Source organism: Tachyglossus aculeatus, chromosome 1 (assembly GCF_015852505.1).
Source record: "Tachyglossus aculeatus isolate mTacAcu1 chromosome 1, mTacAcu1.pri, whole genome shotgun sequence".
NCBI classification, from domain to species: Eukaryota; Metazoa; Chordata; class Mammalia; order Monotremata; family Tachyglossidae; genus Tachyglossus; species Tachyglossus aculeatus.
The window spans coordinates 169,599,818-169,742,863 of record NC_052066.1 but is presented as its reverse complement, the minus strand read 5'-3'; the positions used below and the strand labels follow the sequence as shown (position 1 = coordinate 169,742,863).

At 47.4% G+C, this 143,046-nt stretch overlaps 2 protein-coding genes and 1 non-coding gene across 8 annotated transcripts; 2 read left to right on the top strand and 1 right to left on the bottom strand.

Moving 5' to 3' along the window:
- Window positions 1-32,201: 32,201 nt before the first annotated feature.
- CIPC (CLOCK interacting pacemaker) lies at window positions 32,202-51,422 on the top strand. The gene is made up of 4 exons (XM_038765415.1): window positions 32,202-32,241; window positions 40,938-41,126; window positions 42,441-42,610; window positions 47,554-51,422. Exons 2-4 carry the CDS (start codon window positions 40,991-40,993, stop codon window positions 48,430-48,432), a joined length of 1,185 nt encoding a protein of 394 aa, XP_038621343.1. The 5' UTR covers window positions 32,202-32,241; window positions 40,938-40,990; the 3' UTR covers window positions 48,433-51,422.
- Window positions 51,423-67,793: 16,371 nt separating this feature from the next.
- On the bottom strand, window positions 67,794-114,885 carry ZDHHC22 (zinc finger DHHC-type palmitoyltransferase 22). 6 transcript variants are annotated; one of them, XM_038766951.1, is made up of 6 exons: window positions 114,755-114,885; window positions 110,984-111,081; window positions 90,435-90,496; window positions 76,196-76,774; window positions 70,916-71,043; window positions 67,794-69,699 (listed from the first exon to the last, which is right to left on the bottom strand). In XM_038766951.1, the coding sequence occupies exons 4-6, from the start codon at window positions 76,758-76,760 to the stop codon at window positions 69,532-69,534; spliced, it is 861 nt and encodes a 286-aa protein (XP_038622879.1). In that variant the 5' UTR covers window positions 76,761-76,774; window positions 90,435-90,496; window positions 110,984-111,081; window positions 114,755-114,885; the 3' UTR covers window positions 67,794-69,531. The 6 variants fall into 6 exon arrangements, with proteins under 6 accessions (XP_038622879.1, XP_038622192.1, XP_038625824.1 ...); XM_038766264.1 differs by lacking the exon at window positions 110,984-111,081; XM_038769896.1 differs by lacking the exon at window positions 110,984-111,081 and having other exon boundaries at window positions 67,794-68,305.
- LOC119934140 lies at window positions 94,894-95,031 on the top strand. Its single transcript, XR_005452867.1, has one exon. It is a non-coding gene; the product is annotated as a small nucleolar RNA SNORA7 (small nucleolar RNA).
- Window positions 114,886-143,046: the final 28,161 nt, after the last annotated feature.

The following is a 143,046-nucleotide window of genomic DNA, read 5'->3' as shown; positions in this document are numbered from 1 at the left end:
TGTCACCCATTCGGCGGTAAGGATGAGCCTGAAGATGGCTCAGGTCTGGACTGAACCCCTCTAGGACCACTGCCAACTAGACCTATCCTAATAATAAAACAATAATAATGGCATTTATTAAGCACTTACTATGTGCAAAGCACTGTTCTAAGCACTGGGGAGGTTACAATAATAATAATAATAATGATGATGGCATTTATTAAGCGCTTACTATGTGCAAGCACTGTTCTAAGCTCTGGGGAGGTGACAAGGTGAACAGGTTGTCCCATGGGGGACTCACAGTCTTAACCCCCATTTTACAGATGAGGTCACTGAGGCTCAGAGAAGTTAAGTGACTTGCCCAAAGTTACACAGCAGAGCGGGGATTTGAATCCAGTACTTGTTAAGTGCTTACTACGTGCCAAGCACTGTTCTAAGAGCTGAAGTAGATACAAGTTAGATACACAGTCTCTGTCCCACATGAGGCTCAAAGTCTTAATCCCCATTTAACAGATGAGGTAACTGAGGTGCAGAGAAGTTCAGTGACTTGCCCAACGTCACACAGCAGAGTGGCAGAGGTGGGATTAGAACCCAGGTCCTTCTGAATCCCAGGTCTGTGTTCTATCCCCTAAGCCGTGCTGCTTCTCAGGCTCCAGTTGGATATGACCTCAGACACGTAGGAGATCCTTCAGGGGACAGAGTTCTAGAAATAGTACATTTGGCCCCACCTCATCCCTAACGGAGCTCGATATAATAATGATGGTATTTGTTAAGCGCTTACTATGTGCCAAGCACTTTTCTAAGCGCTGGAGTAGATAGAAGCTAATCAGGTTGTCCCACATGGGGCTCACACTCTTAATCCCCATTTTACAGATGAGGTCACTGAGGCACAGAGAAGTGAAGTGACTTGCCCAAAGTCACACAGTAATGGGGTGGGAGAGCTGCTTGGTGCGGGGAGTCCGGTGCAGGGAGGAACTCTGAGTCATTTTCAGGCTCTTTCACAGACCCTTTCAACCCCACTGGGCCCGGGAGATTTGTCGAGCGAGCGGGAAGAGAACCTCTGCTATCCCTTTCCCTTTTCCCACATGCTGCTGCTCCAGATAGGAAACAAGGAAGCTTCCTCTCCACTTTGCCTTCCCTGCTGGGGGCGGCCAGTTTCGGAGGGTCCTTCAATTCTCTAGAACTTCGGTCACAAGTTCACTTGGCCCCATTCAGGGCTGGATAATCAAAGGAAATCCGGGGCCTGGTACTTTCAGGAACAAGAAGGTGGTTAAAGAAATAGCATTTTAGAGTGAGGACTTGAAGCTACTTCCGCAGCTGCCCCCTTTATCCCACCCTCCTCTCACCCCAGCTTCCCGCCCAGTTTTCTGAGAAACAACGTCTCTGCTGACTGTCCAGGAGAAGTTGCACACATAGTTGACTTGTCTTTTCAATAACGGAGATGGCAGGAAGGTAGTTCTTTTGAAGGGCAGTCAATATTTTTTTTAATTGATTTCTGACTTTATTCTGCTGGGCCCTGCCATTCTTGACCTATTCCCTATGTTTAGCGTGCCCTCCCTCAGCCAATTTGCCAACCTCTCTCCCCAAATTCCACTTTTCCCAGGAAACATTCCCTGACTGATTGTTAGAGGTGAAAAATTCCCCCTACTTTTTAAACATGCAGTTCCCAGGATGGTTTCTCACTCTGAACTTGTCCCTTGCATGACTATAATATAAACACTACTTATCTAATTGATTCATTCAGGTGTCTGGAGGCCCTTTATATGCCCATTATCTATTACGGGATTACCGATGTAAACCCCCCAAAGCAGAAACCACGTCTATGCAAAGCACGGGCACAGATGTTTAATGACAGCTTGTGATTGTTCGTGATCAATTGATCCATCATATTCACTGAGTGCTTACTGTGCGCAGAGCACTGTATTAAGCACTTGGGAGAGTCTGCTGCCCACAGCGAACTTACCATCTACAGGAGAAAGATATTAATATAAATAAATTGCGCTTAGGTACATAAGTGCTGTGGGGCTGAGGGAGGGGTGAAGAAAGGGTGCATAGCCTAGTGCAAGGGCGATGTGGAAGGGAGCGGAAGAAGAGGAAATGAGGGCTTAGTCGGGGAAGGCCTCTTGGAGGAGATGGGCCTTCAATTAGGCTTTGAAGACAAGTGAAAAAACTAATTAGGGTTAAGTGATGGCTCCATGAAATACCTCTTGCTAAATAATAATAATGATGGCATTTCTTAATAATAATAATGGCATTTATTAAGCACTGACTATGTGCAAAGCACTGTTTTAAGCACTGGGGAGAGGTTACAAGGTGATCAGGTTGTCCCACGGGGGGCTTACAGTCTTAATCCCCATTTTACAGATGAGGTAACCGAGGCCCAGATAAAGGAAGTGACTTGCCCAAAGTCACACAGCTGACAAGTGGCGGAGCCGCCGGGATTTGAACCCACGACCTCTGACTCCAAAGCCCGTGCTTTTCCCACTGAACCACGCTACTTCTCGTGAGAAGCACCGTTCTAAGCGCTGGAGAAGGAGGCTTGACGATCCGGCAGGACCAGACGGCGTTGAGGCCGATCCACGGGGCACTTGATTCTTTTACCCTCACTATAGGAAACATTTACAGGACGGGGGCAGCCGTGGGCGTCTGCTACTGTACCAGGGCCTCTTGAGGATGTGGGGAAGATGTGATACTCCCACGATGGAAGAAGGAGAAGGACCATCCTGCCCTTTCCAGAGATGACAGGGGCTGCAGTGGATCGGTTTTCTTCGGGCTCCTGAAACTCCTAGCAAGCCCCCAGCCCAGGTCGCCGGGCCCCTAGTTCGGATAAATGATCCATATGCAATATAAAGTGACCCCTAGTCGACGTCTGGTGACGGCTAATAGCAAATGCCTAAAATTCAAGTCAAGCCCGCATCAAACGATCTCTCTGCGCTGCGTTGCACTGCGATTAACCGTGATCGTTATTTTGCAGACAGACCTACCTCGTAACCAAAGCCCTCGCGGACATCTTCTGTTTTCCCTGGCCCTAATCCCCGGCAAGGTCGCCGGAAGTCCTCTTCAGCCCCGACAACGGTGCCCGGCACATGGTAAGCGCTGAACAAAGACCATAAAACGCAAAAATTATCCAAAGGTGGATTAGAGCGCCGGTCTAGGAGCTGGAGGATCTGGGTTCGAGTTTGAGCTGTGTCTCTAACCTGCCGTGCTGCCGTGGGCAAGTCACTTGCTTCTCTGCACCTCAGTTTCCTCCTCTGTACAATGGGGATACTAATACCTGCCTTCTCTCCCTACCTCACAAGGGTTGCTGTGAGGGCTGAAGTGAACTAATTAAAGCGGGAGAGCTTTGGCAATAAATATAGAGAATCGAGGTCCACCCGTCTGCTGTGTGACTGCTTGTCTGCTGGGTAATCTTGGGCAAGTCACTGCACTTCTCTATGCCTCAGTTACCTCATCTGTAAAATGGCCCCATTGATTGAGTGGGGATTCATTCATTCATTCATTCAATCATATTTATTGAGCACTCACTGTATGCAGAGCACTGTACTAAGCGCTTGGGAAATACAAGTTGGGATTGAGTGTGAGCCCCATGTGGGACAGGGAATGTGTCCAACCCGACACCTGGTATTTACCCCAGCGCTTAATCCAGTGCCTGGCACATAGTATGCACTTAACAAATATCTTAATGGTATTTAATGGTATTTTAAATCAATCAATCGTATTTATTGAGCATTTACTGTGTGCAGAGCACTGTGCTAAGCGCTTGGGAAGTACAAGTTGGCAACACAGAGAGACGGTCCCTACCCAATAGTGGGCTCACAGTCTAGAAATGGTATTTTAAAGACACGCACGTGCAAAAAAGGCTGGAGAACAAGGTGAAGGGTGAGGGGAAATGCCCTGTGGTGATGTAGTATTACCCTAGGGTTCTCCCGATGCTACAGTGACCGTGTCCGGTAATCGGATGCTGTTGATCTGTCCTTTGGTTTCTGACCCACTGAACCCTCCCTGCCTCGCCCCCCAGGCGCTGTGAAGTAACCCTCGGGGACGTCATCTTTGGCGGCTGGGCCACTGCTGTTGATACAACCCGCTGTTGACACATCTCACTGCGTGTTATTTGACAGCTGGCTAGAGGCCTGGGAGGAAAGAGGCGCTGGGTTCCATCCCACTCCAAAGAGGTGTCTAGCTGCGATCTCCCTCAACCGCACTCATCATTAGAGAAACTGGCGGCCACCGGGCCCACCCCCTCTCCCCGGCTACACCCGGAGCTGATGAATTCGGTGGGGTCAAATTCCCCTCTCCCCCCTAGACTTTGAGACTTTAGATCTTGAAGCAGGGCGGCCTAGTGGCTAGACGGCTGGCCTGGGAGTCAAAAGACCTGGGTTCAAATCCCGACTCCGCCGCTTGGGGAAGCAGTGCGGCTCAGTGGAAAGAGCCCCGGCTTTGGAGTCAGAGGTCAGGGGTTCAAACCCCGGCTCCGCCACTTGTCAGCTGTGTGACTTTGGGCAAGGTCACTTCACTTCTCTGGGCCTCAGTTCCCTCATCTGTAAAATGGGGATTAAGTTTGTGAGCCCCACATGGGACACCCTGATCACCTTGTATCCTCCCCAGCGCTTAGAACAGTGCTTTGCCCATAGTAAGCGCTTAGCAAATACCAAAATTATTATTACTGTCTGCTGTGTGACCTTAGGCAAGTCACTTCACTTCTCTGTGCATCGCTACAATGGGGATTAAAACTCTGAGCCCCACGTGTTGGACTGCGACCAATCTGATTTGCTTGCATCCACCCCAGCACTTAGTATAGCGTCTGGCATATAGTGAGCGATTAACAAATGCCACAGTTATTATTATTATAATGATCTCGGGCAGGGTCCGGTGATGCTGGCAATGCTGTCGCCCCTGAGGCCTGGAGACCGGACAGCCAGGGAACCAGGGTCCTCTTCCAGATCTACCCCTGACTCTCTGTGTGACACTGGGACCATCATTTCACCGCTCGTTGCCTCCATTTCTGCAGCCTCAAAGTAAGGATGATACTATCTGCCCCCCGGTACCCCTTGGGAGTTGTTCAGAGAGCTGATCAGGTCATTCCTAGGAAGTGCTAAAAGCTCTCGGGGAGATAAATTTCGGAATGAGGTTATGGACTTCATCCCAAATTGGGTCCCTCTCCCCTATGCCGGATTCTCCAGAGGCAAGATATGAGCTATAACCCGGGGAAAGGACTCTGGACTTGGAGTCCCTGCATCTCCTCCATCGATGGCATTTATTGAGCACCTACGGTGTGCGGAGCACTGTTCTAAGCACTTGGGAGAGAGTTGGTACAACAGAGTTGGTAGGCGCCTTCCCTTCCCACGAAGACTTATGGTCAAATCTTACAGGTTCAAGCGAGACAGTTCCCCTCCCTGAGACTCAATGTGAAATGGTGGTGGGCCCTTCTCAGGGCCTATCTCACCGGATGGCTGGGGGTGAGAAATGAGACAAGCACATAATACAGTGCCCTGCATGTAGTAAGCGCCTAATAAATACAACCGGTTGAATTGGTTTTGGAGCCATATGAGGCATGACATTAGAGAAACAGCATGGCCTAATGGAAAGAGGACCTGGGGGTCAGAGGACCTGGGTTCTAGTGCCACTTGTCTGCTGTGTGACCTCGGGCAAGTCACCTCACTTCTCTGGGCCTCAGCTACCTCATCAGTAAAACGGGGATTAAGACTGAGCCCAGTGTGGACTGTGTCTAACCCGATCAGCTTGTATCTATCTCTGAGTTTAGTCTAGTGCCCGGCACACAGTGAGCGCTTAACAAATACCACAGTTCTTGACAACAATGACAGGGCAAAGGCCACTGTTTGTCTCTGTTTACCAAGTTTCCCGAAAGGTGATGCCTCCTCACCTGTTCCAGAGCCCAAAGTGACGGAGAGTTTCAGGGTGAAAACAGTGACTCACTGCTCTGTGCCACCCATTTTCCCAGCACTAAGCGCTGTTTACTATTTCTTCCCTTCTTATCTGTCTGCCAGTGATACTAGTGAGAAAAAAGACTCTTTGTAGCTCTGCAAGACATCCACACCCCCTGAACTCTTCACCCTCTCCCCTACCCTAATTTTACCCTACTAGGTTTGGGTGGTGGCGGTGAGAGGAAATGGGAGATGGCGGTGGGGGGATTGGGAGAGAGCCTGGGCTGAACATGCCCGATGAAAAAGTTATTGGTGGAGGCGGTAGCATCTGGAAACAGGGTCTGTTTGCCTGGAATACTCGGTTCGGAATCGACGGGGAGAGAAAAAAGAGGCAGGGCCGAAGAGCAGAAAGAGGATCGGAGGGAAAAGTCCTGCAGAAAAGCCCTTGGAGAAGGTCTGGCTATGATCTCATCCACCTTCTCTGCAAAGACTTCCCATTGTTCCTGCCGAAACTTAGCCGCTCCCCGCTGTCCCTCCCTGCTTGTCCTCCCCTGCCTGGAGGATTGGGATTCTGTCCCCTTCCTGAGGTCAGGGGCGGGAATGACGGAGTTGCTCTTTTGAAAGATGGCACTGAGGCCAACTATGACTACACACGGGAGGAGAGCCTCAAACTGAAAGACAGGCTGGGGAAACCGGGGGGACGGGAGAAAGGGGAGGGGCAGTGTTAACTAAAAGAGGGCGAATGGTATCTAAGCAAATGGAAAGCTCCGCGTAAAAGCTTGGAAGAAAGTACCAAGGTCAAGCCAAGGATTTTGACAGAAGGGGGAGGTTCCCTTCCCAAGAAGACCCCATTCTCTCTAAAACATAGGCACCTAGAGACCAGGCCGCACTTCAGCTGTGGTCTAAGAAGGAGCGCCAAGCGCTGCGTGGCGTGCGCCCTTGGCATACAGCCATGAATTATGGTGATGACAGCGATGGTAGGAATCTTGGTATAGAGAGCAAATAGGGCCCTCTAACTTCCAATCCACAGTGCTTCGTACAGTGCTTCCAGGGTTCAGTACAGTGCCGGGCACATAGTAAGTGCCTAAATACCATCAAAACTAAAAAATAAAGAAAAAACAAAGATGGCCTCTTAGACTTGGATCATTAGGATCTCTAGGCAACAAGATCCTGACTGGAATTTGTTATGTAACTGCCAGCCTGAGCAGCTGGCGCGGCATGGGTATTTCCGATCCCCTTGTTCCAACGCTAAGGTCTAGCCAAGAGGAGACCCATTTGAAACCGCCACTCCATTTAAAAGCTTGCAGGCTCCATGTCAGTTTCAAGAGGCCCTCTGTTTTCCACAGGCTGCAATCACTTTCCTGAAGTGAAAGATAATGGGGGCAAGAATGCTATGGGGGTGGGCTGCATTCCTTTTTCCAGAAGACATACTAGCTGATGATAAGGACCTTGGTGTAAGATGACTTCCCTGTTGAGGTAATAATAATAATAATTATAGTATTTGTTAAGCACTTACTATGTGCCGGGCACCGTGCTAAGCGCTGGGATGGAAAAAAGCAAAATGGGTCCCTGTCCCACGTGGGGCTCACAGTCTCAGTCCCCGTTTTACCAATGAGGTAACTGAGGCACAAAGAAGTGAAGTGACTTGCCCAAGGTCACACAGCAGGCAAGTGGTGGAGCCAGGATCAGAACCCATGACCTTCTGATTCCCAGGACTGTGCTCTATCCTCTAGGTCATGCTTCTTCTCCTAGGCCATACTGCTTCTCATGCTTCTTCTCAATAATAATTAAAAACAATGACAATTTAAAAAATGAAAAACCCTACCCTCCAGACTTTCATTCATTCAATCGTATTTACTGAGTGTTTACTGTGTGCAGAGCACCGTACTAAGCACTTGGAAAGGACAATACAGCAATAAAGAGAGACAGTCCCTGCCCTCAATGGGCTTACTCCAGCGGGGCAGAAGTTAGACTGATCTTAACTCCTTGTAATTACCCCAGCACTTAGTACAGTGCCTGGCACACAGTAAGCGCTTAACATATACTATTAAAAAACTGCTGGAAATTGCTGAGAATAAAATATAAAAGCATATCTAGATGATACACGGCCCTCCTAACTATTCTGTACGCCTGAAAGGAGACCCTCAGGAAAATCCTGGACACCACGAAGCTGATGTTAAATGGAGAATGAGGGAAGGGGCTGCTGAAAGAAGACCTTCTCCTGTGTCACTACTCATCAATCGTATTTATTGAGCACTTACTGTGTGCAGAACACTGTACCAAGCTCATTCCTTTGGGGACCCTGTTGCCTTGGCCTGGTGGATAGAGCACGGGCTTGGGAGTCAGAAGACCTAGGTTCTAATCCCAGTTCTACCACTGGTCTGCTGTGGGACTTTGGACAAGTCACTTCACTTCTCTGTGCCACACTTCCCTCATCTGTAAAACGGGGAGTAAGATTGTAAGCCCCTGTGGGACGCGGACTTGTGTCCTATTTGATTAGCGTGTAGACTAAACTCGTTATGGGCAGGAAACATGTTTGTTGATTCTGTTGTATTAAACTCTCCCAAGCAAAGTGCTCTGCACTTAGTCACTTCGCTTCTCTGTGCCTCAGTTCCCTCATCTGTAAAAGGGGGATTAAGACTGTGAGCCCCCCGTGGGACAACCTGATCACCTTGTAACCTCCCCAGTGCTTAGAACAGTGCTTGGCATATAGTAAGCGCTTAGTAAATGCCATTATTATTATTATTATGTAAGTGCTCAATGATTGCCATTGATTGATTGACTGATCCACCCCAGTGCTTAGTATAGTGCCTGGCACATAGTAAGCACTTAACAAATACTATAGGAAAAAAAAAGCCATGGGGTGCAGACAGATAGCCTCAGCAAAATGTTCAAGGCACTTTGGATCTTACAATCCCAGAGGGAATATCCTGGGACCCGAGAGAGAGGCCCCAACTAACCCTTCAGCCCTTCCAAATGAAAGAAACATCTCAGCTTGGCCTAGCGGCTAGAGCCCAGCCCCGGGAGTCACAAGGACCTGGGTTCTAATCCCAGGTCTGCCACTTGTCTGTTGTGTGACCTTGGGCAAGTCACTTCATTTCTCTGTACCTTAGCTATCTCATCTGTAAAATGGGTATCAAGGCTGTGGACCCCATGTGGGACAGGGGCTGTGTCCAACCTGATTTGCTTGGATCCTCCCCAGCTCTTAGCACGGTGCCTGGCACGTAGTAAACACTTAATAAATGCCACAGTTACTAGCTTGCCAGCTGTGTGACCTTGGGCAAGTCACTTAACCTTCTGTGCCTCAGTTACGTCATCTGTAAAATGGGGATTAAGACTGTGAGCCCCCACGTGGGACAACCTGATTACCTTGTATCTACCCCAGGGCTTAGGACAGTGCCTGGCACATAGTAAACACTTAACAGACTCCAACATTATTATTATTATCATTATCATCTCTCGGCTTCTGTCACCACCCAAAGGGACATCTGTCTGGCCTCCAAAGAGGGTCCACCTCGATAAGCACTTCAGACTGAAATCCAGACAATCTCTCCTGCTCAGCCCATCCTTAAACCTAGCAAGGCGGAAGATGACAATGTAAGGTGAGAGAATCTGCTGACAAATCTTTAGCTGGTGACAGCGCAGAGCTGACAGCTGCAACAGTCCAGCGGCTCAGCCAGTGGGGAGATGAGCAAAACCCCTCTGACGAGCCCAGGGAACCGGCCCCCAATTAAAGACATTCACTCAAACAAGTTCTTGAGCCTCAATTCCCCCAAACAGGCCTGAACTGGATGATGGCCTCTTAGCTCAGCAAGGCAGGGGTCAGGATTATCTAGACTTTCACATCCAGCCTGAAGATGAGGTCAGCGCCGGAGCCTAAGTAGACGACTTATTGTTCCCACATGGAACACAAATTTATACAAGCTTCAATCTCATGGGAAATCTTTGAAGACCTGTCTTCTTGGCAGAAATTAAAAGAGCCGAGAAAGAGTGAGCCCTGTCCATTCCACCATCAGATCGGACGGTAGTTGCTTCTGGCTCACAAGGGCTACGTCTAATGATAGAATTTATTAAGCACTTACTATGTGCAAAGCACTGTTCTAAGCACTGGGGAGGTTACATGGTGATCAGGTTGTCCCACGAGGGGCTCACAGTCTTAATCCCCATTTTACAGATGAGGTAACTGAGGCACAGAGAAGTTAAGTGACTTGCCCAGAGTCACACAGCTGACAGTTCGTGGAGCTGGGATTTGAACCCATAACCTCTGATTCCAAAGCCCATGCTCTTTCCACTGAGCCACGCTGCTTCTCTGAGGAAAGCAGAGGAAAAGCAGAGTCTAGTCTGAGGAAAGGCCTATTAGTACCTTTGAGAAGCAGCAAGAGCCCGGGCCTGGAAATCAGAAGACCTGGATTCTAATTCCAGCTCCTCCCCTGGTCTCCTGGGTGACCTTGGGCAAGTCACTTCACTTCTCTGGACCTCAGTTACCTCATCTGTAAAAGGGGGACAAAACCTCAGAGCCCCATGTGGGCCGTGGACTGCGTCCAACACGATCGGCTTGTATCTACCCCACGTTTAGTACGGCGCCTGGCACTTAGTAAGCGACTAACAGACGCCGCTAAAAAAAACAAAAAAGAAAGACGTGATAGGGAAGCCGTCACAACCAAAGTGACCCTCTCTGGACTGATGCAGTAGCTACTATTTCAGAGGAATGACCTGAGCTAAAACTGAGCCAGACACATCAGGCCACCTTGTCTCGGTTATTAATGGGAGGTTTGGGGCTGGCAGAAATGGTTCTGGCATTGCGTGAAAGCTCAAGGAAAAAAAAATCCTGATCCCAGTGGCCACTGGCTGCTGAAAAGCTCCACAGATCAAAACAAGAGGACTGGATCCTGCCCAGATGTTTGTGTACCCACCGGCTTTGGGTACCGAGTCCTCGACCGCTGTTCGTTTGCATTTACGTTTATAAAGCTCCTATACCCGAAAGAGCTAAGCGCTAAATTTATCGAAAGACAAGAAGCACATTCAGAGCTACTTGACGTGGCACGACTCCATTAAATGAATCCAGGTTCTGAATCAAAATGGCCTCCCTAGTCGGAAAGTGGTCCGTGAGCTGAGGAAATGAATGGAAAACTGGAGAGAATGAGCATCTCTCATCGGGTATGCGGACGACTACTAGTCCAAACCCTAGCAGATGGTTAGGGGACAGCAAACGGGAAGCCGGGCCAGGACCCTCCTCCAACAACGTCTGGAATGTAGCTACTTGAAGAAGCGGCGACAGAAACAGAAGCCCAGTTATTAAGAAAGCTGGCGTGATTTAGGGAGGTAATTCTCCCTCTAAACCCAGGCCCATAGTGCCAACTCTGTATTGGGGTGTTCCCCCATGGATTTTCATTCATTCAGTCATATTTATAGAGCTCTTACTGTGTGCAAAGCACCACATTGAGCATTTGGGAGAGTACACTGTAACAATAAACAGACACATTCCCTCCCCACATAGAGCTTACAATCTAGCTTTCAGCTTTGGCGGTGGAGCGGCAGTGGCGGCGGCATTCATTCAGCATCCACTGTGTGCAGAACGCTGTATCAGGTACTCGGAAACAGACAATAGAAGTAAAAGCTATGTCCCTTGGCCTTGAGGATCGAATGGGGGAGACCCGCTGAGAGCTCCCAAACGGCTCAGAGTCTCCGAGACGGGCTGCAAAGACCTCAGATTGGGTCCTTTCGAGGAATTCTTCAAAACCTTCCTGCCAGGCCCGACTTCCTTCTCACTTGTCCCACCCTAAAAGTCCCCACGCATCAAATAAAAGGTCGGTGTTGATACTGGGCCTGAAAGAGAGCAAGAGTGGCATTGAGCAAGTCACTGGGACAATGACAGCAGCCTTAGCATATGCTCTCAATCCTGAATTCTCCGACCGAGGCTCATCTGTTATTCTCCACACGGGGCTGTAGCTATTTCCAGGTAACAGTGAGATCGTAATGGAGCCCTCGGACCACGAGACAGAGAGAATGTTTCTGAAAAGTCAAAATCAGTTCCCAGTCCCTCTACTACTGCTAAGAGAGGGGTTTGGAGACAGGGCTGCCATGTCTCTACTCGTTTTTGGTTTTTTGTTGTTGTTGTTAAGTGTTTTCCATGTGCCAGGCACTGTTCTAAGCGCTCAGGTAGATATGGCTAATCAGGTTGGAACACAGTCCATGTCCCACATGGGGCTCATAGTCCTAATTCTCATTTGACGGATGAGGTAACTGAGACACAGAGAAGTTAAGTGATTTGCCCAGGGTTGCACAGCAGACTTCCAGGCCCACGCTCTATAATAATAATAATGATGGTATTTGTTAAGCGCTTACGATGTGTAAAGCACTGTTCTAAGCGCTGGGGAGGTTACAAGGTGATCAGGTCGTCCCACGGGGGGCTCACGGTCTTAATCCCCATTTTACAGATGAGGGAACTGAGGCCCAGAGAAGTTAAGTGACTTGCCCAAAGTCACACAGCTGACAGTTGGAGGAGCTGGGATTTGAACCCATGACCTCTGACTCCAAAGCCCGGGCTCTTTCCACTAGGGCACACTGCTGCTCTAAGTTCATTCGTTCATTCACTCAATAGTATTTATTGAGTGCTTACTGCGTGCAGAGCACTGTACTAAGCACTTGGGAAGTACAAGTCGGCAACATATAGAGACGGTCCCTACCCAACAACGGGCTCACAGTCTAGAAGGGGAAGACAGACAACAAAACGAAACAAGTAGACAGGTGTCAAAACTGTCAGAATAAATAAAATTATAGCTATATGCACATCACATTCCCCTCATAAAGCAATTTTCTATCAGAGGTGCATTGCTAATACCTCACCTTGGCATAGGGGACAGAAGAAAAAGAAAGCACCAGATAACAAGCCTTTATTATATCTGGTTTTCTTTTAAATCAGTAAAACTTCCTAAAGAAAAAAAAAGGAGGTGGTGGGGTGGGAGGGAGGAGAAAAGGATTTTCTGTACTCACAGCGAAGAATGCCCACATCAGCAGAAAAAAAGATTACAGTGATAAGTATTTGATGTAGATATAGACACAAGAAAAGGGTGCTGTTTTAATAAATAATTATTTTTATTGGACACGTCTTGGTTTTGAATATTTAACTGAATTGAATTTATTTAGTTTATATTGCTACTTTGTTGTCTGTCTCCCCCTCCTAGACTGTGAGCCCATTTTTGGGTAGGGACCGTCTCTATATGTTGATGAATTGTACTTCCCAAGCCCTTAGTACAGTGCTCTGCACACAGTAAGTGCTCAATAAATACAATTGAATGAATGAATGAAAGACTCCATCACCACTATACTCTCTGAGTGCTCAATAAATACCACTGGATGATTTTTTTTTTTAATGGTATTTGTTACACTCTTAAAATGCACATCTGGGGCATATAAAGTAGTCAGGTTGAACACAATCCATGCTCCACCTGGGGTTCCACAGTCTTACTCCCCATTTTACAGATGAGGTAACGGAAACACAGAGAAGGTAAGTGACAAATGGCGGGGCCAGGATTAGCTATCCGGTCCTTCTAACGTTCGGGCCATGGCTCTATCCCCAAGGCCACACTGCTTCTTGGATGATGGCATGAGAAAATGCTCATCTTGTCTGCAAATAGGTGGGCAAATCCTATTCACAGTCAGTGGTATTAACGTACGATTTAACCAAAGCATATTTAGGTTTTAACTAGATCTTTGGACTGAAAAATTCTCTTCCAGCAGCACACCTGCCTAATAGAGGCCCAATCTTTTAAGCCCAGTGGGACGTCCCAGTCCTTCACTTCGCAATTATTTGGGGTTGCCAGGTGTCAGACTTGCAATAAGCCAGAAATACTGACCCACTGCAACACCTAAGACTGAGAGAGGCACAAGGGTTCCCAGAGGCAGGAATTTTTTTCTTTTCAGATTTTTCGGGGCCATCAATCTTGTCCAGGACCCTAGTGGATTCCTAACTGTGACACGTTACGGGTCAGCCTGGTGAAAAAAGTAAAAGACTGCCAAAGGCCTCTTCAGGTCCCTTTATTCATCCCTCCCTCAGCCCCACAGCACTTATGTATATTTCTGTAATTTATTTATTTATATTAATAGGTCTCCCACCTCTAGACTGTAAGCTTGCTGTGGGCAGGGAACTTGTCTACCACCTCTGTTATTTTGTATTCTCCCAAGGGCTTAGTACTGTGCTCTGCACACAGTAAGCGCTCAATAAATGCGATTGAATGAATGAATAATATGATTGACTGACTGATACAGGAGCCATCTTTGGTTAAACATGCACACAATCCATGGATGGATCAATCTATGTTACCAGTTCAAATCTCTCACCTGACCGATTATGGTTCCCTGGATTTGCAATCCTAGTTGGCTGTGCCCTTCTGTTCACTCTCAAATAGTCTAGAGACCCCCCACTCCCCAAATTCCTGCTTGTGAGTTCAAATATCCACATCCAGCTCAGCTTTTTGTTACCTGACTGTCTCCTGGCCTGACCCTTGTCTTAAAGAATGACTCCTGTCAGCTCCTAGCCAGGATTACACTTGTCCTTTTAAAAAAAAAATGAAGAGTATTTGCCTTGGCATAAGCAGATACATTACGGTAGTCCACGACGACCCTTTGCTGAAGTCTCAGTTAACTCCGCACTGCTACGTCAATAGGCATATGCAGTGTTTCCCTTCTGTCTTCTCCTGCTCATCTGTTGGCTGCTTCAAGTTTAGGGGTCTGTTCCAGGCTCCCATATTCAGAATGACAAGGCATGGCAGGATGCCTCAAAAAAGATACACGCAGTTTGACTGCTGCTCTGATAGAGACTTGACGGTTGCCTGTCTCTTGCACGAAGAATGGGAAAAGTGGATCGCTCAACGACAGAGGAGGACTAACGGAAGAGCAACAATCCGGTCAAACCCCACCACAGGACGAGACAACCTAGAGCAAGTGAACTAGGGGAATAGGGTACTCAGCTCTGCTGACAAGTTGCCTCCTTTGGGAAAGAAGCAGCGGGCCAATATTGAAGGCCTGGTTTGAAGTCCTGTGACAGTGAGGAGACGGCAGAATAGGCAGAGGCCAAACACTCAAAGACATGGTGGTTCTCTTGAGAAGAGGTGTGTAGTCTGGCTAAGCGGCAAGCCTCCAATGGAGAGAGGCTCTGAGGTCAACGGTAGGGGACATTTTTCAAGAGACGGGCTACCGTGTTCCTGTGACCCATGAGGAAGAGATGGTCTAGCTGTTTCCAAAGAAGGCCGTCTTTTAATAATAATAATAAGAAGAAGAAGAATGACATTTATTAAGTACTTACTATATGCAAAGCACTGTTCTCAGCGCTGGGGTGATTACAAGGTGATCAGGTTGTCCCACGGGGGGCTCACAGTCTTAATCCCCGTTTTACAGATGAAGTAACTGAGGCACAGAGAAGTTAAGTGACTTGCCCAAAGTCTCACAGCTGACAATTGGCGGAGCTGGGATTTGAACCCATGACCTCTGACTCCAAAGCTCAGGCTCTTTCCACTGAGTTATGCTGCTTCTCTGCTTCTTCGCTGCTTCTCTTTTACTTCTCGAAGATTCACACTAGACTTTTTTCATGTCTCCTTCTCTCCTGTAGTCCCTGCCCCACTTCCGTGTAAGTCTTTTTATTTGTTTCTCTTTTTGTGCCCTGCTCTCTGCTTAGTCCCTCTCCAACCCACGTCCCCATTTACTCCAGTGTTCTTTGAAACGTCCATCTCTGCATCTCTCCTCTTACCTAAATCCATCTGCCCTCATCTCCCCTACTCTGCCCCAGGTCTCTGACCATGACCTGATGCCCATCTGTCAACGAGGGACAGGACAGAATGGGACCCTCTTCGGGAGCTTTCGGGGTCCAAGGCAGCACAAGCTAATAACAGTAATGATAATTGTGGTATTCGTTAGGCGCTCACTTTGTGCCAGGCACTGTACTAAGTGCTGGCATAGATTCATGGTAATTGGGTTGGATTCAGGCCCTGTCCTACATAGGGCTCACAGTCTTGATCCCCGTTTTATAGATCAGGTAACGGAGGCCCAGAGAAACTAAGTGACTTGCCCAGGGTCACACAGCAGATGAGTGACGGAGTCGAGATTAGAACCCAGGTCCTTCAGACTCCCGGGCCCATGCTCTATCCACTAGGCCACGCTGCTTTAAGAGAACCACTTGGCAGCAAAGGCGCTGAGGCATTCCTGGAAGTCGGCGGTTAAAAAAAACCCACCAAATGCTGCATCATTACAAGCACAGCCTAACCTGTAGGGCAGGAGTGTTTAAAAGAGCCATGGAGCAGGCTGGGCTAGTGGCGGGGTGAGATGAGAACAGGAAAATAAAAGAATGCAAGGTGTACGTGGGCGACGGGTGGAGATGGAACATAAAAAAAGCCAACCGTGCAGCATCGGATGTAAAATGACACCCGGCTGTTGGGGAACCTTTTCATCCGCATCTCATTGGTGAAAAATGGCATAATTCAAAAAGAGATAATAATGAAATAATGTGGTGCCATAATTCAAAATGGAAGGCAGTATGGTGACCCCTCCAAAAAATACAGTGATTTCTAACAGAAATAAAATTAATTTTAAAAAACACGTTTCCTCTGAAAAATTACAAGCTGAAAAATTTAACAAGTACAAAATACTTTGGGCTCCTCAGAAAAAAAGGTGCTACTAGGTACTACATAAATACGTTTATGAAATTTAATTTATCTGCCTATATGATTAACACATTCGATTTGTTTATGTAGTGAAACAAACAATGCTTAGAGCGCTCTGATTCACACACAATCTAGAGTGATTTCATTCAATAACTGGCATTCATAATGCGAGAGGATAATTCTAAAATGCACCCTGGAGAAATAAAAATGAAATATTGTTTTAGCAGTCCAATACCTGACTTCCTAGAGCTCGAATGAAATAACCAAATTACACAGAAAAGGCTGTTAAGTAGTCTCCATTCCGTAACAGAAGACTATCTTGATTGCACCCTGTGAGTTGCTAGGCAACCACTTGGTCCTTCCCTATGCAATGAAGATGAACCTGTCAGGCTATCATCTGTTGTTTTCGACTAAATATGACAAGAGGGGAGAACAGGTACAGAACAGTCAAGATTCCCTACATGTAAATGACATATTCATCCTGAAGTGCCCATACCCTGAGGATAATCGCCAGGCACTGTCACAAAGTGCTGGAGGGAGAATGTCATGAAACTACAGCACAAGACATTACTCAGAAATTATCTGGATTTACACTACGGGGTAACTCCTATCAGTGCTACCCACGTGACATAGAAAAAAACCTCTGACTGCCTACCATTCAGACCATCCTCTTCCATCAGCCATTATAACATTCCCCAAATAGAGGTGTGTGCCAAACTATGACCACAATCAAAGTGGCCGTCATCACAAACTGACTCAAATTCCAGAAACAGCTACCGGTTTTTCATCCGTGGTTGCTAAGGTGCCTTTTAAAAAAAGGTCTTATTTGCGATTCCTTCCGCTATGGGCAGGGTGAGTTGTAAACTATTGGCCACTTGGAAGTGGGGGAAAAATGCCAACCCCTTCCTAGGGCAGTTCCCTCCACTCATGTCTGCTTGTTTGTTCTGTTTTAGGGTACTTGTTAAGTGCTCACTGTATGTCAAACGCTGTTTTAAGAACTGGGGTAGGTGCCTGTCCCACAGTGGAGTCTCATACTATTGAATAGGAGGGAGAACAGGTATTGGATCTCCATTTTACAGTTGAGGAAACTGAGGCACCGAGAAGTGAAGTGACTTACCCAAGGTCACACGGCAAGCCAGTGGCAGAGTAATTGGCAGAGCCGGCATTAGAACCCAGGCCCTCTGATTCCCAGGCCCATGCTTTTTACATTAGGCCTCGCTGTTTCTCAACATGCATTGCTGCAGGTGATCACTGGCCCCACGGTATAAAGTAATGGCATCATACTATGTGAAAACAGTAAGCGATCAATAAATACTAATGATTAATAAATACCATCAATTGGCAGGCGCCTCCATAGCTGGAGTGATTTTCTGGGCTGGTGAACTCATGAACTCTCCATCTTGCTCCAGAGCTATTGCATTCCCCTCCCACCTCAGACTAGGGTGGAGGAATATTGGGGCCTTTCTAAGTTTCAACCACCGCTGCCAATCCCTTTGACAGCGCGCCCGGAGGCGGCCACCTCTCTCGTTCGCCGTCCGTGGCCGACCCGGATTGTTCCTGGTAGAGACGTGCATATCCACAAGGTTCGAGGACCAGCCCACAGGTCCTTGTGAATGTGCAGCAAAGTTGCAGATTGGATCATTCGGGTTGGGATGAAGGTGTGGGTTGGATGCAGGTAAAGTCTACTGGATGGAATGAGTGAGTTGTCACTTCTGCTGCTAAAGCCAGGGTGCCCGAGGTAAGTAGGGCCCATCCTTTGGGGATCTTCCACTTACCGATTTTATCTTCCTCTCTCTCCCCACCCCGGTCCTCCCCTACCTTCCACTGTCCCGGCTCACATTACTCTGCCCCAAAAGGGAAGGCAGTAAGTCATACGGGACAAGGGAACAGCTTTGGGGTAACCATGCAGCCACGCTGCTAGCCCATCCATTCAGACCTAAAATATCTCAGATTACTGGACCCACAGAAACTCCCTGCACAGTTATGGGTTGGGGTGGGTGAGTAGGTTTTTTTATTTACACAGAAGGGCGGGTCCGGTTGGGTGGTCTGTGGTTTCAAATCTGGTAGGTGTGCCAACTACAGTACCCAGGAGGGTCTCTTAACCCCCACCATTAGCAAATAAACCAGCTGGTTAAGAATTACTAAGCTACAGAATTGACATCCTAGTCTTTTAAACCAGCTGAAAACACGATGAACCACTAAAGAATGTTCTAAAGATGTCTGTATACACCATTTGACATTAACCAAAAAACAAGGGTGGTTTCTTTTTTTTTTTTAATGTCAGTTCTAAAAAGTTAAGACTCATTTTTCACTCAAAGTTTCCAAAAGGTCAAAATAATCAAGGAGATGGATAAATCTAGCAGTAATCACCATCGCTTGATTACAGCTAGGTTAACCATGGTGATGGGGAGCAATGCCTGAGCTGTGGCCTGAAACTTTAGGACGGAAAACCTGCACTAAGGGACTGATTCCTCCGGTGCCGGTGGTCTACGTAGGGCCACTCAAACTCTCTCCACCCTGCTCATCGTGTGCCCACTGGGGCCGGAGCGCCGGCAACTAATGTGCGGACAGGGTTAACGTGCCAGAGTTATTTTTTTTTTTTTTTTTAGTGCAGGACCTATTTGAGGCCAAAACGAACACAGCATAGTATTTATGCTATGCTGTAGTGCCATGACTGGAAGCTAGTTAATAATTCTAATAATAATAATAACTGTGGTACTTGTAAAGCACTTACCACGTGCCAGTATTATACTAAGCACTGGGGTCGATACAAGCTGATCAGGTTGGACACAGTCCCTGTCCCACATGGGGGTCACACTCTAAATCCCCATTTTACAGATGAGGTAACAGAGGCACAGAAAGTTAAATGACTGTACCAAGGTCACAGCAGATATGTGGTGGAGCCAGGATTAGAACCCAGATCCTTCTGATTCTCAGGCCCGTGCTCTATCCACTAAGCCATGCTGCTTTTCAGTTACCTTGGGAGCCACTGCAGTTGTCACCATGCACGATGGTCACCTCTTTTTCTGGATTCCTGCTAGTCCTGTGCTCCTCAGGGAATGCCTTACATGGTTCTTCAGCCAGAACCCTCCACCTCTGAAGGTGGAGCCTCTATGGTCAGAACCAGAACTAGAACCCAGGCCTCCTGATTCCCAGGCTAATGCTCATCCCACTGGTCCAAAAGCAGGGTTTAAGGAGTAATAGCAATCAATCAGTTGTATTCAATCAGTGGCAGTGATTGAATGTTGACTGTATGCACAGCACTGCAATAAGCATTTGGGGGAGTACAATACAGCAGAGTTGGTAGAAACATTCCCTGCCCACAAGCAGCTTGTGGTCTAGAGGGGGAGACAGATGGTAAAATAAATTATGGAGAGGTACATAATTGCTGTGGGGCTGAGGGTAGGGTGAATAAAGGGTACAAATCCAAGCGCAAGAGTGATGCAAAAGGGACAGGGAGGAGGGGAAATGAGGGTTTAGTCAGGGAAGGTCTCTTGGAGGAGATGTGATTTTAATAAGGCTCTGAAAGTGGAAAGAGTGATCGCCTGTCGGATAGGAAGGGGGAGGGAAGCCAGAGGCAGGACATGGGGAAGGGATTGGTGGTGAAATAGACAAGATCAAGGTACAGTGAGAAGGTTGGCATTCGAGGAGCAAAATGTGTGGGCTGGTTGTATTAGGAAATCAGCGAGGTCCGATAGGAGGGTATGAGCTGATGGAGGGCTTTAAAGGCAATGGCAAGTAGTTTTTGTTTGAGGCTGACGTGGATGGGCAACCCCTGGAGGTTCTTGAGGAGTGAGGAGACATGGATGGGACAGTGGAGAGACCATCAGCCTGGGCCAGCCCGGTGGTTGGGACCTGCTCCACGTTCTCAATCCGTTCGGAGCAGGAGGACCTGCTGGCTCCAGCCCCGGCCCTGGCCGGATGGGGGTTTGAGGTCTTTGGCACCGACCCTGCCCTGGCCAGCTGGGAGTTTGGTTTTCTGACACTGACCCCGTCCTGGCTGACTGCGGGCTCGGGGTTTCACCATCAACTCTGCCCTGTTCAGCTTGAGGGGAGGGGAGGAGAGCCAGAGGTGCCTCAGTTTGGGTTGGGCTGCCCGGGGGGAGATGAGGAAAGGCTTTATCCCAGGTGTGGGCATGTAAGGGGACAGCGAACACGGGCAAGGGGCTCGGGGTACGAGGCAGAAGCAGGATCCTGGCGCCCGAGTGACCGATTTCCCTTTTCTCGGCAGCAATCTTCCTGGGCTCCTTCCGCATGGCCTACCAGGATATCAAGAACGTGATTCTGGAAGTTAACAAGACCGTCCTGACTGAGTCAATGGCCCGGTAAATCAGGGTGTCCGAGCTGGAGATCGGTCCTCCCTCTAAGGCCTTTCTCGTCGGCTCCCCTGACTCAGAGGGGGTCGGTCACAGATGGTTTGTCGTTCTCCTGGGCCCGGTCCAGACCCTCCAGCCCCCTTACTGCCTGGTGTGGTCCTCAAGGCAACCACTGGCCCTGGAGGAGCCCCTGACTCCAGCTCTGGCCCTTTTTGTCAGGACCGTCAGGGCTGGAGTGGGGAGAAACAGGAGATAGGGAGATCAGCAGGGAGACTAATGCATGAGTGAGGGTGGGATAGGATAACCGCTCAGATTAACACGGAACCAGTTTGGATGGAGAGGAAAGGGAGGATTAAGGCAATACTGTGAAGCTGGAGATGACAGAATTTGGTGACATTTAATATGTGGGTTGAATAAGAGAGGTGAGGTAAGGATAAAACCATGGTTACTGGCTTGTGAGACGGGAAGGATGGCGGTGCGGTCTACAGTGATGGTTAAATGCTTACAATATGTCAAACACTGCTCTAAGCACTGGGGAAGGCGCAGGTTACTTAGGTTGGACACAGTCTTTGTCCCGCATGGCACTCACAGTGTAAGTAGGAGGGAGAACAAGTATCCTCATTTTACAGTTAAGGACAACGAGGCACATAGAGGTTAGACTGTGAGCCCACTGTTGGGTAGGGACTATCTCTATATGTTGCCAATTTGTACTTCCCAAGCGCTTAATACAGTGCTCTGCACATAGTAAGCGCTCAGTAAATACGATTGATGATGATAGAAGTTAAGTGACTTGCCCAAGGTCACGCAGCAAGCCATTGGAAGAGCCGGATTAGAACCCAGATCCTTCTGACTCCCAGACTGATGCCATATCCACTAAGGAACACTGTTTCTCAATGGGAGTTCCGTTCTGGACTAGTTAAATCTGAGGTGTCGGCGGGTCATCCAAGTAGGGAAGTCGTGAAGGCAGGAGGAAATGCAGAGAAGGAGAGGGATCAGAGCTAGAGAAGAAGATTTGGGAATCATCTGAATCAAGGTGGTAGTTGAAGCCATGGGAGTGAATGATAGAAAGGGACGAAGCCTTGGGTGACACCTTCAGTTAGGGGTTAGGAGACAGAGGAGGAGCCCGGGAAAGAGACTGAAAATGAGCAGCCAAAGGGGTAGGAGAATCAATCAATCAATCAATCAATCGTATTTATTGAGCGCTTACTGTGTGCAGAGCACTGTATCAAGCGCTTGGGAAGTACAAGTTGGCAACATATAGAGACGGTCCCTACCCAACAGTGGGCTCACAGTCTGGAATGGGGAGAGAAGAAGAGGGGGACAGGAGAAGAAACAGGAGGGGAGAAGGTCAGGGAAGCCATGGTTAGACCATATTTCCAGGAGAAGGGGGTGGTCCACAGTGACCACTTGGATACTGTCTGAGGACTCTGTGTTTAGACTGACGCTGAATTTAGTAACACCAACTACTTTACATTTATATAGTACAAAATGTAATGTACAATCAACATGAAAGCAAGGAGATTCTCAGTCACTGTGAAGCTTCAATCATCATCATCACAAGCACTTATCGAAAAGCAGCATGGCGTAGTGGACAGAGCATGGGTCTCGGAGTCAGTAGGTCATGGGTTCTAATCCCAGTTCTGCCGCTTGTCTGCTGTATGACCTTGGGCAAGTCACTTCATTTCTCTGCATGTCAGTTACCTCATCTGTAAAATAGAAATTGGGACCGTGAGTCCAATGTGGGATAGGGAGTGTGTGCAACCCAATTTGCTTGTATCCACACCGCCACTTAGTACAATGCCTGGCATATAGTAAGCACTTAACAAATACCGTTGCAATTATCATTATTATTATTGTTATGTACTTTATCTGAGCAAAGCACTGAATGAAATGCAAGCATCCACTGGGTTTTGGCCACTCCGCAGTATGTGCAATTCAAAGATATCTAGTACTAATTGCACACATTGCCCAGGCTTCTTAAGTCATGACTCCAACATTATGTACTATCACCTCAGGTGGATAATAATAATAATGATGAGGCATTTATTAAGTGCTTTCTATGTGCAAAGCACTGTTCTAAGCGCTTGGGAAGTTACAAGGTAATCAGGTTGTCCCATGGGGGGGCTCACAGTCTTAATCCCCATTTTACAGATGAGGTAACTGAGGCCCAGAGAAGTGAAGTGACTTGCCCAAAGTCACACAGCTGACAATCGGCAGAGCCTGGATTTGAACCCATGACCTCTGACTCCAAAGCCCGTGCTCTTTCCACTGAGCCATGCTGCTTCTCTAAATCAATTCCCTCCCTGCTCCACTTCCTCTCGCCCCGCTACCTTCCTGTTCCCCCTTATTCCAAGACGTTTTCCTGCCTTCCCTCCCCCAAATCTGAACTTGTCCCCCTCCATGCACTCTCTTTTTTTAAACTGCTAAAGCCACCACTGCAAGCCACCTTCAGCCTCATGTGTTACCATAAGCCCCCTCCAAGCACATACCACTGCCATAACATCGCAAAGCGAGACCTATTGTTGCAAACCACTAACACGACTGGATTAAGGACTCTTTCCCCTACCCACCTAGTGGAAATAACAGTGGTTCTTCTGTCACTTCCACTAACCAAAAAAAGAAATCTCCAAGATGTGTGTGTGTATAAATAGGCTAACCCCCTCACTGTGCCTCATTCTCGCCTGTCCCGCCGTCGACCCCCGGCCCACGTCCTCTCCGGCCTGGAATGCCCTCCCTCCGCACATCCACCAAGCTAGCTCTTTTCCTCCCTTCAAAGCCCTACTGAGATCTCACCTCCTCCAGGAGGCCTTCCCAAACTGAACCCCCTTTATCCTCTCCTCCTCTCCATCCTCCCTGCCCTTCCTCCTTCCCCTCCCCACAGCACTTGTATATATTTTTACAGATTTATTACTCTATTTTACTTGTACATATTTACTCTTCTGGTATTGATGTGCATAGATCTATTTGTTCTGACAATTTTGACACCTGTCTACATGTTTTGTTTTGTTATCTGTCTCCCCCCTTCTAGACTGTGAGCCTGTTGTGGGGTAGGGACCGTCTCTATATGTCGCCGACTTATATTTCCCAAGCACTTAGTACAGTGCTCTGTACACAGTAAGTGCTTAATAAATACAATTGAATGAATGAATGGAAAGAGCACGGGCCTGGGCGTCAGAGGACGCCATGTGGCCTAGGGCAAGTCACTTCACTTCTCTAGGCTTCAGTTTCCTCATCTGTAAACTGGGGGCTTTCTCCCTCCTACTTTGAGTGTGAGCCCCCGTGGGACACAGACTGTGTCCGACCCGATTATCTTTTATCTACTCTAGTGCTTAGGATGGTGCTTGGAATGTAGTAAGTGCTTAACAGATATTATTAGTAGTAGTACAGTGCTCTGCACACAGTAAGCGCTCAATAAATATGATTGATTGATTGATAGTAGTAATAATAACAATCCCATATAGGGTGAGGAACCTTCATCTTCTGCTGCAATCTCTTCTACATGGCACACCCCCTTCCTTGCTTCCCACTTGTAGCCCCACCTCCTGACTCCCAGCCCCAGCTGTGGGAATGGGGACGGAGACAGATCAGGACAGGGCAGGGTGGGGACAACAGGTGCTCTGTGGAGACAACTGGCAGCACCATTCTCTTTCCAACTTATTAGAGAGAGCTGGAGCTGGGACAGGGGGAGGTGGACAGGGAAGGGGTGACACAATGGAGCTAGCCAAGCTGGAAGGCACAGCTGTTGCAATGAACACATTTCATTGCCACAAAAGGAAAACTGGAATGTGGGGGTGGGGAGGGAGGAGACTGGGGAGATGGGAGAAGACGGGCGAGTTCATGGAATTGGGGAGCTGGATAACCCCCTAGGAACAGAGGAGGGAAAAGGGAGGAGGGCAAAGATAGCAGGAGGGAGGGATCCCATGCTTTAAGTCGGGATCGGTTCAGAACGGAACTGCCCACCATCAGGCACGAGCTCGCCAAAGTCCCTCTCACCCCAACACCCATTCTTCCATCCTTCCCAGCCACTCAAGAGAAGATCTTTCGGCTTTCAAAAATCTACCCCCATCACCTGTAATGCCAACCCTATTCCTTTTTGTCTTCTAAAAACTCTTACTCCCAGCCTTCTCTAATAGCCACCTTGAACCAGTCACTCTCTGATGCAAAGATCTGTGTGTGTGCATATATATCTAATTTATTTACTTATATATACATATATATATCGCTACTTATTTATTTATATTAATGGCTATCTCCCTCTCTAGATTGTGAACTTGTTGTGGGCAGGAATGTGTCTGTTTGTTGTTATATTGTACTCTCCCAAGCTCTTAGTACAGTACAGCACACAATAAGCGCTCAATAAATACGATTGAATGAATGAATGCGGGACGGTGACTCCCCCTCTTTCTTCAAATGTGATCGAATCACTGCTTTACTTAAAAAGCCTGCTTTGGATCCACTGCATTCCCCAAGCTACCACCCTACCTTTCTGCTCCCATTCCTGTCCAAACTCCTGGAACCGGTTTTTTGTTTCTATTTTTTTTTTAATGGTACTTTAGTGCTTACTATGTGCCAGGCACTGTATTAAGTGCTGAAACAGATATAGGATAATTGGGTCATACACAGGTCCTACCTCACAACGGGCTCACAGTCTCAATCCCCATTTTGTAGATGAGGTACCTGAAGCCCAGAGAAGTCAAATGACTTGCTCAGGGTCATACAGCAAGCAAGTGATGGAGCTGGGATTAGAACCCAGGTCCTCTGATTCCCAGGCCCGTGGTTGTTCCTCTAGGCCTCACTGCTCCTCTGCTGGGCTCTATCTGTTCTCCAACACAGACCCCAGGCGGCCCTGTGGGATTTCCGTGTCTGTCCCTAACACGGCCCCAAGGTGCCCATTACGGGGACCGAAAGGGACTGTTGGCGCGGCCCGGGATGGAGTGAGGAGGGCAAGGAAAGAGCCCCAAAAGGCCAGACCGATGGCAAACCCTCCCCTGTCCTTTATTTCCCGGCCTAGGAACGGACAAAAAAAGACAAGAGTCCTTGCTACCGGTCCCCCACCCTTGTGCAGGGGTGTGGGTCAGGCCAGCCCAGCGAGGTGTGGCAGGCGGATCCATCTCAGAGCAGGAGAGGCTCTCTGGGCTGCCAGCACAGGGTGACGAGGTGAGCTTGGAAGCGGAATGGGTCGCCGGGGTAGACCGGGAAGCCCCCGCCAAACTTGCCCCCGGCCATGAGGAAGTAGACGGGACGGCAGACTTCGTGGGTGAGGTGGTCCACGTTGGGCCATGCTGGGGAGGGGACGCTCCAGTCCAGCGGGGCACGGGAGGGTTGGGGCCGGGCTGGGGGCAGCTGCCCGTGCTCCGTGGTGGGCTCACCTACCCCCCGACTTCTCTCCGGCCCAGCCCCCAGCAGCCCTGGCTCGGTCTCAACTGCCACAGTCGCCTCCACCGGTGGTATATATACCTCCTAACTTCACTTCCTCTTTTTTTGTTTATTTGTTTTTAGGTACCTGTTAGGCATTTACTATGTGCCAAGCACTGTTCTACACTCTGGGGTAGATACAAGCTAGTCAGGTTGGACAAAGGCCTTGTCCCACATGGGGCTCACAGACTTGATCCCCATTTTACAGATGAAGTAACTGAGGCACAGATAAATTAAGGGACTTGTCCAAGGCCACACGGCAGACAGGTGGCAGAGCCGGGATAAGGTAACAATAATAATAATGATGGCATTTGTTAAGCGCTTACTATGTGCGAAGCACTGTTCTAAGTGCTGGGGGAGATGCAACGTAATCAGGTTGTCCCACGTGGGGCTCACAGTCTTCATCCCCATTTTACAGATGAGGGAACTGAAGCACAGAGAAGTGAAGTGACTTGTCCAAAGTCACACAGCTGACAAGTGGCAGAACTGGGATTAGAACCCACGACCTCTGACTCCCAAGCCCGGGCTCTTTCCACTAGGAAATTCTGCTTCTTCTCTTCCAATTCTCTTCTTGACCCACCACAGTGTGGTTTCCACCTGCTTTATTCCACTGACACTGTACTCTCTGACTTCACCAATGACCTCCACCATGCTAAATTTAATGGACTCCATCAATCAATGGTATTTATTGGGTACTTACTATGTGCAGATCACTGTACTGAGTGACTGGGAGAGTACTCTACAACAGTTGGTTGACACATTTCCCACCCACAAGGAGCTTTCAGTCTAGAGAACGTGGGACTCTAGGACTCTACTCTGCCTTAACCCTCTTAGGCCTCTCAGCTCCTTTCGTGGATCACTCCCTTCTTCTGGAATTACTATCTAACCTTAGTTTTCCCGGCAAGATGCTAAATCTGTCCTCTTCCTACCCAGCTGGTGGCTCCTTCTCAGCCTCTTTCGCTGACTCCTATTCTACCTCTCAGCCTCTGAAGTAAGTATTCCTCAAAGTCCTTTTCTAGGCCCCCTTATCTTCTCCCTGGGAAACTCGTCCACTTATATGGCTCTAGACACCACCTCCGCGCAGGTGACTCCCAAATCTGTCTCACTAGGCCCGATCTCTCGCCTCAGCAATCTCCCATTTCCTCTTGCCTCCAGGACATCTGCGCATGGGTGTTCCTTCGGCACCATAAGCTCAATACGTCTAAAACTGAACTTCTCATCTTCCTTCTCAAATCCACTTCTCCTCCTAATTTTCCCATCACATTTGACAACCCCACCATTCTCCCCATCTCCAAAGCATACGATCTCAACGTTATCCTTAACTCTTCACTCTCTTTCAACTTTCAATCTGTTACTAAATCCCACCTCTTTTCCCTCCATGTCATTGCTAGGATCTGCCTTTCTTCTCCATCCAAATGGCCTCTACCCTGGTCCATTCATTTGTCATATCCTAACTCGCCTCCTCAATGCTCTTCCTGCCTTCATTCTCTCCCTTTTCCAATCCATACCTCACTCCTCCCCCAGTCATTTTTCCAAATGCGGTTTGACACCCATCTCTCCCACTCCTCCTCTCTGCTTCAAACAGAAGCTCCTGACCATTGCTGGTATGTCTTTGATCATACTTCACACTTTACCTTGCCGTCAGATTTAAAATCATTTTTTATTAAGGGTACCAATTCTGGGTGGGCAGTGGGAGATCCCACACTGCAATGAATGGGGCCTAGATTTAGTTTATAAACATAGGCAGAGCCAAAAATATTTTACATATGGGATGTAACACAGGAAATGCATTTTGGACTGACCTGGGGCGTGCCAGTGACTCTATATCAATAATTCTCAACTTGGTAAACTAACTTGACTTAGCAGCCTCAGATCTCTGTGTCAGAATTCTTTGAACCTGGGTGGGCATTCACCTACCCCTGCAGATCCATGCACTCTGTGAATCAAAACCTCATTCATCCTGAGGCAAATACTCCTCGTCTGTGGCTCTGCGAGAGGTGTCGGGGAGCCTGGAGAGTCCTCGGGTTTGGGATTGAAAAGAACGCGTTTGAAAACTATTCAAAATCTGTGGAATGACAAATCTCTGTAAGGCTAGGAAAGGGAGAGAAACTCATCTGGATCTCTTGTCGATGCTGAAGGAAAATCCAGAATCCTGGATAACCCTGTTTCTGTTCCCTGTTTCTCAAGTGTTTTATTGACAACACACTAAATGCGCTTCATGGAACTAGGCACGCTGGGGGAGAACAGGCAACATAGTACACCCTGCCCTTGGTCCTAAGCTTTACCTGCATTGAGCTGCTTTGCTTTTCTGCACCTCATCGCTCACGGCCCCTTCTCTTATCTCTTATCTCTGGCTCGACTGAAAAACATGAGCATTCTTTCATTCTTTCAATCATATTTATTGAGTGCTTACTTTGTGCAGGGAACTGCACTAAGCGCTTGGGAGAGAACAATACAACAATAAACAGACACATCCCCTGGCCACATTGAGCTTACAGTCTAGATGGGGGGTGGGGGGAAGACAGACATTAATATAAATAAATTACAGATACATACATAAGTGCTGTGGGGTTGGGAGAGGGGGGTGAATAAAGGGAGCAAGTCAGGGTGACACAGCGAGGAGTGGGAGAAGAGGAAAGGAGGGCTTAGTCAGGGAAGGCATCTTGGGGGAGACGTGCCTTCAATAAGGCCTTGAAGTGGAGGGGAGTAACTCTCTGTCGGATTTGAGGAGGGAGAGGGTTCCAGGCCAGAGACAGGATGTGGGCGAGGGGTCGGCCCCGAGAGAAAGGAGATCAAGGAACAGTGAGAAGGTTAGCGATAGAGGAGTGAAGTGTGCGGGCTGGGTTATAGTAGGCCAGTAGCGAGGTGAGGTAGGAGGGGGTAAGGTGATTGAGTATCTTAAAGCCAGTGGTGAAGAGTGTTTGTTTGATGCCAAGGTGGATGGGCAACAACTGGAGTTTCTTGAGGAGTGGGGAGACATGTCCTGAACATTTCTGTAGAAAAATTATCCGGACAGCAGAGCGAAGTACGAACTGGAGTGGGGAGAGACAGGAGGCTGGGAGGTCAGCAAGGAGGCTGATGCAGTAATCCAGGCGGGATAGGAGGAGTGATCATATTAACATAGTAGCAGTCTGGAGGGAGAGGAAAAGGCAGATTTTAGTGATGTTGTGAAGGTGGAACTGGCAGGATTTAGTGACGGATTAAATATGCGTGTTGAATGAGAGAAAGGAGTCAAAGATGATGCTAAGGTTACAGGCTGGTGAGAAAGGAAGGATGGTGGAACCATCTACAGTGCTGGGAAAGTTGGCGGGAGGACAGGGTTTGGGAGGGAAGATAAAGTTCTGTTTTGGACATGTTAAGCTGGAGGTGATGGGAGGACATCCATGTAGAGATATCTTGAAGGCAAGAGGAAATGTGAGACAGCAGAGAGGGAGAGAGATCAGGGCTGGAGAAAGTAGATTTGGGTATCGTCTGCATAGAGGTGGTAGTTGATGCCATGGGAGCAAATGAGTTTTTCAAGGGAGTAGGTGTGGACGGAGAATAGAAGGGGACCCAGAACTGAAACTTCAGGAACCCCCACAGTTAGGGTGTGGGAGGCAGAGGAGGAGCCCGCAAAGGAGACTGAGAATGAATGGCAGGAGAGATAAGAGGAGAACCAGGAGAGGACAGTGTCAGTGAGCTGAGGTTGGATAATGTTTCCAGGAGAAGGGGGCGGTCGACAAGGTCGAAGGCAGCTGAGAGGTCGAGGATTAGGATGGAGTAGAGGCCGTTGGATTTGGCAAGAAGGAGATCATTGGTGACATTTGAGAGGGCAGTTTCTGCGGAGAGAAGGGGATGGAAGCCAGATCGGAGGGCATCAAGGGGAGGAATTTGAGACAGCTGGTGTAAACAACTCGCTCATAGGGTTTGGAGAGGAATGGTAGGAGGTGATAACTGGAGGGGGCCATGGGGTCAACTGGATAGGGGAAACATGGGCATGTTTGAAAGCAGTGGGGAAGAAGCCATTGGAGAGTGAACAGTTGAAGTTGGCTGTCGGGAAGGGAAGAAGAGTAAGCACTTAACAAATGCCATCATTATTATTATTAGGTGGGAAGGAATGGGGTTGGGTGTGCAGGTGGAGGGGGTGGATTTTCAGAGGAAGCAGGAGCTCTCCTCTAGAGATACTGCTGGGAAGGATGGGAGAGTTGAAGAGGGGGCAGGAAGGGGAAGGGACTGAGGAGGGGTGGAGGCGATTTTAGGGCGATAGGATCAATTTTCTTAATAAAGTAGGTGGCCAGGTCATGGTGGGCAAGGGAGGAGGATTGGCGGGGGGGGGGGGGGGGGACAGGGGGCTTGAGAAGGGAGTTAAATGTCTGGAACAAGTGGAGAGGGCTATGGGCATGGATGTCAATGGTGGGGGGAGAAATAACTTTGCAGGGCGGAGTTACAGAAGCTTCCTATTCCACCCACAGAACAATAGGAAAAAAATGTCTTCCCTCAGCACCTCTGGAGCACTTCCAGATTGTTTTAGCATAGGGAGGTCAAAGTTGCGGGATACAAAGATCTAAAATTCTTCACGAAGACATAAGCAGCGTGGCTTAGTGGAAAGGGCACGGGCTTTGGAGTCAGAGGTCATGGGTTCAAATCCAGGCTCCGCCAACTGTCAGCTGTGTGACTTTGGGCAAGTCACTTAGCTCCTCTGGGCCTGTTACCTCATCTGTAAAATGGGGATTAAAACTGTGAGCCCCCCCGGGACAACCTGATCACCTTGTAACATCCCCAGCGCTTAGAACAGTGCTTTGCACGTAGTAAGCGCTTAACAAATACCATTATTATTATTATTATTACTAAGTTCTCAGCTCCTTACAAGATGGCAGCTCCGCCAATTGTCAGCTGTGTGACTTTGGGCAAGTCACTTAACTTCCCTGTGTCTCAGTTACCTCATCTGTAAAATGGGGATTAAGAGTGTGAGCCCCCCATGGGACAACCTGATCATCTTGTTACCTCGCCAGCGCTTAGAACAGTGCTTTGCACATAGTAAGCGCTTAACAAATACTATTATTATTATTATTATTATTATTATTATTATTATATTACTAAGGTCTCAGCTCCTTACAAGATGGCAGCTCCACCAATTGTCAGCTGTGTGACTTTGGGGAAGTCACTTAACTTCCCTGTGCCTCAGTTACCTCATCTGTAAAATGGGGATTAAGACTGTGAGCCCCCCATGGGACAACCTGATCACCTTGTTACCTCCCCAGCGCTTAGAACAGTGCTTTGCACATAGCAAGCGCTTAACAAATACCATTATTATTATTATTATTATTATACTAAGTTCTCAGCTCCTTACAAGATGGCAGCCAGCTCCACCAATTGTCAACTGTGTGACTTTGGGCAAGTCACTTAACTTCCCTGTGCCTCAGTTACCTCATCCGTAAAATGGGGATTAAGACTGTGAGCCCCCCAGGGACAATCTGATCACCTTGTAGCATCCCCAGCGCTTAGAACAGTGCTTTGCACATAATAAGAGCTTAACAAATACCATTATTATTATTATTATTATTGTTTTTATTATTACTAAGTTCTCAGCTCCTTACAAGATGGCGGCCAAAGGCAACTGCGCGTGCGCAAAGACAGGCGCGCTGAGCCGTCTGCTGATGTTGCCATAGAGACAGACAGCCGTCCTTCGGGGGGAGAGGGACGAGCTTTCAACATCCAAACGCTGTTCCGTTAGGTAGGTGGTCACGCCCGCGCCACTCATGGGGCGAGGGGGCGGGGCATCGAAGGCGGAAGCGCCTCTCGGCGAGCGAATGAGAGGGGAGCAGGGTAGAGAGGGCCTCTCGGATCGGGCCACTCTAGGAACGCGGGCGGTCTTTCTTCATGGTGCCGCGGACCTCCGGCGGCGTCACGTGCCCGCGGAGGCGGGAGGAGGTTGTCATGGTGCGGCGGGGGGCGCCGTGCGCATGCGCAGACCGCCCTGCGGCCTGCGGTCGTGAGGGGCGACCCCGGCCTGAGGTAAGCGAGGCCGGGCCCGGGGGGGGAAAGGGAGCGCTTACTACAGTGCTCGGCGCCCAATAAGTACGGCTGAGGGAATGAAATAGGAGAAGATGGGCAGGGGAGGAGGAAGAGGAGGCGGGGAAAAGGAAGGGCCAAGGAGCAGGAAGAAAAAAAGCAGTCCCAAGAAACAAGGGCTGCATTCACTCAGTCCTATTTATTGAGCGCTTACTGTGTGCAGAGCACTGTACTAAGCGCTTGGGCTTTGGAGTCAGAGGTCATGGGTTCGAATCCCAGCCCTGCCAATTGGCAGCCGTGTGACTTTGGGCAAGTCACTTAACTTCCCTGGGCCTCAGTTACCTCTTCTGTAAAATGGGGATTGTTCATTCAATCGTACTGAGCGCTTACTGTGTGCAGAGCACTGTGCTAAGCGCTTGGGCTTTGGAGTCAGAGGTCATGGGTTCGAATCCCAGCCCTGCCAATTGGCAGCCGTGTGACTTTGGGCAGGTCACTTAACTTCCCTGGGCCTCAGTTACCTCTTCTGTAAAATGGGGATTATTCATTCAATCGTACTGACCGCGTACTGTGTGCAGAGCACTGTACTAAGCGCTTGGGCTTCGGAGTCAGAGGTCATGGGTTCGAATCCCAGCCCTGCCAATTGGCACCCGTGTGACTTTGGGCAGGTCACTTAAGTTCCCTGGGCCTCAGTTACCTCTTCTGTAAAATGGGTATTCATTCAATCGTATTGAGCGCTTACTGTGTGCAGAGCACTGTGCTAAGCGCTTGGGCTTTGGAGTCAGAGGTCATGGGTTCAAATCCCAGCTCTGCCAATTGGCAGCCGTGTGACTTTGGGCAAGTCACTTAACTTCTCTGGGCCGCAGTTACCTCTTCTGTAAAATGGGGATTATTCATTCAGTCGTATTGAGCGCTTACTGTGTGCAGAGCACTGCACTAAGCGCTTGGGCTTTGGAGTCAGAGGTCATGGGTTCGAATCCCAGCTCTGCCAATTGGCAGCCGTGTGACTTTGGGCAAGTCACTTAACTTCTCTGGGCCGCAGTTACCTCTTCTGTAAAATGGGGATTATTCATTCAGTCGTATTGAGCGCTTACTGTGTGCAGAGCACTGCACTAAGCGCTTGGGCTTTGGAGTCAGAGGTCATGGGTTCGAATCCCAGCTCTGCCAATTGGCAGCCGTGTGACTTTGGGCAAGTCACTTAACTTCCCTGGGCCTCAGTTACCTCTTCTGTAAAATGGGGATTATTCATCCAATCGTGTTGAGCGCTTACTGGGTGCAGAGCACTGTGCTAAGCGCTTGGGCTTTGGAGTCAGAGGTCATGGGTTCGAATCCCAGCTCTGCCAATTGGCAGCCGTGTGACTTTGGGCAAGTCACTTAACTTCTCTGGGCCTCAATTACCTCTTCTGTAAAATGGGGAGTATTCATTCAATCGTATTTATTGAGCGCTTACTGTGCGCAGAGCACTGTACTAAGCGCTTGGGAAGTACAAATTGGCAACATACAGAGACTGCCCCTACCCAACAACAGGCTCACAGTGCTTAGTGTGTGCAGAGCACTGTACTAAGCGCTTGGGCTTTGGAGTCAGAGGTCATGGGTTCAGATCCCAGCTCTGCTAATTGGCAGCCGTGTGACTTTGGGCAGGTCACTTAACTTCTCTGGGCCTCAGTTACCTCTTCTGTAAAATGGGGCTTATTCATTCAATCGTATTTATTGAGCGCTTACTGTGTGCAGAGCACTGTACTAAGCGCTTGGGAAGTACAAGTTGGCAACATACAGAGACGGCCCCTACCCAACAACGGGCTCACAGCGCTTAGTGTGTGCAGAGCACTGTACTAGGCGCTTGGGCTTTGGAGTCAGAGGTCATGGGTTCAAATCCCAGCTCTGCCAATTGGCAGCCGTGTGACTTTGAGCAGGTTACTTAACTTCTCTGGGCCTCAGTTACCTCTTCTGTAAAATAGGGATTATTCATTCACTCGTATTTATTGAGCACTTACTGTGAGCAGAGCAATTGTATTTATTGAGCACTTACTGTGTACAGAGCACTGTACTAAGCGCTTGGGAAGTACAAGTTGGCAACATACAGAGACAGTCCCTACCCAACAGCGGGCTCACAGCCTAGAAGGGGGAGACAGACAACAAAACAAAACATATTAACAAAATAAAATAAATAGAATAGTAAATATTTACAAGTAAAATAGAGTAATAAAACTGTACAAACATATATACAGGTGCTGTGCTGTGGGGAGGGGAAGGAGGTAAGGCTGGGGAGAGGAAGGAGGGGGCTCAGTCTGGGATTAAGACTGTGAGCCTCCCGTGGGACAACCTGATCACCTTGTAACCACCCCAGTGCTTAGAACAATGCTTGGCACATAGTAAGCGCTTAATAAATGCCATCATTATTATCATTATTAGCGTGTCCAGTGCGGCCAGCCCTCCCCAAATAATCATCAATCATATTTATTGAGCGCTTGCTGTGTGCAGAGCACTGTACTAAGCGCTTGAAGAATAATAATAATAATAATAATGGTATTTTTTAAGCACTTACTATGTGCCAAGCACTGTTCTGAGCTTAATAAATGCCATCATTATTATTATTATTACAAGTCGGCAACATATGGAGATGGTCCCCACCCGACAATGGGCCCACAGTCTAGAAGGGGGAGACACAACACAACAAAACAAAACTGGATCTTACCTCCGTACCTCCTTCTCTTCCCCACAGCACCTGTATATATGTTTGTACATATTTATTACTCTATTTATTTATTCATTTTTCTTGTACATATCTATTCTATTTATTTTATTTTGTTAGTATGTTTGGTTTTGTTCTCTGTCTCCCCGTTTTAGACTGTGAGCCCACTGTTGGGTAGGGACTGTCTCTATACGTTGCCAACTTGTACTTCCCAAGCGCTTAGTACAGTGCTCTGCACACAGTAAGCGCTCAATAAATACGATTGATTGATTGATTTTTAAATGCAGGATTCCTACCCACTGCTATCACCAAGTCTTCTATCTCTTGCTCTGAGTCACCTGTCTTCTGGAAGGTGGAACGAAGAACTCAGAGAGCCCTACTGAGAGCTCACCTCCTCCAGGAGGCCTTCTCAGACTGAGCCCCCTTCTTTCCTCTTCCCCTCCCCACAGCACCTGTATATATGTTTGTACAGATTTATTACTCTATTTTACTTGTACATATTTACTATTTATTTTGTTAATGATGTGCATCTAGCTTTACTTCTGTTTATTCTGATGACACCTGTCCACATGTTTTGTTGTCTGTCTCCCCCTTCTAGACTGTGAGCCCGCTGTTGGGTAGGGACCGTCTCTCTATGTTGCTGACTTGTACTTCCCAAGCGCTTAGTCCAATGCTCTGCACACAGTAAGCGCTCAATAAATACGATTGAATGAATGAATGAATGGATCTGGGGCCTGGCAGGGGGAGAGCAGCCAGAGGCCCGAAGGAGTGTCGGGGCTCCCAATGTCAGGTGTAGCGGGGTGGGAAATGGGGGAGGCTTGGGGGTGGGGAAGGGCCTGTTTTGGGGGCACCCTCCAGGTGGGTAGCGCCAAGGGCACAGGTGGCAGTTGATATCCGTGGCTGTCCTTGTTGCGTGAAGGTTTCCACTGCATTGGCAGCCTGCCCGTCACAATCCGGGGCCCAGGTTGGCACTGCCCAGGAGAGGCCTAAGCCGATTTGTGCAGCTGATTCATTCATTCATTCATTCATTCAATCGTATCTAATGAGCGCTTACTGTGTGCAGAGCGCTTGGGAAGTCCAAGTCGGCAACGTAGAGAGACGGTCCCTACCCCACAACGGGCCCGCAGTCTAGAAGGGGGAGGCAGGCAACAAAACATGTAGACAGGTGTCAAAACTGTCGGAACAAATAGAATTATAGCTCCGTGCACATCATTAACAAAATAAATAGAATGGTAAATATGTACAAGTAAAATAAATTCATTCATTCGATCGTATTTATTGAGCGCTTACTGTGTGCAGAGCACTGGAGTAAGCGCTTGGGAAGTACAAGTCGGCAACGTAGAGAGACGGTCCCTGCCCCACAACGGGCTCACAGTCTAGAAGGGGGAGACAGACAACAGACAAAACATGTAGACAGGTGTCAAAATCGTCAGAACAAATAGAATTATGGTCAAATGCACATCATTAACAAAATAATTAGAATAGTAAGTATGTACAGGTAAAATACATTCATTCAATAGTATTTATTGAACGCCTACAGTGTGCAGAGCACTGGACTAAGCACTTGGGAAGTACAAGTCAGCAACATAGAGAGACGGTCCCTACCCCACAACGGGCTCACAGTCTAGAAGGGGGAGACAGACAACAGAACAAAACATGTAGAGCGTTGTCAAAATCGTCAGAACAAATAGAATTATGGCCCTATGCACATCATTAACAAAATAAATAGAATAGTAAGTATGTACAAGTAAAATAGAGTAATCAATCTGTATAAATATATACAAGTGCTGTGGGGAGGGAAAGGAGGTAGGGCTGGGGGGGTGGGGAGGAGGAGAGGAAAAAGGGGGCTCAGTCTGGGAAGGCCTCCTGGAGGAGGTGAGCTGATGCGGACAGTGGAAGCAGCGTGGCTCAGTGGAAAGAGCCCGGGCTTTGGAGTCAGAGGTCGTGGGTTCAAATCCCGGCTCCGCCACTTGTCAGCTGTGTGAGGTTGGGCAAGTCACTCCACTTCTCTGGGCCTCAGTTCCCTCATCTGTAAAATGAGGATGAAGACTGTGATCCCCTCATGGGACAACCTGATTACCTTGTACCTACCCCAGCGCTTAGAACAGTGCTTTGCACATAGTAAGCGCTTAACAAATACCAATATTATTATTGTTAGTATTATTATTATTATTAGGCTCTAGGCAGCTGGGGATTTGAAGAAAGCTTTGCACCTCTTGTGAGCTGGAGTGGATCTCAAGATTGGAAGGCTCTTCTAGGCCCCAGTGGAGTAAAGTGAAGCAGAGTGGCTTAATCAATCAATCAATTGTATTTATTGAGCACTTACTGTGAGCAGAGCACTGTACTAAGCGCTTGGGAAGTACAAGTTGGCAACATATAGAGACAGTCCCTACCCAACAGTGGGCTCACAGTCTAAAAGAATGGAAGAATGGCTTAATGGAAAGAGCACAGGCTTGGGAGTCAGCTGTGTGACCTTGGGCAAGTGGCTTACCTTCTCTGTGCCTCAGTTACCTCACCTGTAAAATGGGGATTAAAAGCGTGAGCCCCACGTGGGACAACCTGATTCCCCTGGATCTGCCTCAGCACTTGGCACATAGTAAACGCTGTGGAAGAGGCAGAATCAAACCCAGGGTGTTTTTTTGTGTTCTCCCGTGCTCACTCTACATTCAAAAGCTTATAAAACTCCATAACCACTTTGCCCTCTCGACCCTTCTGTGAAAAAAGGGCTCTGTTTTTCGGAAGTACGTTTTTCATCTCTGCACTTCCCACTCAAAGCTTTACTTTGCACTTCGGTACATATCATTTTATATATCCATTCACTTCTTCCTCTTATCTGTGAGTGATTACGTAGCTGGTCCCGCTTTATTTTGAAAGCTCCTTGTGGGAAGGGACCGTGTCTCCAATATGGATTGTCGATCAGGTCTCAAACATCAGTGGTGCTCTTTTCCAAGTGCTTAATACAGGGTTTTACACCTGGGAACCACCTTGGCCTAGTCATTGAAGCACAGGCCCAGGTATCAGAGGACCTGGGTTCTAATCCCACTCTGCCACCGGTCTGCTGCCGTATGCCCTCAGGCAAGTCATTTCACTTCCCTGTGCCTCACTTACCTCATATGTAAAATGGTGATGAAGACCATGAGCCTCGTGTAGGAAATGGACTGAAGTCAACATAATTACCACCCCTGTGCTTAGTGCAGAGCCTGGTGCATGGAAATACCCTGAAAATACCCTGAAAAACAAGTAGAAAATACTCTTACTTGATAACGTAGGACTGTCGGCTGCGCATTTTTACCGGTGGAGTAGAACGAGCCAAGGTGCTGCCTCCTTAATCTCAAATCTGCATTTGCATCTGTAAATTAGTCTGGCTGACCACTCATCAGACACATTTGCTTCCATTTGGAAGAGCCTTCTAATTAACTTGCTGACAGTGTTCTTTGCAAGAAAATGAAAATGTGCACAACCGTTAGATTTCACACAAAAGGATTCCTGATTTAATTAGAGATACAATTATACATTTTGGTCCCCCGTTCTATCTGGGTCATCCAAGCTGTCATACTTCACAGCAATTAAGCAGACAGTTTCTCTCAAGAAATGACATTCTTACTTCCTATTTTGCCCATGAATAAAAAGGCAGGAGTAGGCTTAGTATTCTTGATAGTTGGAAATAAATTGAGTAGATAGAAGCCTGTCGCTTTACCTCAGAAGGCCCTTCATTAAATAATTAAATAAGTATTCTCTAATTTTAAATTCCACTGGACTCAATCTGACTGAACTGCTTCCTGTTAATTTCTTCCTTCCGAAAGAATCTGAATAGGACATGCCCATACTGGGCCCCTCTCTGGCATTCACTTCTTTTTTTCTCGTGGCCCGGACTTTCTCCGTGCTTCTTGATGAGTTGGTGATTTTTGCCACTAGTCTTGCAACAGCATAAATGATTAAGCATGGAATTACAGTCTATGCCAGATACAATGCATATTTCTACCCATTCAACAGGACAAAGGGATAGAGTTATGAATGGGTTCTGAATTAAAGGACTTCATAATTGGAGTGAGGCTTTGTGTGCACAAACACCCACGCACTGCCCTTTTAGGAAGTTTTGCCATTTTTCTTAATCAAGTTCTATTCTTCCTACGAAAGCAGTCTTCTCTCTGCTCTGTAGGGCCGATCTGACAGTACCTCTTTGTTGGGTTTTTTGTTGTGGTGGTGGTTTTTTTTTTTAGTGCTGATCACTGGAGAGGTCTCTTGAGATAACTGTATCTAGGTTGTTCTCAGCCTCTACTGCAGGCATCGACCACCCCCTGTACTTGGGCTGGCCCAGAAGTCCATTCAGGCCGGGAATTTTGGCTTTTCTTTGCAGCTCCGGGGATCACATGTCTCTCAGTGCCGATTGTGTCGCTGCTTTTCAGGCCCCTCTGCTATTCCTGGGTCTCCTACCCTGTCCCATCGCCCTGGGCCTCTCCTTTGGCACAGGAACAGTGGCTGTGCCGGAGGAGAGAGGGGAAGAGAGCATGAGAAATGCCGCAGAATCCTGGAGCCCTAGCAATCACTCCTTATCGGTCTTCCCAAAGAGCATCACTGAAGCTGTTTTTGGGGTGCTGAGCCTGCTTTACTTATCCTAGAGTGGCTTAGTGGGTAAAGCACGGGCCCGGGAGCCAGAGGACGTGCGCTCTAATCCCAGCTCTGCCACTTCCATGCTGGGGGACCTTGGACAAGTCACTTAACTTCTCTGTGCCTCACTTTCCTCAACTGCAAAACGGAGATTCAATACCTGTCCTCCCTCATACTTGGACTGGGAACCCCATATGGGGCAGGGACTGTATTGGGCCTGATTAACTTACATCATCCCCAGCCTGACGCATAGTAAGCCCTTAACAAATACCATAAAAAAAACTGTCCCCGCTTTTTCTTAACCTATCCTGATTACGTGAGGAAGGACATTTTACTCATATTACTCTATATTACTCTATTACATATTACTCTATTTATTTACTTGTACATATCTATTCTACTTATTTTATTTTGTTAATATGTTTTGTTTTGTTCTCTGTCTCCCCCTTCTAGACTGTGAGCCCACTGTTGGGTAGGGACCGTCTCTATGTGTTGCCAGCTTGTGCTTCCCAAGCGCTTAGTACAGTGCTCTGCACACAGTAAGCGCTCAATGAATACGATTGATTGATTGATTGATATGCTGCCAGAAGACTTGGAAAACACGTGGAGAAGTGCAGTAGCCATACCGTGAAGCAGGGACCTTGCTCTTTAGTGCTCTCCAAGCCAAGACTTTTCTCCTTGAAGTGGGCAGGAGGTCATTTGGTATGGTGTCTAATAAACAGTAACTTTTTTAGTGCCCTACTAAGGTTTTTCCCCTCTCAGGGTCGCACCCGGAGAGTTTCCAGTACTCTACCAGTCTCGGCTATGGGAGGGAGAGTCAAGCAGAGGCCTACCCATTTCATTCTTAGCTTGGGCAGAGTGGAAGGCAATCTGCTGCGAGTCGAAACTCACCCATGCTTGGCAGCAGCGGCACAGGAGAGAGTCGAGGGCGGAGATGAGTTTACAACACGGAAGGCGGCAGTGGTAAGCCGCTTCCGGATTTTTACCAAGAAAACTCTTATGGATGCACTACCAGCACGATTGCAGATGGAAAGCGGGGCGTTCTGGGAGAGATGTGTCCTGGGTGTCGCTGTCGTTCGGCATGAGACAACACCAAGTTTTTACTGAATTTGTCACATGTAGGACCTGAATTTGGAATGGTATTAGAAGTTTGTTTATCTGAAGGCGGAACCTAGTCTAGGGCTCTGCCCAAAGCAGGCACACCACTGATTCCAATGAGATGGAAAAGTGCCATTGAAACTAATGGGCCAAAGATGTTAGAGAATTCAGGCTTTGGTCAACTAAACCACCGAGAAGACAGACCAGAGCTAAGAAGGGTCAGTTGTCTTTATGTGCCTGATCTGCTCTGCACCATTGAGATTCCCTCCTTAGGACCTGATGTCTTATCTCGTAATCATCCCAGGGCAATCCCGACGGAGAAAGGGTTGATGAGTCCTGCTGCGGCAATGTGAAGTCATGGAGAGAAAAAATCCATCCAGAGAGAGTCCCAGGAGACTTCTGGCCAAGCTGGGAAAAGTGATGGAAATGAAACAACTGGCTCGCCATTTCAGCCTGGCCACGGCTGAATCGGACAAGGATTCCGGATTCTCAGGTTGGAAAACATGTATCTGCTAATTCTCCAAGTCGGCCGTAATAGTGAGCTTGCAAAATCCAAATCTTGTGGCTCTCAACAGTTGTCTTCTATTGCTTATTGGGTAAGGCCCCTATTTGGAGCAAGTAACAATTGGAAAATATTTGAATTCTAAAACAGTTATCCTAACGTAGTCACAGTACAACCAGAGAGGCTGCATTTTATAGCTTAAACTCTGAGCCTACTGTGTCTGCATGGTACAGGCATATTTTCAGAAAGCGATTCTATAGAAAATTTTGGTTTTTACCCACATAACAATAATAATAATGGCATTTATTAAGCGCTTACTATGTGCAAAGCACTGTTCTAAGCGCTGAGGAGGTTACAAGGTGATCAGGGTGTCCCACGTGGGGCTCACAGTCTTAATCCCCATTTTACAGATGAGGTAACTGAGGCCCAGAGAAGTTAAGTGATTTGCCCAAAGTCACACAGCTGACAAACGGCGGAGCCGGGATTTGAACCCATGACCTCTGACTCCAAAGCCCGGGCTCTTTCCACTGAGCCGCGCTGCTTATGGTGTTTTCCCCACTGCCACTTTGAGACACTTCTGTGAGGTTCCCCAAAATCAGGCAGATTAGGGACGAGCGCTGTTCCTTACCGGCCTGTAGCAAGCTGTTGTCAATGAGAGGGTAAGCCAATTTGGAAGCAGGTAGAGGGACTAAAACATTGAAAATATTGACCGCCACCAAAATATTGACAGTCATTTCCTCCAGTCTGTTGGCGTTTAATTCTAAAATCAGTGCACAGAAAGTCTCTCCTCCGATAACTAGTCGTTTGCCAGCAGTAACTTGTAGATGGTTGCCCGAATTTTAAATAATCCTAGGAGCCTCACTGCTTTGTAACTTCACTTGTATGCAGGTGTGTTTTGTGCATGGCCATGCATTTTGTGCTGGGAAAACTGATTCTTTTGGGCCAGCAGTGCTGCCTGCTGAATAGCTGTCCTAGGTCTCCCTCAGGAACATTCGTTCAAACGTATTTATTGAATGCTCCCTGTGTGCAGAGCATTGTACTAAGTGCTTAAAAGTGTCCCAAGGGAGCCAACTACCCACAGATTCAATCTTGGGGCCCAGTCGAAGTGGTGTTTGGACATCCAGCTGATACCAAGTTAGCGGTGACCGTTTTGACACAGATTACTGGCCAAAGGAACCTGCTTAAACCCCCAAATTCAGTCCACACTGAGACTGCCAAGCAGTCAGTGGGCACCCTGCACTTTAGGAAGAACCTTAGGTGACAAAATCCTCGAGTCTTGACTCTTTCTACCTTTCTACCCATCAGACGGGAGCTCAGAATGCCTCAGCTGTGCCGAGCAGATGGACACGGAAGACACGCTGAACCCGCTGGGCTGGACTGGAGATGATGGGTCTCTGCAGAACCCCGACGTCGGAAGCAGTTCCTTCCCAGCCCTGTCCCCCATGGTTGTCATGAAAAACGTCTTGGTCAAACAGGTAAGGCCTACGTAGGAGATTTCTGAGTTTAAATTATCGCTGTAATCCTTTTCTCTGCTGATGTGGGCATTCTTCCCTGAGTACAGAAAATCCTTTTCTCCTCCCTCCCACCCCACCACCTCCTTTTTTTTTTCTTTAGGAAGTTTTGCTGATTTAAAAGAAAACCAGATATAATAAAGGCTTGTGATCTGGTGCTTTCTTTTTCTTCTGTCCTCTGTGCCAAGGTGAGGTATTAGAAGTGCACCTCTGATAGATAATTGCCTTATGAGGCGAATGGGATGTGCATATAGCTATAATTCTATTCTGACAGTTTTGACACCTGTCTACTTGTTTTGATATCTGTCTCTCCCTTCTAGACTGTGAGCCCGTTGTTGTGTCGGGACCATCCCTATATGTTGCTGACTTGTACTTCCCAAGCGCTTAGTACCGTGCTCTGCACACAGTAAGCGCTCAATAAATATGATTGAATGAGTGAATGAATGAATGTGTTAACCTTGTAATGATCGGTACCGTTAGAAACTATGATTTTGACACCAATTGTCTTGGACTGTAATTCTTAAGCATTTTAAGTCTGTCCGTTTGGTCCCCCTGGTCCAATCAATCAATCAATTAATCGTATTTATTGAGCGCTTACTATGTGCAGAGCACTGTACTAAGCGCTTGGGAAGTACAAGTTGGCAACATATAGAGACAGTCCCTACCCAACAGTGGGCTCACAGTCTAAAAGGCCCAGCAGGGCTTTAGTTTTGTTCAGCAGGAATCAGGTGCCGAGCAAAGAAATGGACGTACCTCGGGTACTGAAATCCAATAGCCATTTCACTGCCACGCTGGAGCGTGACTCCTTAGTTTCGGACAGGAAATGAGGAATTCCGAATTGACTTGACTGCGGAAGAGCAGAACGTTTTTATTGTTCTCCTTCAGGGAAAAGAGCCTGGCTCACGTCACTTGAGATGGAACCCCATGATTTTCCTCAGAGAGCTGTTAACCCATTACTAACTCTGGCCAAGATCTGCAGGGCTGGGGGTGAGGTGAATATCAAGTGATGAAAGAGTGCAGATTTAAGTGCATCAGCGACACAGAAGGGAGACCGTAAGCTCGTTGTGGGCAGGGGACACATGGGACTCTCCCGAGTGCTTAGTTCAGTGCTCTGCGCACAGTAAGCGCTCAATAAATATTGTTGATGATGATGGTGATGAGAGGGAGTAGGGGAAATAAAGCCTTAATCAAGGAAAGACTCTTAGAGGAGATGCGGTGGGTTTTGAGGAGGGAGGGAGTTTTAGACCAAAGGGAGGATGTTGGCAAGGGGTTGCTGGGGAGATAGATGAGATGGAGGAAAAGTGAGCAGGTTGCTGTTAGAGGAGCGAGGCATACGGGCTGGGCCGTAGTAGATGATCAGCGGGGGCGAGCTGAGTGGTAAGGAGTTTCTCTTTGATGTGGAGGTGGATGGGCAACCACTGGAAGTTCTTGAGGTGTAGGAAGACGTGGACTGAACAGTTTTTTAGAAAAGTAGTCCAGCAGAGTGAAGTAAGAACTAGAGTGGTGAGGGGGATAGTAAGGTCGGTGAACGGGCTGATGTCGTAATCAAGACGGGATATGATAAGTGCTAGGATCAGCTTAGTTGCGACTCGGATGGAGGATAAAGGGTGGATATTTTAGCATGTAGTGAAGGTAGAACTGACTGGATTTGACCACAGATCGAATGTGCCTGTTGAACGAAAGATGATTCAAGTTTACGGGCTTATGAGATGGGGAGGATAGTGGTGTTTTCTACAGATATGGGGAGGACAGAGTTCGGGTGGGAAGATGAAGAGTTCTCTTTTGGGCATGTTGAGTTTGAGGTGTCAGCAGGACATCTACGTAGAGATGACCCGAAGGCAGGAGGAAACGATGAAAAGGAAGGAGGTAAGGGTTGGAGAGGTAGATTTGGGAATCATCCGCATAGGCATGGTAATTGAAGTTGTGGGAGCTAATGCGTTCTCCAAGGGAGTGGGTTTATGTGAAAAAATAGGGGACCCAGACTGAACCTTGAGGCATTCCCACAGTTGGTGGGAGGCAGCGGAGGAGCCCACGAAAGAGACTGAGAAGGAGCCTGAGAAGTTGTTGAGGGAGGAGAAGCAGAACTGCCGAGCAGAAGAGAAGGTAGTCGTGATGAGGAAGCAGAAGTTCGAAGTGGCTGAAGTCAGACTGCTACCCGGATTTCTACCAGTAGTGCTCTGTGACATGAATACAAAGAGCAGACCGCGGAGGCGATCCAGGGCTGCCTGGACGGTGATGTGACATCGTCAGAGGGACAGCAGAGGTGAGAGTGAGGACAGCAGTGGACAGGGCCAAGTTAAGGGTGTGGATTTGTGCCTCAAGATTGGAGAGGGTGAGAAGGGGATCCAGATGGGCCACGGTGCCCTCTAGACTGGAGGCTCGTTGTGGGCAGGGAACGTGCCTACCAACTCTGTTATTTTGCACTCTCCCAAGCGCTCTGAGCAGTGCTATGCATACAGGAAGCGTATGGTTGGTATGATCAATTGGTGGCCTGGGAGAGGCCAAGAGACTGGACTTCTGTGTGCAAAGAGAGAAGAGTTTTTGGGCAGGAGGAAGAATGCAGGAGAGGCAGGTTAAAGGGTTGTGAACAAAGAGTGGAATATCAGAGATGGTGAGGTTAGAAATGGAACAGTGACTAATGTTGATAAGAGATGATGATGAGGTCCAGCGTGTGTCCAATTTGGTGGTTGAATAAGTTGTGGTGGAGCAGCAGATCAGCAGAATTGAAGAGCAAAAAGAAGCAGGTGTCTGGGAGGTCTGAAGCATCTGAATTTTCCCCATTACCTAATTCTTTCCTAGGAGCCCAAATTGAATTGTAGCAAAGTGGCTTACCGAAGGGAATTTGTTTTTTTTTTTAATATGCTCCGGCACGCTTCGGTGTGAAAAAGAAGAGCAGAAGAAGTAAATAAAATGTAATGAAATGCTCCTGATCCGTCGTCACTGCCTTTTCCTCTTGTCTTTTTCTTTGTTTCTTTTTCTCCCTAACTTTCGCTCTCTCAGTCCACTGTCGCTGTGGGCGTTGTATACTCTCATGTATGTTCCCCACGTTGCAGAGCCTGGCCAGCAGTTCTGGAAGGTTAACGGTAATGTAGGGCTGTGATCTGAAAATTTTTTTTCCAGCAGCTATGTATTCTTCCAATAAATGCTAGGAAGATTGCTGGGACGTACCAGAAAATAAGAATGCTGGGGCATTCTATAAACTGAACTGATTTCAAGTCACTCACCCAACCCAAGTTCTTTCATATTGTAGAATGAAGGGCATTTTAAAACTGAAATAGTATTATCTTTTCCAGTCGTTAGTGATGAGACACCGACCAATCAGTTGTTGCTATTTTCGTGAATTTTAATTTGTTTTGTCTTGGAGCGACCCTGTTACGAAGGATGCACGTCTTAAAATCTCATAAACACAATAAATCAAACATCCATTGACGCCAAAAGCCAAACAGCCGCATTAGTAAGCAGATGAAAAAAATCAGTTGTGTGAAATGAATGGGTTTGGAGGGCCTGTGACTGCAGAGGAGAAGAATGCATCAAGGCAAGCAGACCTGTATTGTTTATCCCGCTTGCTCACCCCCAGAGACTGGCCTCCCTCTGACCCATTTCGAGGGATGTGGGGAATTGAGTCACTTGGCTGGCACCGATTTGTCTCTGGTCCAGATGGTCCTGGCAGGGCCGGATCTAAGTTGCGTTTGCTGATCCAGGGCCATATTGCTAAGAATGAGAAGTAGCGTGGCTTAGTGGATGGAGCACGGACCGGGGACTCGGAAGGACCTGGGTTCTAATCTGCGCTCTGCCACGTATCTGCTGTGTAAGCTGGGACAAGTCACTTCACTTCCCTGAGCCTCAGTTCTCTCATCTGTAAAATGGGGATTAAGAGCGTGAGCCCCATGTGGGACAGGGACTCTGTCCAACCCGATTAACTTGTATCTACTGTAGTGCTTAGAACGGTGCTCAGCACATTGTAATTGCTCAAGTATAATTATAATAATAATACTTATTATATATCGGATATCTTGGCTCTAATCTTCACCTCTCCAGGCTCCCAACAACCTTGGGACTAGAATCACCGGATCTGATTGTATTGTGTCTACGCCAGCACTTAGCAGAGTGCTTGGAACGTAGTAAGCATTTCACCAGTAGCACAAATATTTTGATTATTATCGTTGTGGCTGTTATTATGGTCTGAAGTTGGGTCAGACGTGGAACCATTCCGGGCTGGAGGCGAATCCTTGGGCTGCGCCAGAGCCAAATGGGATATCATGGGTTAGGAAAGGGGTAAGCTGCTATATTCTGATCCACATACACTCACCACTTGAGTCTGTGCTCTTAAACAGTTCGATGAGCAACAATTCTTAAAGTGACTGTATGCCTGTCAGGTTTCTCCAGCCTAATTAAGGGACCAAATTCTGCTGCCCATTACTCTTATTCAATTTCTCTGTCAAATTTTGTGACAATTTGAAGGCGAGATAAGTGTCACGTGAGGGTAAATAAAATCACTCTTAGGTCCAAAGTCATAATTCCATCGTTCTGACACTATAAGATTTTTTTTATCCTGGCATCAGAAAATTTGATCATATTTTCTTTTTTCGTTTGTTTTTTTTAAACACTCTTAGGAAAGCTTTACAGTAAAAAAAAAAAAAAATTCTATCCCATTTTCCATTAGGAAAGCAGTCTAAAGAGTGAAAATCAAATTTCCTTCCCTGAGTTCTTTCAGGGTTTAGACATCCGAGTAGCAAGTCATTGGAATGAGCGGTTAGGGTGGCTTCTTTTCCGACTGGGTCCATAAAACGGAGTCAGAAGATCAGACATTTGTATGATGGGAACTCTGTGCTGTCCCCTTCTAAGTTTTGCTGGTCTTTGGTCTTGCAGACATGCATGTGATGATAATGTCGTTCTCTTCCTGTCAGGGAAGCAGCTCGTCTGAGCTCCAGTCATGGACGGTCCAGCCCTCCTTTGAAGTGATCTCGGCTCAGCCACAGCTTGTGTTCCTTCATCCACCTGTTCCACCTCCCGTGAGTTCCTTCCACGCTGGTGAGAAGAAAAGCGATTCCAGGAACTACCTACCTATTTTAAACTCCTACACCAAAATAGCCCCACATCCAGGCAAGAGGAGTCTTTCCCTCACCCCAGAGGAAGGAGGGGGAGCTGGCGATCGAAAACGGACCTGTTCGGACAGATGCAGGACAAGCTCGTCTTCCCTCGGGCCGACCAAGACTAACGTCTTGCCTTCCGGTCCCTCAGCCATGCCACCGGGCCTGAGACTCGATCAGGACTCTGCTCGGCAGAGTTCGTCATCCTTGCCGGCCGGCGGGGGCCGGCGAACCGTCCCCAGCTTTCAACCGGGGCCCGGCGGCCGTTCGGTCGGAGGTCCCCGTTTGACCCCAGAGGCCCCAGCCGTGGACGGCTCCGGCCGAGGGGCCGAGAACTCCGTGTCACTGTCGACCCCGGCGGTTCCCAGCAGCCCCCCCGCCACCGTGGGGCAACTCCGCCGCACCCTAGAAGCCTTCCCCGAGCCCCGGCAGAGCAAGCACAGACGCTTTCAGAACACTCTGGTGGTTCTGCATCGGTCTGGTTTGCTGGAGATCACCCTGAAGACCAAGGAGCTGATCCGTCAGAACCAGGCCACCCAAGTCGAACTGGACCGCCTCAAGGAGCAGACGCAGTTGCTGGTGGAAGCCGCACAAAGCAATACTCCTCAGGCTTGGGCCAAGCTGCAAGCCTCGCTGTCCGTGTGCAACCAAGCTAAAAGTGGCCTAAAGCCATCGCCCGCTCAACCGGGCATTTAGCACAGGCGCCCTTGCTGCCCTGCGAACGGCTCCCGGGCCGGTATTTACTCGAGTTTCCCCCAGCGTTTTTGAGAGCTTCCCTTAGGGTTATGCGACTGCTCGAAGGAGTCACTCACCCAGCCCCCACAGCCATTATCTGGTGGTCGTTGAGAGCCTGAGCCTCGGGCCGGGGCGGGTCGTCCTCTGTTGGGAATCTCAGATTTGAAGCCTCTCTGAAACCCCTCTTCTTGGGCTGCCGACAAGCTCGATACAGTCCATTGACTAGCTTTGAAGAGGCGGTGCTCTCAGTGGGAGAGAGGGAAATATCCCTGTAAAGCCCTCCTAGAGAGGCCAACCTCCTGTCTTCCTGTCACCCACGTGCTTTCCCGGTCTCATAACAGCAGCAGAGGTGGTTAGTCCTGGAATCAATCAATCAATCGTATTTATTGAGCGCTTACTGTGTGCAGAGCACTGTGCTAAGCGCTTGGGAAGTACAAGTTGGCAACATATAGAGACAGTCCCTACCCAACAGTGGGCTCACCAGGTGGGTTCTTTGGCATCTGGAGACTGAGCCACTCAGAGATCCCCTGTTGATCTTTGTGTGGGTGTTTTGGAACCAACCACCTGAAATCCAGTAGAGGTGTATTTGTTAGAACGGCATACCGCAGCCACCTTGCCACTTGACCCAAACCTAAGATGTCTTAGAAACAGGTTTGGCATAGTCTGCTTCATTGCTTAAGAGTTGGTTTTCTGCAACTTGAGAGTTGAGATGACGGTGTAATAGCATCCCATTTGTACTAAGTAAAGGGGCACACAAAAAGCTGATTTGGGAGAACTGACCGTAACACCCAAGTGGAGCATCTTTGAATTTCTGAGGTCCACCCTGATGGGTTAAAGTAGCAGCTAGAGGAGTTCGTTCGTAAGAACCAGAAATTGTTGTTTAGGATGTCTGGCACCCTCTGTTCCGTGTCTAGTTCAGCTGGATGAGCTTGTCTCTCTCCCTGACTGAAGTCGCCAAGCCCCAAGACAGCAAAAGTGACTCCAGAGAGAGTAGCGTGCCCTGACTTCCCCTCTGGCAAAGGGGGCAGAGGAACAGAAGAGCTGAAACATTTGGAAAACATTCCATAGTGTACCCATTTTTCTCCCTTTATTGGGTGGAGTTACGCCAAACCCAGCATCTGAGAGAGGTGTAATGCTTGTACAACGAAGTTTCTCCCAGACTCTCACAAATACTCTTTGGCCTGGTTCGGCATAGGTCATGTAGAAATGAAGAATTAATGAGATTTTTCCATACTTGGCCCTCCAAGTGCCATCCCTTCAAATTGAAATGTGTTTACAACCTAGTGATCTTATGTACCTAGGGCTTTTTAGGTACTTAATTCTATTTTTTTAAACAGATTTATGTTCAGAAGTCTCTTTACTAATCTGAATATTTCATCTTCGGAACCACTGGGCGTAAAGGTGGCCTTTAGCTATGAAGAGAGAGAGAGAGAATCCTCATTTGTAAGAATTGATAGAGACTAAAGTTCCCATTTTCCTGCCAGGAAGGAGATCCAGACATCTTAGTGAGGCCTGAGGGTAAACCATTTTCTTTCCCATTGACGTATGGTATTTTTTAAGCCCTTGTAGGTGCTAAGAGATGGGGGTAGGTACAAGATAATTAGGTTGGACACAGTCCATTTGGAAATGTTTTTAACGATGGAAAACTCTCTACAAGTTGACGGGGAAGGCTTCAGAGAGCTGCTTGGATTCTGTGCAGAAAGGCTGATTTAGAGATACTTGCATTGGAATCAGTTGTAAAGTATAGACAAATAGAGGGTCTGTTGAAGTCCACTAGGCTATCCTGTTGTCAGGGCAGAACTGTGTCCTGCTATCCATCTTTCTGCAGAGAACTCTCCAAATGGCAGCAGATAGGGACATTGAACAAATTCTCTTCTTCTCTAAAGATCGTCGGTCAGCCCAATCTCTCTGCCCCACCGAATCTATTTTCGGGGCATTAGAGCAGCTGCATATTGAACAGCATGCTAAGAAATTTCCGTTTGGCAAAGAACATTTGGCTTTGGAGGTAGAGAGCCAGGTGCTTTCAGGGACAGCCTGGGCACTAGTAATGATTCTCGCTGAGTGGCAAAAAAAAAAAACAACCCGCATATTGGGATCCAAATGTATTTCATCAGAAAAATCCTCCACAGAGCTTTTAAGTCTCTTGGACTCCTCTTCCCCAGTGAGGGTTTGCAGAGCTGCAAAACTTAGCATCGCCGTGAAAGATGGTAAAATCTGCCATTGGTCCTTACTTTCATCACCAGATGACATCGAGAGGCAGAATGCTGCTCCGGCTCGGGATAATCTCTCTCTTCCAGATGGCTTAGAGCTTGACGTCTGAGCTATTGTACAGCAGCAATTTCCTTCCCTTAATGAAACTGTAAGTAAATCGAGCTGAGTAGAGAAACCTAGGGCTAGGGAGGGTGGGATGCAATGCTCCGTGACCTGCAGATTTGGGCTAGAACTGAAGCCAGAAGCCTCCAGGAAGGACCCTCTTGGGTTGATCGGAAACTTCTGCTCCATTGGTTGGAGGAGGCTGGAAGTAATATCGGTCTGAATCTGGGCTAATCTGCAATGTTTTTGCACTACTAGTGATTTTGGTACATAGTAACACAGATTCTTCCCTGAGGGTGTTCTTGGGGGTCGACTGCTTTGGGTAGTGTTGAAAGACATCAAAGAAGGTAGGCAGGGGAATGGACTTAGTCAACTGCCGCTTTGATGTGAAGTTTGTAACTCAGAATATCTGGTTGCCTTTTATAAATTATTCTACGAAGATGTGACTTTCCCCCTCATTTTCTGATGCCTCCGACCGAAATGTAACGATCGCTCATACCTTCAAGCGCGTCTCCAGCTATGACTACTGTAAGGTAAAGATTCATTTTCAGGAGGTGAACTCATTCGGTCAGAGTCGAAGTTTTGCAGAAATTGACTGTGACACATGAAAGAGAAATAAAAGTCATTTGAAGATGTTCGATTTGCTTTTTTTTTTCTAACTGCGAATGGTGGACATCTCTAGTAAATGATTGAATTGATTGAAGGTGTCCAGGGTCTCTGTTCATGTTTTAATTTTTTTGCTAGCTGGAAAAAGTTCCAGACCCATAAAACGTATCTGATTTTACAAGAAAATGTACTGGATTTTTTTTTTCCTCTCATCTCTAAGCAGCTGAAAGACTCACAAATGATGGTCAGTTTAGGCTGGCACTTTGCCCCACTGGAGCTCCATAAAGCCCGGGCAGTGCAGACCTAAAATTATGGATTTGCCACACTACCAAGGTTGAAGGAGAATAATACGCTTAGTGCCTGCCTCAAAGCAATGGACTTGAAGTTTTCATTTTGGTATTCCCTCATTCAACTTTTAGTGATTGTGTACTGAATAAGAAGTACAGAAATAGAGCTAGATTCAAAGTACCCACTCCCCACTTCTTTAAAAGTACATCATGAAACCGATATTAATTAGCTTCAATAGCGAAAATAAATCATGTTTTTAAAAGGTAGGCAGAGGTAAACAAAAATGACTAATGAAAGCACCTCAAAAAATAGTTTAAGAACTCCTAAGACAAGAGATGCCCCTTGTTTATGTCTCTCAAACCTCGGCTGTTGCCCTGAGAGACAAACCAGAAGTTGAGATGAAAGAATACGGCCCCTTTTGACTTGCATTTCTTTTCCATGGCCGTACTTACACAGAATCGTTGGCATGAAGTTAAAGGAAGAAGTCGGAGAAAGAAGGTGTGTTGTTCGTTGTAGTGTGCGAAACTGTAAAGCTATTTTTTTTCCTAATTCTGTGATTCGGGAGCTATTCAGTAAAGACCTAGATCATTCTGCTTGCCCAGAAGAAAGGGAGATGACTTGGGAATCATGAGACCTGGGTTGTAAGCTCAACTGCCAAGTGGACTCAGGAAAGTCACGCAACTTCTTTGTACCTCCGTTTCTCCTCATCTGTAAAATGTGGAGGGTAATATCTGCTTCTCCCTACCTCACGGCTATGTTGTGAGGATAAAATGGGATGACCTTTGGAAGAACATTTAGGAAAAATGAAAGCACCACACAAATTCAAATTGTGTTTTTGTTATGTGGTTACTCTGTGCTAAGTCCTGGGGTTGATACAATGCAATTAGATTGGACACATTCCCTGACCCATATGGGGCTCACAGTCTAAGGGGGATGAAGGATGAGTATTTAAACCACATTTTACAGATGAGGAAACTGAGGCACAGAGAAATTATGACTTGCCCAGGGTCACAGACTAGGCAGATATTAATATTATTATCTTGGAAATGTTTTTAAGGTTCTCTTGATACATCATGGAAAAGTCCCTGGAAAGTACAATGTTTAAAATTTATTTCATATGTTATGGGCAGGGAATGTGTCTGTGTATTGTTATAGTATACTCTCCCAAGCGCTTAGTACGGTGCTCTGCAAACAGTAAGTGCTCAATAGATAGGATTGAATGAATTTTTTTGTGCTAAGAGAAGTTACTCAGATCAATCAGTGGTATTTATTGAGCACTTACTATGTGCAGAGCACTGAACTAAGCTCTTGGGAGAGTTCAGTAGAATAAGCAGAAACATTCATTGCCTCTAATGAGCTCACAGTCTAGAGGGGGAGACAGACATTAACATAAATAACTAAATCACTTCCTGTGTATCGCCCTCTGAAGTCATCATCATGTTTGTGATATAGGAGCTGATTTCTTATTCAATTTGAGGAATTTAGGTCATTGCTTGATTTTGAGGTTAGGGCGACTTTTGTGTTACCCAAATGAGGAATCTGTTCCTGGAGATGTTAACCAGTTGGCTATTCTCTAGGAGGTGGAGGTGAATAACGTTTTCATGCCTGTCTGTAGTTGTTAATGCCAGTTCTCAGTCTAGAGATTGATGTGGAACAAAGAATTCTAATTCTGAGAAGCAGCCTGACCTAGTCGAAAGAGCCCAGACCTGGAGTCAGAGGACCTGGGTTTTAATCCTGGCTCTCTGTGTCACAGTTACCGCATCTGTAAAATGGGGATTCTTCCTTTCCAGCCCTGACCTCTCTCCTTCTCTGCAGTCCGGCCTTCCCTCCTGCCATCTACCTGTACGTCCCACCGACACCTCAGACTAAAAATGTCCAAAACGGAACTCCTTATTTTCCCACCCAAACCCCATGCTCCCCTTGTCTTTGTCATTGCTGTAAGCTCACAGTGGGCGGGGAACGTGTCTACCGACTCTGTTGTATTGTCCTCTCCCAAGCGCTTAGTATAGTGTTCTGCAGACCGTAAGTGCCCAATAAATGCCATTGACTAATTAATTAAATCTTCCACTAACTTGGATTGTGAGTCCCTTGTGTGAGCGGGACCGTGTCCAGCCTGACTGTCTTGTATCTACCTCAGCTGTAAGTACAGATCATGGTTCAGAGTAAGCACTTAAGAACCACAATTATTATCAGCGCTTAGAACAGTGCTTTGCACATAGTAAGCGCTTAACAAATACCGTCATCATTATTATTATCCTCAAATTTAGGGCTAAATCGAACTGCAGCCCTCCCTATTACAGTCATTCTCCAGTTATTTACTTTCCTAGGAGTCGACTGAGGTGATTCTTTATTCTTGCATTCGTTATTGCATAATTGTCAACGAAGTCCATTACTGTTTCATTCTTCTGCATATTTCTTTCCCCATAGTCCACACACGCTTTAGTCTGAATCTCTCATTTGCGGGAATGTGTTTTCGCTGTAAAAGAAAGTAATACATGCTTGGTATCATTCTCTATTTCAGTCCCCGGCTTCTCCCCGAAGGGAATCAGATGAATTAGAACAAGAGAAGGATCTATCCGGTTGAGGCAGCTGTGCCGGGATCAGCTGTGGTGGTGGGTGGAATTCCAAGCAGAATGATTGGCAGGAAGATCTCTCCCCTTCTTGACTGCCAGCTCGTTGTGGGCAGGCAATGTCTGTTTATTATTATATTGTACTCTCCCAAGCGCTTAGTATAGTGCTCTGCACACAGTAAGGGCTCATTAAATACGATTGACTGCCTGAATGAGGGCTGCATCAGGAATAAAGAAGGAATTACCAGACCCTGGAAGCCCTCATCTCCTGGGGATGGTGCTTCTTGCCACACACAGCAGCATGTAACTGTGATGAGAAATAATGAGATATTGGGAGGGAGCTTGGCCTAGTGGAAAGAGCACAGTCCTGGTAGTCAGAGGACCTGGGTTCTAATCCCGGCTCTGCCTGTTGTGTGACCATGGGCAAGTCACTTAACTTCTCTGCGTCTGTTCCCTCAATTGTGAAATGGGGATTAAATCCTCCTCCCCCATACCTAGACTTGAGCCACAAGTGGGATAATGATTGCGACAACCTTGTATCTACCCCAGCACTTAGAATAAGGCATGGCACATAATAAATGATTAACAAATACCATAATTATTAACTGCTATTATTGTTGTTTCTATGGTGCTTAGTGTAAATAGAGTCTTTGCACTATTATTATTATTATATTAACTAAGCACTTACTCTGTGTCGAGCTCTGTTACAAGAACTGGGAAAGGTATAAAACAATCAGGTTGGATAGAGACCCCATTTCACATAGGTCTTACAGTACAAGTAGGAGGGAGAACAGGTATTTAATCCCCATTTTACAGTTGAAGAAACTGAGGCATGGAGAAGTTAAGTGACTTTCCCAGGGTCACACAGCAAGTGATTAGCAGAGCCGAGATTTGAACCCAGGTCCTCCAGTTCCCAGGCCCTTGCTCTTTCCATTAGGCAACACTGCTTCTGTTTCTTAGGTCTTTGTTGTTCATTTACATGCTCTAAATCCTAAGCGTATATTCCAATATGGGCATTCCAGGGCTTTGGGTATTAAGTCTTTGGATTTAGGCAGTCAGACTCTCTTGGAAGGTATCAACGACCCCATTTCATCACAAAGTGACAACTGTTTATGGAAATTGGTTTCAGGTAGGAACATGGGACTTTTTAGGAGACTTCCTGGAAGGGTTCATTTTATAGCCCCTTGCAAGTTCCACTTGGTTTGCATCCCAAAAAGCGATCTGTCTGTTTTCCCGTATGGTCCTAACGTTTTAAATATACATCTACTTCTCCTATAACACGGAGACTGAGTTCTTTCAGAACCCCACATTAAGAAAAACATACACTGTTGCAATCAGTACACCCAATGCCACGTGTACGCTGACAGTTTTGTGTGCATCTCACTATATCCTATCAAATAGACGTAGTCTGAAGAATGGCTCCTAATTTCCCAATGGTGTTCTTAGCCAGACCACGTAATGAAAATGCACATCGTGACAAAACGGGGCAGCCGATTCTCCCGTCTCTTGTTTTTATCAAAAACAATTACATTACATGAAAGACAAAAGTTGCACGTATTTGTTACTCTATTTTACTTGTACATATTTATTCTATTTATTTTATTTTGTTAATATGTTTTGTTTTGTTGTCTTGTCTCCCCCGTCTAGACTGTGAGCCGGCTGTTGGGTAGGGACCGTCTCTATATGTTGCCAACCTGTACTTCCCAAGCGCTTAATACAGTGCTCTGCACACAGTAAGCGGCTCAATAGATGCGATTGAATGAATGAATGAAAAAAGTAGATTTTTCTCCCAGGAATGGATGTAATATGTTCATGCCTCTGATTGCTACTGTTGGAGAGGGTGAAAATGAAAAAAGAGAAAATCCCACAAAGTTAACGCGGTGCGTGGGTGGCAGCTGTAAGTAAAGCCGGGGAAGGGGGCAGGGAGAAAGCACAGAGAAAGCCAAGCAGGCTCTGGAGAAACGGGCACTGTGGGGAAACAGAGCAGTGACAATCAATCAGTGGTATTTATCAAGCACTTACCATGTGCAGAGCACTATATTAAGTGCTTGGGAGAGTACAATATAACAGAATTGGTGGACTACTAACTCTAGGAGAGAGAAACATTAATGCAGACTTTAAGGTAAGCAGGTTAAAATAGTTGTCTTTGATTTCCAAAAACGAATCTTTTTAGTCAGGGGATGCAGTGGTTTCAGAAGAATGCTTGGTTTTGCAAATTGATTTCTTTACAAGTCCACTGAGGCCTCGGTGAAGTTCCTCATCCGTTTAGAGACAGATTCGACCTCGGTTTTGATTCCGCAACTTCCGCAGTCAGCGTCTCGTGGCCTCCTTAGGAGCCGATCAGACATTCAACCCCAAATCCCAAGGTCACATTGCCTGCCGTCTGCCAAGTTGGAAACTGTAAGCTTGTAGTGGGCAGGGATCTTGTCTACCAGCTCTGTTGAATTGTACTCTCCCAAGTGTTTAGTTCAATGCTCTGAACAAAGTATGGGCTCAGTAAATACCACTGATCGACTGGAAACATCTGCAAAGTCCACTTCCCCATTTGGAGCTACAAAGAAGAAATGAGACCCTTGGGTTGTTTCACCTCTGCTGTCAGGTCCTTAATAGCTCTGATAGATCCAGGTAATACGCTGCCACCGTCCCATGATTGGGTTGATTGGAATAATAATAATAATGGTATTTGTTAAGCGTTTACTATGTGCCGTGAACTGTTATGAGCCCTGGGGTAGATACAAGGTAATCAGGTTGTCCCACGTGGGGCTCACAGTCTAAATCCCCATTTTGCAGATGAGGCAACTGAGGCACAGACAACTTAAGTGACTTGTCCAAGGTTACACAGCAGGCAAGTGGCAGAGCTGGGATTACATATCTATTATATTTATTTTATTTTGTTAGTATGTTTGGTTTTGTTCTCTGTCTCCCCCTTTTAGACTGTGAGCCCACTGTTGGGTAGGGACTGTCTCTATATGTTGCCAACTTGTACTTCCCAAGCGCTTAGTACAGTGCTCTGCACACAGTAAGCGCTCAATAAATATGATTGATGATGATGATTAGAACCCATGACCTTCTCACTTTCAGGCCTGTGCTCTATCCACTGCTGCTTCAAGAGACATGGGAAGGATGGGGGTGGAGGGGTTGTTGCCTGCGGGCATCCTGGTGAGGTCAGCAGCCAGCCAGGGAAGAAAGCGAGTAGCATCAACACGCTCCCCAAAGCAGTAGCGGGGCGAGTCACCCCTGTAAAACCTCCCGCTAATACGAGGGGGACCGGCAAAGCTCACTGTGAGCACCTTGGCGATTGAGGCAATTGAGAACACTTAGCTAGTGCTCTGCACGCAGTCGGCATGAGTACCCGGTGAATTAAAACTTACGCTGCTTGTGGCAGTGTTGGCATTTCACCCTCTTCTCCTCCTTCCATGCCCCGCAAAGTGCATCGTCAGAGAATAGTGGACGCTATTAGTGGAAGCGGCGCTTTTCCCCAGACCTGGTGGGCATGGAAGCCACCGCAAGTAGTAGAGCCATCTTGGTTCCACCTCTGGCCCCGTTGCAGCTCCAAGGGGCAGGGCAGGCTATTCCCGGCTGCTCTTCCTGGCTAAAAGCTGTGGGGACCGAGGAAAGGGTGATTCCATGAGCCCGTCAGCACCATGGACTGTATGGTTCTGCTTGTGCCTTGTGGATTCGGGTTATGAAGTCCAGTCTTTAAAATGTGGGGCAGAACTTGAGGAGCATGTGACAGTATCTTGAATTGTGTAGTATTTTACAGTGCCTCAAGAGTGGCTGGGACATCAGGTCATCCCCGCCCTGCTCCTTCCCTCCCTACAACCTCGTAAGCTGCCTTGAAATCAATGTGAGAAGAAATGAAACCCCAGGCTATGTTAAAGCATGCGACCCAATCACTAACAATTTCATTATTATTATTATTATAGTTATTGCATTTAAGAGCTTATGTTTTGAGCCCACCCCAGCGCTCAGTACAGTGCCTGGAACATAGTAAGTGCTCAACAAATACCATAGTTACTATATGTCACCGTAGCAGACTTTCAGCAGAAGCAGTACCCTTTATAGAGCTCCTGGATTATCTGTTAGTGTGGCCTTCTTGCATTTAGAGAGGCTGTATGTTCTCTCATTATACCTCTTTCAAGCATTTCATAGGCATGAATTACACTTTGCCAAGCCCCTGGCCAGCAGGAAAGTCATGTTGTCAGAATTCATCATTTGAGGAAACTGAAGCAGCAGAGCTAAGGGATTTGCTCAGAACCAGAAAGTTCCCGGCCTCAGATTCTCTGGTTCTGACCCTTGAGGCTTTTCTAATTCAAATTTTTGACGACATGACTCCTCAACCTTCACAAGAAAAGTTTGTGGGGGCTAGGCCCGAGTCAGTCAATCAATGGCATTTATTGACCAGTTATTATGTGCAGAGCACTGTACTAAGCGCTTGGGAGAGTACAATACAACAGAGTTCGCTTCACCTACCCTGCCCAAAGCAAGTTTACAGTCTAGAGCTTACAAATCTTCAGATCTTCCTCCTTCATACCCCCATCCAAGCTGTATTCCACTTCAAGACTTTTAAAAATGTTTCAAGATTTTAAAATCTTGAATCATTTTTGTGTGGACATATACAGCTAGCCAGATAGGCAAGCACTTACACTGCATGTTATTTATGTATGTTATTCTTTGATATACAGTACACACATTCCTATGGAGCCTCCTTTTGTGCCTTTGGCCCTGATTATAAATGGATTTACTCTGCCTGCTTCTTCCAAAGCGCTGAGAGCATGCTCACATCTATCTTCTCTTCAAAACATTCCCAGGAGTGGTGGGGGAAGATGTTATTAGATGTACCTGGGGTGGAGCAACTTCTCTGAATCTCAAAGGATTATTTTCCCATCTCTAATTAGTTCTGAAAATCTTCACACACCCTCCTCCTTCAGCTGTAGCCTAATCCTCTTAACACCTTGGTGAAAAGTCAGACACTCCAAGACCTTTTTCCCCATCCTCAAAATAATCTAGATTTTAGGGGGATTTTTTGTTTGTTTTTTCTCTAAGGGTGTGATATGCGAGTTTCAAAGTCTGGGGAAAAGTGGTTTGCCTGGTCTAATGGTAATGGCACCGGGCAATAGGGAGCTGCTAGTTCCAGCTCCACTACCGAAATGCCGAGACATATACTGGCTCTATCATTTTCCCTCCCCAAGCCTCATTGGTAAAAAATGGACACGATCATATTTGTCCATTCCTGCACCACAGAGAATATCTGAGGGTGAAAGAGATTTTGCTTTGGGATTCTGCAAGATAGTTGCTCCGTGAATCTGTAGCTCAGTTGGTGAGGAGAGGTGAGGAGTCAGAGTGTGGATGTGTGTGTTGAATGTGTTCGTTGTTGTATTGTCCTCTTCCAAGTGCTTAATAAAGTGCTTTGCACAGAATAAGCGCTCAGTATATATGATTGAATGAATTGAGTGAGGGGAGAGGAAGAAAAAAAAGGGGGAAAGGAGAGAGAAGAGAGAAAGAGACAGGGAAGAGAGGGAAAGGCAGGAGAAAGAGCATTCTGGTATGCTTCTGTTAATTAGCTAGTGGGATGGCATTGTTGGAAGTTGATGAAAGGACCAATTTAGGACGTGTAAATTATTTCTGAAGTTGGCACTGGGCCATTTTTATAGCACATTGCGTTGGCCAAGTGCCTTATCATCATTTTAGAGTGATTCTTCCCAGAAAGAACCCTGGAGAGTTCACCCATTTTAGAGATGGGGAGACACAAGGGTAGAGGTTGTGACCTGACCCGGGTCATTTAGCAGTTAGGGTCAGGGAGGATGAAAAAACAGAGTCCCCTAGGTTGTAGGCATTTGCTTAGCCCAGTGAAGTACGCTGCCTTTTGTTCCTTTTTAGGTTGTGGTCAGGTATTTCCTGGTAGTCCTGGGCACTTAGAACAGTGCTCGGCACATAGTAAGCGCTTAACAAATACCATCATTATAATCAATCATATTTATTGAGTGCTTACTATGTGCAGAGCACTGTACTAAGCACTTGGGAAGTACAAGTTAGCAACATGTAGAGACAGTCCCTACCCAACAGTGGGCTCACAGTCTAAAAGACTATTAGTAGTAGTAGTAGTAGTAGTAGTAGTAGTAGTAGTACTGGATAGTACTGCCAGGCTGCTGTATCCCTTGTGGTTCTGCCGAATCAAGAATTCTAAAATAATAATAATAATAATGATGGCATTTGTTAAGCGCTTACTATGTGCAAAGCACTGTTCTAAGCGGTGGGGAGGATACAAGGTGATCAGATTGTCCCATGTGGGGCTCACGGTCTTCATCCCCATTTCATAGATGAGGTAACTGAGGCACAGAGAAGTGAAGTGACTTGCCCAAAGTCACACAGCTGACAGCTGGGAGAGCTGGGATTTGAACCCATGGCCTCTGACGCCCAAGCCCATGCTCTTTCCATTGAGCCACGCTGCTTCTCTATCACATCAGGTCATCCCCGCCCTGCTCCTTCCCTCCCCACAACCTCATAAGCTGCCTTGAAATCAATGTGAGAAGAAATGAAACCCCAGGCTATGACATCCAGCTACAGGCTAGGTGCGCCTTAGATGTCAAGTGACCGTATTTTCCGGAGTTCAAAGTGGGGGAAAAAGGGTTCGGACTTGCAGAGAATAGGGATCGAGGGTCTGGGAATCTGAGGTAGGAGAAAAGGTCAGGATAGAGGATAGAAAAAGAAATACACAAAGAGAAAGAGAGAGAGAAAGGCACAGTCAGAGGATCAAGGGCTAAAGACCCATGTGCAAACACAACAGACCCACACGCAAACACACCCGGGTATTCAAATATATACACACACACTCTCTTTCTCTCTATCTCTCTGTCTCTGTCTCTCTCTGTCTCTCTCCATTAGGGCAGCCAGCAGTAGCAAGTAAGAGCATGACTCCTAGAGAAGAGGCGTGGCTCGGTGGAAAGAGCCCGGGCTTTGGAGTCAGAGGTCATGGGTTCAAATCCCAGCTCTCCGTTTGTCAGCTGTGTGACGTCGGGCAAGTCACTTCACTTCTCTGGGCCTCAGTGACCTCATCTGGGAAATGGGGATGAAGACTGTGAGCGCCCCGTGGGACAACCTGATCACTTTGTAACCTCCCCAGTGCTTTGCACATAGTAAGCACTAAAATAAATGCCATTATTATTATTTTTACTATCATGGCCATTGCTGCTACTCTGGCAGGCTGCTCCATGGAGGTTTCCTCTGTGACTGCTCTGCAGGCTATAATTATTAAACCGCACAGGGTGGCCTCAGCAACAGAGGGGAGCCCTGAGGGCCGCAGTGATTGGCAGTAATGACAGCCGGAGGTGGAGGGGACACAAAATCAATTGTCATTTCACTTCCCCTGGCCTCCTGCTGTCACTGTTGGCTGGGCTGGGCCACTCCTATGGCCCTTATGACCACAAGAAGGACTTTTTAGACACCCCACTGGCCGCTTTTCAGAAAGCAGGAAAAGTGGCCACAATTCGGGACTGTCTTGCCTGATTAGGCCCCTTCTAGACTGTGAGCCTGCTGTTCGGTAGGGATTGCCTCTATTTGTTGCCGAATTGTACTTTCCAAATGCCTGGGTACAGTGCTCTGCACACAGTAAGCGCTCAATAAATATGATCGAATGAATGGCCACATCAGGGAAGCAGCATAGCTTAGTGGAAAGAGCACCGGTTTGGGAGTCAGAAGGTCATGGGTTCTAATCCCGAATCCTCCAGTTGTCTGCTGTGTGACCTTGGGCCAGCCATTTCACTTCTCTGTGCCTCAGTTACCTCTTCTGTAAAATGGGGATTAAGACTGTGAGCCCCACGTGGGACAACCTGATTACCTTGTCTCTACCCCAGTGCTTAGAACAGTTCTTGGCACATATAACAAACACCATAATAATAATAGTTCATTCATTCATTCAATCACATTTATTGAGCGCTTACTGTGTGCAGAGCACTGTACTAAGCGCTTGGAAAGTACAATTCGGCAACAGATAGACAGTCCCTACCCAACAACAGGCTCACAGTCTAGAAGGGGGAATGGTATCTGTTAAGCACTTACTATGTGCTAAGCGCTGGGGGGTCGGGGGAGGGATGCAAGGTGATCAGGTTGTCCCACGTAGGGCTCCCAGTCTTCATCCCCATTTTACAGATGAGGTCACTGAGGCACAGAGAAGTGAAGTGGTTTGCCCAAAGTCTTAGCCACTGTTGGCTTCTGCATTTTTTTCTATACGTTGTTTGGGCAGAAGGGAAGGTAACTAGGCTTCTTGGAAAGGGAAAGAGAAACATTTCTATCATCCACCCTCCTGTTGGATGCCTCTGCTCCGGAGCAGAATGGAAAGAACCAGAACTGTAACCCAGCTAGGAGTGTCCCCTGTTGGCTGCATTGAAAGATTACAAGTGTCCGATCATCAGAAAAATGGCATTTATTAAGCGCTTACTATGTGCAAAGCACTGTTCTGAGCGCTGGGGAGGTTACAAGCTGATCAGGTTGTCCCACGGGAGGCTTACAGTCTTCACCTTATGCACTTAGAACAGTGCTTTGCACATAGTAAGCGTTTAATAAATGCCACCATTATTATTAACCCACATTTTATTATTATAATATATATAATTAATATAATATTATATTAATATAATAATAATGGCATTTGTTAAGCGTTTACTATTCGCAAAGCACTGTTCTAAGCGCTGGGGGGGATACACGGTGATCACGTTGTCCTCCGTGGGGCTCACAGTCTTCACCCTCATTTTTACAGATGAGTTAACTGAGGCGCAGAGAAGTTAAGTGACTTGCCCAAGGTCACACAGCAGACATGTGGCGGGGCTGGGATGAGAACCCATGCCCTCTGACTCCCAAGCCCGTGTACCTGAGGCGCAGAGAAGTTAAGTGAGTTGCCCGAAGTCACACAACTGACAATTGGCATGACCAGCTATTTTGAAGATCCCCAATTGTTCGTCCCCCTTCCCCTGCTTTTTGAAGGTTGATCAATTTTTACCCTCTGAATGTGGTAACAATATCCCAGAGTCCCGAGATTAAAGCACCAGGAGGCCTGAGAAATTTGTTTAGGGGCTTAGATATCTTTGGAGAGAGCCTCGTGCCCCATAATTTAATTTTCTTCTGAAAGCTTAACTAATTATTTTCCTTCTCAAACTGCTTCCCTCCTGGTAGCTTCTTTCATAAGCTAATTACTTTGCCTAGGCAAGGGAGTCTCAGTTTTATTCCTGTCTCTCCACCAACTCTTGTTCAGGTAAACCCTACGGAGAGCTCACCTCCTCCAGGAGGCCTTCCCAGACTGAGCCCCCTTTTTCCTCTCCTCCTCCCCATCCCCCCCACCTCCTTCCCCTCCCCACAGCACTTGTATATATTTGTACAGATTTATCCCTCTGTTTATTTTACTTGTACATATTTACTATTCTATTTATTTTGTTAATGATGTGTGCATAGAGTTATAATTCTATTTGTTCTGACGATTTTGACACCTATCTCCATGTTTTGTCCTGTTGTCTGCCTCCCCCTTCTAGACTGTGAGCCCGTTGTTGGGTAGGGACCGTCTCTATATGTTGCCGACTTGTACTTCCCAAGGGCTTAGTACAGTGCTTTGCACACAGTAAGTGCTCAATAAATACGATTGAATGAATAAATATGTTCTTCTAGTCAGCTTCCAAGCCTTCCTCCCATGGAGGGAAGGGAGGATATGTGTGTGTGTGTGTGTGTGTGTGTGTGTGTGTGTGTGTGTGTGTTTGCTTGCGTGCCCGCCTGTGCACATCTTTTCTTTCTCTTCCTCCCCTTCTCTCAATTTCCACCTCTCCCATTTTCCTCCTCCTTTCGCCTTTCCTACCCACCCTCCCTCCCCCTCTCCATCCATAAGCACCATATGTCGTCCTCCTTTGCTTCATTCTCACTGCTGTTCTGTGAGCTTTTCTTCTTGCAGCCCTGCATTTTGTCTGCCCACAGTCCGATTGCCTCTGGATCCTGCCCTGTGGTAAAGGACTAGACTGTGACCCCCACCACTGATTTTTGGTTCCCCAAATTCTCAATTAGTGATTGTGTTTTCCTTCCTACTGCCAATCTGCTCCATGCTGACACTCATCATTGAATAATCTTCCCATCTCCCTAACTGCTCTCTGTCTTGAAAGACTGAATCACTGTCCTGTTTGCTCTCTTATTTTCAACCCCTTTTCCTCTTTCTTTGTTTTAGTTTTACATTTGATTCAAGGGAAGTAGCCTACCTTCCTGGGAAAATGTTTACCTTGGAGAGATCCCACCTCACTCCTAGAAGCAGCGTCGCCTTGCAGAAAGAGCATGGGCCTGGGAGTTGTGAGCCTGTTGTTGGGTAGGAACCGTCTCTATATTTTGCCAACTTGTACTTCCCAAGCACTTAGTACAGTGCTCTGCACACAGTAAACACTCAATAAATATGATTGAATGAATGAATGACCTCGGTTCTAATAACCAAGATCTACCTTTTGCTTGCTATGTAACACTGGGCAACTCATATAACTTCTCTGTGCTTCAGTTTCCTCATTTGTAAAGTGGGGATTCGACCTGTTCTCCCTCCTACTTAGACTGTAAGTCCCACGTGGGACTGGCCTTATGTCTGATCTCACTATCTTGTATCTACCCCCAGTGCTTGGCACAATGCTTGGTGCATAGTAAGCACTTAAATATCTTATTATTATTATTATTATTATTATTGTCATCTAGAATGTTAATACAAAGCAGGCTATAGCCAGGGGTCTTTTTCCTCCAAACAGACATTAGCCAAATAGCTTCACTCCCAAATTTTGTGCTTTTAGACTGTGAGCCCACTGTTGGGTAGGGACTGTCTCTATATGTTGCCAACTTGTACTTCCCAAGCGCTTAGTACAGTGCTCTGCACACAGTAAGTGCTCAATAAATATGATTGATTGATTGTTGGTCTTGTGTATATATAGTCGGCACTTGCTGGTGTCCCCACCCCTTACACCACCATTAGATTATAAACTCCCTGAAGGCAAGTATTGTGTCTTTTACTTTTATTGCACTTTCACAAGCACCTAGTAGAGTGTTCTGCCCTAGGAGACTCTCTAGAAATCCAAATGGTGGTGATCAGCACAAGGTCCTCTGGATCGTAAGCTCCTCGTGGGCAGGGAACGTATCTACCAACTCTGTTACATTGTACTCTCCCAAGTGCTTAGTTCAATTCTCTTTGCAGAGTAAGCACTCGATAAGCATGATTGATTGACTGATGGATAATGACTCCTCCAACAGTCACGTTAGGTCAGTAATGCCTCAAATTGAGTTCTTTCGTCTTAGCTCTGCAGTGCCACCCTCTCCCATAAATATCTACCACTTTGGAACTCTTCTCCCTCCTTTCTCAGTTTTCAGGTCAATGCTCTTGGCCCTGCCATTTCCTGATGAAACTCTGAGCCGTTCGTATCTTCTTGCTGTCCTCTCCCACTGTCACCTTGAAGGTATTTATAAACTGTGATTATGCCCTTCTCTTGTCCCCTGCCACCCCTTCTCACCGCCCAACCCCAAAGTCTTCTCTTTTCCCAGACAGTATAAATTTAGCCTCCTCAGATGTCTTCTCCTCTGAGCCCTGTGTCATTTTCATTACCTCTCAGGGTAGCTTCTGTCTTATTCTTTCATCAGGTGGCTTGGAAAGCCTCATGCCCCGGGTTTCAGCTGGGCACCAGGACAATGTGTTTTCTGATCACTTTCCTGATTATGCACGTCACTGTCTCTGATAGATGCAGCCCAAAATAGTAAGGACACTTTTTACTGTGCCTCACTCCACAGGCCTGGGTGCAGTTCCAAACTCTCCTCGACCTCTCTCTGACTTCAGTAAAGTATTTTGGCTCCAGTGCCTTGTCAGTATCTCTGAAAGGGTTAATCTCTGAAAGGGTTAATCACTGAACTCCTTTGAATACCTCTGCCCTTGGCTTTCTGAGAAATTCTGAGTAAGACTCTTCCTATCTCTGACTGCCTCGATGCAAAATGGCCGTAAATTTTCCTTGCCCTCTGCTTACTGCTAAGGGGTGTTGGGAGAATTAAACTTCGGATGAGGAAAAAAGTAAAGTAGTGGCTATGTCGACATTCATATAATAAAGCAGACTGTTTCCTGAATTTCAAAACTGTAGCTTTTGCTAAGTCAAAATTAGCTCCGAGTACCCCCGCTATTCATCTTCTCTCGGACCAGAATGGGGGGAGATGCCATAAAGGAATAAATGAGTCACTCCTCCCCATAGGAGCCTGGGCATGACGTCCTGTTGCTGTGAGGAGTCGTCTGTGATGAGGTGTGGAAAATGTTAGTGGTTGATTATAATAATAATAATAATTATTACTATGGCATTTGTTAAGCACTTATTATGTGCCAGGCACTGTACTAAGCGATGAAGTGGATACAAGCGAGTTGGGTTGGACACAGTCCCTGTCCCACATGGGGCTCGCAGTCTCAATCCCCATTTTACAGATGAGGTAACTGAGGCACAGTGAAGTGACTTGCCCAAGGTCACACAGCAGACAACTGGCAGAGTCGGGATTAGAACCCATGACCTTCCAAGTCCCAGGCCTGTGCTCTATCCACTACTCCATGCTGATTGGCTGGCGCTGGGGATTTTAGACCCATGGATTTCAGGCCTCAGGAAGGAGAGGCAATGAAGAGCCGATGTTATATTTGTTAAGCCCGAGGGATCCTGGGTGATACCCGAGGGTCCTTTTCCCCTCACTCAGCCGGTCAGAACAAGCATCTTTTTCCCATCTACCCAGAAATACCGCCAAACCACTTGTCAGGAAGATAGTATTTTTATGGACGAAGCCGTTTTGGCAGAATCAAGTCATTCTCTTTGGAATTGGAGAATAAAAGGAATTACGTTCCTTAGCATATGCTGATTTTTAGAGAGGGGCAGGATAAATGGGCAAGTGATTTGGGGGTGGAGTTTAAGAATGAGGAAAAATAGGGAGAAGGATCCTTGGTGTTTTATAAACATTTTGCCCCTAGGCCCCGAGGATCTTACATCATAATGGGATCGACGGGCAGATGCAGATTATGTACCTACAAGACCAACAAGCCATGAGATTCCGGAGGAAACAACAATTGCACATTTTCACTCTCAGAACACGGTGGCGGTGGCCCAGTTCAGAGGTCCCATTTTTTCAAACGGAAAGGTGGAGGCCGAGAGAGTTAAAGTTTTCTCGACCACAAGAAACACTGCAAGTCAGTGGAAGAGCCCAGAAGAGAAACCCAGGAGTCCCGTTATCCCGCCCAGATAGTTGTCCTGTCAACTTTTTCATTTCCATCCTAATAGAGGCATGGAGAAGTTAAGTGACTTGCCCAAGAGACAGACAAGTGGAAGAGGACCTGGGTTCTAATCCTCATTCTGCCACTTGACCTCCTCCCTGTCTTTGCCTATCCTCTAGCAGTGGTGAGGGGCATAGGGAGGCAGTGGACTGACCAAGGGGTGAGGAGGAGAAGCATGTGAGAGTCAGCAGTAGCATGTGAGGATTAGCCTGAGCACTGCAGAACAGCTGACAACCATAACATCCAGATGGCAACTTAAAAAATAAAAACAAAAAAACCAAACACTTTATTGTTGCTCATTGATGGAAAGACAGTGTCACGTGTTGGAATGCTGCTCTGTTCCTGTGCGAGGCTTTATCTGCCGGGGCCCCGCCTCCTCTTCCCTTTGCTCCCTGCTTCTTGTGCTCGCCCAGATTCGCTGTGATCACTCATATCCACGGGTCGCTTTTCCCAGCTGGTCCCAAAGCCTGAGATGAGTTTGAAGGTTTCGCCACGGGCAAGAGGGCCGAGGCTTTCTCAGACTTCTCTTCCTCCCTTGGCAGTCAAGGTCTGGGAAGCTCAAGGTGGCCGAGGGTTTCCGGAGGGGAAAGGACACCACTGATCACTCTTCTCTGCTCCAACGTGATGAAGAGCTGTGCCAGGAGCGTCCCCATGTCTCGGGCCAAAAAAGAGCTCCCCACAGTATCAAGACCAACAAGACTGGCAAGCGACTCCAAAGCAACCCCGGACTCATGGCCTGGGTTCTGATGCAGTTGAGGATCGGCTAATGCACATCCTTGGGAAAATGGGGTTGTAATCGAGAGAGTTTGTTGGTTAATTTCACTTCTAATGAACTCTCCCAAGCGCTTAGTTCAGTGCTTTGCACACAGTAGGCCCTCCAGAGATGCTGTCGGTTGATGGGTGCAGAATATCTGGGGATCCTTTGAATTACTACTTCTCAACTCTCGGTCAAACACTCCTGATGTTTGAAGTTCATTTTAAGGGAAATGCTGACAAAGTGAACCTATAAAAGCTGGCCTGAGACCCTTTATGGGTTTGAAATCTCTAGAGATAGATTTAGGCCAAAGTATTTTGGAGACTAGTGCACAATAACTGCAAAGCCTATTCTAACCTTTGTTGCTATATTTGGAATTTCTCTCTCTTTTCCGTGTGGATCGCAATGTCTTGAACAAGATCTGTGTGGTTTTGCTATGGCCCCTCTGTTGTCCACATCCATCTGATTTCCCCTTGGGTATCCCTAAGGGTCTTACCAACTGCCCTCTGCCACCTAGGTGCCCCATTAGATTCACTGACCACATATGTACCACAAATCCCACCCTCTCCAGAGCCTCATCTTTCTTCCACTGGAGCCAGCTCTGCACTCTTGGGTATCTGTCCACCCTGATTATGGTAAGGGTTAGGGCTACTACAATACTTGGCACGTGGTAAATGCTTCACAAGTACCATTTTTGTTATTATTATTTGGCATGCAAACAGAAGGTTCACCGACAACCTCCATTCTCTCCTCACTGGATCCTTCCCCACAGTCATGCTGTCTCATTACCCCTCAGAGTGATCCTCCATAAATCCTTTTGACTCACATCTTAATCCAACATCACATCCCTCTCACCTCCTCTCAGCATCGTCCAGGACCATCTCCAGTCTGGTCTTCCTATGTACCTTCCCCAGTCGCAACTTAATCTAAACAAACAAACACACACACACCCCTCTTTCCTTGTTTCTGTGCCCCACTGAATTTGTGAGTTGCAGCTTTTCAAAGCCTCCCTCTCTGGATCCCCCTTCCTGCCCACGTAGGATCACCCTGCCTCTTCCAGGCACTTTTTGCTCCTCAATCTCCCATCCTTTCGTACACACACACCCAACCTAACCATCTCCACGCACTTTCACAGCTCTCTCCTGTGTGCTCTCACACCCTCCCACCCACAAATCCAACCACCCACTCATTCCCTTGTCCTTTTTCTCTGAACACACACACATATGGGTGTGCACACACACACACCCCTATACCCCTCCCTTACTCAACTTCTCATCTACTTTTCCATCCTGTGTTTGTCTTTCTCGGTTGCTCCAAGCTGCCTCTTGGTAAAGGTGTGAAAGCAGCCAGCCCGGGGAAAATACTGTTGGAAAGGAGAGAGATGGGGGTGGGAAGGAAGCGGGGGGTTGGGGGAGCTGGAGGGGAGAGAGAGCAGTTTTAAAATGATGGTTCCTGTTCCCTGGTTAGCAATCCCTGGAGCTCTCCCTAGATTAAGCTGGGTAGGGAAGCAAGTGGGGTCTTTTTTTTCTGGAAATGGAAACACTCGTGGATACTCCATTATAGTGCTGTGAAAAGGAGTAGACAGGCCTGTTGGGAGTTGTTGGGAGGAAGGAGGGCAGCCTTATTCCACCGCCTGATGAATAAGAGCCAGTGACTGGATGCCTTGCAATGCTATTTGAAAACATTTTCCTGTCTCAAAATCCCATCGGCCCAGGAAGTCCACCAACCTCCTCCCTCACCTCCCTGGTGGAGCTCTGGTGGTTTCTAGAGCCAAATTATGGTCACAGCAACTGTAACATATCAGCATCGGGTATGTGAGGAAGGCATCGAATAATAATAACCGTGGTATTTGTTAAATGCTCGCTATGCGCCAAGCACTGATCTAAGTGCTGGGGTAGATACAAGATGATTAGATCCCACATGGGGCTCACAGTCTAGGTAAGGAAGGAGAACAGGGATTGAATCCCCATTTTGCAGATGAGGGAACTGAGGCACAGAGTCACGCAGGAGACAAATGGAAGAGCCCAGGATTAGAACCCAAGTCTTCTAGCTCCCAGGCCTGGGCTCTCTCCACTAGGCCACACTGCTTCTCATCTGAGGGAAAGGTAGGAGGGGGAACAGCCAAAGGAGAGGCACATGAGGAGAGGGGGTGGCAAGCCTGTTTGCATTCTTCCCTAATAATGCCGGTGACAGTTTTTTTGGGGGGTAGATAAGTACAGGAAAGTATCTGGATCAGAATGGTTCCTGCCCAGCTACATCGTGAATGTTGATATCTTGATAGTTCTTGCTATTTCTACCTATCTACTAGACTTCAGTCTGGGAGGTTGAGTGTTTTCCTTTCCCAACGACTGGGTGCTCAGGCAGATTATAAATGGAGGCAGAAGAGTGCGCCTGTGTGTGGGAGGTGTATGTGTGTGTGTGAGAGAGAGAGGAGCGAGAAAAGGAGAGAACTAGAGAGAGATAAAGAGAGGAGAGAGAGCCAGTTTGGAGCTGCTATTTGTCTTTCTGCTGGTGGTAGTCACTCCCCACGTTGAGCACTGGAATCAGGAGCCCCAGAAGCCACCTCTTCCCGAAGACTTCCTGCAGATTCCTTCTCCAGGGGCGGGCACGCACTACCAGGCCCTTCCGCACCTGATGGCGGGTTTTCCCTCGTAGTATCAACAGGAGCTGATGGCAGCAGAAACCAGCGCAGGCCAGTCCGATCCCAAACCAGAGGTACAGCATAAGGATGACGAACATCTCGGAACCAAGGACAGCTCCTGTACAGGAAGGAAGGAGGAAGGGGAAAGACACAAGAACATTTTATTCAACCAGGCCACGTACTGCTACATTACCCATTCAGGCGCGTTCCTCTAGGAGATTAATGGGAAAGAGAGCGAGAGAGCTATAGTTTGAGGCGAATGCAGTGCTGCAGCAGGGGAAGAAAAGAAATGAATTAGCTCCCCTAACTTTATTGTCACCGTGTTGCTGTGATCTTTGGGGTCCTTTGGGGTGTAGGGGTTAGGGGCAAAGAGAGTCTGCTTAAAATGGTAAGAGATCCACCACGCGCCGACAGTCCTTAGCATTCCCACGCAGGCCAGGGTCACTACGGCCGACCCCGAAACGGGAGCCGGGGAAAGCGAGTCTGCCAATTGAGCCGGGGGCCGAGACCGTGGCCCGAAAGGATAATAGAGGAAGTCTGTTTCAGGGTGGCCGGGAGCCAGCTGCGAGGCGGCCGGGTCGGCGGAGATGAGGAGTCGAAGCCGTGGTGTTATTTCCCTGAGGAGTTGAGAGTGCTTACTACTATTGTCTGGCCCCTGCTTTTCAAGGAAACTGGCAGCTTAATCGAAAAGAGAACGTTATCACCAGAAGGACAAATAGCCACAGCTTTGACCTTAACCACCCCTGTGATCTTAGTCCCAGAAAAGATGAATGAACAATTATTGACATTAGGATGAAGTCAGGAAAAAACAGCAGAATCAGCTGATTACTTTGACCAACGCTGATTTCCCCTACCTGAAATCATTATATTGGAAGAGACGTCAGAAACCATCTGGTCCAGTCCCCTGCCTTCAAGCAGGACTCTCCAGGAGAGAGTCAACACCCTTCTTCATTATCTCCAAACTCTCTGAGGCAGAAAGTTGCTCCTTGAACTTATCTGTTAGCTGCATCACGTGGCCCTCCATGACCCTTTGAGATGGGCAGGAGGTAATTATTCTGATTAGGAAGTGGAGGCTATAAGAGTAGTGCTAGAAATAGTCTTATTTCTAGAGAACCTACTGAGAGCAATGCGTTGTCTGCTATTTTTTTCTGCCCACAGGACTCTCCCACTCTTCTGGGATCCATTTGGTTGGGTTTTAGCTGTGGCAAAAAAAAATATTCTGGTTCATGTGAGACTATCTCACAGGCTTAGTTTGACTTCAGTCTTATCAAGACGCTCCAAGTTGAATACAGTCAACTGCTAGGTTCCATTGTAAAGAATGGGAAACAGGAGTTCAGGAAGGGGCAAAGTCCCGGGATCGCTTATGTAGTGTAGGAGGGAGCAGAGTGCAGGAGAACTGACTCCGCCATCCCAAAAGAATTTCTGTTGAAATCAGTCAGTGGTATTTATTGAGCGCTTACTGGGAACAGGACACTGTACGAGGGTTTAGAAGAGTACCATACAACAGAACCGGTAGGCACGTTCCCTGCCCACAACAAGCTTACAGTCTAAATGATTCTAAAATGCTTATTTTTTTCCTAGGGCTCTCATTTCATTATTATTAATAATAGTAATAATAATAATGGTGTTTGTTTTAAGTGCTTACAGTGTGCCAGGTACTGAATTAAGCACTGGGGTGGACACCAGCAGAGCAGGTTGGACACAGTCCTCATCCCAGGTGGGGCTCATTGTCTCAATCCCCATTTTATAGATGAGGTAACTGAGGTCGAGAGAAGTGAAGTGACTTGCCCACGGTCACACTGCAGACAAGTGGTGGGGCCAGGATTAGAACCCATGACCACCTGGCTCCCAAGCCTGTGCTCTATCCACATTAGACCGTGCTCATTCCTAGTCCCATGAGGTTGTGGTTTCCTGCCTCTTAGCATGTGGCTTAGAAGCTGCCTGTTCATCTGACTGGTTCCAGAATAGGGTAGGGAGTCTTATGAAGGAGGGAAGGGACCAGCGTTGGCTTTGTGTGCTAATTATTCTCCTTATCTCACATACATTCCTTGGTAACAGGGTATTTTTGCCAGGCAGGGACTAAACAAATAAAGCTGTGAGGAGAGCTGGACTGCCTTCCATCTGGCATTTAGAGGGTCTCCTTCCATTGGCACCGGGGAGGAAAGGAGTCATTCTAGCTTTGATTCCGAAGGCAGTGTAATTCCTCTGACCCACTTAATCCCTTGTCAATTCCAGTTCAAGATGGACCAGCAGATAGGAGGGACACGAACACGTTCCAGAGGGAGAGGTAGAGCTGTCAGCCCTCCCTCCCCCCGACTCCTTCGGGCCTAACGGTGGTCCGAAATGCTGAACAAGGAGGCGTGGATGGTAGATGGGGGTTCATACACACGGTCTGTGGACCTCAGAAGGATCAGAACAGATAAACGGGTGCAGCTGGGCTTTGTTCCCTCATTCTGCTCTGCCAGACCCTCCAGGGACAGTTGTGTTTGGACGGGCCGAGCTAGGCTAAGCTTGTTTACTATATAACATGTGGGGAATTGAGCCACGGGAAGCAGGAGTTACTGGGTTCTTTTCATGGTAAAAAGAGTAATTTCTGCTTCCGCTGGCTCCATCCCCCACATGGTGAAAACAGATTTCCGTGAGTCACTGCGGCAGAGCAAGGCCTAGGAGAAAGAACAGAGATCTGGGAGCCAGGGGGCCTGGATTCGAATCCCAGTTCCACCACTGGGCCGCTGCGCGATCTCGGGCGAGTCACAACCTCTCTGGGTCTGTAAAATGGAGGTGAGATAGATTGTGGGACCCGCATGGGACGGCACCTGTGTCAGATATGTTAATCGTGTATCTGCCCCAGTGCTTATCACAGAGTAAGTGCTTAATAAATGGTATAATCATGATGATTATTAACTTCATCTCTAGTTCAGATTATCCCAGTGACCAGCTTTCTTTTAAGGCTTCCAAGGGTAACCAAGAGCCACTGCCTCTGTATCACTTCCTCTGTTCCAAAGAGTGAAGTCCCACAGCATCCCAGAGAAAAAACGTGTTCTTCCACCCCTATTTTACGGACGAAGAGGCAGAGGCTGATAGAAAGGAGACCGCTTGTTCAGTCAGACCTGAATTACAAGGGCCAGCCGGTCTCTCTAAAAAGATGACGGTCTGTCTACCTCATAAGGACAATGATGAGAACTTCTGTCTTTCACTCACCTCACATGCTAAATGGCCCCTTTCAGATCAGTCCCGTTTCCTCCCCACCAACGCCTCCACCCAGCCACTCTCACTTCTATTCCCCTAGACCGTGTGTGTCACCAGACTGTGTCACAAAACCTAAATTTCTCCTAGAAAAAAATACTGCGAGCCAGAGTCTGACTTTCACATTCTTGTACTTGTTTCCTCCTTCTTCCTTCAAAATGAGAGAAGCAAGCTGGTTGGAGGGAACGTTTAGGGGCTTTTCCCTTCCTCTGGAATAAGAGGACAGGGGAAATGAGGATAAGAGATGGAGAGGAGAAGATGAGAAATTCAGAGATGGTGAGAGAGAGAGAGAGAGGATGAGAGGAATGAGAGTGTTGGGGGCCAAGGGAGGGGATGGGGGAAATCTCTCCCATCAAGAAGGAGAGTGAAGAGATGAGCTAATTGGCTTATGCCTCCGATGCAGGAGAGTGAACAGGCCATGTGGAGAATCCTTAGCCATCTGTAGGAGAAGCTCCACATTTGTTCTCCCCAGTCTGCTCTTTAAGTGCCCGCAACCATCCGAATGCAGCACCACCCTGTTCTTCCACTGACATACTGGCTCAAGATGAGGGGTACTTTTTTCCACTTTTTTTTCCCCAGAACTTAGTAAATTATGAATAGATCTCTGGTTGCCCTCTGGAGTGGTTCCCAGTCTCTTTCTTATCATTAAAAGAGGATTATTTCAGGATCCTCCCTTTGAAATAGTCATTTTGAACGATTAAACTGCTTCCAAAAGGAAACTTGATTTCAGCCTCACGACTTTCTCCCATCTCTGCCCTCGCTTTTTCCCTCTTTCCCAACCCCACACTCCTCCTCCTCACTGTTACTTCAGCTAGTTGAGTAGTAGCAGCCCCTTAAGCCAGGGTAAAATGCAATCTCCTTAAGTGACAGGTGAAGGGAGTCTCAGGAGGTCTGTGACTTCTAGCTCCTGCACTGCTATTGTCTTCCCTGTGACCCTTGACCCAATGGGAAATGGGAGCTCTACTTCCGTGTCCCGGAGAGAAACGATGCCACGATGCCCTGCAAGAAGTCATATAGCAACATGGAAGACAAACATGATACCGAGCTGAGGGCTGAACTGGTCTCGACGACCTTCTCTTCCCTCCCTCTGGCATCCTACACCCATCCAGAAGAACGGGGCTTTCATTCTAAGTGGAAATAGCCCCCAGGAGGCCTCCGTTTTCAGCATCTTTGGGCCACCACAGTGATATTTTCCCTGAAAAGGTCCCTTTCTGAGTTGTTCTATGTTTATGGGAGTGAGGTTGGAGGCAGCCTGCTGGTGGAGGGGTCTCACCTGTCCTCCCTCGCCACTCAGGAGCTGATGGTCAGCAGGGATGTGGGGGTTGGAGAAGAGACTGGTCCCTTCCCCATTTTCCCTCCAAACCTGACTCTAACCACATCCTTTCCCCAACCTTCTTTCAGGAAAGCGAAGCCCAAAAGGGATCCAGAGCCGAACAGCGGCCACGGAAGGTGCGGAAGCGGTCTCAGCGGCCACAGCGAGAGCAGCCCCAAGCAGCCTCCTCTGAAACACGCTGTTTGCAGTAGCGTTTGACTCAGGACGATGCACTCTCAGGGTCTGGACACTCACCTGCCTGAGGTGAGCACCTTCGTCAGGTGAGTGCCTAGACTTGCCCTCCCTTCACTTAGGCCCCACTGCCGGTTTGCGCTCCTGCTCTCTAACAGGACAGAGAGGAGGCAGAAAAACACAGCTTTAACCCAGCCTGGGTTTGAACACCCACCTATTCGGGCATCTGCCCCCGACTTCCAGAGGGAAGGAGAGAGCCACAGGGCTGGGGAGGCGGTAGGCCAGAGGAGGGTGGTTGGGTAGAAGAGGATTTCTTTTGCTCCGCTGGGACGGCCCGGTGCCGTATTCACCCCCCCAGTTACCGACACGATCCCTGCAAGACCAACTTTTTCCACTGGCTGGAATCCGGAGGAAACTGGGTATCGTCTACCCCGTGGGGCCATGCAGGAAGGACCCCAGAGCCAGAGAGTGTCCCAAGAGCCGGTCGGGGGGGAAAGGAGGATGGATGACACCGACGTACCTGAGAAAAACTGGCTGACGGAGTGAGGCAGGAGCGTGAGGAAGGCCAGAGGGTGGGCGAAGGAGATGGAAAGGACGGTCGAGATGTAGGCCGCGCCGACCACCGTGGAGTACAGGCAAGCCAGGGAAGTATAGAGGCAGAACATGATGAAGTTACGCATGTTCCTGCCACCGATACAGTTGCCTGTGAAGAAACAGTGATGGTCGTGCCTCAGGGTCGCTCGCGAGCAGAGTCTGCAGAAGTGAGTGCCAGCCCCGTGGGCGAGGGGCTTCCTGCTCCCCTCTCCCCTCCCCGCCACCGGTCCAGCCCCGCCGGCCGCCGGGTTCCCGCAGGTGCCCGGGTCCTCGGGAGAGTTCCGGATCACGAGGATGTAGTTGCCCAGGGCGTTGGCAGAGAGGAAGAGGAAGAGGGCCCCGTGCAGAAGAGCCGGAGAGAAAAGTGGGGCCGCCGAAGGGTCCTCGAACATGCTGGGCAGGAAGAGGAACAGCTGCAGGATGAAGGTTACCAGGGAGATGCTCACGAAGTAAGCCGGAGCCACCAGGTTGAGCAGCCTGAGGATGAGCATGGTAGATCACATTCCTGCAGAGAGGCAGAGGGGGGAGAGGGAAGCGCTGTCACCGCCTCGGAGGGATGCAGCCCCTTCCTTGCCGAGCAGATCGGCCGCAGAGCAGCCCCGTCGCCCTCCTCCCGCCTCCTCTGCCTCTGCTAGCCGCCCGAGTCCGCACCTCCCCCTGCCCTAGGCGCTCTGCTCCCCCGACCCCCTCCGGAACCGCTCAGGAACCCCCTCCCCGGACCCAGGCGACCGGGCTCCCCACCGTTACGGATCTGCATCCTCCCAAGGCGCCCCCCGAGCTCCAGAAAGTGGGGCTCCCGGCCCAGAGCTCTCCGGAGTTGTGCGTGTACGCGGGTCCGGATGGGTACACAGACACCATCCAGACACACGCGCGCGTACGCACCACTGCAACTCGCTTTAATCGATTTGCCAAAAAAAAAAAAAGAAATCAACGCACATACACACTCACCCCCGCGTGCTAAAGCACCTGTATCGACAGGTCTCTCTCAGCTCCATCCCCCGTCCCCTCCGGCACGTGACAACATCTGGTCCTTTTCCTGGCAAAAAGCATTCTTTCCTGCCTGGTGTTTATCTGTCTGTCTGTCTATCTATCTATCTATCTATCTATCTATCTATCTATCTATCATCTATCTATCTATCTATCTTTCTTTCTTTCTATCTATCTATCTATCGGCTCACAGCAGCGTGGCTCAGTGGAAAGAGCCCGGGCTTTGGAGGCAGAGATCATAGGTTCGAATCCCAGCTCCGCCACTTGTCTGCTGTGTGACCTTGGGTAAGTCACTTAACTTCTCTGAGCCTCAGTTCCTTCATCTGTAAAATGGGGATTAAGACTGTAAGCCCCACATGGGACAACCTCATTAGCTTGTTTCCCCTCCCCAGCGCTTAGAACAGTGCTTTGTACATAGTAAGCGCTTAACAAATGCCATCATTATTATTATTATTATTCTTTCTATCTATCTATCTATCTATCTATCTATCTATCTATCTATCGGCTCACAGCAGCGTGGCTCAGTGGAAAGAGCCCGGGCTTTGGAGGCAGAGATCATAGGTTCGAATCCCGGCTCCGCCACAGGTCTGCTGGGTGACCTTGGGTAAGTCACTTAACTTCTCTGAGCCTCAGTTCCCTCATCTGTAAAATGGGGATTAAGACTGTAAGCCCCACATGGGACAACCTCATTAGCTTGTTTCCCCTCCCCAGCGCTTAGAACAGTGCTTTGTACATAGTAAGTGCTTAACAAATGCCATCATTATTATTATTATTATTCTATCTATCTATCTATCTATCTATCTATCTATCGGCTCACAGCAGCGTGGCTCAGTGGAAAGAGCCCGGGCTTTGGAGGCAGAGATCGAAGGATCGAATCCCGGCTCCGCCACTTGTCTGCTGGGTGACCTTGGGTAAGTCACTTAACTTCTCTGAGCCTCAGTTCCCTTGTCCTGTAAAATGGGGATTAAGACTGTAAGCCCCACATGGGACAACCTCATTAGCTTGTTTCCCCTCCCCAGCGCTTAGAACAGTGCTTTGTACATAGTAAGCGCTTAACAAATGCCATCATTATTATTATTATTCTATCTATCTATCTATCTATCTATCTATCTATCTATCGGCTCACAGCAGCGTGGCTCAGTGGAAAGAGCCCGGGCTTTGGAGGCAGAGATCATAGGTTCGAATCCCGGCTCCGCCACAGGTCTGCTGGGTGACCTTGGGTAAGTCACTTAACTTCTCTGAGCCTCAGTTCCCTCATCTGTAAAATGGGGATTAAGACTGTAAGCCCCACATGGGACAACCTCATTAGCTTGTTTCCCCTCCCCAGCGCTTAGAACAGTGCTTTGTACATAGTAAGTGCTTAACAAATGCCATTATTTTTATTATTATTATTCTATCTATCTATCTATCTATCTATCTATCATCTATCGGCTCACAGCAGCGTGGCTCAGTGGAAAGAGCCCGGGCTTTGGAGGCAGAGATCATAGGTTCGAATCCTGGCTCCGCCACATGTCTGCTGGGTGACCTTGGGTAAGTCACTTAACTTCTCTGAGCCTCAGTTCCCTCGTCTATAAAATGGGGATTAAGACTGTAAGCCCCACATGGGACAACCTCATTAGCTTGTTTCCTCTCCCCAGCGCTTAGAACAGTGCTTTGCACATAGTAAGCGCTTAACAAATGCCATTAGTATTATTATTATTATTATTCTATCTATCTATCTGTCTGTCTGTCTGTCTGTCTGTCTGTCTATCTATCTATATCTATCTATCCATCCATCCATCCATCCATCCTGCCGCTTGTCAGCTGGGTGACTTTGGGCAAGTCACTTCACTTCCCTGGGCCTCAGTTCCCTCATCTGTAAAATGGGGATTAAGACTGTGAGCCCCCCGTGAGACAACCTGATCACCTTGTAACTTCCCCAGCGCTTAGAACAGTGCTTTGCACATAGTAAGCGCTTAATAAATGCTATTATTATTATTATTATTATTATTATTATCTATATATATATATAATATGTAATGATAGTATCTTTTCCAGCCCCCCACCCCAAATCTCCTGCAAGACGCGATTAACCCATCCGAAGCCACAGATCGCTCACCTGCACCGGTTGGGGATTTTTTTTTTTTTTTAGTTTTCCCGGATCACCGAGGGAAGCAGCAGGGCAGACAGATCTCTCCCGGGGGTCCCGAAGAGTGGAAGGGCAAGAAGGGCCCGGGGCTTCTTGGAGAAGTTTGGGGGCGCGGGCAAAAAGTTCCGGAGCCGGGGGCCGGGGACGTCCCTTTGCTCGCAAGCTGGAGAGCTCGCCAAATGACCTTGAAGTCACCTTGCTCGGTGCCCACTGAAGGCGAAGGCGTGGGCGCTGCGGAGTGCCAAGGGGGATGCCCCACTTGCCAGGCTTCTGGGCCACGTTGTTGCTGCCCTTTGGGCCGGACCTTCCCCGCGGAGAGGAGGGGGCCCAGCTGGGCAGTGCCAGTCCGGACCGCTGTCCGCTCAGCACCGATGCCCGGCCCGTCCTGGGAGTGTCCACCCCATCCCGGCTAGCTCTCTTCCTCCCTTCAAGGCCCTGCTGAGGGCTCACCTCCTCCAGGAGGCCTTCACAGACTGAGCCCCTTCCTTCCTCTCCCCCTCGTCCCCCTCTCCATCCCCCCCATCTTACCTCCTTCCCTTCCCCACAGCACCTGTATATATGTTTGTACATATTTATTACTCTATTTATTTATTTATTTTACGTGTACATATATATTCTGTTTATTTTATTTTGTTAGTATGTTTGGTTTTGTTCTCTGTCTCCCCCTTTTAGACTGTGAGCCCACTGTTGGGTAGGGACTGCCTCTACATGTTGCCAATTTGTACTTCCCAAGCGCTTAGTACAGTGCTCTGCACACAGTAAGCGCTCAATAAATACGATTGATGATGATGATGTCCCACCGGCCGAGCCCCTGCGCCCACCACCGCCTCGGACTGGGCCGCAATCAGTCGGAAAGACAATCCTCCACGCGCTCTAAGGGCTCTCAATCAATCAATCAATCAATCAATCAATCGTATTTATTGAGCGCTTACTGTGTGCAGAGCACTGTACTAAGCGCTTGGGAAGTACAAGTTGGCAACATATAGAGACAGTCCCTACCCAACAGTGGGCTCACAGTCACCCCTTGCCCCCCTCTCCATCCCCCCCGTCTTGCCTCCTTCCCTTCCCCACAGCACCTGTATATATGTATATATGTTTGTACATATTTATTACATATTATTACTCTATTTATTTATTTATTTTACTTGTACATATCTATTCTATTTATTATATTCTATTTAAGTGCTCAATAAATACGATTGATTAATGTCTGCTGTGTAACCTTAGGCAAGTCACTTAACTTCTCTAAGCCTCAGTTCCCTCACCTGTAAAATGGGGATTAAGACTGTGAGCCCCACGTGGGACAACCTGATCACCTTGTATCCCCCCCAGCGCTTAGAACAGTGCTTTGCACATAGTAAGCACTTAATAAATGCCATAATTATTATTATTATTATTATTATTATTATTATTATTTTATTAATATGTTTGGTTTTGTTCTCTGTCTCCCCCTTCTAGACTGTGAGCCCACTGTTGGGTAGGGACTGTCTCTATATGTTGCCAACTTGTACTTCCCAAGCGCTTAGTACAGTGCTCTGCACACAGTAAGCGCTCAATAAATACGATTGATTGATTGATTGATTGATAGAAGGACTCGGGAGGATTGCCAAGTTGTGGAGGGCGTTGGAGAACAGGAGTGATGATGATGATATTTGTTAAGTGCTTACTATGTGCCAAGCACTGTTCTAAGCGCTGGGGTAGATACGAGGTGATCAGGTTGTCCCACATGGGGCTCACAGTCTTCATCCCCATTTGACAAATTTATTACTCTATTTATTTTACTTGTACATATTTACTATTCTGTTTTAATAATGATGGCAGTTATTAAGTGCTTACTATGTGCAAAGCGCTGTTCTATGCACTGGAGAGGTTACAAGGTGATCAGGTTGTCCCACAAGGGGCGTTCAGTCTTAATCCCCATTTGACAAATTTATTACTCTGTTTATTTTACTTGTACATATTTACTATTCTATTTTAATAATGATGGCATTTATTAAGCGCTTACCATATGCAAAGCACTGTTCTATACACTGGGGAGGTTACAAGGTGATCAGGTTGTCCCACAAGGGGTGTTCAGTCTTAATCCCCATTTGACAGATTTATTACTCTATTTATTTTACTTGTACATATTTACTATTCTATTTTAATAATGATGGCATTTATTAAGCACTTACTATGTGCAAAGCACTGTTCTATGCACTGAGGAGGTTACAAGGTGATCAGGTTGTCCCACAAGGGGCGTTCAGTCTTAATGCCCATTTGACAGGTGAGGGAACTGAGGCACCAAGAAGTGAAGTGACTTGCCCAAAGTCACACAGCTGACAAGCGGCGGAGCCGGAATTAGAACCCATGACTTCTGACTCCCAAGGCCGGGCTCTTTCCACTGAGCCATGCTGATTCAATCGATCGAGCCAGCCATGCTATGTAATAATAAGTATGGCATTTATTAAGCACTTACAATGTGCAAAGCACTGTTCTAAGTGCTGGGGAGGTTACAAGGTGATCAGGTTGTTGCACGGAGGGCTCACAGTCTTAATGCCCATTTTACAGATGAGGTAACTGAGGCCCAGATAATTTAAGTGACTTGCCCAAAATCACACAGCTGACAATTGGCAGAGCCGGGATTTGAACACATGACCTCTGACTCCCAAGTCCGTGCTCTTTCCACTGAGTCACGCAGCTTTTCTACTGAACTGTATGTGTACCGAAAGCTTATTAGGTACGGAGCCCTGGACTAGCGATTAGTATGATGCTTTGCACACAGTAAGGGCTTAACAATCCCCATCCTAATAATCATCATCATCAATCATCAATCGTATTTATTGAGCGCTTACTGTGTGCAGAGCACTGTACTAAGCGCTTGGGAAGTACAAGTTGGCAACATATAGAGACGGTCCCTACCCAACAGTGGGCTCACAGTCTAAAAGAGGGAGACAGAGAACAAAACCAAACATACTGACAAAATAAAATAAATAGAATAGATATGTACAAGTAAAATAAATAGAGTAATAAATATGTACAAACATATATACATATATACAGGTGCTATGGGGAAGAGAAGGAGGTAAGATGGGGGGATGGAGAGGGGGACGGCATTCCTGAAGCATTCACTGTGTGCCAGGCACTGTACTAAGCGCTGGGTGAGGGGATGCAAGCAAATCGGGTTGGATACAGTCTTTGTCCCACGTGGGGCTCACAGTCTCCAGCCCCATTTTACAGATGAGGGAACTGAGGCCCAGAGAAGTGAAGTGACTCTCTCAGGGTCACGCAGCAGACACGTGGTGGAGCCGGGATTAGAACTCATGACCTTCTGACTCCCAGACCTAACCGCGAAAGTGAATACGATTGACTGACTAAAGGCTCGGGAGCATCCAGCACAACAGAGAGGGTATAGATGCCAGTCCCCAACAGGCTTAGCCATGACGGCACTTGGATAAACTGGAGTCCGCTCGGTTTTCTCTCCGAGGATGCTCATCTCCCTCCCCGCCCCGCTCTCCAGGGATCCAGCCCCAATCTGACACTGCTCACCCCCATCCCCTGTAGCCTTGCCGTCAAAATAGTAATGATAATATTTAATTATAATAATCGTGGTATCTGTGCAATGCTTACTTTGTGCCAAGCACTGTGCACAGTGCTAAAACTCCCATCTGGAGCCTTTTCTAACAACACTTACTATCACTGGTTCTGGAGACGGCATTCGTAATCCCATTTCCCTCTTTCAAAACAGAGAAAATAGTGTAAACCTTGTCCTCTAGCTACCTCATCAAGAAGCAGTGTGGCCTAGTGGACAGAGCTTCTGACACCCTGGGAGTCAGGGACCTGGGCTCTAATCCCGGCTCCACTGCTGTGTGACCCTGGGCAAGTCACTTAACTTCTCTGTGCTTCAGTTACCTCAGCTGTAAATTGGGGATAAAGACTATGAGTCGGTCAATCATATTTATTGCGCACTTTCTGTGTACAGAGTGCAGTATTACCTGCTCGGTAGAGTACGATATAGCAATATAACCCTAAGTGGGGCAGTGTCCAACCTGTTTAACCTGTATCTACCCCAACACTTAATTCCCAGGCACACAGCAAGTACCCCACAAATACCATTAACAAAAAGGAGACAAAAAAAACGGGTCTAGATACAAGATAGGCAGCTCCGACCAAGTCTCAATCATTCATAATAATAATGGCATTTATTAAGTGCTTACTATGTGCAAAGCACTGTTCTAAGCACTGGGGAGGTTACAAGGTGATCAGATTGTCCCACGGGGGGCTCACAGTCTTCATCCCATTTTACAGATGCGGGAACTGAGGCCCAGAGAAGTGAAGCGACTTGCCCAGAGTCACACAGCTGACAATTGGCAGAGCTGAGATTTGAACCCATAACCTCTGACTCCAAAGCCCGGGCTCTTGCCACTGAGCCACGCTGCTTCTCCATTCATTCATTCAATCATATTTATTGAGCGCTTGCTGTGTGCAGACCACTGTACTAAGTGCTTGGGAAGTATAAGTTGGCAACATGGAGACGGTCCCTACCCAACAACGGGCTCACAGTCTAGAAGGGGGAGACAGACAACAAAACAAAACATGTGGACAGGTGTCAGTCAAGTCATCAGAATAAATAGAAGTAAAGCTAGTTGTACATCATTAACAAAATAAATAGAATAGTATCCCTCATGGAGCTCACGGTCTAAGAGGAAATCAGTCTCTCTGCAGGGCTTAGGTTCAGTACTGGGGTGACAGCCCCACTTACTGAACCCTCCAGATGAAATGTGCCCAAATTTGCCTGTACCAGCAGGCAAAAATGAGGCACCTCTCCAGTGCCCAGAGTATGGCCAGCCGGGCCCGGACTGAGATCCGAACTGGAGGCCCCATCCAGGAAGAAGCCCCTCACTGTATTCTGGAGTTGGCATGAGCCGCCCCGTAGGGTTTTCCCTTCTCCTCTCCTCCCCTTCATGTCCTCACCTTTCCCCTCCCCTAACCTCCCCTCTTTCCCCCTTTTGTAGCGTGATTCAGCCGTACTAATATGGGGAACTGACACTAATGAGAGGGGGATGACAATAAATCTGTGTGGGATAGAGGTAAATTTGGATTTGAAGACAAGGGAGGGTGGAAGAGCGCTTTGGCAGGGCTCTGAGGATGTTTGTGCAGCATTTGCCTACTCTTGGCTGGACTTTCGCCAGCCCTATTACTCTCCTCTTAGTGAGCACGAAAAAATTAGCTTTCTGTTTCCTTGACTGGTTGATTAAAACAAGAGCAATCCCTTAAAATACGGACCATATGGCTATCAGCTCAGCTTCTATTTTGGAATCATCAGGCAGTGTTTTTTCCATACTTTAACAGCTTACATCAAAATACAAAAAGTACCCGGGATCCTTTTCATGTGCTGAAAGGGTCTTAGATGGGAGGAAATGAAAAACATGAAAGGCAGCATTCATCCTTCATATATGAGCAGGATGACAAGCTACAGGTCTTAATGAAAGACATAACAAGAGAACTGAATGGCTTTTCCCTTTGGAGAGCAAGGTAGAATCATGTCTGGGCCCTCGGTAAAATGTTCTTTCAGATCAGATATTCTTGATTTCAATCCTATAGAAAGGAATGGCTTTGTATTGTTAGGGGTAAGTTTTCATCCTTTAAATACATCGGGAGCTATTCAACTCTTCTAATTTTGTTTTGTATATGGGTGAAGTGTGTGTATGTGTGCCTAGAAAGAGTGTCTCAGAGAGGAATGTACATCAGTGGGAAGGTTCGTATGTGAGTGCGGAAAGGAGGAGTGTGTTTAGTGTGATGTGTGTGTGTGTGTGTGTGTGTGTGTGTGTGTGTGTGTGTGTGGTGGAACATCTAAGAGGACCGACTTCTTGAAAAATCGAAATGAATAAAAACAGTAGCTAATAAAAGAAAAGAGTTCCTAAAGCATATTAACATATCCAATCAAGAGTTAGTGAATCGTGCAAAGAGGAACATAGCCAGTGCCCTCAAGTTTGGTGTTAATAATAATAATGATGGCATTTGTTAAGCACTTACTAGATGCCCAGCACTGTTTTAAGCATTGGAGGGGGTTGTTGTTTTGTTGACCAGTAGAACTTGGTTTCTAAAAGTGAGTTGTCCCCACCCCCTCCTCATCCATATTTGAGGGCACCTTCAGCCGTCCGATAAAGAATCCCTTGACTCTAGTCCCCCAACACTTTTCTCAGGATTTCAGAGTATTTTCCATCTGTGGACCTGTCCGTCCTCCCAGTACTAGGATGAGGTAGCTGGGGAAAGGTTTACACTGTTCTCTCCATTTTGAAAGAATGAAATGGGATTACAAATGCCATTCCTAGCACCAGTGATGTAAGAATTTGGTAGAAAAGGCTCCAGAAGCCAGGGTCCTAATCTAAGAGAGATGCTGAATGTGGCACGAGGGGAGCCAACCCAATCAAGTCATACTGGCTTTTGAGCCCTCTTGTCTGGACCCCAAAACCAGGTGTGATCACTGAGGCTGGCTTTTGCTCAACAGAACTGAGCAGATTTTCCAGCATCCTGCGCTCTCCAGCCTTACTTCTCCCAAGCAGCTTCAGATACCTTTTAGGGATACCATTAAATTTTATCCACCCATTACCTTTGTCATTTTACATTCTTCCAGGCAAGATATGGATATGCCTTCGGGCTGCCTCCAGGGAAAGAGGGTGGGGGGTGGGAAGAAAGAAAGACACCTCCTGCCTACAGAACATATTTCCCAAATGTGTGGCATAACACATGCTATTTGGTAGTGTCATTTGAGTAAAATGAATGCCTTTCAAAGTCCAAATCAATCCTTATGCTTCCTATTGCTGTGCATAAAGAGAGAAACACCATGCAGCCAGCGGCTTTTCTCTAGTTTCTGAAACCCACACACATATATAGGTCAGTCTGATCCAGAATTTCCAAGCCCATTTGTTGGGCAAAAGTCCCAAGATATGAGAAGCATTTTTTTAGGCCCAAGAGCTACTAGGAGAAATTTTTTTCCTTCTGTTTCTCCTATTTCTGTTTTAGAATGTAAATCTGTAGTGAAGCCACTCTAGGAGTCAAAGCTCTCTGTTGAGACAATTAGAATTTCCATATTACTATTGTCACCACCATCCATGATCCATTAGTAGATAATGTTTACCTCTAGACCTCTAGACTGAAAGCTCACTGTGGGCAGGGAACACATCTACCAACTCTGTTGTATTATACTCTCTCAAGCACTTAGTATAGTTTTCTGCACACAGTAAGTGCTCAATAAATAGGATTGATTGATTGCTTGATTAGCCCTCAAAGTACCAGTCACTAATTGGGTTGAATGAATGCTGTTGCTTTGCACATAGTAAGCGCTTAATAAATGCCATCATTATTATTATTATGTTGCTCCAGACTTCAGGAAACTTAAGTGCTAAAAAGACAAATATATAAAACAGAATTAAAGGAAATTTTGGAAAGACTAAGAATCCAAAGAAAATTCAAAGAAAACTAATCATGGCATTTTGAATTTATGAAGTGACTCTTTCCGAGGAAATATTTATTATATTATATTATATATTATATTATATTATATTATATTATATTATATTATATTTATTATGTTATATTCTACGCACGCACACACGTGTGTGTGTGTCTTCTGTATTCCAAGATGAGGATACTGACAGTGAAATGCTCTCCAAGCTTCTTTTGGCTAGAAAGGTCAGTGCATGACTGATACATTCTCCTGAATGGCTTGCATTTCAAGATAGATCCTTTCTGTACTCACTTCAAGATTAAAGCTCATCAGACTCAGTGCTCTGATAAGCTGGTTTTAAGTTTTATCAATCAATCCATCAATCAGTCATATTTATTGAGCGCTTACTGTGTGCAGAGCACTGTACTAAGCGCTTGGGCAGTACAAGTTGGCAACATATAGAGACAGTCCCTACCCAACAGTGGGCTCACAGTCATCATTTTATGAAGAAAGTAATGTTTAGGGTAACTTTTCCAGTCCCTTCCCCATTTGGGATAAGAAATGTATTCCCATATAGGGCTGTTCAGACATCTGGGTGTCACCAAAATTTGCTCTGCTTCATCTGTGAACCACCAGCCTGCATAGAACTTTTGTTTTGGGTAGCAGTAACAGTATTTATTAGCACTTACTGCATGCTAATAAGTAGACAGGCAGCAGGGCCTAGTGGCTAGAGCCTGGGCCTGGGAGACAGAAGGACTTGGGTTCTAATCCTGGCTCTGCCACTTGTCTGCCGTGTGACCTTGGACAAGTCACTTCATTTCCCTGGGTATCAGTTACCTCATCTGTAAAATGGGGAATGAGACTGTGAGCCTCACATGGGACAAGGGACTGTGTCCAACCTGATTTGCTTGTAACCTCCCCAGCGCTTAGTACAGTGCCTAGGACATAGGAAGCGCTTAAACGAATACCACATTTATTAAGCAACGTGGCCTAGTGCAGAGTTGTTCTGACAATTTTGACACCTGTCTACGTGTTTTGTTGTCTGTCTCCCCCTTCTAGACTGTGAGCCCATTGTTGGGTAGGGACTGTCTCTCTTTGTTGCTGACTTGTACTTTCCAAGCTTTTAGTAAAGTGCTCTGCACACAGTAAGTGCTCAATAAATACAATTGAATGAATGAATGAATGACTTGGGTTCTAATCCCGGCTCTGCCACTTGTCTGCCGGGTGACCTTGGGCAAGTCACTTAACTTATCTGTGCTTCAATTACTTCAGCCATAAAATGAGGATTAATGCTGTGAACCCCAAGTAGGACCTAGACTGTGTCCTACCTGATTAGCTTGTATCTACCCCAGTGTTTGGTACAGTGCCTGGCACCTAATAAGCGCTTAACAAATGCCACAAAAAAACACTAAGCAAAGAGGTGGGAATTAACCACGGACCCTGTGGGACTCACAATCTTAAAGTTTAAGTGGAGTGAAGGGATCAGGGAAATGCTATCAGTAGGACATGTGCGTGGCTTGTTTTTCCACTAGTGGTGATAGTTTGGTCAGTCTTTCTGTGCTCTGAAGAATAATTGTGGTATTCATTAAGGGTCTACTATGTGCCAAGCATTGGGGCCGGTACAATACAAATCAAATCAGATACAATCAATCTATCAGTGGTATTTATGGAACTCTCACTGTGTGCAGAGCACTGTATTTAGCACTTGGGAAAGTAATTATAATAATAATAATAATAATGGCATTTGTTAAGTGCTTACTATGTTCCAACTACTCTTCTAAGCGCTGGGGTAGATACAAACAAATTGGGTTGGACACAGTCCCTGTCCCACATGGGGCTCACAGTCCTAATCCCCATTTTACAGATGAGGTAACTGAGGCACAGAGAAGGGAAGTGACCTGCTCAAGATCACAAACATATGGTAGAGCTGGGATAAGAACCCGCATCTTCTGAATTCCCAGGCCTGAGCTCTTTATACTAGATCACTGCCTTTCCTTACAAAACAATTGTGGTGGTAGAACTGATCCCTGCCCACAAGAGTTTATAGATTAGATCGGGAGGCAGATATTAAAATAAGTTGCAGAAAGGCAAAATGGCAGAGTTTAAGGATACATGAACTCTAAGCTCACTGTGGGCAAGGGACTTGACTTCCAACTCTGTTACATTGTACTCTCCCAAGAGCTTAGTATGGTGCCCTGCATACAGAAAGCACACAATAAACACAACTGATTGATATGTACTTAAGTGCTGTGGGGCTGAGTATCGTGTGCTTAAGGGCTAGAGATTCTAGCGTGCACGTGAAGCAGAGGGGAAGGTGGGTAGGGGAAATGGGGACTTAGTGAAGACCTCTTGGATGAGATGTGATTATAGGAGAGTTTTGAAAGTGGGGAAAGTGGTGGTCTGTCAGATATGAAGAGGGAGGGACCTCCAGGAAAGAGGGAGAATATTGGCAAAGGGGTTGGCAGCAAGATAGATGAGATCAAGGTATAGCGAGTAGGTTAATGATAGAGAAGAGGCGTGAGCGTGTTGGGTTGTAGTAGAAAATCGGTGAGGTAAGATAGGAGGGGGCAAACTGATGGTGAGGAGTTTCTGTTTGGTAATAATAATAATATTAATTATAATGGTATTTGTTAAGCGCTTACTATGTGCAAAGCACTGTTTCAAGTGCTGGGGAAGTTACAAGGTGATCAGGTGGTCCCACGGGGGGCTCACAGTTTGAATCCCCATTTTACAGATGAGGTAACTGAGGCACAGAGAAGTGAAATGACTTGGCCCCCTCCTTCCTCTCCCCCTCGTCCCCCTCTCTATCGTCCCTGTCTTACCTCCTTCCCTTCCCCACAGCACTTGTATATATGTTTGTACATATTTATTACTCTATGTATTTATTTATTTTACTTGTACATATCTATTGTATTTATTTTATTTTGTTAATATGTTTGGTTTTGTTCTCTGTCTCCCCCTCCTAGACTGTGAGCCCACTGTTGGGTAGGGACTGTCTCTATATGTTGCCAACTTGTACTTCCCAAGTGCTTAGTACAGTGCTCTGCACACAGTAAGCGCTCAATAAATACAATTAATTGATTGATTGATTGATTGCCCCAAGTCACACAACTGACAGTTGGCAGAGCCAGTATTTGAACCCATGACCTCTGACTCCAAAGCCTGGGCTCTTTCCACTGAGCCACAGATGGTCAAAGTCCATGGCACAGTCCCTGTCCCATATGGGGCTCGCAGCCTAAGGGGAGAGAGAGAGCAAGTATTTTAATCCCCATTTTACAGATGAGGAAACTGAGGACCAGAGTAGTTAAGTGAATGGCTCAAGGTCACCTGACAGGCAAATGGTGAAGATGGGATCAGAACCCAGGTCTCCTGACTCCGGGACACGTATTCTGTCTACCAAGCCTCGCTGCTTCTCTAGAGGAATGGCAGGGTAAATAGATTTTTCAAATGGATATTTAAGGATCCCTGCACACTAGCATGTATGTAGAATTCTCACATTCTTCCTTTAAAATTTACATTTCAGCTTCAGCCCTACTTCTATTCCCAGACAGGAGAGGATCGGAGGTGGGAGAAGTGGCGGGAGGGAGGGGGTGACAGACAAAAGATTGAGGTAGTACTTACTTATAGATGCACAACCGAAGGTCTTAGAAGACCTATCTGACTTGGATGGTGTACGTGCAGATCTGTAAGAGGCAGAAGGAGGACTTATTGATCTTTGGAAATCTTTTCACCTGTGCAGTCCAAGGATTATTATATCATTGAGCCTCACAGTGTCCCCACGGGAGAGGGAGAGGACAAAGGTTATTATTATTATCAAATTGAAGCAGAAATTGAGGCTCTGAAGCAGGGGGAACTGATACATCCAGGCCAGCCAGGGAATCAGGGACTAAGTTTGCATAAGGGTCTTGATTTTTCTGACTCGACGCAGCAAAAATCGGGACAATTTTTAACCAGCAGACAGGATAGTTACCCAGGAAACATCTCAGAGGCCCTTGAGGAAGGAAATAAAGGAAAGGAGACAAAAGAAAATATCCATCTCTCCGAGATGTCAGTCTCCCGGTTTCGCTGAGCCTGACAGTGACGCTGTTACCTCCTCCAAGCCTGGTGGATTTCCAAGGCTCTTCCATGTCAAATGGCCCAAAGATAAAGCTTCCTCGTTGCATTTCATTACTCCCTCCCCTACTTTCAGCCTGTTTTACTCCTCTACGTAGACTCGGACCCTCGAACTGACTCTGCCTGTGGTGGGCAAAGACTACATGTGCACTTTGCAGTGTGTTACTCCTCTTCCCACCAGTTCCCCAGCAGGATCAGGTTTGGCAGCAGTGAGAATTTGTGGGGCGCTGCACAAACCACTAGTCCTATAATCAATTCATTTGTGCAAGGTTCTCGGCTCCCAAGTCTCAAGACCAAGATTCATCAGTCCTTCCTGGAGGGATAGTCCATCATCAACTCTGCCCGATCCATATTTCCTTCACCACTTTCCCCCTGAATTATTCACTTCCCTTTCTGATGGCACCACTCTTTTCTTCATGGTACTTCTTAAATGCTTACTATGCATCGGGCATCCTATTAAATGCTGGGGTAGGTGAACGCTGTGAAGCCGCGTGGCTTAGTGGAAGGAGCCCGGGCTCGGGAGTCAGAGGTCATGGGTTCCAATTCCGACTTCGTCACTTATCAGCTGTGTGACTTCAGGAAAGTCACAACTTCTCTGTGCCGCAGTTTCCTCATTTGTAAAATGGGATTAAGACTGTGAGCCCCACGTGGGACAACTTGATTACCTTGTATCTTCCCCCGTGCTTAGAACAGTACTTGGCCGAATTATACTCTCCAAGTGCTTAGTACGGTGCTCTGCACACAGTAATCACTCAAAAAATGCGATTGAATGAATAGTAAGCTCTTAACAAATACCATTTTATTATTATTATTATTACAATGATCTAGAGGATGTAGGCAGTGTTCCTGGTTTGTGTCAGCCCCTGGGAAACTATTATCAACCAATCAGTCAGTGGTATTTATTGAGCACTCACTGTGTGCAGAGCACTGTACTAACCACTTGGGAGAGTGCAACAGAGTTGGCAGACATATTTCCTGCCCATAAAGCACTTACAATTCAGACGGTCTCGAATGATCTAATTTTTCATGTTACAGAGAATGAAGGTGATGTGCCGAAAATCATAACTCAGTAGGATCATTTGGGAATTCAAACTGTAAGTAATAATAATTATCATGTCATTTTTTAAGTTCTGCTGATGTTCTAAACTCTTGGGCACATGCAGGTTTAACAAATCAGATATGGGCCTGCAATCTGTCTCATTCCCATTTTACAAATCAATCAATCAATCAATCAATCAATCGTATTTATTGAGCGCTTACTATGTGCAGAGCACTGTACTAAGCGCTTGGGAAGTACAAATTGGCAACACATAGAGACAGTCCCTACCCAACAGTGGGCTCACAGTCTAAAAGGGGGAGACAGAGAACAGAACCAAACATACCAACAAAATAAAATAAATAGGATAGAAATGTACAAGTTAAATAAATAAATAAATAAATAAATAGAGTAATAAATATGTACAACCATATATACATATATACAGGTGCTGTGGGGAAGGGAAGGAGGTAAGATGGGGGGATGGAGAGGGGGACGAGGGGGAGAGGAGGGAAGGGGCTCAGTCTGGGAAGGCCTCCTGGAGGAGGTGAGCTCTCAGCTGGGCCTTGCAGGGAGGAAGAGAGCTAGCTTGGCGGAGGGGCAGAAGGAGGGCATTCCAGGCCCGGGGGATGACGTGGGCCGGGGGTCGATGGCGGGACAGGCGAGAACGAGGTACAGTGAGGAGATTAGCGGCGGAGGAGCGGAGGTTGCGGGCTGGGCAGTAGAAGGAGAGAAGGGAGGTGAGGTAGGAGGGGGCGAGGTGATGGACAGCCTTGAAGCCCAGGGTGAGGAGTTTCTGCCTGATGCGCAGATTGATTGGTAGCCACTGGAGATTTTTGAGGAGGGGAGTAATATGCCCAGAGCGTTTCTGGACAAAGATAATCCGGGCAGCAGCATGAAGTATGGATTGAAGTGGAGAGAGACATGAGGATGGGAGATCAGAGAGAAGGCTGGTGCAGTAGTCCAGACGGGATAGGATGAGAGCTTGAATGAGCAGGGTAGCAGTTTGGATGGAGAGGAAAGGGCGGATCTTGGCAATGTTGCGGAGCTGAGACCGGCAGGTTTTGGTGACGGCTTGGATGTGAGGGGTGAATGAGAGAGCGGAGTCGAGGATGACACCAAGGTTGCGGGCTTGTGAGACGGGAAGGATGGTAGTGCCGTCAACAGAGATGGGAAAGTCAGGGAGAGGACAAGGTTTGGGAGGGAAGACAAGGAGCTCAGTCTTCGACATGTTGAGCTTTAGGTGGCGGGCGGACATCCAGATGGAGATGTCCTGAAGGCAGGAGGAGATGCGAGCCTGGAGGGAGGGCGAGAGAGCAGGGGCAGAGATGTAGATCTGGGTGTCATCAGCGTACAGATGATAGTTGAAGCCATGGGAGCGAATGAGGTCACCAAGGGAGTGAGTGTAGATTGAAATGAGGAAATGATAATAGTAATAATAATTATGGTGTTTGTTAAGTTCTTATTATGTGCAAGGCACTGGGGTAGATAAAAGATAATCAAGTCAGACACAGTCCCTAAGGTGCATGGGGCTCACTGCCGAAGCCGGAGGGAGAACAGGTATTGAATCCCCATTTTCCAGATGAGGAAACTGAGGCCCAGAGAAGCAGTTGACTTGCCCGAGGTCACAAAGCAGGCCAGTGGTGGAACTGGGATTAGAATCCATTTGTCCTGTCTCCTGGTCCTGTAATCTTTCCACTAGGCCACACCAGGAGAGGTTAAGGTGACTTGCCCAATGTATACAGCAGCCTAGTGGCAGAACTGGAACTGCTCTTTCCTCTGGGCCATGATCTCTAGACATGTATTTAAATTTAAATTATAGAAGCATCATCATTTGGACGTGGGAAACCAGACTATAATTATGAATCTTAGTGGAAATCTTCCCGCTGCACAGAGTGTGCACCTCTGCCAATCAGCAAAGGCCTCCAGATGGTTGTTAGCAAACCCTTGCAAGGAGGTGTTTGGATTAGCACAGAGCTGTAGTGAGATTTATCTGTGCTTTTCCTGCCAAGGTGAAAAGAGAGAGAGAAAAAACAGATTAATAACACAATTCCTGGTCTGAACCTTGCTGCCCCAAGGATCTCAACAATGCTCACCCAAACTTTGCTTAATGTTTACATCATGGTTAGTGTCATGTGCAAAATCAATCAATCAATAAATCATTGTAATTGAGTGCTTACTGTGTGCAGTGCACTGTATTAAGCACTTGGGAGAGTACAATACAACAGAGTTGGTAGACGTACTTTTTAATGGTATTTGTTAAGCGCTTACTATGCACCAGGAACTGTATTAAGCGCTGAGGTAGACACAAGGTAATCAGGTTGGACAGTGAAAGTGATGTTCATTTATTCATTCATTCATTCAATAGTATTTATTGAACGCCTACCACGTGCTCAGTACTGACCTGTGTTTGGGGAAAAGACCTTGTCACCCAAGGTAGATAATTCTGACATAGTACCAGCCCACATTGTGCTCACGGGCTACTAATGGAGGTGCCTGGAAGATTTCTGATAGGATGTGGGGGCAATTCCATTTTCAGGTAACAATAACAGGTGGCTTGGGAAGACTTGGGGAAAATCAATTGGCTTCTCTGGCTTTAGGAGCCCACAAGATTCCAGCTCACGACAAAGTTGGCCCAGTGGGGATTCACCCGGGAAAGTGTCAATCCTGGGTCTTTTGAGTCCCCCCAGAAGTGAGGACTCTTTGCTCATCCCTTTCTCTTTTCCCTTTCCTTTTTTTGTGATTGCGCAGAATTTCCAAAGCCTTCTACTCATCTGGTAACGGAGCCTTTTCTAGGTGTTCAGGGTCTCAGGGTGACAATAACTTGAAAGGACTATTTTGCAGCAAATGTGGTACATGGGAAACCATTTCCACATGCCTCTCAGACACATGTCACCGAGGTCTTATTTTGAATGCTTCTAGGCACTCAGACCTCTCTCAGGATCGCACCTGGAGAGTTTCCAGTACTTTACCAGTCTTGGCTACAGGAGGGAGAGTCAAGCAGAGGCCTACCCCTCCCATTCCTAGCTTGGCTGGTGGCTAGCGAGTGGAAGGCAATCGGCTACAAGTCAAAAATCGCCTGTTCTGGGCAGCAGTAGTGCGGGAGAGAGTCGGGGGTGGAGACTCAAGTTTACTGCATGGAAGAAGGCAATGGTAAACCAGTTCCACATTTTTACGAAGGAAACTCTCTTGGTACACTACCAGAGTGATTGCAGTTGGAGGTAGGGCGATCTGAGAGACAAGTGTCCATGGAATTGCGATTGTCGGAAACAAGGCATTCAGAACGTTGTTGTGTAGGGACCGTCTCTATATGTTACCGATTTGTACTTCCCAAGCACTTAGTACAGTGCTCTGCATACAGTAAGAGCTCAATAAATACGATTGAATGAATGACTGAATGAGAACACCAATGGCTTGCTTTCAAAAGGACAGGTGTCCTGAAGGCTCTGTGTTTCAGAGGATTTTCTACACAGGCTAGGGGAAGGGGAGAGATTCATTCAGTCGTATTTCATTCAATCGTACTTATTGAGTGCTTACTGTGTGCAGAGCACTATACGAAGCGTTTGAGAGATTAGAAGATACTGAGCAAATCTGCTCTATTGGGATCACTTAGGCTCCCAACCTGTTGTTTTTCCCAGTGGCAGGAAGGCAGTGGGTCTCAATAGGCTTTTGGATTCAAGAGTTTAGTTTAGTGAGTTTAAGAGTTTAAGAGTTTAGTGATGCCTAATGGAACAGAATATAACAAGGACAGAAATTTGGTACTTTTTCAGAGACTTTGGAAAAAAGATTTTTATTTATAGCCAGTATAGCCACATATCCAAAGACCATATATATAACCCTGCTGTATCTTGGGGTATTCCTGCAAGGGAAAATGGAGGCGGGGAGGAGGGAGCCCAGAACAGGCCCCTTCTAGACTGTGAGCCCGTTGTTGGGTAGGAACCATCTCTCTATGTTGCCGACTTGTACTTCCCAAGCGCTTAGTACAGTGCTCTGCACACAGTAAGCGCTCAATAAATACAATTGAATGAATGAAGGAATGAATCTGTAAAAGGGGATTGAGACTGTGAGCTCCACATGGGACAGGGACTGTGTCCAACTCGATTTGCTTGTATCCACCTCGGCACTTAGTACAATGCCTGGCTCATAATAGGTGCTTAACAAATACCATCAGTATTATTATTATTATTATTATTATTATTATTATTATAACTAGAGGAATGTTTGCCCTGCATTGTGGAAAGGAGTGCTCTCAAAGCTACACTTACAGCACCCAAATGGGGGAATGTTTGCTAACATCCCTCTGGGTTTCTGACACATCATTAACCTGCCCCCAGCCTTGCCTACATGCTGAGACTCGGGCCTCTAAATATACCTCTTCAGATACAATGATCTTCTAGGTGGGTCCTCTTCAGAGGAGATGTAATTTTAGGAGGGTTTTGAAGATGGTGAAAATAATGGCCTTTTAGATGTGAAGTGGGAAGGAGTTCCAAGCAGAGGGAGCAAGTGGTCGATAATGCTAGAGATGAGATCAAGGCACAGTAAGTAGGTTGGTGCCAGAGGAGTGAAGCATGTGCCAGAGGAATGAAGTGTGTGTGCTGGCTTGTAGTGGGAGAGGAGTGAGGAAAGGTAAGGGGATAGCTAACTGAATGTCTTCAAGTCAATAGTGAGGAGTTTTAGCTTGATGCGACATCTGATGGGTAACCCTGGGGATCTGGGGAAGAGTGGGGACGTGTGGCAGAACAATTTTTTTAGAAAATGATCCAGGCAGCAGAGCAAAGTATGGATTGGAGAGGTCGGGGCCAGAGGCAGGGAGGTCAGCAAGAAGTCAATCAATCAGTGCAATTCATTATTTACTGAGTGCAGAGCACTGTACTAAGCGGTTGGGAAAGTACACTGCAACAGAGATGGTAAATGCAATCCCTGCCCATAAGGAGTTTACAGTCTATTGGGGGAGACAGACATTAAAATAAATGAATTAATTTGGGATAGGGGAAATAGTACGGTAATAGGAGTTGAGGTAGGAGTCATTCATTCAGCCGCATATATTGAACATTTACAGTATATCCAGGTCCACTGATTCCCAGATCTGTGTTCTTTCCACCAGACAATACTGCTTCTCTTTACCGTGGCCCATTTATAGGACAAATTTGCTTCCTTCTGGATATTTGTATTCCATGTAGTTGACTGCCTATTTCCCTCCTGTTGGGAATAAGTGACCACAGACTAGGATTCATTTGGTTGGCGGTCTGTCTTTGGGTCCTGGTTCCAGGTCACTTGTCCTTTTGTGCAGACTGATTGACACTAAAATGGAGCACTTAGAACAGTGCTCTAGCACACACTACAGTACACTGCACAAGTAAGCACTCAAAATAATTTTTTTATGGTATTTGTTAAGTGCTTACTCTGCGTCATCATCATAATCATCATCATCATCAATCGTATTTATTGAGCGCTTACTGTGTGCAGATCACTGTACTAAGCGCTTGGGAAGTACAAGTTGGCAACATATAGAGAAGTCTCTACCCAACAGTGGGCTCACAGTCTAAAAGGGGGAGACGGAGAACAAAACCAAAAATACTAACAAAATAAAATAAATAGAATAGATATGTACAAGTAAAATAAATAAATAAATAAATAGAGTAACAAATATGTACAAACATATATACGTATATACAGGTGCTGTGGGGAAGGGAAGGAGGTAAGATGGGGGGATGGAGAGGGGCACGAGGGGGAGAGGAAGGAAGGGGCTCAGTCTGGGAAGGCCTCCTGGAGTAGGTGAGCTCTCAGTAGGGCCTCGAAGGGAGGAAGAGAGGGAAGCTCTGGGGTAGGTATTAATTAGGTCAGACACAGCCCCTGTCTCACAGTCTAAATAGGAGGGAGAACAGGTATCGAATCCCCACTTTATGGTTGAGGAAACCGAGGCACAAAGAGCTTAAGTGACTTGCACAAGGTCACGCAGAGAGAAATTGGCAGAGCTGAGATTAGAAGCCAGGTATTCTCACTTCCAGGCCCCCGTTCTTTCCACTAAGCCACCCTACTTCTCAATAAACACCACTGATTGATTGGGGTCTTTGCAGGCTGATACAGGTCCAGTCTCTAATACACTCCTTCCATGGTACACGTGTCAAGCCGTGAGTCTGTTGCTTGGAGATTATCCCAGAATGTAAAAGGAGATGAATTTTGTCAACCACAGTCCTCTGTACTCGCTGTGGCCTCTTGGTTGTGCTCTTCCCTAGCTAACCTTGCCTGAGAGTTTCTGCCTGGGTAGGGATCCCATCCTATTCTCCCCCACCCAGCAGACTAGATGCTCTGTAATTCATTTATATATCTGTAATGTATTTACGTATCTATAATTAAGTGATGAATTGATATTCATTTCTATCCCCCCGCCCAGCTGTAAACTCAGCATGGGCAGGGAATGTGTTTGTTTCTTGTTATACTGTACTCTCCAAATAATAATAATAATTGTGGTATCTGTTAAGTGCTTACTATGTGCTAGGCACTGTACTAAGTGCTGGGGTGGGTAAAATCAGATCAGGTTGGACACAGTCCCTGTCCCACATAGGGCTGGTAGTCTTACATTTTACAGATGAGATAACTGAGGCACAGAGAAGAGAAGTGACTGCCTAAGGTCACATAGCAGATAAAGGCAGATAAAGAAACGGAGGGCTTAGAGCCTGGCAGGGAGCAAAAGCCACAGGGAGATAGAGATCCATTAGACTGCAGAATGCTGTCCTCAGTGGAGCCATATTCCTCCTTAGTACTTTTATTGGTTTGGAGTACTTGGAGTCAATATTAGCCCATTCCTCCTCACACTATCCTCAGGAGGAAAAGGTAAAGGGCTCAAGAGGAGGGAAGTGGAACACAGAACAAGCATTTGCTGTGAGGTAGCTGAGGCATAGAGAAGTGAAGTGACTTGTCCAAGGTCACACAGCAGACAAGTGGCAGAGCTGGAATTCAAATCCAGGTCTGAAGGACTTCTAGACCCGGGCTCTAACCAGCAGGCTATACTGCTGATCTACCAGAAAGACATGTTTTCCAGGCTGCCTCCCTCCCTTCTTAGTAACACCTAAGAAATCAGCACTGTCTACTCCTCTCCCCCAGCATAAATCTGTATTTGCCCTGAGAGAGTAGGAAAGCGGCAGTTTGTAAGTCTGCTTTGAATCTTTTCCAATTTATTCTCGGGCTGCCCTGTCCTGCCCTGTCCAGAACAATAATAATAATAATTATTATGGTATTTGTTACGTGCTTACTATATTCCAAGCACTGTTCTAAGCGCTGACTACCGACCAGAGATTCCCCAGAGGGAGTACACGGAGGATCACAGTGGGGCTATTGGAAGAGTGGTTCTGAATGGTTTGATTGAACTGGGACCCACCCATAGGAAAGGAGCCCAAGTCTGGCAAGTGCTCTATGCAAAATAACCCCCCCAAACTTTAAGATATTATGCTTTAAAGTCTATAATTTACTAGTGAGAATTGTTGATTTGGGGTAAAAAGGAATAAAAATGTTTTACTATCAGGATCAGTATCAACACTATTTATCTGGCACTTACTGTGGGCAGAGCAGTGAATTAAATGCTTGAGGGATTTTTACAAAGAAGTGAGAGATGTGATCTTGGTCCTGAGAAGCTTACGTTCTGAGGGTAGCACGAAAAGATACTACACCCACACTCCTCTGTTAAATGTTGAGACAAGCAAAAGGCTATAAAATACGAGCCAGTTACAAAAGCAAAGTTCTTTCCTCCAGAGATTAGAATTAGAATTAGCCTTAGAATTCATAACAGAATAGCCTTAGTGCAGTGTCAAGTCCTTAGCACAGTGCTCTGCACTCAGTCAGTGCTCAATAAATACGATTGAATGAATGAATTCATGGAATAATAACCCACTGTTGGGTAGGGACTGTCTCTATGTGTTGCCAACTTGTACTTCCCAAGCGCTTAGTACAGTGTTCTGCACACAGTAAGCGCTCAATAAATACGATTGATGATGATGATGATGATGATGATAATAATGATGGCATTTATTAAGTGCTTACTATGTGCAAAGCACTGTTCTAAGCGCTGGAGAGGTTACAAGGTGATCAGGTTGTCCCACGGGGGGCTCACAGTCTGAACCCCCATTTTAGAGATGAGGTAACTGAGGCACAGAGAACTTAAGTGACTTGCCCAAAGTCACACAGTTGACAATTGGCAGAGCCGGGATTTGAACCCATGAACTCTGACTCCAAAGTCCGGGCTCTTTCCACTGAGCCATGCTGCTTCATGGAAGTGCTGCTGTAGAGGCTCCTCTCCCTTTTTATGGCACTTGTTAAATGTTTACTATGTGCCAGGCACTCTATTAAACACTAACACTAAACACTAGGCTAGATATAAGCTATGGACACAGTCCCTGTCTCATACAGGGCTCACAATCTCAATCCTCATTGAGATTGAGTCACAGAGAAGTGAAGTGACTTGTCCAAGGTCACACAGCAGACAAGTGGCGGAACCGGGATTAGAACCCAAGTCCTTCTGACTCCCAGGCTTGTGCTCTATCCACTAGGCCTTGCTGTTTCTCACTTTGAGTATTGCTTCAATCATCATGCTTAGGGAAGCAGCGTGGCTCAGTGGAAAGAGCGCGGGCTTGGGAGTCCGAGGTCATAGGTTCTAATCCTGGCTCCGCCACTTATCAGCTGTGTGACTTTGGGCAAGTCACTTCACTTCTCTGTGCCTCAGTTCCCTCGTCTGGAAAATGGGGATGAAGACTGTGAGCCCCATGTGGGACAACCTGGTTACTTTGTATCTCCCCCAGTGCTTAGAACAGTGCGTGGCACATAATAAGCGCTTAACAAATACCAAAATTATTATCATTATTATTATTATCATGTTGAAGCTCCTTTGGATTTCTCTGAGACTTTCTCTCACCTGGGGGGTCTCACTGTCTCAGCATGCCATATACAGCCACACACTCTACCTCCTCCTCTTCCTTTGTTTAACTTTCTTCCTCACCTTGATTGGATGAGCAAATTATTTCTTTAAAGTAAGGTATTTTTAAGAGTTTTTCTATTCTGGGTATTCTCGCCAGGCTTGGATTTCTGCCATTCCTCAAGGAAGGTCTTTAGTTTTATCTTGGTTGGTGCCAGCCAAGGTCCTTGTGACCTTCTTTCTGGGGAGTCAGGGTATTTCTAAAGGACCCTACTTTGTGCGTCCCAGCTTAATGGCATTGTTGGGACAACAGCATCTGAAAGTAGATAAAGCAGTTACTTGGCTATTTGGTAGGTGAAATGAGAAGATCAGGGGCAGAATTTCTGCTAATCAAAAAGCTGTAGGTGGCTTTATAGGACTATGACCCATTGCCACCTCAAAATTATCCATCAGTCGAGAAGCAGCATGGCCCAGTGGGTGTCAGAGGGCCTGGGTTCTAATCCCAGTTCTGCCACTCGTCTTCAGTGTGGCCTTGAGCAAGTCACTTAATTTCTCTGTGCCCCAGTTACCGCATCTGTTAAATGGAAATTAAGGCTATGTGGGACGAGGACTGTGTCCAACCTGGTCAGCTCTTATCTACCCCAGTGCTTAGTGCAGTGCCTGGAACAGAGTAAGCGCTTAGCAAATAAAGAAAATCAATGAATAATATTTATTGAGAACTTACTATGTGCCAATCCCTGTAATAAGCCCTTGTAAGAGTACAATCTGACACATTCTGTGCCCAGAAAGAGCATACAGTCTGGAGGGGGAGACAGGCATTAATACAAATAACAGGCCAAACTGGGGCTAGAAAAATCCTGTTCTGGCCTGAGCTTTCCTGGAGTTGGCCTGTCATGCCCAACTTGCCGGGCTGTACCTCCATTTATCCTTTCTCCTATGTTCACTGGTTTTGCCACTGAAGCAAAGAAAGTTTGTGTAGAAACATAAAAATTAGAAACAGATAATAATAATAATATAATTATGGTATTTGTTAAGAGCTTACTATGTACCGAGCACTATTCTAAGTGCTGGGGCAGATACAAAGAAATCAGGTTGTCCCGGGGGGGCTCAAAGTTTCAAACCCCATTTTACAGATGAGGTAACTGAGGCACAGAGAAGTTAAGCGGCTTGCCCAAGGTCACACAGCAGACAAGTGGCAGAGCCGGCATTAGAACCTATGTCCTCCGATTCCCAAGCCCGTGCTCTTTCCACTAAACTACACTGCTTCACTGTAAGCAGATGTTGGAGTACATGGATCCTTGTCTATCTTAGCGGTTGTAGTAGTAATAGTATTTTTTACGGATTTACTGTGTGCAGAGCAGCGTACTAAGCACCGGGGAAGAATACACTGGTGAGAATTAGACACCGTCCCTGTCCCTCAAGGGGCTTACAATCTAAAAATGCAAAGGGGGAGAGGAGACTGGTGATAGACACATACAGAGAGATGAAACAAAAATGCAAAGGCAATAAAGAGAAAGAAACAATGCTCAGTAGGGTACTGTGGCTTGGAAGAGCAGGATTTCCAGCCACTTTCTGCTCCAAGTCTATAGGAACCACCGTGACCGCATTGACTGCTCCAGCAGTGGCCACCACAGCCTACACGAGGTTTCTGAAGGAGGTGCCAGGCTGCGGCTGCTTTTTTCCGTCCCACTGGTGTGGTGGGAGGCAGGTTGGGGTGGAGGCTCCCTGGTGACATGGAGGAGAGCTAGTGTGGGATTTCTGAGAGGCAGCATGGTGGTTCAGTAGAGGAGGAGTCTGAGGACCCTCAGAGCCTTGATCGGGGGTGGCAGGTACTTGAAAGAGACCCCCCAGCTACCTAGTGGAGAGTTCTGGGGTGTGATCAGCGGTGACCCAAGTCCAATCTTCACGGCACACCAAAACACACCTTTCTCCATCCCATTCCTAGGCCATTTCCCTTCCCCCCCTCAGCTTCCCTCCCAAATTTATCTCCTACTGCCTCTTACCTTTCCACGTCTCAAACGTCTCTAACTCCTCCATCTTCTCCCTTCTTCATACTTAGTCATTCCCTTACCACTCCAAGTTCCTCCCCATTCCATTTTAAGGTGACTCAACCAGATCCCAGCATTCTGTCTCCTCATTACCTTGCCTTTCCTCCTCCCCACCCAATGGGGCTGAAACCAGTAGAGGAAGCAACAGATGCCTCCTAAGATATGAAAACTCATGTCTGTCCCCTGGGAGACCCACCGTTCATTTCCTTCATTCTGTGTTTTGTTGTCCGATCTGAGGGGTGGAGGTGGGGAGTGAAGAATCGGTCTGTCAGCCAGTCAGTCAGTCAATCACATTTATTGAGTGCTTACTGTGTGAAGAGCACTGTACTAAGTGCTTGAAAGAGTACAAACTGAGCCCCCTCTTTCCTCTCCCCCTCCTCCCCCTCCCCATTCCCCCGCCTTACCTCCTTCTCCTCCCCACAGCACCTGTATATATGTATATATGTTTATACATATTTATTACTCTATTTTACTTGTACATATTTATTCTATTTATTTTCTTAATATGTTTTGTTTTGTTGTCTCCCCCTTCTAGACTGTGAGCCCGCTGTTGGGTAGGGACCGTCTCTATATGTTGCCAACTTGTACTCCCCAAGCGCTTAGTACAGTGCTCTGCACACAGTAAGCGCTCAATAAATATGATTGAATGAATGAATACAGTGTAACAAAAGACAGACACATTCCCTGCCCACAACAAGCTTACGGTCTAGAGTGGGGAGACAGACAATATAAATAAATTACAGATATGTACTTAAGTGCTGTGGGGCTGGAAGGGGGGATGAATAAAGGGTAAGTCAGGGTGACATAGAAGGGAGTGGGAGAAGAGGAAAGGAGGGCTTAGTCAGGGAAGGCCTCTTGGAGGAGATGTGCCTTCAGTAAGGTTTTGAAGGGCAGGGAGAGTAATCCATGGAGGACTGCCCACGCAGCCTATCTTCAGGGGATTTTATGACCTCATTGTTGCTAAGTTGCTTGTTAACTGCTTATTATGTGCCTGGCACTGTACTGAGTTGTTGGGGAAGATACAAGTTAATCAGGTTGGACACAGTCCCTGTTCACAGTCTTAATCCCCATTTTGCATAAGAGGTAACTGAGACACAGAGAAATTAAGCGACTTACCCATGGTCGCACAACAGACAAGTGGTGGAGCCAGAATTTGAACCCAGGTCCTTCTGACTCCAGTCCCGGGCTCTATCCACTAGGTTATACTGCTTCTTCCTTAGTGTTTCAAGGGATGTCATCTTCCCATCCCTCTTACTCCCACCATCCTCCCCTTAGTCTTCTAGACTGTGAGCCCACTGTTGGGTAGGGACCGTCTCTATATGTTGCCAGCTTGTACTTCCTAAGCACTTAGTACAGTGCTCTGCACACAGTAAGTGCTCAATAAATACAATTGATTGATTAGTCAGGAGTCAAATAAGATTTATAGTTGGATTTTTTAATGGCATTGGAAAGTGCTTATTCTGTGTCAAGCATTGTTCTAAGCACTGGGGTAGTTACAAATCAATCAATCAATCAATCAATCAATCAATCGTATTTATTGAGCGCTTACTATGTGCAGAGCACTGTACTAAGCGCTTGGGAAGTACAAATTGGCAACACATAGAGACAGTCCCTACCCGACAGTGGGCTCACAGTCTAAAAGGGGGAGACAGAGAACAGAACCAAACATACCAACAAAATAAAATAAATAGGATAGAAATGTACAAGTAAGATAAATAAATAAATAAATAGAGTAATAAATATGTACAACCATATATACATATATACAGGTGCTGTGGGGAAGGGAAGGAGGTAAGATGGGGGGATGGAGAGGGGGACGAGGGGGAGAGGAAGGAAGGGGCTCAGTCTGGGAAGGCCTCCTGGAGGAGGTGAGCTCTCAGCAGGGCCTTGAAGGGAGGAAGAGAGCTAGCTTGGCGGAGGGGCAGAGGGAGGGCATTCCAGGCCCGGGGGATGACGTGGGCCGGGGGTCGATGGCGGGACAGGCGAGAACGAGGTACAGTGAGGAGATTAGCGGTGGAGGAGCGGAGGTTGCGGGCTGGGCAGTAGAAGGAGAGAAGGGAGGTGAGGTAGGAGGGGGCGAGGTGATGGAGAGCCTTGAAGCCCAGGGTGAGGAGTTTCTGCCTGATGCGCAGATTGATTGGTAGCCACTGGAGATTTTTGAGGAGGGGAGTAATATGCCCAGAGTGTTTCTGGACAAAGATAATCCGGGCAGCAGCATGAAGTATGGATTGAAGTGGAGAGAGACACGAGGATGGGAGATCAGAGAGAAGGCTGGTGCAGTAGTCCAGACGGGATAGGATGAGAGCTTGAATGAGCAGGGTAGCAGTTTGGATGGAGAGGAAAGGGTGGATCTTGGCAATGTTGCGGAGCTGAGACCGGCAGGTTTTGGTGACGGCTTGAATGTGAGGGGTGAATGAGAGAGCGGAGTCGAGGATGACACTAAGGTTGCGGGCTTGTGAGACGGGAAGGATGGGAGTGCCGTCAACAGAGACGGGAAAGTCAGGGAGAGGACAAGGTTTGGGAGGGAAGACAAGGAGCTCAGTCTTCGACATGTTGAGCTTTAGGTGGCGGGCGGACATCCAGATGGAGATGTCCTGAAGGCAGGAGGAGATGCGAGCCTGGAGGGAGGGGGAGAGAGCAGGGGCAGAGATGTAGATCTGGGTGTCATCAGCGTAGAGATGATAGTTGAAGCCGTGGGAGCGAATGAGGTCACCAAGGGAGTGAGTGTATCAGGTTAGGCATAATCTCTATCCCTCATGGGGCTCATTGTCTAAGCAGGAGGGTGAACAGATGCATTAATTCATTCAATCGTATTTACTGAGTGCTTACTGTATGCAAAGCACTGTACTAAGCTCTTGGGAAGTACAAGTCGGCAACACATAGAGACGGTCCCTACCCAACAACGGGCTCACAGTCTAGAAAGGGGAGACAGACAACAAAACAAAACATGTAGACAGGTGTCAAAATCGTCAGAACAAATAGAATTAAGGCTATATGCACATCATTAACAAAACAAATAGAATAGTAAATATGTACAAGTAAATAGAGTAATAAATCTGTACAACTATATACAAGTGCTTTGGGGAAGGGAAGGAGGTAGGGCAGGGGGATGGGGAGGAGGAGAGGAAAAAGGGGGCTCAGTCTGGGAAGGCCTCCTGGAGGAGGTGAGCTCTCAGTAGGGCTTTGAAGGGAGGAAGAGAGCTAGCTTGGCTGATGTGTGGAGGGAGGGCATTCCAGGTCAGGGGAAGGATGTGGGCTGGGGGTAGACGGTGGGACAGGCGAGAACGAGGGGGCTCACACGGGGCTTACAGTCTAAGTAGGAGGGAGAACAGGTACAGCATCCCAACAGATAATGAATTCCCATTTACAATTGAGGAAAGTGAGGCACAGGGAAATTAAGTGATTTTTTTTATAGTATTTGTTTAGCCACTTACAATGTGCCAGGCAAGCACTGGGGGAGGTACAAGATAATCCAAATCCCACATAGGACTCCCTGTCTAAATCTCCAGTTTACAGGTGAGGTAACTGAGTCACAGAGAAGTTAAGTGACGGGTCCAAGGTCACACGGGGGGCAACTGGCAGGACTGGTATTAGAACCCAGGGCTTCTGACTCTCAGGCTCGTGCTCTTCACACTAGGCCATGCTGCAAAGCGACATTGCAGGGAGAGTCAAGGCTGATGCCCTTCTGCCCCTCTCCTTAACTCCAGGGGTGGAGCAGTCAGAAAGACAAGGGGCACCCTCCTGACTGCCCAGCTCTCTCTCCGAGGGGCCAGGACTGATGCTGATTGGAAAGTTGAGGTACACTTTGCCTTCTTGCTGAATCATTCCTGCTCCAGGATCTGGCAAGCACAAAACCGATCTATAGACAAATCCTTTTCCCAACGGTCCAGCCAAAGACCGAGCTTATGAAGAGAAAGAAGCGGCAGTCGCAATCCTCATCTTCATCCCCAGATCCCCCTCTCCCCCCAGCCCCAGAAGAGCCCTCCTCTTGGCTCTGACCCTAGCCCTCCCCTGCAGATAAGGAACCGGATGCGGGATCAAACAGGAAACAGCTCAGCGAGTCGGCTGGCCGTTCAACTCCCTGCCTCTCCTCCCTCACCCTGTACCTCTGGGTACAGACGGAGGTGCCAGACACCCAATCTGAGCTATTCCTGGCATCTAAGAATAACCACCTCTTGGAGACTGCAGCTACCCACCTCCCCGAATGCTTCACAAGCTGGCATGTCCTCCCCTCTGACACCATCGCTCTCCCTTTCTCTCTCTTGATCTCTCTCTCTCTCTTTCTCTGTCTCTCCCTAGATATTGTCAGCAGGGCTGCGTCTTCTGTAGCACCAGTGGGGTTGGGTAGCTGTCTCCGGGGCCCCCTGCCCCGCAGGGCTGCTGAGGGTAGGAAGCGAAGTGGCCCATCTTTCCTGGCACTGGGAGGGAATAGAGCAACAAAGAGATGAGAGGCCAGTGGGACCTGCTGAAGCAGAATGTTCTAGGGACAGTCCGGCCCCTGCCCTCTCATTAGTCGATCATAATCTCAGGCTGGGAATGACACAGTTCGTCCCTTCAAGGAGAGCCTGCAAACCTTAGGTCTGGGAGAGCTCTGAGGAAAGGAAATGTCCTTGAGGCCACAGGGAAATGTCAGAGGAGTTTAATGATCAGAGAGCCTCAAACACTTCAGTGCCACGGTTCCAGGGACCGAAGACAAGGGCAGGCCACTAGCCTATCTGAGGCAGAACGATAGGTCTTAGTCAGAAGGGAGGGACAGGGCCCCGATGGCAGGTTCTTTCCACCACCTCTCTCCACTCATCATCATCAATCGTATTTATTGAGCACTTACTATGTGCAGAGCACTGTACTAAGCGCTTGGGAAGTACAAATTGGCAACATATAGAGACAGTCCCTACCCAACAGTGGGCTCACAGTCTAAAAGGGGGAGACAGAGAACAAAACCAAACATACTAACAAAATAAAATAAATAGAATAGATATGTACAAATTAATTAAATAAATAAATAGGGTAAAAAAAATATGTACAAACATATATACATATATACAGGTGCTGTGGGGAAGGGAGGGAGGTAAGATGGGGGGATGGAGAGGGGGACGAGGGGGAGAGGAAGGAAGGGGCTCAGTCTGGGAAGGCCTCCTGGAGGTGGTGAGCTCTCAGCAGGGCCTTGAAGCGAGGAAGAGAGCTAGCTTGGCGGATGGGCAGAGGGAGGGCATTCCAGGCCCGGGGGATGACGTGGGCCGGGGGTCGATGGCGGGACAGGCGAGAGCGAGGTACGGTGAGGAGTGGAGTGGAGCAGGTGGCCGCAAAGCCCTTGGGGAGAGCAGGCAGCAGGGGAGAAGGGAGAAAGCAGCATGGCTTTGTGGAAAGAGCAGAGGCTTGGGAGTCTGAGGATCTGGTTTCTAATCCAGGACCAAACCCTACTCTGTGCCTCAGTTTCCTCATTTGCAAAATAGGAATTCAATGTCTGCTCTTCCTTCCCCTTAGATTGTGAAACCCATGTGGGCCAGGGATTGTATCCAACCTAATTATCATGTATTTACCCCAGTGCTTACAAGCAGCGTGGCTCGGTGGAAAGAGCATGGGCCTCGGAGTCCAAGGTCATGGGTTCAAATCCCGGCTCTTCCAACTGTCAGCTGTGTGACTTTGGGCAAGTCACTTAACTTCTCTGTGCCTCAGTTACCTCATCTGTAAAATGGGGGTTAAGATTGTGAGCCCCCCGTGGGACAACCTGATCACCTTGTAACTTCCCCAGCGCTTAGAACAGTGCTTTGCACATAGTAAGTGCTTAATAAATGCCATCATTATTATTATTACAGTGTTTGGCACATATTAAATTCTTAACAGATACTATTATTATTGTTATTATTATTAAAAGAGGAACAGGGAAATGGGAGTAGGACTGCTTTGAGCTCCAGCTCTACCATTCTTCCCATCTCTCAAGCAGAATCTGTGATTCTGTGAGAAGAAAGTGACCTAGTGAATAGAGCATGGGCCTGGGAATCGGAAGAACCTGGCTCTTTCACTTGTCTGCCGTGTGACTTCGAGCAGATCATTTCACTTCTTTATCCTCAGTTACCTTATCTGTAAAATGGGGATTAAAACTGTGACACAGGGATTGTGTCCAACCTGATTAACTTAGTGCTTAGAACAGTACTTTGCACATAGTAAGTGCTTAATAAATGCCATTATTATTATTATTAACTGATTAATCTCCCCCAGCACCTAATACATTGCCTGGCACATAGTAAGCACTTAACAAAATACTATATTAAAAAAAAAAGCCTGCATCCTTGGAATTATCCTAGACTCCTCCCTCTCTTTAACCCCTATATTCAGTCTGTCACCTGATATTTCCAGGATTTCCACGCAAGTGATCCCATGTTGGCTCAGGCACTTGTCATAGTCCAGCTTCATCCACCTTATTGATCTTCCTGTCTCCTGTCTCTCTCCTCTTCCAGTCCGTACCCACTATGTTGCCCGGATCATTTTTTGAAAACCATGTTCTGCCTGCTTCCTACCATTCCTCCGAAATCTCCAATCATTGCCCATTCCTCTCTGCATCAAACAGAAACTACTAACACTTCTCTCTCTCCTACTAATCCACTCTCTTCTCCCACCCCAGCTGGCACTCGCAAACTAACCTACTCACTCTGCCTCTCCGGCTTTCAACCTGTTGCTCCACCCTTTCCCTGTTTGGAACTCTCCCCGACCTCCTTAAATATCCAACAGACAACTGCTCTGCTCATCTTCAAAACCTTTCTTAAATCACATCTCCTGAAGCAGATCTTCCCCAGTGAATTTCTAATCTCCCTACTTTTTATCCCCTAACACCCACTGCTGCTGTCCTTATCTACATATCTTTAATAATAATAATAATAATAATGGTATTTGTTAAGTGCTTACTATGTGCAAAGCACTGTTCTAAGCACTGGGGAGGTTACAATAATAATAATAATTATTATGGCATTTATTAAGCGCTTACTATGTGCAAAGCACTACTCTAAGTGCTGGGGTAGATACAAGGTGATCAGGTTGTCCACGTGGGGCTCAGAGTCTTAATCCCCATTTTACAGATGAGGTAACTGGGGCACAGAGAAGTCAAGTGACTTGCCCAAAGTCACACAGCTGACAAGTGGCAGAGCCAGGATTTGAAACGGACCTCTGACTCCAAAGCCCGTGCTCTTTCCACTGAGCCACGCTGCTTCTCTATACTCTCCCTTTATACTCTATTACCTTTTTAATGGTATTCCAGTGCTTACAATTCACCAGGCACTCTCCTAAGCTCTGCGGTAGATACAAGTTGGACACAGTCCGTGTCCCATGTGGGGCTCATAGTCAATTCCAATTTTACAGATGAGGTAACTGAGGTACAGAATAGTTAAGTGACTTGCCCAAGGTTACACAGCCTTACTTCCTTCTAGCTGAACTTTGCTTTAGTGCCTGTCTCCCTCGTTAGATTGTAAGCTTCTTGAGAGTCTATTTATTCTATTGTATTTTCCCAAGCCTTTGGAACAGGAATCACATCTATTTATCCTACTGTATTCTCCCAAGCCTTTGGAACACGGATCCCGTCTATTTATTCTACTGTATTCTCCCAAGCCTTGGGAACAGTAAGTGCATGCAATAGGTGCTCAGTAAGTACTACTGATTAACTGATTGATTGAGCAGTCTCCTAGACCTAATTGCTCAGGTTCCACTGCCTCGGACCCCAATCCCGCAGGGGCTCACCGACATGAACACAAGAGATTTGAATAGCATCATCCTATGCCCTAAATTATAGGGTGGGAGCAAGCTCATAGATTCTGTTTCCTGGTGATATGGCCAGGAACAAATGTAGGGATGACCCCCAAGCCCAGAGCTCTCTCAAATATTCAAGATTTTCACTTAGGACTGGAAGTATGAACACATTTCCAGGAAATAAATACATTCCCTTCCTTCGTCTCACTCCCACTTTGCTTTCTATTTCCAGCTCTGTCCCTGTTCCTTTCTCTTGAGGTCTCAAACGTTTTTAATGTTGAGCAAAGCTGCAGGGGGCTTCACCCTATTGACGGTAGAGGGGCCACTTCACCTTGAATTTAGTGCTCATTACCATCCATGGAAAGACTGGATTATCAATGCCCGGCCCTGCAGGCTTTCAGGAACCATATTTTACAGGCTTGGGATCGCCTAGTGGGAAGAGCACAGGACTGGGAGTCAGAGGACCTGAGTTCAAATCCCAGCGCCGCTACTGGTCTGGTGCTTGACCTTGGGCAAGTCACTTAACTTCTCTGTGCCTCAGTTTCTTCAACTGTAAAATGGGGATTCGATACCTGTTCTCCCTCCTACTTAGACTGTGAGCCCCAAGCGGGACAGGGACTATGTCCAACCTAATTAACTTGACCTACCCCAGCACTTAGAAAAGTGTTTGACCCATAGTAAGAGCTTAACAAATACCATAAAAAAAATCAGTCGGGCTCCTACTAGTAAGCCCTGCTGCACGCTAGCTGAGCTTGGAGGAATTTTTGAATCCTACCTAATTCCACTCCATTTGAGACTCACAGCTTGGATACTGCATTAGGGCTTCAGAGCAGAATCAGATGCTCAGTATCAGGCTTGCTCTGCTTAAGAGGCCAAGCCGCTTGACTGAGGTTCTGGAGGGCCGTCCTGGAGGTGAGACTTCTGTGAACGGAGTTTTGGGGGACTGGTGATATCCCACCAGATGCCAGGGGAGAGGAGGCTTGTCGGCTGGTGCCGTAACACCCTCTCTCCCCCAGCCTGAAAAATGACATCCAACCATCCAAAGCTTTGTGGCTGTGTGGCTGGTTCCCTTGGAATCCTGATAATAATAATAATCATAAAAACAATAATAATAATAGTATTTGTTAAGCGCTTACTATGTGCAAAGCACTGTTCTAAGTGCTGGGGAGGATACAAGGTGATCAGATTGTCCCACGTGGGGCTCACAGCCTTCATCCCCATTTTACAGATGAGGTAACTGAGGCACAGAGAAGTGAAGTGACTTGCCCAAAGTCACACAGATGACAACTGGCAGAACTGGGATCTGAGCCCATGACCTCTGACTTCCAAGCCTGTGCTCTTTCCACTGAGCCATGCTGCTTCTCTGATGCCTGCCCAGCCTCAAACAGGTCTTGAAGGGGAATCTAAGAATTATGAAAGAGAAACACTCTCAACTTCACAGTCTCTAATAGAATTTGGGGTGAGGTGAGAAGGATAGAGGAGGGAGAGAAGGATGGGAACAGGGGAGGCATTAGAGAGGAGGATTTTTTTCGTGATAAGTACTCACTATGCGTCAAGCACTCTTCTAAGCGCTGGGGTAGTTACAAGTTAATCAGGCCAGATATATTCCCTACTCCACATAGGGCTCACAGTCTGAGTAGGAGGGAGAATGGTTGGAAGCAGTGTGGACTAGTGGGTAGAGCACAGGACTGGAAGTCAGAAGAACCTGGGTTCTAATCCGGGATCCTCCATTTGTCTGCTTTGTGACCTTGGGCAAGTCACTTAACGTCTCTGTGCCTCATCTGTAACATGGGGATTAAGACTGTAGCTTGTATCTATCCCAGTGCTTAGTACAGTTCCTGGCACATAGTAAGTGCTTAACAAACACCATTAAAAAACCCCACCCCAAAACAGGTATTGAATCCCCATTTTGCAGTTGAGGAGACCGAGGCACAGAGAAGTGAAGTGTCTTGCCCAAGATCACATAGTGTGCAAATGGCAGAGCTGGGATTAGGACCCATTTTCTCAGGCTCCCAGGCCCGGGCTTTATCAATCAATCAATCAATCGTATTTATTGAGTGCTTACTGTGTGCAGAGCACTGTACTAAGCGCTTGGGAAGTACATGTTGGCAACATATACAGTCCCCACCCAACGGTGGGCTCACAGTCTAGAAGGGGGAGACCATGCTGTTTGCCATGGATTGAACATGAAGGGAAGGTTGACGGGCCCATAGACAGAGGGCCACATGCCAACCTGCCAAAGGGGTATTTCCCTGAACCCAAATAAAAGAGGAACCAGAGCTGAGGGTCTTTGAGATTCTGCTGGGGAGTCGGGGGAGGGAGAGGGATGCAGAGTAGCTAGCAGCGCTAAACTCAGTGACAATTTCAGACTTTCCAGTGTGTCTTCAGACACTGGTGGTGGGAGGAATATGGAATAAAAAGCAGGGGAATGCAGGGTAACCCACTGGAAAAGATTCTGACGCTACTTCCCTGCACTATTTAAATTCTTAGGTGAAATTCATTTTCAGCAAGCCATCCTGCCAAAGTGCATTATTAGTAGGAAGCCTGAGAGGTTCACAGAGGTTCACTACATCCACAGATGAAAGATCTAGTCAGATTTTTTGGCAGAGGAAAGGGAAGAGTTAGTCTGGCTGTTAGTTAAGGGGGGGAACTGTCATCATCAATGGTATTTACTGAGTGCTTATTTTGCGCAGAGCACTGTACTAAATGCTTAACCTTTAAAGTGGTCCTCTAAACACTGAAGCAAGGTTACCCAAGTAACATCGGCCTGACTCCATAATGGATTTCTTATGTTCTTATGGTCATTGAACATAAGCCACATCATTACTGAGGTGAGGTAACTGAGGCACTTAGAAGTTAAGTGACTTGCAGACACGTGGTGGAGGGGGATTAGAACCCAGGTCCTCTGACACCCAGGTCTGTGCTCTTTCCAGTAGGCCATGCTGTTTCTCTAGTCCTTGTGCTGTGAGAGTTAGTGAGCAACTGGTTGACTCTCTCCATGCTCTTGGTGATTTTGTAAACTTCAATCATGCTTCCTTTTGCTTTCATTTTTCCAGATGGAAAATAATTTCATTCCCCTCCCCTTCACATATGGGAGCTATTCCACATCACCCCTATGAATCTTGGTTGCCTGTCTTTGTACTTTCTCAGCCTTTATTATGTCTTTCCTAAGATGTGACCAGAACTGCAGGCAGTGTTCTGGGTTCCAGAGGATCGATCGATCAATCATACTTATTGAGTACTTACTGTGTACTAAGTGCTTGCGGGATTAGAGAAGCAGTGTGGCTCAGTGGAAAGAGCCCGGGCTTTGGAGTCAGAGGTCATGGGTTCAAATCCTGGCTCCGCCAATTGTCAGCTGTGTGACTTTGGGCAAGTCACGTAACTTCTCTGGGCCTCAATTCCCTCATCTGTAAAATGGGGATTAAGACTGTGAGCCCCCGTGGGACAACCTGATCACCTTGTAACTTCCCCAGCGCTTAGAACAGGGCTTTGCACATAGTAAGCGCTTAATAATAAATGCCATCATTATTATTATAGAATAATAGAGTTGGTAGACACATTCCCTGCCCACAATGTAGGCTTACAGTGGAGGGGGGATACAGACACTGATCTAAATAAATCAACTGTGGATACAGTAGGTACTGTCTCTGTTACCGATTTGTACTTCCCAAGCCCTTAGTACAGTGCCCTGCACACAGTAAGTGTTCAATAAATACGATTGAATGAATATGAGTGCTGTGGGGTTGAGGAGTGAATAGAGGTGCAAATCCTAGAGCAAAGGCAATATAGAAAAGAGAGGGAGAAGAGGAAATGAGAACTAAGTCAGGGAAGGCCTCGTGGAGGAGGGGTACTTTTAAGTTTCCTATAGTGGTCTTTTTGTCCCCCTGCTGCCGCACATGGAATTCATAATTGAAAGTGGCCATCAACCGTGATTCAGAGCTCTCTTCCCTGAATTGGCATTGATTACTTAGAATCCATCCTCATTAGAGAGGCTTAAGCTCAGGGGGCTGGCCAATGAAAATGCTGCTTCAGTAGCCCCTAGTTATGTATATTTTGGAAAGTGATCCCAACTACCTGGGTACCATGGACTCCGTTCTTTTACCTGTCCCATTTGTGATGAGCACATCTTCTTAAAAATCCTGGATCCAAGCCTGGTTTCAGACAGACTGAAGAGAGACCCAGGGGTCAATCCCTTAAGTATTCATAGATGGGCTATCTCTGCCTTTTTTACTGGAAAAATGGCCCGTGGGCTACCACTGAGTTCTGCTCCCTGTGATCTCAAGCACAACAATGAGTCACATCCTTTGTGATGTCAACAGCGGCTGCTGTGACACATTTCATCTGAGCTGGGGCCTGAGAGCAGAGATTGGATCATGACAGTCAGGCTGAATGGGAAACGTTTGAGGCAGCAGAGGGTGGCTGACCCCAGGACCATCCAGTTCGCACCTTCTGCCAGCTGCGAATTCTTCCCACTTCAAGGCCAAGGGGACTGATGAGAAAAATTCTCTCTCAGGGCAAGAGTTGTTGACTTGGCAAAGGTGGGGAGAACTTGGAGATGTCAGTGATGTGACTGTGTGTAAAGAGACAAGACAATACCTCCAAGGGGGACAAGCCCCTTGTTGGTAGTAACTATCCTGGACTTTCTACCTCTTGGAGTCTCCTTTCGGGGTCTATCTGGTTTTGATCATTCAATCAGTAGCATTTACTGAGCACCAACCATAGACAGAGCACCATACTACCTTTGCATCAAACAGAAACTCCTCACCATTGGCTTGAAGCACTCAATTACACTGCCCCCTCCTATCTCACCTTGTTACTCTCCTACGACAACCCAGCCCACACACTTTGCTCCTCTAACACCAATCTTCTCACTCTACCTCGATCCTAACTCGCTGCCGACCTCTTGCCCACATCTTGCCTCCGGCCTGTAACATCTTCCCTCTTCATATCTGACAGACAATTACTCTCCCTCTCTTTATGCCTTACTGAAGGCACATCTCCAAGAGGACTTCCTTGACTAAGCCCTCTTTTCCTTTTCTTCCACTCCCTTCTGCGTTGCCCTAGCTTGCACTCTTTATTCATCCTCCCTTGCAGCCCGGGAGGGAGTTAGCAGGTCAAGAGGTATACTTTTATGGGTAGTAGTTCACTCTGAATATTGAAATATTTCCCAAGGCATAGTTATGTGCACTTCTGTCGACTATTGTCAGGAGTTTCAAACTCAGTGTAATGTCAAAACCACTCAAGCAGGAGGAAGGGGACAGGAATTTATTATTAGTGTACTCCCATTTTGCAGCTAGGATGAATGAGGCCCAGATTGGGAAAATGTCAGGCACAGACTGCAAAGTTGGAATATAAGACCCTAAGCGGTGTCAGAATGGGGAAAGACCAATCACCCGCCCAAGCCCGGTATTCTGTGTGAATTTAGTGCTTGGGAAATACAGTAGCAGTTAGTAGACACGCTCCCTGCCCTCAAGGATTTTATAATACAGCTAGGGAGACAGATGAATTAATAAACTACAGACAGATATGTACATAAGTGCCAAAGGGAGCAGTGTGGCTCAGTGGAAAGAGCACGGGCTTGGGAGTCAGAGGTCATGGGTTCTAATTCCGGTTGCACCACTTGTCAACTATGTGACTTTGGGCTAGTCACTTAACTTCTCTGGGCCTCAGTTCCTTCATCTGTAAAATGGGGATGAAGACTGCGAGCCCCATGTGGGACAACCTGATCACCTTGTATTCCTCCCCGCTCCCAGCGCTTAGAACAGTGCTCACACATAGTAAGCGCTTAACAAATGCCAGCATTATTATTATTATTGTACCATGGCATTGTTTGCCATCTCTGAGAGAGCAGAAGGGCTTATTTTCAGCGATGATGCACTTCGGGAAGCAGTCATTTGCCACAAAACTACTGTCAAGTCAATAATCACTGCGAATATATTTTGATGTTCCTTAAATGAAAGAATTTGGGACCGGTCGGGGGATAAGAAGGATGGATGACGTTCGATTGAACAGGAAGCTCCAGTCAAAGCGCGGTTGTCGAACGTTGAGGAGCAGTGTGGTCTAGTGGTGAGAGTCAATTCTAATCCCAGCTCTGCCACTTATTCGCCTTGGGACCTTGGGCAAGTCGCTTCACTTCTCTGGGCCTCGGTTCCTTATCTGTAAAATGGGGGTTAAGGCTGTGAGCCCCATTTGGGGCAGGGATTGTGTATGACCTGATTAATTTGTATCTACCTCAGCGCTTAGTACAGTGCCTGGCACAGAGTAGGGACTGAAAAATACCTTTCGAGCCCACTGTTGGGTAGGGACTGTCTCTATATGTTGCCAAATTGTACTTCCCAAGTGCTTAGTACAGTGCTCTGCACACAGTAAGCGCTCAATAAATACGATTGATGATGATGATGATGATGTTCTTATTTCGTACCTTTCAAGGGCTCCCAGAAGCCCCCGGCTGGACACCGTCTGCCTGCCAGCTCTTGAGTGGTTGCCAGCTAGCCCTGGCGACCACAATTCCACTGTGGACAGTTGACAGTTATTTGAGCGGACCTGGAGGTTTGGTCGGGACCCAAGTGGACCTGAGGGCCACGAGAAAGGGCCGGGGCGGGGAGTGGGGAACACAAGTTCTGCTTCCTCTAGACTGTAAGCTGTTGTGGGCAGGGAATGTGTCTGTTCTGTTGTTATGCTGTGACCTTCCCAGTGCTTAATACAGTGCTCTGCACACAGTAAGCACTCAATAAATACGACTGGCTGACTGACCGGCCGACCAGTTAGGGTAGGGCCACGAGGAGTGTGAAATGTCATTCCTCTAGTCACAGCACCCTACTGGATTTTGTTTTTATTCTGTATATTTGTCCTCTTTTATGTTGCTTTACTGTTGGATTGTTTCCTGATGGGTCTTGTCTCCATATATTCTTACATGGATCGGGAGGCCCTCCAGGGCCAGGAACTTGTGTTTCATTCCCACACATGTATTCATTCCCAGCACTTAGTACTGTGCTCTGTGCACAGTGAGCACTTAATGAATGCCATTACTCCTGGGTTTCCTTGGGCTGTCCAGTTGAAAAAGGACCCTTCTGTGACTCCCACCTCGAGAGATAGAAGATACCCATAGGGATCACCTTTTCCACCGAGCTAACAAGGACACAAAGACTTGGGATAAGGGCATGAAGAGTTTTAGGGGTAGGAATAAAGGGAGCAGTGCTCCTTGGCTAGAGAAGCAGTGTGGTTCAGTGGAAAGAGCCTGGGCTTTGGAGTGAGAGATCGTGGGTTCAGATCCCAGTTCTGCCAATTGTCAGCTGTGTGACTTTGGGCAAGTCACTTAACTTCTCTGTGCCTCAGTTCCCTCATCTGTAAAATGGGGATTAAGACTGTGAGCCCCCCGTGGGACAACCCAATCACCTTGTGTCCCCCCAGTGCTTTGCACATAGTAAGCACTTGGCAAATGCCATTATTATTATTATTATTATTATCCTCCCCAGCAGGATATAATAATTAAGTGCTTATGTGGTGTAAAAGGGCTGAAGGAGCTTTGGAGGATATGAGGTGATTAGAGATTAATCAGGGAAGACATGAGTTTAAGGACATTATCTCCTTGCACAAACCTGAACCATTAGACATGTTATTGCCACCAGTATTTATGGAGCACCAATTTTGGGCAAAGTCTAAGTGTTAACGCAGTTTACAAAAGAAGAAGAAAAAAATGGTAAGGTCCCTATCCTTGAGTGCACAAGTTGTTGGGGGAATCCAACAAACATTAAGCCATGAACATAAAACTGAAAGTGTAAAAGCATAAACACTTGAAAAACAGGAACACAGGAAGAGGGTTGCAGTAGTGGTCACTATGGCCAGGGTAATCAGGGAAGGCTTCAGGCAGGAGGTGAGTATTGAGTAGGGCCCTGAAAAAAGCGAGTGGTGTGGTTTGGTGAAGCAGAAGGAAGAGGGCATTCCGGATGGGGGCTGAGAGGGGAATGGCATGGACAGTAGTTCAGAGGCTGGAGTGACTAGGGTGGGTAACCCTACGGAGATCAGCCAATGAGAATGAGGCATGATTACTGGAGGAAGCTGCTGACAATAATGAAATCATAATTAGCAGGATAGAGAGCATCAGGGCAAGAGGTATGCTTTTATGGGTGGTAGTCCACTCTAAATATTGAAATATTTCCAAAGGCATAGTTGGGTGCGCTTCCGTAGAGTCTTGCCAGGAGTTGTGAGGTGTCAAAACCACTGAAGCAGGAGGAAGGGGTCAGGTATTTATTATTACATGTACTCCCATTTTGCAGCTGGGATGACTGAGGTGTAGAATGGGAAAATGCTGGGCACACACTGCTGAGTTGGAATATTAAGTCCCTAAGCAGTGACAGAATGGGGACAGACTGATCACCCATCCATTCATTCATTCATTCAATTGTATTTATTGAGCGCTTACTGTGTGCAGATCACTGTACTAAGCGCTTGGGAAGTACAAGTCGGCAACATATAGAGACGGTCCCTACCCAACCCAGTGTGTTCTGACTCCAGTGGCAGGAACCAAGAACATTTGGAGAAATAGTGATGGTTCCCATCCTGGAGCTCTCTCAGTGGCTGTGGATACATCACATAATATCCATAACATTTCCCTTGAATATCCCACCATGGGCTTTTTTATTCATGTCTCTATTTATCCTGTCCCTTGAGTCTTCTAAAATCTGTTTGCCCTTTCACATCTCTGACTTCCATCAAATAACCCATGTATTTATCCAAATATTTCCTGAAGCCATCAGTTTTTTTTTTCATTTTTGCTGGCCCAGCTTCCTGTAGTAGTGAATTCCCTAGGCTTAAACAAAATCTGGTGAAAAGGTTTTTCCTTTTGGTTCATTTTGAAGTCCCAACCTTCAAACTTCAGGGGTTGTCCTCTCACCATGGTGTTGCAGGGTTTGGGAAATAACCATTCTGTACTTGTTTATCCACCTTTCCTGACATTTAAGGCTTCAGTGATGTCCCCTCTTAGCCTGCATCTCTCCATACTGGAGTCCTAATCTTTTCTACCTGTTCTTATTCAGAACCAGCTCTATCACCCTGGCCCTCTCACGGTCCTTCACCACAACTTCTGCCTCCAAGTCCTGGTGAACACACCCTGGACACCCTTCTTCTCTTGTTTTTTCCCCACACCGGTGTGGCAGGGCTTGTCATAATCATAATTATTGAGCACTTACTGTGTGTAGAGCACTAGATTAAACCTTGAGAGAGTACAATATAATAGAATTGGTAGACATGTTCCCTGCCCACACCAAGCTTACAATCTAAAGGGGGAGGCAGACATTAATATAAATACAGGAGAGGTACATATGTGCTCTGAACTGAAGGAGGGCTGAATAAAGGGTACAAATACAACTGGAAGGGTGATGCAGAAGGGAGAGGGAGAAGAGGAAATGAAGCTTTTGCCAGGGAAGGCCACTTGGAGGGGATGTGCTTTCAATAAGGCTTTAAAGGTAGGGAGAGTGATCATCTGTCAGATAATAATAATGATGGCATTTGTTAAACGCTTGCTATGTGCAAAGCACTATTCTAAGCTCTGGGGAGACTACAAGGTGATCAGATTGTCTCATGTGGGGCTCACAGTCTTCACCCCCATTTTACGGATGAGGTAACTGAGGCCCAGAGAAGTGAAGTGACTTGCTCAAAGTCACACAGTTGACAATTGGCGGAGCCAGGATTAGAACCCATGACCTCTGACTCCCAAGCCCATGCTCTTTCCACTGAGCCACACCGCTTCTCAGATATGAAGAGGGAAGACATTCCAGACCGGAGGCAGGATGTGGGCAAGACAGAGGAGGTGTCTATCTAACACGAGGGGTCGGGAAGAAGGATGCTAACACTCATTTAGCACAGTGCATGGTTGGGATGAGAGAGGGGATGCTGGGACCACCCAACCCCTGTCACTGGGGCATCTCCCAGCAGACAAGGGTGCCCCCATGGCCCAGGGAGGGCTTCTGGTTTCTGGGGTGTGTTTGTGTGTGTGCAGGGGACAGGGGGAGAAGGCTGTGCCTGGGGCTTGAGATTTCAACTAGGAAATACCAACTAAGGAGGCCCAGGAGCTCAGTCCTGCCAGTCAACCCCAAACACAATCGCAAGTGGGTCCACGACCCAAACTGGTGTGCGCCTCCCTGCTCCACAGTGGGCTGCCGCAGTGGCCCCTTCCAGGCAGCATGTGGTCAGCTGACTCCAGAACCTCTCCACTCATTCAATCATATTTATTGAGCGCCAGTAAGACAGCGACAACAAAACAGATACGCTGCCGCTTCGTCAGAGCCAACCCTCAGCGGCTTGGTAGGCCTGAAGAGGGCAAAGGGATTGAGTCTGGCACCGAAACTCAAGTCTCAAGTGCAGCCTTAAAAGCTTCTGACACGTTCCCTGGAGTTCTGAACTCCCCCAGGGCTTCTTAGGCCCGGGACAGCTCCCCGCAGACCTTGTACCAATAGGACAGTACCCGTTAAAGTTTGGCCCTCAGGGGGTGACAATTAGGGGTCACGGAGGTGGCCAAACAAAAGCAGCTAAGGTCACAGTGTGCTGCTCATCCCGGTGCCAGGAAAGAGGAGACTCAAGGAAGACCAATAATGGGATGGACTGGACCGCTTCCCTGCTGCGTTATTGCAGGAAGGGAAAACTGAGTGGCCAGAGGCTTGGCGTTTAGGGGTCGTGTCGCCTTTCCCGTTGTTCCCATTTTAAGGGGGAGGGCCGGAAGAGCATTTGAGATGGCAGAGGAGGATCCCGGCGGTGGGCGGATCCCAGCAAGCCCTGGCAGGGGCAGAGACAGTTAGATTGATTGGATTCAGGAGGCGGGCGCGGCTCCTGCCGAGAGGGAGGAGCCCGGTCTCTTGGATCCTGTGTAATTTGAGGACGGGGCTGGGGACGGTGGGCCGGTCCTGGGGGTTTGAGTGTGATCAGACGACAAGGTGGAGGCCCCGGCTGATCCTCCGATGATGCTGATTCTCCAGTGATGCAGGGGCGGAGCTTGCGGACGGTCCCGGCCTTTCCCCGAGCCTGCTGGGCAGCGGATCTCGGACCTCTCCCTGCAGGTAAATCCCCTTTGGCCACCCCAGCCCAACCGGGGTCTGCTTGTTTTGGGATTTTTTGTTGTTGTGTTGGTGTTGTTGTCTGTCTCCCCTTTCTAGTTTCCCCTTTCTAGGCCCATGACCCAAACTGGTGTGTGCCTCCCTGCTAGAGGCAGGGTCTAGGTCTAGGGACCGTCTCTATCTGTTGCCGATTTGGACTTCCCAAGCGCTTAGCACAGTGCTCTGCACACTCTGCAGTACGACCGAATGAATGAGGGGCTGGCCAGGTTGCGGTGGTTAGCCATGCCACCCGGGCAAGGGAGAGGCGGGCCTGTGGCTGGCATTGTGCGTGGGCCTAATCCTTGCTCCTGGTGGCCCCCTCCCCACCGGGTTTTGGGGGGATCCAGACCCCCGCGGATCACGTGGAAAGGCGGAGGGGCTCCCCGGGGGCACGTGTTTCCGACGGTGGGCGATTCCGAGCTCCAAAGGGGCCACCGAAGGGACTCAGGGCCTGCCCGGAGTTGCCCCTACTCTGTCCAGTCGGGCCTAGCCGTTGTCTCCCCCGCCTCCTCGATCAGCCCTATTTATTGGGCGCTTCCTGCGTGCCGAACACTGTACTAAGCGCTTGGGAGAGGACACTAGAACTGACGTATGACCTACCCACCACGGGCGCTCAGCACACGGTAAGCACTCAACACGCCCCTACTTGTGTTTCCCAAGCGCTTAGTGCAGTGCTCTGCATTCATTCATTGTCGTATTTATTGAGCACTCACTGTGTGCAGAGCACTATACTAAGCGCTTGGGAAGTACAAGTTGGCAACATATAGAGACAGTCCCTACCCAGCAGTGGGCTCACAGTCTAGAAGGGGGAGACAGACAACAAAATAAAACATGTGGACAGGTGTCGTGGCTCAGTGGAAAGAGCCCGGGCTTTGGAGTCAGAGGTAATGGGTTCAAATCCCGGCTCTGCCACTTGTCAGCAGTGTGACTTTGGGCAAGTCATTTCACTTCTCTGGGCCTCAGTTATCTCATCTGTAAAATGGGGATTAAGACTGTGAGCCCCATGTGGGACAACCTGATCACCTTGTAACCTCCCCAGCGCTTAGAACAGTGCTTTGCACATAGTAAGCGCTTAATAAATACCATTAGAGAAAGAAAAGAAAGTCGTCAGAACAAATAGAAATAAAGCTAGATGCACGTCATTAACAAAATAAATAGAATAGTAAATACGTACAAGTAAAATAAATAGAGCGATAAATCTGTACAAACATATATACAGGTGCTGTGGGGAGGGGAAGGAGGTAGGGCCAGGGGGATGGAGAGGGGGAAAGGACAAAGGGGGCTCAGTCTGGGTCTGCACCCAGTAAGTGCTCAATAAATACGAATGAATGATTGGATGAATGAATGAACCCGGACAGCTGCCCCTGCTCTGGGGTGGGGATAGGAGGAGGAGGAGAAACCCGTGCTCCCAGGGCTCTCACCTGAAATAGATATTCTCATCCGGGCATGAGGCTTCGCCGTGATTGTTCCCACGCCTTTGCACAGCTGGGGAGATTGAGGCCCGCCAGGTGAAAGGTCAGTGTTCCCAGAACAAGGCAGGGACGGGGCTGGGTCTCTCAGGTGAGGTTTAGACCAGGACCAAGTCAGAGCCCAGTGGAAAAGCATCCCACTCCGGTCTGGCCTTATTCAACTTTTCAATTCAGTGAGTCGCCAGTCTTCAAGCCTGGGTCGATTTCAAAACGGTAATCCAGTTGAGAATGTCCAAGGGAGTTTGGGTTGGGGAAGCAAGCTACCCCTAATGTAAACCTGTTTCCCCCACCCCGAAACATCCACATCCCAGTGGGAGTCACGAACACCCCCACCCCCACCTCTTCCAGGATTTCCCTGAAGCAGTTGATGAGGGGGTGAAGTGTGGGTTAAATTCAATGTGAGGTAGTCTCTGTACTTATTATCCCCTGCACCTGTGCTGCTGTGGGTCACTTAAATTGGCAGCCCTGCCAGTCTCCAAATGGATCAGATTGGGCTCTCTTTTTTGTTTTGTCTTGTTTTTAATGGTATTTAAGTGCTTACTCTGTGCCAGGCACTGCACTAAGCATTGGAGTAGACGTAAACTAATTACAGTGGGCACATTCATGGGCCTCCCAATCCCCATTTTACAGGTGAAGTAACTGAAGTCAATTAGTCATCATATTTATTGAGCACTTACTGTGTGCAGACCACTGCACTGAGCTCTTGGGAGAGTACATTGTAAACTAAAACCCAGAGCAATTAAGTGACTTGCCTAAGGTCACATAGCAGACAGGTGGCAGAGTCAGGATTAGAACCCAAACCCTTCCCATCTCCAGTCCCCTGCTCTATCTACCATGCCATGCTGCTTCTCTGCAGAACTTTACCTAGTCTATCTCCTTTCACCCAGCTGGGGGACACTGGCAGCTACTGTAATCTCTCTGAACCTGCTTCCTCTCCCATGAAAACAGGTAATACCGCTCATCTTCTCGGGGAACAGGGGTGGGGTGTCACCGTGGGATTTATTCTTTTTGATTGTTTCGTGAATTTGAAGATGAGGGCAACTATGGAGTCGGCAATAACTAACTTGTTAAGAATGCTTAGCTGATATCGTTCCCTGAGGTTGCTTTTGGGATGGGGGCAGAGGGAGGAATGGAGAGGTCAGTGAGCACTTGGTGGTTAGAAGGAAGGTTTTCTGCTTTTAACCACTTTCACTGTTTCTGGGAGCCCAGAAAACTGGGCTTCACAGGCTAGGGAGGAATTAGGCCGAGTGAGCTGAGAGGTCTGATTTCTCTTTATTGTCTTCTCATCACTGCAACTTGCTGCCCTCTCTGTACCACTGGTTGTCATAAGCTGAAGGTGACAGGTGTGTAAACAAACTATTTTGTTCTCTAGCCTATACCGTTGGGCATTTTTAAAGGCCTGTGATTGGCCACTACAGAACGGTGCCTGATAACAATAACACCCGGCTGGTTTGTAGAACCTAAAAGTGAATCATTAATTAGAGTAATCTCGTCCCTCACTTCTGGGAGGAAGAGGTTTAGAGAACAGGCCCAGGTCACAGTGAGTCAGTGGCTATGCCTGCATTAATCCAATATTTTTCTTCCATTCCTTTTTGTCCTTCTCCCCAACCGCCTGTGGTCCGTGTTCAGACTTACATTCATTCAATCGTATTCTGTGGTCCGTGTTCAGACTTATATTCATTCAATCGTATTCACTGAGCACTTACTGTGTGCAGAGCACTGTACTAAGTGCTTGGAAAGTACAATTCAGCAACAAAGAGACAACCCCCCCCCACACACACACACACACACTGGGCTTACAGTCTAGAAGAGGGGAGACAGACATCAAAACAAATTAACAGGCATGAATATAAGCAGAGTTATAGATATATGTCAAAACAAATAAACAAGTATTAATATAAATAGAATTATAGATATGGACATGTGTGCACAAGTGCTGTGGGGGGATGGTAGAGCAAAGGAGTGAGTTGGGGTGACACAGTGGGGAGGGGGAGCTGAGGAAAAGGGGGGCTTAGTCTGAGAAGGCCTCTTGGAGGAGGTGAGCCTTCAGTAGGGCTGAAGGGGGGAAGTGTGATTGGCGGATTTGAGGGCATTCCTGGCCAGAGGTAGGACGTGGGCCAGGGGTCGACAGTGGGACAGGCAAGAAGGAGACACAATGAGAAGGTTAGCACCAGAGGAGCGGAGTGTGTGGGCTGGGCTGTAGAAGGAGAGAAGGGGGAGGTAAGGTAGGAGGAGGCAATGTGATGGAGAGCTTTGAAGCCAATAGTGAGAAGTTTTTGCTTGATATGGAGGTTGATGGGCAACCACTGGAGATTTTTGAGGAGGGGGGTGACATGCCCAGAACGTTTCTGTAGAAAGAAAATCCACACAGCAGAGTGAAGTATGGACTGAAGTGGGGAGAGAGAGGCAGTTGGGAGGTCAGAAAGGAGGCTGATGCAGTAATCCAGTCGGGATAGGATAAGTGATTGTACTAACGTTGTACTAATGTAGCGATTTGGAGCGGAAAGAGCTGATCTTGGTGATGTTGTGAAAGTGAGTCCGGCAGGCTTTGGTGACAGATTGGTTATGTGGGGTAAATGGGAGAGCGGAGTCAAGGATGACACCAAAGTTGTGGGCTTGTGAGACGGGAAGGATGGCTGTGCCAGGGAGAGGACAAAGTTTGAGAGGGAAGATAAGGAGCTCTGTCCTGGACAGGTTGAATTTTAGGTGGCGGGCGGAAATCTAAGTAGAGATGTCCTGAAGGCAGGAGGAGATGTGAGCCTGGAGGGAGGGAGAGAGAACAGGGGAGGAGATATAGATTTGGGTGTTCTCAGCATAGAGATGATAGTTGAAGCTGTGGGAACAATTGAGTTCACCAAGGGAGCAAGTGTAGATGGAGGACTTCATGGTTGAAGCAAATTGAAATGGAGCTCTTCTCTCTAAAACACAGCTACTGCTATTCATTTTCTTTAAAGAAGCAAGTAGTTTGGAAAGGGGAGCACCTGAACTGATGATGCCCAATTACTTATGAATCCCTTGGAGAAAGAAAAATGAAACCTCCCAGTCACACAGTCAGGATTGTCCATGATGCCCAGGAAGTAGGCAGCTGTTCTCTAATGCATCCATATCTCATGATTTCATAGGGGATAGACAGTGATGTTAATGGACAGTAGAAAGCAGCAGAAGTGTTGTGACTTCCCCCTGGAGATTTCATGATGCCCTGTGCTGGACTCCCGTAATGCCACCCTAATGCCCCTCAGACAGAAGATAGCCCTCGAACCCCTGGCCCTATGAGTCTGACAGAGGATCCCCTGGGCCCTCCCACTCTATGCGTGGGAACAAAACAGAGCCCCGTGCCCAAAGCCTTCCCTAACAGCTTGGGTGCTTCTGCTCCTCAAATCTCCTTGCTGACACCGGTTGCCCTTGCTCTTTCTCGAAAGAGGGTTTAGGTTTGTCGTAAGATAGCCACCTGGTGATTTGAAGTCAAGCTCCGAGGGAGATTGCAAACCAAACCGTGAGCTGTCACACCCCAGGGCTGTCCCATTCAACCTGATCCTTCTCCCCTGCTAGGAGACCTCAGCCCATGGTTTCAGGCAGTGGCCAAAGGAGGCAGACTTATGCCCTGGATTTCCAGGCTCTTGAATTTCGAAAGTGAAGTTAGCAAAGCAGCCTGGTTGGGGAAGGAATCAGGAGCCTGGAGTCCCGTTTGGTCACAACTTAAGTCAGACATGGGACAAATGAGGAATCTTCTCTGGGCCTCAGTCTTCCCCATTTGGAGTGGGGTAACAGCTGTCCAGTTGGTGGGAGGGTAGAAGTATTAATGGGATCATCAGTGGCGCTTTGAGCTCTTCACAAGAGAATGGCTCTAAAAATTCTGAGATCCATTACAATCAACTGTAACATGCTTGTCGGAAAAGAATATAATGTAAGTGCTTAAGGGAAATGTTCTTTGCTCTAGAGTGAGCTGGACAATTGAGGGACTGTAATATCCTGGCTAAGTCATCCTGTTTTCTTCCGCTGTAATTCCCTGATATCACATCCACTAATGGCACTTACCCAACAATGTTGATGGGTTTTTTCCCCCCCCACAAACTAGAAACCTAAGAAGAATTTAGAGAAGTAGTGTGGCTTAGTGGAAGGACCTGTGTTCTAATCCCACTTGAGCCACTTATCTGCTGTCACCTTGGACAAGTCACTTAACTTCTCTGTGCCTCAGTTACCTCATCTGTAAAATGGGGATTAAAACTGTGAGCCCCAGGTGGGATTTAAACTGTGTCCAACCGGATTAGCTTGTCTCTACTCCAGCACTTAATACAGTGCCTGGCATATAGTAAGCACTTAACAAATACCATAAAAAATCCAGCAGCCCTCTGGCTTAGGGTTAGGGAAGAGGCACTTGAGAGACTAGGAAGTGGAGGCCAGAGAAGATAGTGGACTTGAACAAAGTGAGTCCAGGAGAGAACTGTCCAGACAACTTGGGAATCGTGAACCTTTCCTCATTTTAAAATTTAAAAAAATGGTTTGTAATCTAGGTCTTTTCATTCTGCAAGACCTGTCTTCACAGCTCAGAATTCTCAGAAGAAAACTTTTGCTGGCCATCACCAAATATTTAATCAATCAGTAGTTTTTGTGCAGAGCACTGTTCTAAAGGCTTGGGAGAGTACAATATAAGAGAGGATGTGGGATCTAGCAGAAACAGCATGGGTCTGATAGTCAAGAAACCTAGGTTCTAGTTTCAGCTTTGACTAATAATAATGGTATTTAAGTGCTTACTATGTGCAAGCACTGTTCTAAGCACTGGGGTAGTTAGAAGCACATTAGGTTGGACACAGTCCCTGTCCCACATGGTGCTCACAGTATTAATCTCCATATTACAGATGAGGGAACTGAGCCCCAGGGAAGTTGTGACTTCCCCAAGGCCACACAGCAGACAAGTGGCGGAGCCGGGATTAGAACCCAGGTCCTTCTGACTCCCAGGCGTGTGCTCTCTCTGCTAGGCTACATTGCTTCTTTGCCTGCTGGCTTGTCTGAGGTCAGCTACTTTAACCCCTTTAGACCTCAGTTTTTTTTAATCCGTAAAATGGGGGTAAAGTACCCTTACAGATGTTATGACAGAATGAGTTAAGTAATTAAGACACTTTACAAATTCAAAATATAAATGTATACTGCTCATCGTTAAAGCTATATTACACTGTTTTTTCTTTAACATTTTTTGTAACTAGGTAGATTGGATGGGTGGGGTAGATACAAGGTAATCAAGGTGTCCCATGTGGGGCTCACAGTCTTAATCCCCATTTTACAGATAACTGAGGCACAGAGAAGTCAAGTGACTTGCCCAGAGTCACACAGCTGATCAGTGGCGGAGCTGGGATTAGAACCTATGACCTCTGATTCCCAAACCCGTGCTAGTAATGCCAGCAGATAATATTCTCCCCTTTAACATCTGGGGAAAACTGAGGCACAGCCTTGCCCAAGGTCATTTAAGCGGTAGAGGAACTAGAACTAAGTTCTCCTGCTACTTCTCATTTGATCATGCTACTGAGTTAAGTGGGACCATTCTCCCTGAGAAGATGGGGAGGGAGGGAGCAAGAAGTTGACAGGTTTTCTCCGGAAAGCCAGAGGCTGACTCACCACCCTAGACACTGGAACCCCCTCTCCTCTTTTGCTGTGGCTTGTTCCAAACCAGGGGGGAATCTTTGGCCGCTGATGGTTGTCAATTAGGGGCTCCAGTTAGGACAGAGCAGGGGGTTGTGCCCCTCCCTCTCTTCCTGATTTTCTTTTTTTTCCCCAAATCCAATCCTGCCTCTGAAACAGGCAGCCCTGTGGCTCTGCTGTTCCTCTAGTAGTCTACTGCTGCTCTATCCTCTTTCCACCGTGTTCAGCATTTATGATTCCATTAATATTTAGTGTGGATATGGGGCACAATGCTTTCAGCACTGCCTCGAATTTCTCCTGTAAGTCAAGTGGCCTGTGGAGGGCAGGTCTTAAGATGAACTCTTGCTTAATAACTTTGGGTCATGAGACTGATTTCCATCTGCCTGTCAGTCAACTGTATTTATTGAAATAATGATCGTGAACTGCTTCACAGAGGATTGCCGACTGGCAATAAACCTGAAGAAGAGGTTAAATACCTGGTGTGGAAAAAATATTTGCATTGGCAAAACCAGAGCTGGTGTTCCCAAGCTCTGCTACCTCGGTGGTACAACTGTCCAATGATGTATATAGAGACAGCGAAGAGGGAAATTGAGTCAGGAAGACTGACCTGTCTCTTGGGATATTGTCAGTAGATGAGAGACGGGTGTCGACCTTCATACCAATCTTGAGGTCTGTACAGTGGTTGTAGTAGCCGAGAGGCCTAAACTACCCACATCTGACTTCTCGAGCAATTTTATCAGCATCGTGGCATATCAGCATAGAGCGGGGGCCTGGGAATCAGAAGGACCTGGGTTTTAATCCCGACCCTGCCACATGTCTGCTGTGTGACCTTAGCCAAGTCACTTCATTTCTGTGTGCCTCAGTTACCTCATCTATAAAATAGGGATTAAGGGTGTGAGCCCCATGTCCAAACTGATTAACTCATATCTACCCCAGTGTTTAGGACAGTGCTCGGCACATAGTAAACGCTTAACAAATACCACAATCATTATTATTACAAGCCATGTTCAACATCTAATGGGAAAGCAGGACCTCTTTTATTTTTTTCCCTAATGCTTAGTACAGTGCTATGCACATTGTAGACTCATTGTAGACTCAGACAGGGTCATCACCACGGAATTCTGGAATGCTGATAAATCAATCAGTTTTGAGGCAGTGCTTATTGCATGGTTTTCTAGAGAGGGGTAAATGAGACTTCAAAGAGGAGAATGGACACTTGCTGGCTATCCAAGTAGTTGTGTTTATATGATGAGCTGAACTGGAGTATGTAAAAGCAAGGAGGATAGAGCCAGAGTTTAAGCTTAGCGAAACATAGTTGCAAACAGTGTCATTTGGCAGCAAACTGTAACGAGATACTACTGTAAAGATTTGAAAAAATAAAGGTAAAGAGCAGACATAGGTTAAAAGACCATCTTTATGTCCATCCAGTATAGGATGGACTGTCAATTACTGTCCTCTTTTTTTTTTTCAACCACATCCCCAAAGGCATAAGAATGTATTGCATAGGGTCAAGTTTGAAGGTAATATGGCTGTCCTTATATTTAAGGACATAATATGTCTATGTGGATCTCCACTCTTAGAGTACAAAGGAGAAACGAAACAGGTATCTGCCCTTTGGGCACCCAATGTAATTAGGGATGTGTGTATTCTGAATGAATATCATTTAGTTCCTCTCACCCAGGAACCCCTAGCTCTTGCCCTGTCAGGGTGAGCTGTCCCAGTGAGGAGAAACAACTGCATTTTCCGTGACTTTGATTCAAATATGATCCCATTGAGCGGTTCAAATTATGGTTGGGTTGTTAAAGACCATTAATGACTGGAATTCAGTTTGTTTTTCTGAAAGAGGGAGGCGGTTTGGCCTAGTGGAAATTGGAAAGGACTGAAAGTCCCAAGACCTGTGCTCTAGTTCTGGCTCCACCGCTTTCTTGCTGTGTGACTGGAATCCCCTCCCTCTTCATATCCAACAGAGAATTACTTTTCCCACCTTCAAAACCTAACTGAAGGCACATCTCCAAGAGGCCTTCCCTGATTGTGCCGTCATTACTTCTTTTCCCACTCCCTTTTGCGTCGCCCTGACTTGCTCACTTTATTCACCCCTTCCTCAGCCTCACAACACTTATGCACATATTCACACATTCAGTCGTATTTATTGAGCACTTACTGTGTGCAGAGCACTGTACTAAGTGCTTGGGAAGTACAAGTCGGCAACATGTAGAGACGGTTCCTACCCAACAACGGGCTCACAGTCTAGAAGGGGGAGACAGACAACAAAACATGTAGACAGGTGTCAATCGTCAGAACAAATAGAATTTAAGTTATATGCACATCATTAACAAAATAAAAAAAATAGTAAATATGTACTGAACGTTTTCCAATGGCTGTTAACACTGTCCAAATATTTCCTAACATAGTGTTGTGATGACCCAGCCAAGAGGAAAAAGTCTCAATTGTATTTTCAACACAGTCTTATAGATGTCTCTTAAATATCTGATGCAGAAAGAAATATTTGTTACCAGCAGCATCTGAATCTTCCTTGCCCCACAGCAGGGCATTGGAGAATTTCATTGTTTGGAGAAAGTCTTGTAGACAGATAACCTCTACCTAGTCAATGAGTAACAAATATCCTATGAATTGTACATACCAGTGTAAAAAAACAAACAAGCAAACAAACACTCCAGGGGGAGGTACATATCCGTAATGTATTTATATTAATGTGTCTCCCTCTCTAAACCGTAACCTTGTTTTGGGCAAGGAATTTGTCTACCAACTTGGTTGTATTGTACTCTACCAAGCACTTAATACAGTGCTCTCTAACACAGTAATTGTTCAATAAATATGATTGACATGGAGCAAATCACAACTTCTCTGTGTCATGGTTTCCTCAACTGCAAAATGAGGATTAGGTATATGCTATTAAGTATATGCTTGCCCTCCCTCTTAGTCTGCGGGACAGAGACGATACTTGGCACAGAATAAGTGCTTAATACATTGAATTATCAATCAGTGATGTTTATTGAGGGCTTACTATATGCAGAGCACTGTACTAAGTGCTTGGGAGAGTAGAATACAGTGGTTTTTTGTGGTTGTTTTAAGTGGTACTTAGGCACTGTACTAAATGCTTGGGAGAGTACAATATAGTGACTTTCTATTGTTCTTTTAAATGGTACTTAAGCACTTATTATGTGCCAGGAACTGTACTAAGTGCTGGTATGGATACAAGGTTGTCACTTTGGACACAGTCCTTGTCCCACATGGGGCTCAGAGTCTTCATCCCCGTTTTACAGATGAGGTAACTGAGGCACAGAGAAGTGAAGTGACTTGCCCAAGGTCACTCAGCGGACAAGTCTTGAGGGGGAGACAGACATAAATTATGTATACAAGTGCTGTGGGGGTGAATAACAAGTGCTTAATGGGTATTATAAGACTGCTTGTTTGGATAAGGTCAGTGTTAGGGGAATTGAGGGGGCTGGTGGGGAGATTTGGAAAAGATGCAAATAGTTTGGTGGTCACTGTTACCTGAGAGGTAAAAGAAAACAGCTTGGGGAACTGGAAGGAGCAGATGGTTGCATTGTTGAATGGTGAGCGGGGTAGTAAAGGATTTTTTTTTTTATTTTGTCGGGAGGGGTTGTCCAAAGTTGGTGGAAATAATCACCATTTTCAAGTGAGCAATTGGGGACAGGCAGGTGAATTGAAGCCAGAATGGCTGTGGACCAGAATGCCTTGTGAAGGAGTATGGTACCCTGCTTGTGTTTTGGTCCTCTAGGTAGCGGAATAATGTTCCCCTTGTTTGTCAGAAGCATTTGTGGTCGCTCACCTCCATAGTTTTCAGCAGGCTGATTTCCTGGGGATCCGTGGCCAACTCTCTGGGATATTGTCAGTAGATGAGAGAGGGGTGTCACCTTCATACCAATCTTGAGATCTGTAAAGTGGTTCTAGTAGCTGAGAGGCCTGGACTACCCACAAATGATTTGCAGACTTGAGAAGCAGCGTGGCTCAGTGGAAAGAGCCCGGGGTTGGGAGTCTGAGGTCATGTGTTCTAATTCCGGCTCCACCGCTTGTCAGCTGTGTGACCTCGGGCAAGTCACTTAACTTCTCTGTGCCTCAGTTACCTCATCCATAAAATGAGGATTAAGACTGTGAGCCCCCCGAGGGACAACCTGTTAATAATAATAATAATAATAATGGCATTTATTAAGCATTTACTGTGTGCAAAGCACTGTTCTAAGTGCTGGGGAGGTTGCAGGGTGATCAAGTTGTCCCAGGGGGGGCTCACAGTCTTAACCCCCATTTTACAGATGAGGTAACTGAGGCACAGAGAAGTGAAGTGACTTGCCCAAAGTCACACAGCCGACAATTGGCAGAGCCGGGGTTTGAACTCATGACTTCTGACTCCGAAGCCCGTGTTCTTTCCACTGAGCCACGCTCCTCCAGCGCTTAGAACAGTGCTTTGCATATAGTAAGTGCAAACAATTAGCAATATTATTATTATGACTTCTCGAGCCATTTCATCAGCATCTTGGCTCAGTGGATAGAGCACAGGCTTGGGAGTCCGAAGGACCTGCTTTCTAAGCCCAGCTCTGCCAGATGTCTCTGTGCATCCCTGAGTTGGGGAGAGAGAGACTTTGCACTAGGCAAGACAGAGGTTGTGGTTTTGCTGTTAGGCTACAGATGGAGGAGACCCACACACCTGCCGAAGGCGGAGCTGATATGTAGTAATAATAATTTTTATTTATTTATTTATCTTGTACATATCTATTCTATTTTATTTTGTCAGTATGGTTTTGTTCTCTGTCTCCCCCTTCTAGACTGTGAGCCCGCTGTTGGGTAGGGACCGTCTCTGTGTGTTGCCAACTTGTACTTCCCAAGCGCTTAGTACAATGCTCTGCACACAGTAAGCGCTCAATAAATACGATTGATTGATAGTAATCGCGAGCTGTCGTCCGGCTAGGGGCTGTCAGAGTGGGCTTTTCCCATCAGTCAAGGCCATGAACCCTGGGCGATCAGCTCCCTAGCTGTCTGTCCCCAGGGGACTGAATAGCACCAGTGGCAGGACTCCAAGTACCAAATCTTGGCTGGGTGACCTGCTGAGCCTGAGAAACTGAGACAAAAGGAGCTGAGTGAGGCTGGTGTCACCAGCGTGGAGGAGCTGGTGGCCAAGGGCCCAGGCAGTGACTGTTCTCTGCAGTCGCAGCCTCCTCTCCCACCAGCATCTGAATCTTCCTTGCCCCACAGCAGGGCATTGGAGAATTTCATTGTTTGGAGAAAGTCTTGTAGACCGATAACCTCTACCTAGTCAATGAGTAACAAATATCCTATGAATTGTACATACCAGTGTAAAAAAATAAACAAGCAAACAAATACTCCAGGGGGAGGTACATATCCGTAATGTATTTATATTAATGTCTCCCCCTCTCTAGACCGTAAGCTTGTGGTGCTCCTCTGGCCTCTTCGCCTGGCCTTGATGGGGAGCCAGCCTGACAAGCTAGCCCCGGACAATGCACCCCAGCTCAACCCAGATGGCCATGCTCCTCACGCTGAGGATTTAGGTTAGGTCCAGGCAGTCAGTGTTGCAGCACTACTTTTTGGAGCTTTAGCGGGGGATGTGGTTGGAGCAGAGAGCAGGATTTGCCGGGGCCTCACCTCAGGGATTTCCCCCTCCTCTTCCTTCTCCTCTGGGCCCTCGGTCAGCAGCCAGCACATCTAGTTGATTGGGTTTCTAGTGCATTGGAGGCCAGTGAAATGTCAGTCAATAGTATTTATTGAGCGCTTACTGCATGCACAGCACTGTATTAAGTGCTGGGGAGAGCACAATCCAACAATAAACAGATACAGTCCCTGCCTGCAACGAGTTTACAATCTAGATAGACCTGTCCTCTAATCATCTCTGGGGGAACTCTTGGGTCATGGGGCTGTAGTAATACTTTGTAGGGTTCGGCTTCTCTGGCTTTGGGAGAACACTCCTCTCTACCCCCTGGAAGTCACTGAGAAGGGTCCCCTTTTCTATGGGGGTACAGGGAGAGGAGCCAACCTTTGTTTGACACCTTTCCACACAGTCATTGGTGGAGTCTCGCTTCAGAACTGAGAGTCAGCTTGAAGGAGTTGATTACAGTGCGAGCGGTTTGCACGGAGCCACTCTCACTCTCTAGTCCTTGCCAATCGTCATGAATGGGTAGATGGGTGGGAGTCCTGACAGAGCCTGGAGAAAAGGGAACTCCCAAGCTGTTGGGGGGTCTCAGGTTCCCCCTCATCTTCAGGACCCCATTCACTCTGTCTTCCACTGACCAAGTGTGAGATTTCTTGCCGATGTGGGGCCTGGTTTGGCTGAACCAAACAAGCTCAACCTGTAGAGACTGTATTTCCTGAGTGGGTAGTGTATTATAATAATAACTGTGGTATTCATTAAGCACTTACTAAGTGCCAGGCACTGTACTAAGCTTCTAGACTGTGAGCCCATTGTTGGGTAGGGACTGTCTCTATATGTTGCCAACTTGTACTTCCCAAGTGCTTAATACAGTGCTGTGCACACAGTAAGCGCTCAATAAATACGATTGAATGAACAAGATAATTGAGTTGGGCACAATCCCTGTCCCACCTAGGGTTCGCAGTCTTTTATCCCTATTTTACAGATGAGGTAACTGAGGCCCAGGGAAGTAGAGTGACTTGTCCAAGGCCACATAGCAGACAAGTGTGACGGAGCCAGGATTAGAACCCAGATCCTTCTGACACCCGGGCCCATGCTTTATCCACTAGGCCACCCTGCTTCTCTATCCACCTGTGTTGAGGTTGGGCAGCACCCCAAGGACATTCCCAAGATGCCCAGGGACAGAGAAGAAAATAAACCTGATTGCTCTACCTCAGGCTCCTCTGGGGTTCTATCCCAGAGGCGAGTTTGATGCCAAGCCAGCGACTCCACTCTTGAAAATTCTGTGACTCTTAACATTTGAGGTAAAAGACAAAGCTGTATGCTTGACGGTGGAAGCGCCCTCCTGCTCCTCCCAAATCTGGCAGCTTTGTTCTTTCTGATTAGATTGTTTGGGGTTGGAACAGCTTGGCCTGCCAATCTGACTCCAGGTGGCAGGAAGAGACCAGAGCATCCCAGGGTCAGGCAAGCTGGAAGAACTGGCACCCTCTGGCTGGAATGGTGCCCTGGCATCAGTCCTCTCACTGGGCTTTGGGCAGCCTGGGCCCCGGGGACCAGACTGGACGATCTCGACACAGTCCAGCGCTCAGAACCAAAAATGTTCAGGGGATCTGGGGGGCTGCTGCTTCTTAGTAGGAGAGATCCCTGGGGCTGATGCCATAGAGTAAGGGTCTCCCACTGCCCCTGCAACAACCGGGCCCTCTCTGGATTTGTTGATGAAGGGAGTGTGGATGCTCTGTTTGGGGGGTGAGTCAGGGGGTCCCACAGAGGTGCAGGTGCCAGGAGGGAGAGGCATGTTCCTCCTGACTCTCTCAGGGCTTGTGGCCCTTTCTTAAGGGCAGTCAGTGAATCAATCAAAGTCTCAGGGCAGTCAGTGAATCAATCAATGGTATTTCTAGAGCGCTTTGCATTTGGGAGAGGACAACAGAGTTGGAAGCAGGATCCCTGCCCTCAAGGAGCTTATAATCTCATAAGGGAGACATTACAGATAAAATAAATCACAGATGGGAATATACTTAAGTGTGGTAAGGTTGAGTATCAAAGTGTTAAGGGATAATGCAGAATGAAGGGGAATGAGGGCTTAGTCAGGGAAGGCCTCATGGAGGAGATGTGATTTTAGTAATTCTTTGAAGGGGGGGAGAGAGAGTCCCAGGCCAGAGAGAGGATGATAACGATGGTTTTGTGTTAAGCGCTTACTATGTGCAAAGCACTGTTCTAAGTGCTGGGGTCATCAGGTTGTCCCAAGTGAGGCTCACAATCTTAATCCCCATTTTACAAATGAGGTAACTAAGGCACCTAAGGTAATTTAGGTCAGGTACCTTACCTAAGCACTAGGTAACTAAGTGCTCTTTCCACTGAGCCATGCTGCTTCTCTGTAATGGTATTTAAGTGCTTACTATGTGCCAAGCACTGCTCTAAGCGCTGGGATAGATACAAGGTCATCATGTTGTCCCATGTGGGGCTCACAGTCTTAATCCCCATTTTACAGATGAGGTAACTAAGGCACCTAAGGTAACTTAGGTAAGGTACCTTACCTAACTAAGCACTAGGTAACCAAGTGCTCTTTCCACTGAGCCATGCTGCTTCTCTGTAATGGTGTTTGTTGAGCGCTTACTATGTGCCAAGCACTGTTCTAAGCGCTGGGATAGATACGAGGTCATCAGGTTGTCCCATGTGGGGCTCACAATCTTAATCCCCATTTTTACAGATGAGGTAACTGAGGCACAGAGAAGTGGAGTGACTTGCCCAAAGTCACACTGCTGACAAGTGGCGGAGTGGAGATTAGAACCCGTGACCTGTGACTCCAAAGCCCGGGCTCTTTCCATGAAGCCACACAGCAGGATGTGGGCAAGGGGTCGGTGGCCGGGGTCGGTGGCCATAAGAATGAGATCGAGGCACAGTGATTGAGGTTGGTGCTAGAGGGCAATTAGCCACAGACTGTTTTCTCGTCTCCCTGTCTTGGCCTGAGCAGCAGATGAAGCGGCCCAGGAGCCCTGACCGGAGAAGTGGGAAGCCTGAAGTCAAATCCTGGCAGGTTCATCCCTGCCCCTTCCGTAGGAGAACCCAAATCTCTCCGTGTCACAGATAGTCAACAATTCAGGCCAACTTGTGCCACATGAAAGCAGTGTGGCCTAATGGATAGCGCATAAGCCTGGGACTCAGAGGACCTGGGGGCTCCACCAGTTACCTGCTGTATGATCTTGGGCGAATCATTTAACTTCTCTTTGCCTCCATTTCCTCATAATAATAATAAGATTGATGGTATTTAAGTGCTTAGTATGTGCCAAGAACTATTCTAAGCGCTGGAGTGGATACAAAGTAATCAGGTCATCCCAAGTGGGGTTCACAGTCTTCAGACAAGTGGCAGAGCCGGATTAGAACCCGCATCCTCTGACTATCAAGCTTGTGCTCTTTCCACTAAGCCACGCTGCTCCCTCTGTAAAATGAAGATTCGATTCTTGTTCTCCCTCCACTTACATTCTGAGTCTCATGTGAGAGAGGGAACGGCCAAACTTATTAACTTGTATCTACCCCAGTGCTTGAAACGTAAGTGCTTAACAAAATACCTGTGCCTCAGTTACCTTTTCTGTAAAATGGGGATTGACTGTGAGGCCTATGGGGAACAGGAACTGGCTAAACCAACTGATTAGCTTGTGTCTATCCCAGCACTTAGTATAATGCCTGGCACAGAGTAAGCTTTTAAGAATCACAGTAATAATTATGTAGAGAAAGAGCAGTGTTTCAAGCCAGCTGCTTAATTTCCATTAAACCCACTTTCGATTTCTGAATTCCTAGGCCAGTGATTATTTTCATGGCTGAGTAGAGACCATTTCTCCCCTCTCTAGCAATAGTAATTCTGTCATTGATTAAGCACTTACTATGTGACAAGCACTGTACTAAGCGCTGGGGTAGATACAAGAGAATCAGGTCAGACACAACCGTGGTTGCTCACAGGATAATGGGAAGGGAACTCAATAGTCCCCACTTTTCAGATGGGGAAATATAAGCACAGAAAGGTCAAGTGATTTGCCCAAGGTCACACAGCAGACAAGTGGCGGATATGGGATTAGACCCCAGGTCCTCGGATTCCTAGTCCTGTCCTCCTTCCATTAGGTCATTTGGCTTCCCGCTGCTGAATTGTTAAAGCCCTGGACAAGTCAGCACCCCACTCTGGCCTCAGTTTCTCTATCTGCAAAGTGAGCTCAGCACTGGGGGAGACATTGTGGCCTAATGAAAAGCACAGGCCTGGGAGTCAGAGGACCTGGATTCTAATCCTGGACCTTCCACCTACCTGCTGTGTGATCTTGGGAAAGACTGGGCTTCAGTGTCCTCCTCTGTAAAAATTGGGATTTGAGACCTCTTGTTTTTATTTTGTGTATTCCATATTTGTCCTTGGCCCTTATGCTGTTTTAGTGTTGCATTATTCCCAGTGAGTCTCCAATCCTCCCTCCTTGCCCCCACACTTATATCTGTAGATTGGGTATCCGATCCTCCCTCCTTGCCCCCACACTTATATCTGTAGATTGGGAACCCTCAAGGGATAGGGCTTGGGTCTAATTCCTACCTGTACACTCTTTCCCAGTGCTTAGCATATTGCTCTGCACCTGGTAATCACTGAATAAGAACTATTACTACTACTACTGTTCTCCCTCTACCATAGGCTGTAAGCCTTGTGTGGGACAGAGACACGCAGAACTGATTAAATATCTACCCCGACACGTAGCCCAGTGCATGGAACAAAGTAAACCCTTAATGAATACAAAGGGGCTCTTTATTAGTATAACTGCAGGTTGGAAGAGACAGGAGCCCTCAAGAGTTCATCTTGCCCAAACCCTGGACTCCAGCAGAACCTCTTCTAAAACATTCTCACACTGACTTTGTCTTTCTCTTTCTCTCTTCTCTGCTCTCTCCCATTCTCTCCTGCTCTGTATTTCTCTCCTTTTTTCTCTTCTTTTTTGTCTCTCTCTCCCTTGTCTCTCTCTCTCCCTTGTCTCTCTCTCTCCCTTGTCTCTCTCTCTCCCTTGTCTCTCTCTCTCCCTTGTCTCTCTCTCTCCCTTGTCTCTCTCTCCCTTGTCTCTCTCTCTCCCTTGTCTCTCTCTCTCCCTTGTCTCTCTCTCTCCCTTGTCTCTCTCTCTCCCTTGTCTCTCTCTCTCCCTTGTCTCTCTCTCTCCCTTGTCTCTCTCTCTCCCTTGTCTCTCTCTCTCCCTTGTCTCTCTCTCCCTTGTCTCTCTCTCCCTTGTCTCTCTCTCTCCCTTGTCTCTCTCTCTCCCTTGTCTCTCTCTCTCCCTTGTCTCTCTCTCTCTCCCTTCTCTCTCTCTCCCTTCTCTCTCTCTCTCCCTTCTCTCTCTCTCTCCCTTCTCTCTCTCTCTCCCTTCTCTCTCTCTCTCCCTTCTCTCTCTCTCTCCCTTCTCTCTCTCTCCCTTCTCTCTCTCTCCCTTCTCTCTCTCTCCCTTCTCTCTCTCTCTCCCTTCTCTCTCTCTCTCCCTTCTCTCTCTCTCTCCCTTCTCTCTCTCTCTCCCTTCTCTCTCTCTCTCCCTTCTCTCTCTCTCTCCCTTCTCTCTCTCTCCCTTCTCTCTCTCTCCCTTCTCTCTCTCTCCCTTCTCTCTCTCTCCCTTCTCTCTCTCTCCCTTCTCTCTCTCTCCCTTCTCTCTCTCTCCCTTCTCTCTCTCTCTCTCTCCCTTCTCTCTCTCTCTCCCTTCTCTCTCTCTCCCTTCTCTCTCTCTCCCTTCTCTCTCTCTCCCTTCTCTCTCTCTCCCTTCTCTCTCTCTCCCTTCTCTCTCTCCCTTCTCTCTCTCCCTTCTCTCTCTCCCTTCTCTCTCTCTCCCTTCTCTCTCTCCCTCTCCCTTCTCTCTCTCCCTTCTCTCTCTCTCCCTTCTCTCTCTCTCCCTTCTCTCTCTCTCCCTTCTCTCTCTCTCCCTTCTCTCTCTCTCCCTTCTCTCTCTCTCCCTCCTTTGTCTCTATCCCTCCTTTGTCTCTCCCCCTCTCCTTTTTCCCTCCCCCTCTCCTTTTTCCCTCCCCCTCTCCTTTTTCCCTCCCCCTCTCCTTTTTCCCTCCCCCTCTCCTTTTTCCCTTCCCCTCTCCGTTTTCCCTCCCCCTCTCCTTTTTCCCTCTCCCTCTCCTTTTTCCCTCCCCCTCTCCTTTTTCCCTCCCCCTCTCCTTTTTCCCTCTCCCTCTCCTTTTTCCCTCTCCCTCTCCTTTTTCCCTCTCCCTCTCCTTTTTCCCTGTCCCTCTCCTTTTTCCCTCCCTCTCCTTTTCCCCTCTCGCTCCCCTTTTCTTCCCTCTCGCTCCCCTTTTCTTCCCTCTCGCTCCCCTTTTCTTCCCTCTCGCTCCCCTTTTCTTCCCTCTCGCTCCCCTTTTCTTCCCTCTCGCTCCCCTTTTCTTCCCTCTCGCTCCCCTTTTCTTCCCTCTCGCTCCCCTTTTCTTCCCTCTCGCTCCCCTTTTCTTCCCTCTCGCTCCCCTTTTCTTCCCTCTCTCGCTCCCCTTTTCTTCCCTCTCTCGCTCCCCTTTTCTTCCCTCTCTCGCTCCCCCTTTTCTTCCCTCTCTCGCTCCCCTTTTCTTCCCTCTCTCGCTCCCCTTTTCTTCCCTCTCTCGCTCCCCTTTTCTTCCCTCTCTCGCTCCCCTTTTCTTCCCTCTCTCGCTCCCCTTTTCTTCCCTCTCTCGCTCCCCTTTTCTTCCCTCTCTCGCTCCCCTTTTCTTCCCTCTCTCGCTCCCCTTTTCTTCCCTCTCTCGCTCCCCTTTTCTTCCCTCTCTCGCTCCCCTTTTCTTCCCTCTCGCTCCCCTTTTCTTCCCTCTCGCTCCCCTTTTCTTCCCTCTCGCTCCCCTTTTCTTCCCTCTCTCCCCCCTTTTCTTCCCTCTCCCCCCTTTTCTTCCCTCTCCCCTTTTCTTCCCTCTCCCCTTTTCCTCCCTCTCCCCTTTTCCTCCCTCTCCCCTTTTCCTCCCTCTCCCCTTTTCCTCCCTCTCCCCTTTTCCTCCCTCTCCCCTTTTCCTCCCTCTCCCCTTTTCCTCCCTCTCCCCTTTTCCTCCCTCTCCCCTTTTCCTCCCTCTCCCCTTTTCCTCCCTCTCCCCTTTTCCTCCCTCTCCCCTTTTCTTCCCTCTCCCCTTTTCTTCCCTCTCCCCTTTTCTTCCCTCTCCCCTTTTCTTCCCTCTCCCCTTTTCTTCCCTCTCCCCTTTTCTTCCCTCTCCCCTTTTCTTCCCTCTCCCCTTTTCTTCCCTCTCCCCTTTTCTTCCCTCTCTCCCCTTTTCTTCCCTCTCTCTCCTTTTCTTCCCTCTCTCCGCTCTTTTCTTCCCTCTCTCCGCTCTTTTCTTCCCTCTCTCCGCTCTTTTCTTCCCTCTCTCCGCCCTTTTCTTCTCTCCTTTTCCCCTCTCTCCTCTTTTCCTCTCTCTCTCCTCTTTTCCTCTCTCTCTCCTCTTTTCCTCTCTCTCCTCTCTCCCCTTTTCTTCCCTCTCTCTCCCCTTTTCTTCCCTCTCTCTCCCCTTTTCTTCCCTCTCTCTCCCCTTTTCTTCCCTCTCTCTCCCCTTTTCTTCCCTCTCTCTCCCCCATTTCTTCCTCTCTCTCCCCTTTGCTTTCCTCTCTCTCCCCTTTTCTTCCCTCTCTCCCCTTTTCTTCCCTCTCTCTCCCCTTTTCTTCCCTCTCTCTCCCCTTTTCTTCCCTCTCTCTCCCCTTTTCTTCCCTCTCTCTCCCCTTTTCTTCCCTCTCTCTCCCCTTTTCTTCCCTCTCTCCCCTTTTCTTCCCTCTCTCTCCTTTTCTTCCCTCTCTCCGCTCTTTTCTTCCCTCTCTCCGCCCTTTTCTTCTCTCCTTTTCCTCTCTCTCCTCTTTTCCTCTCTCTCCTCTTTTCCTCTCTCTCTCCTCTTTTCCTCTCTCTCTCCTCTTTTCCTCTCTCTCTCCTCTTTTCCTCTCTCTCCTCTTTTCCTCTCTCTCCTCTTTTCCTCTCTCTCTCCTCTTTTCCTCTCTCTCTCCTCTTTTCCTCTCTCTCTCCTCTTTTCCCCTCTCTCTCCCCTTTTCCCCCCTCTTTCCCCTTTTCCCCCCTCTCTTCCCTTTTCCCCCCCTCTCCCCTTTTCCCCCCTCTCCCCTTTTCCCCCTATCCCCCCTTTTCCCCCCTCTCTCCCCTTTTCCCCGTCTCTCCCCTTTTCCTCTCTCTCTCCCCTTTTCCTCTCTCTCTCTCCCCTTTTCCTCTCTCTCTCTCCCCTTTTCCTCTCTCTCTCTCCCCTTTTCCTCTCTCTCTCTCCCCTTTTCCTCTCTCTCTCTCCCCTTTTCCTCTCTCTCTCTCCCCTTTTCCTCTCTCTCTCTCCCCTTTTCCTCTCTCTCTCTCCCCTTTTCCTCTCTCTCTCTCCCCTTTTCCTCTCTCTCTCTCCCCTTTTCCTCTCTCTCTCTCCCCTTTTCCTCTCTCTCTCTCCCCTTTTCCTCTCTCTCTCTCCCCTTTTCCTCTCTCTCTCCCCCCTTTTCCTCTCTCTCTCTCCCCTTTTCCTCTCTCTCTCCCCTTTTCCTCTCTCTCCCTCCCCTTTTCCTCTCTCTCTCCCCTTTTCCTCTCTCTCTCCCCTTTTCCTCTCTCTCTCCCCTTTTCCT

What these genes read in the sequence shown, in the direction of transcription:
- CIPC (XM_038765415.1), top strand. Translation starts at nt 40,991, where the DNA reads ATGGAGAGAAAAAATCCATCCAGAGAGAGTCCCAGGAGACTTCTGGCC. An exon ending in CAAGGATTCCGGATTCTCAG is followed by an intron (nt 41,127 to 42,440) that starts GTTGGAAAACAT and finishes TCTACCCATCAG; the next exon opens with ACGGGAGCTCAGAATGCCTC. An exon ending in AAAACGTCTTGGTCAAACAG is followed by an intron (nt 42,611 to 47,553) that starts GTAAGGCCTACG and finishes TCTTCCTGTCAG; the next exon opens with GGAAGCAGCTCGTCTGAGCT.
- ZDHHC22 (XM_038766951.1), bottom strand. Translation starts at nt 76,760, where the DNA reads ATGCTCATCCTCAGGCTGCTCAACCTGGTGGCTCCGGCTTACTTCGTG. An exon ending in CGTCAGCCAGTTTTTCTCAG is followed by an intron (nt 71,044 to 76,195) that starts GTACGTCGGTGT and finishes CTTCCTGTACAG; the next exon opens with GAGCTGTCCTTGGTTCCGAG. An exon ending in GAGGGAAAACCCGCCATCAG is followed by an intron (nt 69,700 to 70,915) that starts GTGCGGAAGGGC and finishes TCTCCCCTCCAG; the next exon opens with CTCCCCCAACCCCCCGCTTC.